Below are 102,043 nucleotides of genomic sequence, written 5' to 3'. Positions count from 1 at the left end.
TAAACCGAATTAGTTCAATTCGATTTTTTAAAGATTTTTTGGTGTTATATAATTAAAATTAAACTTAAAATAAAAAAGGTTTAAAATTTTTTATATATTAAAAATTGAAATTAAATCGGTTTAGATCAATTCGATTTCATCAATTTATTTTGAATTTTTTTTGTATAAAATTTATTTGTATTTTAATAATTCTTAACTTAAAGTTGTAGCATGTTTTCATGCTTTTGTGATTTTATATACATACAATGAAGCAAAAAACACCCAAACGTAGGCCCATATTGGCCCAATAAGGCCCAACTTCAATTTAGGCCTATATAGTGTCCATTTTTGATTCATATGAATTTACATTAAATCGGAAAAGGATTGGAGGCTAATGAATCAACTTCAAGCAGTGAGTGTTTATTCATTCATCCCTCTTTGGTATTTTCAATGATTATTGCTTTCTCCTAGTGTTTCTGCTGGATTTGATCACGGTATCAAAGCAAAGTTCGATTTTTTTTTTTGCATTCTAGACTGCTATTTTTCATCAATTCTTCATTCCGTTTTAAAGTCTCATTTGGAAGCAGTTCAAGGGCAATTTTTCAACGATGGAGACAAATTTGACAGGACATTTGAGTTCTGTAATCCATGAAATTGGGGACCCTAATGCCAGCCATTCTAGTGGAGATCCTTTTCATCTCCAAAATTCTAGTAGTTCCGGTATGGTTATGGTTTCCCCACCTTTAAGTGGGAGTAATTACAGAACATGGAATAGGGCTACGCGAATTGCGTTGCGTGCTAAATGCAAATTAGGGTTTGTGAATATAAAACTAAAATTCCAGAAAAGGATTCTGAGAATTTTGAATGATGGAACTACAAATTGTGGGATGAACTTGCTGAAAGGTTTGGTGAGAGCAATGGACCAATGGTTTCTCAAATTTAAAGAAGTATTGCAATTGCCTCGCAATTAGTATTGACTCTGATGGGGGAGAAATTAGATCAAGACTTTGAAGCTGGTTGTTGGTTTTCCCACCGCCACTGTTGACTTCGCATACAGTGCTTGAAGCAAGTCAGTCAAGTAAACTGTATTATTAATGAGGACTTATTCATCTCATCAATTTGGGACCTTGGTTTTCCACGTTCTGCAATATCCCATCTCACACGCTTAGGAATGCAATCTATAATCTGTATAGATTTTGTTTTCCATCTTCTTATAGGCATCAACCTTTATCTTGCCAATGGCGCTCTGTTGCATTGTTACAGCACAGGAAACTTCACAACCAACAGTACATATGCCAAAAACCGAGCTCTCATCCTCTCTTCTCTGGCTTCAAACATCACGGCAAATGGAGGTTTCTACACCACTGCAGTAGGCCAAGGAACAGACAAAATTTATGGTCTTGTGCTTTGCAGATTTGACTTCTTATCAGAAGCTTGTTCCAAATGCCTTAATGGTGCAATTGAAGATATAACTGCAAACTGTCCTAAACAGAAAGAAGCAGTTGCATGGAGAGGGGATTCTTGTAAAATACAGTATGGAAATCGATTGTTTTTCGGGCAGCTGGAGCTAGAACCTACGGCAGCTGCCTATAATTCTAACAACTTCCCATCTAATATTAATATGGAAGAGTTTGATCAGACTTGGAGTAGTTTTGTTAAAGTTACAGCTACAGCTCCATTGAAGAAATTGATGCAACAGTTGTTGATAGTTTTTGGAGGTATTTATTAAAGTCATTTAGATTTTGTTGTACTCAAGAAGTAGTTGAACTACCTTGCTTTTAGGTAGGTTTGGTGAACAACCTTCCTTGACTTATGGAAGGTTGGTGAACAAACTTTAGACTAGCTCTACTATAAATGTTTACATTATACTGTAATGGAAAATATAAGAAGTGAATATTTGTTTCTTCACACTTACAAAATCTGCAGCTTTTTTCATTTTCTGCAGAATTTCCTTCTCTTCCTTAATTTTCTGCTCTTCTAAACCAACAAGTGGTATCAGAGCAACCTTGATCTCAAAGGGCTGTGTGTTTGAGTGAAAGTCATAGAGAAAGCCACCAAATAAACCAGAATTTGTGAAGTTTTTCTGTTTATTTGCTTTTCTGCAAATGGCTTCCAGCAGCATGTCTCTTTCACTACCTCATTTTAATGGGGAAAACTATCATGTTTGGTCTGTGAAGATGAGAGCTTATTTCAAGGGGCTTGGATTATGGCAGTATGTGGAGGAAAACAGAGTACCTCCACCTCTTAATCAAAATCCAACCCTTCAGCAGATTAGACAACATGAAGAAGAGGTTGCTAAGGCTCCAAAAGCTCTGTCCTATATCCATGCAGCTGTTGCAGATCCTATCTTCACCAAGATTATGACATGTGAGACAGCACATGAAGCTTGGGAGAAGTTAAAAATTGAGTATCATGTATCTGAAAAAACTAGACAGATGCAGATATTCAATTTAAGAAAAGAATTTGAAATGTTGAAAATTGTAAACCAAATTCGATTGTTGGGAGAAGAGTTAGAAGAGAAGAGAATTATGGAGAAAGTTATGGTGACTCTCCCTGAAAAATTTGAAGCCAAGATTTCTTCTCTTGAAGAAACTTGGGACATGTCACAAATATCCTTAAATGTGCTTTCAAATGCTCTACAAGCTGTAGAACAAAGAAAAGCCTATAGGGAAGAAGAAACCATTGGAGAGAAGGCCCTTGTTGTGACTCATAAAACAAAAATGCAAGAAGGAGGTTCAAGAGGCCAGCAAACTGACAGAAAACCAAAAATGAAGAAGAATTTCAGAAAAAATTGGAGGAAGGACAGATTTCCACCTTGTCCACATTGCAAAAAAACAAACCACACTGAGAACTACTGCTGGTTTAGACCTGGAGCTCAATGTAAGGTTTGTAAGCAATTTGGTCACACCGAGAAAGTTTGTTCTACAAACCAGAATCAACAAACACAAGCCCATCATGCACAAGTCACCGAAAATTCTGAAAAGTATGAAGAACAATTATTTGCTGCAAATGAAATTGAAGAATGTGGTGTCTCAATTGAAGCTAAAAAAGCATGGCTTGTTGATAGTGGCTGCACTAACCACATGACACCAAACTTGGTGAATTTCGATAGCTTGGATACAAACTATTCTTCAAAAGTCAGACTTGGAGATGGTAGGCTTGTTGATGTCAAAGGCAAAGGAGATGTGATTGTACAAACTCCTTCAGGTACAAAGCTTGTTTCCGATGTTCTTTACGTACCGGAACTAAATCAAAGCTTGTTTTCGGTTGGTCAATTGCTGGATAAGAATTACAGTTTGCTATTTAAAGATAAAACTTGTGAAATAAGTGATCCTTCTGGCTTAAAGTTATTTGCTGTCAAAATGAAACGGATAAGCTTTCTTCTAAATTTAAGAGACTTCGAAGAAGAATCTTGCTTGAGTCATAAAGAAGAATCTGATTTGTGGCATAAGAGACTTGGTCACACCAATCTCAATTCATTAAAATTGCTGCAATCCAAGAAGTTAGTTGCTGATTTGCCATCTATAGTTGAAGAAGACAGCAGAATATGTGAAATATGTCAATTAGGCAAACTCAGCCAAACACCATTTCCATCTGATCAAGCATGGAGAGCTTCTATGAAACTTGAATTAATACACACTGATGTGTGTGGCCCTATGAGTGTCTCATCTTACAATGGCAGCAAGTATTTTCTATTGTTTATTGATGACTACACCAGATTTTGCTGGATATATTTCCTCCAATTCAAATCTGAAGTTTTCAAAATGTTCTTGAAGTTTAAATCAATGGTAGAGAATCAAGTTGGCTCCCCAATCAAGATTTTAAGATCTGATAATGGGGCTGAATTTACATCCAATCAATTCAAGCAATATTTGCAAGAAGCAGACATTCACCATCAATTAACAATAGCTTACACACCTCAACAAAATGGTGTAAGTGAAAGAAAGAATCGATCTGTGATGAATATGGCGAGATGTCTCTTGTTTGAGAAAAATCTACCCAAAGTTCTTTGGGCTGAAGCTGTAAACACTGCTGTATATCTTCAAAATCGGCTTCCAACCAAAGCTATTGATGGAAAAACTCCTTTCGAAAGCTGGTTTGGAGTTAAACCATCAGTAGGTCATCTCAAAATCTTTGGAAGCATATGTTTTTCATTTATTCCAAATGCAAAAAGAGGGAAATTGGATCAACGAGCTGAAAAGGGAATTTTAGTAGGCTACAGCAGTGAATCCAAAGCTTATAGAATTTTGAATCCTGTTACTAAACAGGTGTATGTCAGCAGGAGTGTCAAATTTGATGAGAAAGGTGAATGGGATTGGAGTAAAATGGAACCAGAAAATTCTAAATCAGTTCTTGATTTTCAGCAAGAGCAAGAACTTCCAGTTGACAATGAAGAAGAATCAGATGAAGATGATTATGCAATTAGAGGGACTAGATCCCTAGATGAAATTTACAGCAGATGTAATGTTGTCTCACTTGAACCAACTCAGGTGGATGAAGCCTTAAAATTGCCTGAGTGGAGAGCTGCCATGGAGGAGGAGTTGAAGATGATTATGAAAAACGAAACATGGATTTTAGTTCCTAGACCATTGAATAAGCATGTAATTGGAACTAAATGGGTATTCAAATTGAAATTAAATTCTGATGGCTCCATCAATAAGCACAAAGCAAGATATATTGTTAAAGGCTACGCTCAACAGCAAGGGGCTGATTTTACAGAAACCTTTGCACCAGTTGCAAGATTTGACACTATTAGATTGATTTTGGCACTAGCAGCAAGTGAAGGTTGGTAAGTCTTTCAATTGGATGTGAAATCAGCTTTCTTAAATGGTTCTTTGAAGGAAGAAGTGTATATTGAGCAGCCTCAAGGTTTTAATGATGGAAGCAATAGAGTGTGTTTGTTGAAGAAAGCACTCTATGGTTTAAAACAAGCCCCTAGGGCCTGGTATGCCAAGATTGATCATTACTTGCTGAATTTGGGTTTTAAGCGAAGCTTGAATGAGGCAACACTTTACGTAACTCAACAAGGAAGTGATGTGCTTATCGTTTCTGTGTATGTTGACGATCTACTTGTCACAGGCAACAATTTACAATTAATTCAAGAATTCAGATTGAAGATGCAGCAGGTTTTTGAGATGAATGATCTTGGCTTAATGTGCTATTTCCTTGGGATTGAAATTGCTCAAGATGAGCAAGGGATTTTTATTTCACAAAAGAAATTTGCTTGGGAGCTGCTTAAAAGGTTTGAACTTAGCAAATGCAAACCAGTGAGTACACCTACAGCCCATGGAATAAAATTGCAAAAGGATGATGGTTCTCACTCTATAGATGCTTCAACTTATAGGAGCATGGTTGGTTCTTTGCTGTATTTATCTGTAACAAGACCAGATATCATGTTTGCAACAAATTTACTGTCGAGATTCATGAATTCTCCAACTGAAAACCATCTTATAGCAGCCAAACGAGTTTTGAGATATGTGCAAGGGACTGCTGAATTTGGTTTGTTTTATAGAAGATTAAATGGTGTGAAGTTATTGGGGTTCTCAGACAGTGATTGGGCTGGGTCATTGGATGATATGAAGAGCACTACTGGTTTTTGTTTTTCACTTGGTTCTGCTGTCATTTGCTGGGGAACAAGAAAGCAAGCTTCAGTCGCTCAATCAACTGCAGAGGCAGAGTATGTTGCAGCATCTGCTGCTGTAAATCAAGCTATTTGGTTGAGAAAGGTGTTGGTGGATCTGAATTTTCAGCAAGAAAATCCAACTAAAATACTTTGTGACAATAAATCAGCTGTTGCTATGGTTAAGAATCCAATTTTCCATGGAAAAACCAAGCATATAAAAATCAAGTACCATGCAATTCGTGAAGCTGAAAAGGAAAATGAAATTCAGATTGTTCATTGCAGTTCTGAAGACCAAACAGCAGATATTTTCACCAAGGCATTGCAAAAACCAAGATTTGAATTTCTTAGGAATAGACTTGGTGTTTGTCTCAACTCTTGCATCAAGGAGGAGTGTTAAAGTTACAGCTACATCTCCATTGAAGAAATTGATGCAAGTGTTGTTGATAGTTTTTGGAGGTATTTGTTAAAGTCATTTAGATTTTGTTGTAGTCAAGAAGTAGTTGAACTACCTTGCTTTTAGGTAGGTTTGGTGAACAACCTTCCTTGACTTATGGAAGGTTGGTGAACAAACTTTAGACTAGCTCTACTATAAATGTTTACATTATGCTGTAATGGAAAATATAAGAAGTGAATATTTATTTCTTCACACTTACAAAATCTGCAGCTTTTTTCATTTTCTGCAGAATTTCCTTCTCTTCCTTAATTTTCTGCTCTTCTAAACCAACAAGTTTGATGAACCGCCTAGCAGAAGTAGCTTCTATGGGCACTTCTAAGGTTAAGTATGCAGCAGGAGAAGCAGACTTAAGACCCTCCCGAAGAATATATGCAGTAATGCTGTGTACTCCTGATTTAACCAAGAGCAATTGCAGCTATTGTCTACGACAGGCAACAGGTTATTATCTTGACTGTTGCCATGGGAAGCTAGGTGGTTATGTAACAAAGCCTAGCTGTACATTCCGGTGGGAATCATATCCATTCAATAATTCTATTGCTAAAGCTTCAGCACCATCTCCTTCACCTATACTTATTAATATAAGAAGGAAAGGTAGCTATGCTTTAGAATTTAATTTATTTATTAATTCACTCAGTTTGTGTTAAGCATATTTGATTTTTTATTATTTTTTTACATTTCTGGTCTGGGCAGATTGTGGAGTGTACATATATGAATTTAAGGCTGGAAGGGCAAAAAATTGAAATCTTTTTTTTTCCTATGGAAATCTGAACAGTTACAAATTCAGTTTTTAGATTTCTAGGCAGTCGAGTTGCATTTTAATGCCTGAAATATTGGGTTTGAGAAGCAGGGGCGAGAAATAAAGCAACATGGGTCAAAGTCGGCTCAAGTCTATCTATAATTTTTGGGATATTGCTGTTCAGTTGCTGTGTTTATACAATATGGAGGAGGAAGAATATAAAAGAAGGTATTTATGTGATTAATGCTATTACAACAAATCAATCAACTGTATACTTTCTCTAACATCAAATGAAAAATTAATGTACTTCCGAGGAGAAAGAAAATAGCCAAGAGGTTCAATTCCTTGACCTTGCAAGAGTAACTGTTGGAGATGATCCGAGCAAAAATATTCAAGGACAGAAGCCAGTGAATTCCCGGGATTCCCTTTTGATCCGCTTAGATATCTTGTATAAAGCTACTCAGCATTTTTCTGAAGAAAATAAACTTGGACAAGGCGGGTTTGGTCCAGTCTACAAGGTAATCAATCATTCAAGCACCTAGCTAGCAATCACTGGCAGTGTTCTGTATACATCCAAGTGCTTGTTATCTACACCAATTGGAATTCCTATATATATCTATCTATTCATCTATATATATGTGTGTGTGTGTATGTGTGTGTGTGTGTGTATTGATAATAGAGATGCTTCCAGGGTATGTTAGAGGATGGCAAAGAAATTGCGGTAAAAAGGCTATCAAGAGCCTCTGGTCAAGGACTGCAGGAATTCATGAATGAAGTCATTTTAATTGCTAGATTGCAACACAGAAATCTTGTCAGACTCTTGGGATGCTGCCTGGAGAAAAATGAGAAGTTACTTGTCTACGAGTATATGCCCAACAAAAGTCTTGATTTCTTTCTTTTTGGTTAGACTCTTAGACTTGAAAAGAATCAAAACTACCTAGGTGGCTAGGTGGGGAGTCATAGAATAGGAGTAATTTGAATGTCATTTTGATCTTTCTCAGGTTCGAAGATGGATTTGCAACTTGATTGGCCAAGACGTCTTAGCATTATTAATGGAGTTGCCCGAGGTGTCTTGTATCTACATGAAGATTCTCGACTCAGAATTATTCACAGAGACCTCAAAACTAGGAATATTTTGCTCGACTACGACATGAATCCAAAGATATCAGACTTTGGATTGGCAAGGATTTTTGGTGAAAGTCAAACTGAGGCTAACACAAATAGAGTTGTAGGAACATAGTAAGTATGATTATCTGGCTGACACGCACCATTCATTAAATAAATTCTACATAAGTGCATTATACTAGATGTATGCATCCTTCTGTCCTATGCAATGGCAACTCTCTTAGAACTTTCTTTTAGGTCCACCAAATGATACCATAAACTTTTCTTCTTTACATTTCTCCTCTTCTTAAAGAACTAAAAGAGGTTTGGATCAGGTTTCACCTGTGCACAAATGTCTGTCAACAATCCAGCGTTGTTGAATATATGCGTGAAGAAAACTTAAAATGGGGTTATCCAAAACTTTTTGAGTCATAATGCAAGTCACTCTATTAAACTGAAAGGCATACTATTGCAGAGTCAGTAAGTAGAGAACTTCAGAATTGACCTCTAAACTTACACATTTGGAATGTACAGTGGATACATGGCGCCAGAGTATGCAATGGAAGGATTATTTTCTGTTAAATCTGATGTTTTCAGTTTTGGAGTCATCCTGCTAGAGATAATCAGTGGGAAAAAGAATAATCGTTTTCACATTTCTGAAGAGGGTGAAAGCCTCCTAACTTTTGTATGTATTTCGCGGTCATAGTTCATAGTTTTCAAACAGAAAACTCTAGCAAAGAATAGTCCAACTCTAATTCTGTCTTGGTGTATCATTTCAGGCGTGGAAGCAGTGGTCTAAAAATGAAGGGTTGGAGTTGATGGACCCATTCCTTATGGAGTCAAGTGTGGCGGAGGAGGTGCTGAAATGCATCCAAATTGGATTATTGTGCGTGCAAGAGGACCCAACAGACAGACCTACAATGTCATCTGTAGTTGTTATGTTGACAAGTGATGCAATGACGCTTCCTCTACCCACACAACCTGCATTTTCTGTAGGTCGAGTAGTTGCAAAATCAACTCCTCCTAATCAGAAATCAGCTTCTGTAAACCAAGTGTCTATTTCTCATTTGTCACCACGTTGATGGCAATTCTAGTGTAATTCGTTATGGTTCTTAGTAAGAAGTTAATAGTTATAATGAATTAGTGAGTATAATTTCTCAATTTCTGTTATTAAAAATTGGCTGGTCTCTTGCTCAAAACTCAAACAAATGGAATGATCTTAGCCATGGATGGGTCACTTTCAAACAATCTTATGAATAATTACTCAGTTTCTAATTAATCAACCCATTTTGTTCCGCTGTAGCCCGATACTTACCATGGCTGCAATGCAACAAAAAAGAAAGACAAATGTAAAAAATTGGAGAGACCGCCGTCCTTCACAAATTTCGAAATATATCTAAAAAACATTTAACAATTATACGTTTGAATTGGTAACTTTTTTTTTTTTTTTAAATTGGCTTTGCGTATACCGCTTCAAGCAATGAGCATTTATTGATCTTAATTTGTTTTCACATTCTGAAATATAATCATCCAATCCATGAGGTACAGTATAGGTTTTGTTCATATTATTTTCCATCTTCTTATAGGCTTCAACAACCTTGCCAATGCTCTGTTGAAATGTTACGACACAGGACACTTCACAACCAACAGTACATATGCCAAGAACAGAGCTCTCATCCTCTCTTCTCTAGCTTCAAACCTCACGGCAAATAGAGGTTTCTTCTACACAACTACCGTAGGCCAAGGCACAGACAAAATTTATGGTCAGGTTCTTTGCAGAGTTGACTCTTCATCAGAAGCTTGTTCCAAATGTGTCAATGTTGCAATTCAAGCAATAACTATATACTGTCCTAACCAAACAGAAGCAATCTTTTGGGCTGGGGATCCTTGCAAAATTCATTACGGAAATCGCTCATTTTTTGGACAGTTGGACATAAACGCCATCGATTATGACTTTGTTCCCGGTCCCGGTATTAACCTCATAGCTAACATTACTATGGAACAGTTTGATCAAATTTGGGGTGTATTGATGGAGGACTTGGCAACAGGAACTTCTGAGTCTATGGTTAAGTTTGGGACGGAAGAAGCGTCCATCGGACCATCTCAAAGAATATATGCACTAATGCAGTGTACTCCTGATATATCCAACAGCGATTGCAGCTACTGTCTACGAGTAGCAAGAAATTATTATTTCTCCTGTTGCCGTCGGATGCAAGGAGGTTATGTAATGTATCCTAGCTGTTTTATCCGATGGGATTTATATCCATTCTATGACTCTACTGCTAAATCTCCAATAGCACCATCTTCTCCACCTCCACTTAATATTTCTCCTCCCTTCATCAATGATATAGGAAAGAAAGGTAGCTAGGCTTTGGACTTTCAATTCTTTATTACTTCAATTTCGGTTTCTGTTAAGCATATCTATCTGATTTCTTAGTCTTTCTTTTGAATTTCTAGAGAAATATGAAAATTACAAATTCAGTTTTTAGATTTGCGAGTTGGGTTTTAATGCCTGAAATATTGTGGGTTTGAAGCGGAAGAGAAAAATAAAGCAACATGGGTCAAAGTCGGCTCAAGTCTATCTGCAATTTTTGGGATATTGCTGTTCAGTTGTTGTGCTTATACGTTATGGAGAAGGAAGAATACAAAAGAAGGTATTTATATGATGATTACTACTATTACAACAAATTAACCAATCAATTACATTGCTTATTTCTTTAATATCAATTGAAAATTAATTTACTTTAGATGAGAAAGAAAATAGTCAAGAGGTTCAATTACTTGACTTTGCAAGAGTAAATATTGGAGATGATCCGAGCAAAAATATTCATGGACAGAAACCAGTGAATTCCCGGGATTCCCTTTTGATCCCCTTAGGTGTCCTGCACATAGCTACTGAGCATTTTTCTGAAAAAAATAAACTTGGACAAGGCGGATTTGGTCCTGTCTACAAGGTAACCAATTATTCTAGCACACTGACCTTTCTATCTATCAATAACTGGAGGTGTTCTGTTAAACTCCAAGTGCTTGGTATCTACACCCATTGGAATTTCTTTGTATATTGCATAATTTGATAGATGCTTCCAGGGTACGGTAGAAGATGGCAAAGAAATTGCTGTAAAAAGGCTCTCAAGAGCCTCTAGTCAAGGACTGCAGGAATTCATGAATGAAGTCGTTTTAATTGCAAGATTGCAACACAGAAATCTTGTCAGACTCTTGGGATGCTGCCTGGAGAAAAATGAGAAGTTACTTGTCTACGAGTACATGCCCAACAAAAGTCTTGATTTTTTTCTCTTTGGTTAGACTCTCAGACTTGAAAAGAATAAAAAACTACCAAAGTGGGAAGGCGGAAAACATGACTAATTAATTTGAATTTCATTTTGATCTTTTACAGATACAAAGATGGATGTGCAACTTGATTGGCAAAGACGTCTTAGCATTATTAATGGAGTTGCCCGAGGTCTCTTGTACCTACACGAAGATTCTCGACTCAGAATTATTCACAGGGACCTCAAAACGAGCAATATTTTGCTCGACTACGACATGAATCCAAAGATATCAGACTTTGGATTGGCAAGGATTTTTGGTGAAAGTCAAAGTGAGGTTAATACAAATAGAGTCGTAGGAACATAGTACGTATATGATCACTCTTAAATCTCAATGTGAATCACTCTATAAACTATTGCAGAGTCAGTAAAGTTGAGAACTAGCAGGGAATTAACATCTAATCATATTTCGTTTTCTCAAACATTTGGAATATATAGCGGATACATGGCGCCAGAATATGCAATGGAAGGACTATTTTCTGTTAAATCTGATGTTTTCAGTTTCGGAGTCATCCTGCTAGAGATAATCAGTGGGAAAAAGAATAATCGCTTTCACGTTTCTGAAGAGGGCGAAAGCCTCCTAACTTTTGTATGTATAGTTATTAGTTTTTCAAACAGAAAATTCTAGCAAAGAATAGTCTAATTCTAACTCTGACTTGGTATATCATTTCAGGCGTGGAAGCTGTGGTCTAAAAATGAAGGGTTGGAGTTGATGGACCCTTTGGCTATGGAGTCAAGTGCGGCGGAGGAGGTGTTGAAATGCATACACATAGGATTATTGTGCGTGCAAGAGGACCCAGCAGACAGACCAACAATGTCTTCTGTAGTTGTTATGTTGGCAAGTGATGCAATAACGCTTCCTCTACCCACAGAACCTGCATTTTCTGTAGGTCGAGTAGTTGCAAAATCAACTCCCTTTGATCAGAAATCACCTTCTGCAAACCAAACATCTATTTCTCTTTTGTCACCACGTTGATGGTGCATGTGATTATTTTGTATTTTTCTATCAAAATGCATTATAATCAAGTCAAATAAAATGAACTAAACTTACAAAGTCTATTTAAAAAAAAAAAAAAAAAGAGAATAGAGATTTAGAAATTATCTAAAAAACATTTTAACAATATGTTAATTGATTGGATGTAATTCTTTCTATAGTCAGAGATTGTAACGGAGAGCCATTACTATTTTTAAAAAAGAATTGATTATTTCAAACTGAGGGAATTGCATATATATATATATATATATATATATATATATATATACATTTGATGGGAACTTATTAACTACTTTAGATATTTGGTTTTCATTTTTCTGATATAAAATTCTAAATTATGTTTATAATTTTGGCAGTTGAACCACTCAAATTGATCAAGTCAGGAAATGACTAAAATAAAGGGTAATTAGAAATTTAATTTCCTTAATTTCTTCGCATTTTCCACTAAAAGAAAAAGCATAATAGTCTCTCTATGTTCTTGTTTGTTAGAAGAACAATTTATTATTTTGAAAATTGTGAACATTGTAATTTTGAAAATAATAATTTTTGTATTTTTGACTGTTCAATTAAATACCTTCAATTATCCAATTAATTATTTAATCGATCTAATTTTATAAAATAAAATATTAAATATAAAAATATTATAAATTGAAATATTTGATAGGTACAATTTTATAAATTGAAGTATTAAATTGATCAACATAAAAAATTTAGAATATCACAAAATTTTTAGATAGAGTACGTGAATAAATTTATGTAGTTAACCAATATAAAATGTGAATTTTATACCCATCTTTATTTAATTCTTTGTTAAAAATGTTTTGCATATATAGTAATTTTTAACTAGTTTTTTTTCACTTTTTAGATATATTGCTTTTTTTGGTAGAAAAATTGGTCTAATTAAATTAAATTTTCATATTAAATTACTAAAAGAATTATAAAAATTAAAAGATGATTGGTTTTTTTTTTTACCTATATTCGACTTTCTCGTTGTAAGAAAATAAATTTATTTGGGTTAGTGGAATATTATGTTTATTAGCAAAAGTGTATTAGATGTAACAATGGTCATATTTCTCATATTGGAATTTACTTTTTGAACATTGTGATTACAAGGACTTATTTAATTTTATTTTTAATTTAAATCATATTACAATTATTCAACTAATTATAAAAATTATTATACGTTATAATTACATATATTTTTTAAAAATAGTGAATAATATATGAAAATACTATATTTAATATAGAAAAGGTGTAAATAAATTAATATAAATGATAAATCAAGAATTTTTTTTCATTTTTATTATTAATAATAATTTATTTTTTTAATGACATTTAAAAAAGAAAATAACTTTTAATGGTAGGCCTCAACATCTTTTTCAATCGAGTGACATTTCATACTTGCTGATTTTGACATATTCCAAAAAAAAAAAAAATATATATTGAAACTAATCACTAAAAAAGAGTATAAGATCTTGAGAAGAAAATAATCCCACATGGCAAGATCATGACAAAAAGGTGTTTAGATTGCTATTACAGCATGATAACATTTCAACTACAAAATCTACATATTGTGGGAAGAGCCCAAAAATTCCTAGAATTTATAATGGTAGGCAGTTTCCTTTTATCTTTCTTTCCATTTGTGCAAAAAAAAAAAAAAAAAAAAAAAAAAGAAGAAGGAATAATTAATGTTTTTGTTTTTAATTATTTATTATCATAATGGAACACAATTAATTATTTAAATTCAATAGAAATTTAAAGACTGATTAATTAATTAATTAATACTTTTTTTTATTAATTTTTGCTTGACATATGAAAATCCTAAGAAAAGATGAAATATTGTTCTTCAATGCTCTAATCATTATAATGAATTATGTTTTTATTAAAAAAAAAGAATTATGTTTAATTTATTACTGTTATCTAATTTCTAAAAAAACTTAAAATATTTTAATTAATTTACAATTGACAACGATCATTAACTTTCTAATTTTTTTAAGCAGAATCATCAATTTCTTAATTGAATTGAATTGTAATATAATTTAAATTCGAATTTAAAATGAAATTAAATAATTTATTTTTGTTGTGCTGATATAGCTTTTATAAAAGAAGTTTTAAAGTTTTAACTTTTACATAATATAATATAATAGATATGACTAAAGTGTATCAAGAAATTGTTAATTATTATTATTTTTGTTTGATAAAGGAATTTTTAATTAATTAATTAATTAATTAAAACCCTATTAAGTAATAAGTAACAACCTTTTATGCAAGATGATGAAGATGGACGATCATACACCTCATCTTACTATGACATTTAACTACTATGTTAACCGTGTATATATATAATATAATATTATTAATAATTAAATAAATCGTTAAATATATAACTCCCACATTGCCCTTTTGAAATAACATGTAACTGCCACCGCCATGACTGCCCACGACGGTCCACTATTTTATAGATTGAGTAATTAATATCACAATACAGAAATTGATGTTGCTAATAATTATATTTAGAAAAATAATTAATTATTAACTTAATGCAACACTTAATTCTTAAGAAAAGGCTTAAGCTTTTTTCCTTTAATTATTTTTATCTCAATCTCTTATTTTTCTTAATCTCTCATTATCAAGTGCTAAGAATGTAGACAAAGAAGAAGCATAAGTTCTAATTTTGACAAACACATTTTGCTATGTAATGAGATAAGAATATGGACCCCAGTACTCAACTTTGAAGATTTGGGTCACTCTTTTTTATTTCCCTATTCAATCACCTTTTCTTGGACTCACTCACATCTAAAATTCAACTATATATTGTCGAATAATTAAATTCTCATTTTTGAGCTCTTACATTTCTCTCTCTCTCTCTCTTCTCTCTGGTTGATCAAGAATCAAGATCACTTGTGGAGAAGAAAACCATAGCTTGTCATCGGACCTTGTGCCGCCTGTAAAATCCTTCGCCAGCCATGCATCGATAAATGTCATGTAGCTTCCTATTTTCCTCCAGGTGTTGAATCGCATAATTTCTCTGTCATTGATAGCCTCTTCGGACACAGCAATGTCGTCGAGTTCCTGCAGTTTTAGAGAGATGGGTTGAAGAAGAGCCATTCCATTCTTCGATTATAACCATCTCATTTTTTGCTTCGCCTGATTCTCGCTCTATAACTGACAAGCTCTGCTCAAACTGAAGTCTTCAATGGTTGAATTAGCACTGGTCGTGATGTGTCACTCTAGTCAGAAGCCTATCTCTTGTTATGCTCTAAGCTCCCTGTTGGTAGTCCACATTCAAGCAAGACCACGTCGTCTTCCGGCAAATCCAACTAATGAGATGCTAGTAACGCCGCCACATGACAAGATCCAATAGGAAAGGAAGGTCGCCGGGGTCGACGACAAGGAAGCGAGATTAACGCCGGATAGAGCTCCACTACACCGACTCGTCTTCATGGTGGGCCCATATTGAGACTTTCCTTTCTTTTTTTGTCGGTCAATCATAAAAAAAAAAGGAATGATGGAGAGCATCAACGCTTGACCTCGACACTATGTCCTGCTGTCTCGATTACACAACTGCAACGACTAGTCTTCCTTGCGGGCCCATTTTTTGAGAATCCGTTTCTTCTTTGTGTCGAGCAATTAAAAACAAAGGAAATACTGAATGATGGAGAGCATTAAAGCGTGACCTCCTCCCTATGTCCAGCTGTCTCACTGGTCCTTTGACTCAATTCAAATAAATATACTCCTCGAAAACACTCTTGCGCTATGCATGTTGAACTTCTTGCAATTGCATGAGCGCAATTATGTCACTCAGTACTCTCTCTTCTACCAACAAATCGAACCCAAAACAGTATTGATTCCTTACCACCTTCTGCTTCAGCCATGCAAATTGATACAAACGTACGCAGAAGTGATGGAGCATTTTTACTTAGCACCTCAGTTAAAGCGGCGAGCCCTAGTACTTAGGGCCGCCGAGAGCTATGACGTTCCTATGTTGGAACTGCCGAGGGATGGAGCAACCCTTGAGCAGTGAGTGCTCTAAAGGATCTTGTTCGTGCCAACAAGCCCATGTTCTGCTTCCTTATGGAGAAAAAAGTAGCTTCCTCTTACGTTAAAAGCTTAAGTTTGCAGTGTGGTTTTTCCTCTTCTTTTTCAGTTGATTGTCTAGGTCGAAGTGGTGGTTTAGCTGTTTTTTGGAATAACAATTTGAATGTTGATTTTTATTCCTACTCCCCAAATCACATTGATATGCAAATAACTTATGGACCGCATACTTGGCGAATGACGTGTGTATATGGGTTCCTTGAACATCATAGGAAGCCAGACACCTAGACTCTCCTTAAAACTCTAGCTGGTCAGCACAACCTTCCTTGGCATCTAATGGGCGATTTTAATAATCTACTTACAGATGATGAGAAGATAGGGGGGCCATCCTTATGAGCTACGTAATCTTGAGAGATTTCGAGAAGCGCTGGAGGTGTGTCGGGTCTCCGATCTTGGTATGGTAGGGTATCCGTTCACATGGCGGTCTGGTAGGGGACGTAACAAAATTGAGGAAAGATTGGACCGAATGGTGGTTTCAGATACATGGTCTTGTTTTTTCCCAAATGCTTCGATTCACAACTTAATTAGTGGCACATCGGACCATTCTCCATTATTGCTTTTATTGGGCACTGACCTAAGGACTAAAAGACAAGTTAGCTTCAAGTTTGAAAATGCATGGATTGGGGAGCCTAACCTTGATGAGACTGTTACTCATAATTGGGCCCGAGGAGCCCACGGTGATGTGATGGGTAAACTGCAAGCATGCAGAGCTGGGTTGCGAATTTGGGGACGTGAATTACGTAGCAAGTTCCTTAAAGAAATTAAATTGCTTAAAACCCGACTTAATGGCTTTCGAGTCCACCAGCATAGTGACAGTTCAGAGGAGTGCTTTTTAACACAAAAGCAACTTGGTGATTTGCTTCTTAAAGAAGAGCAGTATTGGAAACAGCGATCAAAAATATTTTGGCTTGCTCATGGGGACAAAAATACCAGGTACTTTCACTCCTCAACTTCCTCACATAAAAAATTAAACTATCTTCTAGGTATCCAGGACTAGAGAGGTGACTGGAAGGAAGAACCGAGGGATATGCATACTGTGTTTCTAGAATACTTCACTACACTATTTACGGCCACACCTGTTCAGTCTAGTCCTGTTCTTGAACATGTTAATTCTAGGGTCACTGAATCTGATAATGATAGTCTTATGGCCCCTTTTCTTGATGAGGGGTTTCGATCGGCGGTATTTCAAATGCACCCGGACAAGAGTTCTGGCCCTGATGGGTTCAATCCATGTTTCTTTCAGAAATTTTGGTCAGTTGTGGGTTCAGATGTTACTACTTGCTGTAAACGTGGATTGCACACGGCTCTTTTCCTAATCTGGTGAATGAGACCAATATTGTGCTCATCCCAAAAATTGATAAACCTGAATTTGTGACAGATCTGCGGCCAATTTCCCTATGTAATGTCTTATATAAGATTGTGGCAAAGGTTTTAGCTAATCGGATGAAGCATGTCCTGAGGAAAATTGTCTCCCCATGTCAGTCCACTTTTGTACCTGGGAGGCTAATTACGGACAATGTAATTCTTGCCTTTGAAATAATACATTCTATGAAAAACCGCGGGAGGAGTCAAGAACAAACAGCGGCTCTAAAGATTGATATTAGTAAGGCATATGATCGAGTTGACTGGTCCTATTTAGAAGCTATAATGAGAAGACTTGGGTTCTGTTCAGCGTTCATTCAGCTGATTATGATGTGTGTTACATCGGTCAGGTATCATGTACTTGTTAATGGTGAAAGGGTTGGTCTTATTACTCCATCTCGTGGGTTAAGACAAGGGTGCCCTCTATCTCCGTACTTGTTTCTGCTATGTTCTGAGGGGCTTTCGACTCTATTTATGCATGTAGAGGCAGTAGGGTCAATCCATGGGGGACTTGTCACCGAACCGAATACTCTTCTATGTTCCGTTCTCAGAGCAAAATATTTTCCTGGGGGGAATGTTTTGGATGCGCCCCTAGGGCATAATCCCAGCCTTATATGGAGAAGCATGGTCTCGGCTAAATCACTTCTCAAAAGAGGGTATAGATGGAGAATTGGCAACGATTCAAGCGTTAACATTTGGCATTACCCGTGGTTACCAAATGATAATGATTTGTACCCATGTAGCCCTGTTGTCCCTGGTTCTGAGAACATGTCAGTTGGAAATCTAAGGATGTTTAATGGTTGGAATGCGGATTTAATTACCGAACTGTTCCTTCCAGAGGAGGTGTCACAGGTTCTATCCATCCCGTTTATTCGGACTACCCATGCAGATACACTAATATGGAACTTCTCTACTTCAGGGGAATATCTTGTTAAATCAGGCTACAAACTTGTCCTGCCTAATTTTGTGGAACCTGAAGCAATTGCAACTTCGCCAATTTGGGCTAAATTATGGCAATTAGATTCCCCACCGAAGGTTAAGCATTGGCTGTGGTGAGCGTGTCGTAATATTCTACCAACGAAATCTATACTATTTGGCAAGCGGATTACAGAGGATGACCATTGCCCTTTTTGCGGCGAAATCGAGACAACAATGCACATGCTATTCCTTTATGAGAAAGCTCGACTGTGTTGGACATTAACAGGGATTCCGTTGGACGGATCAGCCACTAATTTTAGTGATACTCTATTGGGGTTTATTGATCGGTGCAGTGATGATCACTGCTTGTTATTCGGTGTGTTGTGCTACTTTATTTGGTTTGACAGAAACCGACGGGTTTGGCAACAAACTAATATTGCTCCCTACAACATTGTCATGGCAGCTACCAGCTTTCTTAGAGAATGGAAGAACGCGCAGATTGATCGAAGCAATTCCTCTGTACCGTCGACTTTAGTTCCGACATGGGCTCCTCCTCCTACTGGGGTTGTAAAGTGTAATGTTGATGCAGCTGTCCATATGACTGAGGGGACATATGGACAGTTCTTGGTAGCTTGCACAGGTCATTTTGCAGGGGTGCTAAAACCTCACATCGCAGAGGCCATCGGCCTTAGGGAGGTCTTATCTTGGCTGATCACGAGATCTATTGATAGGGTTCTGGTGGAAACAGATTGCTTGCGACTGTTTCAAGCTGTAACTACTGGTTTTGATTCTTATTTCGATTGGGCACCAGTGCTAGAAGAGATTAAAAAACTGCTTTCTCAAATATCATCTAGTGAATTGGTTTGGGTTAGGAGGTAAGGTAACAAGCCTGCACATGCTCTTGCTCGTATGGCATGTTTACATCCTTATTTCCGTCTATGGGACTCGACTCCCCAATATATTGCAAATCTTATTTTTCATGATTTAATATAAATATATGATCTTATTTACTTTCAAAAAAAAAAAATTCAACTATATATTTATAAATAAATCAAAAAGAAAAATCAAAAAAAAAAAAAAGAAAAAAAGAAAAAGGAAAAGGACTTTAGAAATTTTTGTGGGTAGGGCCAAGGTGCTAAAATGGACACATTATCTAACTCATCTATTGTTATTATGGGAATATATGAGAAGGAAATTGTGTATGGCCCGTTAAGCTCCCAATCAAGGGGACCAAAGTGGACCCGTTACCATATGGTGATTGACGCGTGGAAATCGATGGTTGTCTGGACGGCTCTAATCAAAAGATTGCTTCTCTGTTTGTTTCTGTGAACTTGCTAGAAACTCAATTTTAGATTTATATAATACTGGAATATAATTTATTTTAGAATTGTTTTTGGAAAAAGATTTTGCATGTAGAGATCAGTCAAATTACGAGAACTATGACTTGCTTACAAGTTCAAACTCAAGCCCTACTAGATTTGAGATTGGTTCGTTAAATTTATTTAACGAGTTATTTTCGATTAAGTTTCGATCAAATTTATTTTATATTGATAAAATATGTTTAAAATATTATTTTTAAAAATATTTTTCAATAAATTTAAATCTTACTCTCATTTTTAACCAATTGAGATTAATAAATTGTGGGGATGTTTTTCAATTATTGTTATTAAAAATTAGTGGGTCCCTTATGTAAGGAAGGAAGTACTAAGAGAGCCTCTTGGTTAAAACTTAAACAAATTACAAATGGAATGATCTTAGCCATGGATGGGTCGCTTTGAAACGATCTTATGAATGTTTATTATATAGCCAAACAGTTTTTGGAATTTTATTGTTAATAAATTAATTATGGTTCAATAGAAAAAAGGAAAAAAAATTTATATGATATGTTGTTGGCAGTCATTCTCCCTATTGACATGAGAATTTGGAGTCTTTTTGGCAGTCAATTCATCACTAAAAAAAAATAAAATTCCCTCTTTTTCTTTTTCAATTTTCATTTTTCTGAAGAAATTAATCTAATAATGTACAATTATGAATCTCTTCATTTTCATCTTTAATTTACTGTGCTTAAGCTAAATAAAGAAAATTGAACCGGATCAAATAATTTATAAATTGAGTTTAATTGAATTAGTCCAATTCAATTTTTTAAAGATTTTTTGATGTTATATAATAAAAATTAAACTTAAAATAAAAAATATTTAAAATTTTTTATATTAAAAATTGAAAAAAAAAATTAAATCGGTTCACTTCAATTGATTTCATCAATTTATTTGTATTTTAATAATTGTTAACTTAAAGTTGTAGCATGTTTTCATGCTTTTGTGATTTTATATACATACAATGAAGCAAAAAAACCCCAAACTTAGGCCCATATTGCCCCAATAAGGCCCAACTTCAAAATTTAAAGAAGTATTGCAATTGCCTCGAATTAGTATTGACTGTGATGGGGGAGAAATTAAACCAAGACTTTGAAGCTTCAAAATTTGAAGCTGGTTGACTTCGCGTACAGTGCTTGAAGCAAGTCAAGTAAACTGTATTATTAATGAGGACTTATTCATCTCAATTTGGGACCTTGGTTTTCCACGTTCTGCAATATCCCATCTCACAGGCTTAGGCATGCAATCTATAATCTGTATAGATTTTGTTTTCCATCTTCTCATAGGCATCAACCTTTATCTTGCCAATGCTCTGCGGATATGTTACGACACAGGAAACTTCACAACCAACAGTAAATATGCCAAGAACAGAGCTCTCATCCTCTCTTCTCTAGCTTCAAACCTCACGGCAAATGGAGGTTTCTTCAACACAACTACCGTAGGCCAAGGCACAGACAAAATTTATGGTCTTGTGCTTTGCAGAGTTGACTCTTCATCAGAAGCTTGTTCCAAATGTGTCAATGTTGCAATTCAAGAAATAACTACAAACTGTTCTAACCAAAAAGAAGCAATCATTTGGACTGGGGATCCTTGCAAAATACATTACGGAAATCGCCCATTTTTTGGACAGTTGGAGATGAACGCCATCGATGCTGGCTATAATACCGGTGAACTCGGATCTTACATTCCTATGGAACGGTTTGATCAAATTTGGGGTGTATTGACGGAGGACTTGGCAACAGAAACTTCTGAGTCTACGGTTAAGTTTGGGACGAAAGAAGCGTCCATCGGACCATTTCAAAGAATATATGCACTAATGCAGTGTACTCCTGATATATCCAACAGCAATTGCAGCTACTGTCTACGAGTAGCAAGAAATAATTATTTCTCCTGTTGCCGTGGGAAGCAAGGAGGTTATGTAATATATCCTAGCTGTTTTATCCGATGGGATTTATATCCATTCTATGACTCTACTGCTAAATCTCCAATAGTACCATCTTCTCCACCTCCACTTAATATTTCTCCTCCCTTCATCAATGATATAGGAAAGAAAGGTAGCTAGGCTTTCGACTTTCAATTCTTTATTACTTCAATTTCGGTTTCTGTTATCTATCTGATTTCTTAGTCTTTCTTTTGAATTTCTAGAGAAATATGAAAATTACAAATTCAGTTTTTAGATTTGCGAGTTGGGTTTTAATGCCTGAAATATTGTGGGTTTGAAGCAGAAGAGAAAAATAAAGCAACATGGGTCAAAGTCGGCTCAAGTCTATCTGCAATTTTTGGGATATTGCTGTTCAGTTGTTGTGCTTATACGTTATGGAGAAGGAAGAATACAAAAGAAGGTATTTATATGATGATTACTACTATTACAACAAATTAACCAATCAATTACATTGCTTATTTCTTTAATATCAATTGAAAATTAATTTGCTTTAGATGAGAAAGAAAATAGTCAAGAGGTTCAATTACTTGACTTTGCAAGAGTAAATATTGGAGATGATCCGAGCAAAAATATTCATGGACAGAAACCAGTGAATTCCCGGGATTCCCTTTTGATCCCCTTAGATGTCCTGCACATAGCTACTGAGCATTTTTCTGAAAAAAATAAACTTGGACAAGGCGGATTTGGTCCAGTCTACAAGGTAACCAATTATTCTAGCACACTGACCTATCTATCAATAACTGGAGGTGTTCTGTTAAACTCCAAGTGCTTGGTATCTACACCCATTGGAATTTCTATGTATATTGCATAATTTGATAGATGCTTCCAGGGTACGTTAGAAGATGGCAAAGAAATTGCTGTAAAAAGGCTCTCAAGAGCCTCTAGTCAAGGACTGCAGGAATTCATGAATGAAGTCGTTTTAATTGCAAGATTGCAACACAGAAATCTTGTCAGACTCTTGGGATGCTGCCTGGAGAAAAATGAGAAGTTACTTGTCTACGAGTACATGCCCAACAAAAGTCTTGATTTCTTTCTCTTTGGTTAGACTCTTCAGACTTGAAAAGAATCAAAAACTACCAAGGTGGGAAGGCAGAAAACATGACTAATTAATTTGAATTTCATTTTGATCTTTTACAGATACGAAGATGGATGTGCAACTTGATTGGCAAAGACGTCTTAGCATTATTAATGGAGTTGCCCGAGGTCTCTTGTACCTACACGAAGATTCTCGACTCAGAATTATTCACAGGGACCTCAAAACGAACAATATTTTGCTCGACTACGACATGAATCCAAAGATATCAGACTTTGGATTGGCAAGGATTTTTGGTGAAAGTCAAAGTGAGGCTAATACAAATAGAGTCGTAGGAACATAGTAAGTATATGATTGCTCTTAAATCTCAATGCAAATCACTCTATAAACTATTGCAGAGTCAGTAAAGTTGAGAACTAGCGGGGAATTAACATCTAATCATATTTCGTTTTCTCAAACATTTGGAATATATAGCGGATACATGGCGCCAGAATATGCAATGGAAGGACTATTTTCTGTTAAATCTGATGTTTTCGGTTTCGGAGTCATCCTGCTAGAGATAATCAGTGGGAAAAAGAATAATCGCTTTCACGTTTCTAAAGAGGGCGAAAGCCTCCTAACTTTTGTATGTATAGTTATTAGTTTTTCAAACAGAAAATTCTAGCAAAGAATAGTCTAGTTCTAACTCTGACTTCGTATATCATTTCAGGCGTGGAAGCTCTGGTATAAAAATGAAGGGTTGGAGTTGATGGACCCATTGGTTATGGAGTCAAGTGCGGCGGCGGAGGTGTTGAAATGCATACACATAGGATTATTGTGCGTGCAAGAGGACCCAGCAGACAGACCAACAATGTCTTCTGTAGTTGTTATGTTGGCAAGTGATGCAATAACGCTTCCTCTACCCACAGAACCTGCATTTTCTGTAGGTCGAGTAGTTGCAAAATCAACTCCCTCTGATCAGAAATCATCTTCTGTAAACCAAGCATCTATTTCTCTTTTGTCACCACGTTGATGGTGCATGTGATTATTTTGCATTTTTCTATCAAAATGCATTATAATTAAATCAAATAAAATAAACTAAACTTACAAAGTCTATTTAAAAATAAATAAATAAAAGAATAAAGATTTAGAAATTATCTAAAAAACATTTTAACAATCTGTTATTTGACTGGATGTAATTCTATCTATAGTCAGAGATTTGTAACGGAGAGCCATTACTATTTTTTAAAAAGAATTGATTATTTCAAACTGAGGGAATTGCATATATATATATATACATTTGATGGGAACTTATTAACTACTTTAGATATTTAGTTTTCATTTTTCTGATATAAAATTCTAAATTATGTTTATAATTTTGGTAGTTGAACCATCCAAATTGATCAAGTCAGGAAATGACTAAAATAAAGGGTAATTAGGAATTTAATTTCCTTAATTTCTTCTCATTTTCCATTAAAAGAAAAAGCATAATAGTCTCTCTATGTTCTTGTTTGTTAGAAGAACAATTTATTATTTTGATTTATTTTAATTTTATGAAAGAATATTTGTTATTTCTTGTATTTATATTCTAATACTAAATCTGGTCCCATCTTGTATTGTCAATTATTAAATAATTAAACATTAATGGCCAGCAAGTGCCAATGAAGTTTTAGTTTAAGACTCTTATTCACGGTTTATTCGTTCACATATAATGAAATAAATTTATTTATTTGAGTTAAAAAAATTATTTATCTGAATTTATAAGCTAAATTTTATCTTAATAGAAAATTTTATTTTTGAAGTTGATTCAATAAGTTAGATAACTTATTAAATGAAAAAATATAACTATACAATTACAAAATAATACTATATACCGCGGCTTTAAAAATTCAACCATCAACTTTGATATTACTTTTTAATATTCAGTTTATTAAATTGTTGATTCAGATTTAATATTGAAAATTCAACCTAAACAAATCAATATTTAATAGTCAAAAGAGAAGATATTTGAAAAAAAAAAAAAGAAAAAAAGATTGCAGCCTAGCATTGTACATAACATATCCTGTTAAGGAAAAAAGAAAAAAAAAGACCAATAAGTCAAATATTCCTTTGATAATTATGCATAGGATCCTCTTCTTCCAACAGCTAGCTTCTACTTGTAGGGGCAAGTTTTAAATAAAAATTATGTAAACATTAAAATAACTCGAATATTTTTTTCCCGTTTAAATAACATATTTCCTAATTCATTGTGCTAGCTAAGTATAATCTTGCTCACGTTGTGTTAGACTTATAAAAAAGTAGTTCTCAACGGAAATTTTCTCTATTTATAAGATTCGAGTCGTTCACCTCTTACTTAAATTTTTTTTTTCCACTCAGATAACTCCGTCGGTAAATAACTCAGAATATTTTATATACAAACAATATAATATTTCATAATATGAATTTTTTAATATTTTTAAATACAATTAAATATAAGAAAAAATTATCCTCCCTAATAAGTTAACTAATCCTATTAGATTAGTAGCTTTGTTGCTTTACTGTTGGCACTTTGCAATTTGCATGCACGAGCTTCAATGGATGCAGGGAATAGGATGCTTCTGTTGAGGGAAAAATGAAAAATATAATAATAAAAAAGAAAAGAAGAATCTCAGTCTCAGCTTTCTTTTTGTTTTCAAAATGCACGAAAAGAAACATTATCTTCTTGTTATTATAACAGAGTCTTACTTTTCTTTTCTTAATCATATAAACCTTGACCTTATTCTTCTTGCTGTTACAGCTAGGGTTTCTGTAGTGTAAATGCTGCAATGCATTTCATATTTGAGAGTAGTTAACCTTTTTATATAGTGATTAATTGTCTTGAACTAAAGGTAAATCCAAAATAATAAATAAATTTTTCCATTTTTTTTTAACCAACCCAGTATCTGGCATAGCCGAGACCTCCTAACCCAATTTTTTCCATTCACAACGCCAGGATTTGATTCATGAACGTTGCTTAACGGATCCAATGCCTCGCTTAGAGGATCTAACGCCTCATCCCACTAGACCAACTGACAGTTAGTAAATTTTTTTCGTTTTTATCTTTTGTATATGATCAATAGTGATTAATTCAATTTCTCAATGATTTATTGTAACTTAGAAAAATTAAGGATAATATAGTCTATTCACTTAATAATTTATTGTAATTTAGACAACTTGAATGATATTTTAAGGAATGTGAAATACCCAAATGTGATAAGTATTTAGAAAATTATTGTCAAGGAAATTATTTGTCTAGACCGAGTTTATAACCACGCTAATAGACCAAACCAATGACAGTAAAGATTCTTTAAAAAGTATTCCGACTTTTTTTTTCAGTGGATAGTCAGAAATACCCTCATTTCAATAAAAAAAACTTTATTATCATTGGTTTGTATGAATAGGGCTATGGACACTATCTAGGTAAAACATTTCCTAAATCAAATATCTAAACAACAACAATCTTCTCTCTTAGAAAATTTTCCTAAGGAACAAAATGCTTAACATATAAGAGCATATATTAAGAGTGGGTTAATATTTACAATGTCAAAACCTAAGTGGTAAAATCTATATTCTATTTTAGCTATTTTACTTATTTATACTTAGTTTTATTTTATTTATTTCATTTACTTAACATTTACTTAATTACTTAATACTTTATTACTTATTTATTACTTAATATACTTAATACTTTATAATATGGAAATGTAGTCATTTCCTCTGCATTGACCCGACTTGAACCTTCTTGGATTACATCTAGGCAAATAGAAGCGGGGCGACGAACAATAATCACAAAATGCACGTCGCGGTGGAAAAATATGGATAAGTAGTTAATATTTACAATGTCAAAACCTAACTCCAAAGGAAAAGCAAGGAACAACCATTGACTAGAGCTAAGTCATTGGATGCCAATATTATGCTTGGTTTAATTAATAATAGGTGCATTACAACAAAGTATAATTGCAAATTCAAATAATCATATGGTCATCTTTTACTTTTATAATTATACATTATGCATTATTATATTGATCACATCTTAGTCATTAGTTAAAGATAAGCAATTTATGTTGGAAAAAGGATTAACAAGATTTCTTATGGTTTAAAGGCATGGTAGAAACCAATTAGCTATAGCTTATAAATTCAAATACTTTGCATATCATATATTATGCTCCTTCTATTCCACTTTAATAGCAACGAATAGACATTTTAACTTATTCCATTTTAAGTGCTCATTTAAGATTTTGAGAGTATATTAATTTTTTTTTATTTTTGTCCTTATTTATTAGGTGTTTTGTAATAAAATTTAATGGGAAACTTTTAATTTTAAGAAGGACAATTTAGACATTTCACCATATATTTTTTAAAAAATCAATGTATTCCAATTATTTTCTCAATTATTGTAAAAAAATTAAATGTTGCGATAAAAGTGGAACGGAAAGTATTTGTTTATCCTTAAAGGAATTCTTATATATAATTTGCTAAAAATACAATAAAAAATTTGATTATTAGTGATTTTGAATAGTCATTATTATTACTAATTTTTGTTAAAAAAAGTATGTTTTTTTAATTTTTTTTTATAAAAAATTGGGTCTAATTGGCGGAAAAAAAAAATTCATGGTATAAATTTAGCCAAAAAACATCTAACTAATTTAAAATGAATATTTGATTTAATATAAAAACTTTCACTTTAAATTCTTATCAATGTTATAAATTATTTATTATTTAACAATTATAGATTTATAAAAATTGAGGTTTTGGATGCTCTCCTGACAATAGAGAAGTTCCCCCATTTTAGGTGGAGCTAAGTGGTCAAAGGTTGACTGTCCAAATATCACGAAACAAATTCTCAGTAATATTTTATATTTAATTTAATAATATTTTTCTGCCATAAAAAGCTAGCATTAACACGAGGGGCTATGGTTTTCATTGGCTGTATCCTTGTGTACAGATCATTAGGTGTGACGCAATTCAATGCCTTTTGGCTTATTTTCAATTTTGAGTGGGATACAATAGGCAAAGCAAAAGTAATTGCAGAAAGGAAAAAAAAAAAAAGCAAATTTCTTAAAATTCATTTTAATTTTATAATTGCCCATTGTATCAATATTAATTAAATTCAAATCATATTTAAATTAAGTTAATAAAATATTTTACTTATTTTTTTTACAAAATTTTTAAAATTAAGTAAACTATTCATTTTGTCCATTTTTGTATATCGTTTAAAATTTTTAGATAGTTCTTAAATAAGCATTTAATTATCTAGATTATACTAGTAATTGGACAATTTCAATTAATTTGTAAAATATTATTTTAGTCATTTTGTTTTGTTAAACTTAAAATATTTTCAAATTTTTTTCATTTTGTTTTGTTAAACTTAAAATATTTTCAAATTTTTTTATTTCATTTTAAAACAGTTAGTTTTGAAAATATAAATAAATGCAATTATTTTTAAAACTCTTACTTACTACCCTTTTGAAAATTTGAAATTCAATGTGAAAATTCATAAAAAGGGTGTGGTGTTCCTTTCATGTCCCTATCTCATAATTTCCTCAACTAAAATTTCCGAACTCAATCTTGGCACCACACCAAATGGTCCAAAGTTTCCGACACCAACCACTCCCTCATTGGCTTACGTGTCATTATTCAATTGGATCCTGACATGCACTTCCAGTGAATGGTCCCTTATCTAAAGCTGCTTCGCCTGAACACCAAAAACGGAAAATTAAATTAAAAATTGGAAACTGCGAGAAAAAAAGGAAAAAGAAAAGAAAAGAAAAGAAAAGGAAAAATTAAAAAGCACACAAAATCATTTCTGATTTCTCTCTCTCACAAGTCGCAAACTGTATTCCATTTCACACTCACGTACACTTGCTCTCATAAGTAACTTCAACTTGCTCTGTCTTTCCAGTGATTCTCTTTCTCAGTATCTCAAAGTCAAATTCTTTTCCAGGCCACATTGCCTCTCCAGTCTCAAATCCGCCATATCTTTCTTCTTTGGTCTCTCACCATTTCTGGTAATTTCTTTTTATACATCTTATCTTGTTAAATATTTGCTTTCCAGTCTGTATTTGTGTTTGTTTCTCCGGGAAAATTATTTTCAGGATAAAGAAAACTTAACTTGAAAGTCGTTTCTTGTCTTTCCTGGAAAATATTTGGCTTTTAGGAACACAAAAAATATCTCACTTAAATCATAAGAACCCCGTTCATTTTTCATGAGTTGGTTCTAATCTCTGTAGTTTATGTTTATGGATTGTTTCTTTTAGATTTACCAGCTATTCAAAGTCCTGGCTTTTGCAGCAGTTGTTACAGTGCCCTTCTTTTATATATATATATATATAAATTTTTAAAATTTTGACGTTTTTCATCAGTATCATTGTCTAGAAATTAATTTATTCAATTCCTGAAAGTGATTGATGTAGTAAGGACTAGAAATTCATTGGCCTAATATTGGGTCCCATGTGTGCCTAAAAAAGTTTCGATTTTTATCACAACCCAATTTTTTCTTTTTTGCTTTGCCTCCATTAAAAAAAATATATATGAACTATTTTTCCTTGTTCTCTTTCTGTACAGGTCATCTAAGCCATCCAGTTTCCCAATTTTATTACTTAAATATTCATCAATCTTGTTTGCCTGGTCAAAAATATTAGATGCCCACATGCCTGTTTTGTTCACTGACCCAATAGGAAAGATATGATACTTTGGCTATGGTCAAGGCGGCACTCAACGCCGGATTCTTGAATTTCTGGCTTCTTCACTTCCACTTTCAGGTACCAAACTCTGAATAGGTTTCCAATCTGTTTCGTTGTCATTGTTTTCTGCTTGTTCCATCATTAGCCCTTGAAATTCTGTGATCTGGGCAAGATTTTTCCTTATAAACTTTGAAATGTGATACATTAGCCTTGAATTTTAGTCGGTCGTTGACCAAACCTTTGAAAGGTTCCCTTTCTTGAGTTGAATCTCTTATTTTACGAGTCACATTATTTTCAATCTTAAAAATCTAGATATTTACCTGCGTTTTTCCCTTGAGTTTTGCCTCATAATGTGCAATTTGAAGTTCTTCCTGATTAATTTAGTGGCTTTGTAAGCTTCTTGTTTTGTTGCATTTCTAAGGATATTAAGTATGCTTAAACACGACAGATTCTCCCATGTTTCACCTCTTCTGCAATTTATCTCTATTTGGTGCTTTCTATTTCATGTGGTCCACTCACAAATTTCTTTAGGTTCAAAACTTTCTGTAGAGGAAAATGATTCATGGGTTTCTCCTAATGGTAATTTTGCTATTGGATTCTTTAACTCTTCTGATCAGCCAAATCAGTATAGTGTAGGGATTCGTTTCAATTCTAAATCTATTCCTGTTAGTAAACAAATTGTGGTTTGGGTTGCTGGAGCTGATGTTACAGTTGGTAACAAGTCCTATTTCCAGCTTTTAAAAAGTGGGGAACTGGTTTTGGTTGATTCTTTGAAGGGAGTCACTGTATGGAGTAGTAAAACTGGCCAATCAGTTGTTTCAGCTCTTCTTCGTGACGATGGCAATCTTGTTTTACTGGATGCAGCGGGAGATGTTATTTGGCAAAGCTTTGACAATCCAACTGATACACTTCTTCCCGGCCAGAATTTATCTGTTTATAAAAGACTTAGAGCTGCAAGCAAAAATTCTGTGTCAAGTTATTATAGTCTTTACATGAATGCTTCAGGGCAGTTACAGCTAAGATGGGAAAGTAATGTCATGTATTGGAATAGTGAAAATCCGTCTGCTTTGAACCTCAGTGCTGTTATTACATCTAACGGAGTTCTGCAACTTGTGAACCAGACTTCGGAACCCATTTGGTCTGTCTATGGAGAAGATCATAATGACACTGTAGATTTTCGGTTACTAAGGCTAGATGTTGATGGTAATCTGCGGATGTACTCATGGATTGATGCTTTGAAATCTTGGAGATCAGTTTGGCAAGCTGTTGAGAATCAGTGCAATGTGTTTGCAACCTGTGGCCAACATGGCGTCTGTGCTTTCAATGCATCAGGTTCAGCTGTATGCCGATGCCCATTTAAGATAAAAGCTGATCCTAACTCAAAATGCTTCGCACTAGATTGCACCAAGGGTTCTAATGTGGAAGAATATAACAATACATTTCTTTATGAGATTTATCCACCAAGTGATTCTGTTGTCCTAACTAGTTTGCAGCAATGCAAGACCTTGTGTATGAGGAATCCGATTTGTACGGCCGCAACCTTCACAAATGATGGAACTGCTCAATGCCGGATGAAAACCACCCCTTACTTCTCTGGGTATTCAGGCCCCTCTTTAAGTTCAATATCTTTTATTAAGTCATGTAATGACCCATTAGCTGTTAATCCCAACGTTGTCACATCTTCTTCAGCGCAATCTCCAGCTAAGCCCTCTTATGGATTTTGCATTCCTTGTCTAATAGGAGCTGCCTCAGGTACATTTGTTCTATTTGCTGTGGTTCAGTTAGTGCTTGGCTGCTACTTCTATAGAAAAAGAAATTTGATTTGGAAGAAGGCTGCCTTAGCCTACATGAGCAGCAACTCAAAGGGTGTAATGATGCTGTCCTTTGCTGAAATAAAGGACATCACAGGAAATTTCAAACATCAAATTGGGCCAAAGATGTATAGAGGTGTGCTTCCAAACCAACAGCTAGTTGCAATTAAGGACTTGGAAACAACAATAGAAGAAAGAAAGTTCCGGGTTGCTGTTTCGAAAATAGGAAGCATACATCACAAAAACTTAGTGAAGCTTAATGGCTATTGTTGTGAGTTAGGTCAGCGAATTTTGGTGTATGAGTATGTCAAACATGGTTCTATGGATAAATATTTAGAAGATGATGAGTTGAGTAAGAGATTGACCTGGAGAAGAAGGATTGACATATGTTTAGGTGTGGCAAGAGCTATTTCTTATTTACACACAGGATGCAGGGAGTTTATAAGCCATGGAAATTTGAAATGTGAAACTGTATTATTGGATAAAAATTTTGAAGCCAAGCTGAGTGAATTTGGGTTGGGGATGGTTCATTCTGGGGCAACAAGTGTTCGAGAGAAAGATGTGGAGGATTTTGGCAAGATGGTGTTGATATTAGTAACCGGCTGCTGCAGAGTCGAGGATGTTTGTGAGTGGACTTATAAGGAATGGATTGAGGGGCACCCGGAAAGGACAGTAGATAAAAGAATTGGTGATGAGGTTGATGTACAGGAGCTGGAGCGAGCATTTAGAATTGCATATTGGTGCCTTCAAACAGACAAACGAATGAGACCCTCGATGAACGAGGTAGTGAAAGTATTAGAAGGTACATTGACAGTGGATCCCCCACCGCCTCCTTTTGCTGGCCAGAGGTCAGGAGCAGAAGAATCATTATAGTCAGGCTCAGAATTATAGGTTCATTTAAATTGTGATGAAACTAATCTTTTTTTGTTTTCTCCATTTCAATTCTGTATAGTAGGACTAACTATCCATGGCAGTGACAATCTGAAACCAATTTAAAGGCATGCCATTTTTTTTCCCCAGATGGGGGCAAGATTGTAGAGTAGTTTGAGAAGATAGTTCCAATGAGATATTCCTAAACTGAAATGTTCAGCATCTACTGCATTGTTTTTTTACTGCAGAAGTTTATATTGGGTCCATTTTTTGCTTTCTCATTCATTATGTTATCCAATATAAACATAATTTCTCTAATTTTCTCTGCTGTGGACCCTCGTTTTATTTTTTCTTTAATTAGTAATATTTTTGTAATTCTTGATGATAATTATGCATGCATGTTACTATAAGTTTAAAGTGAAATCAGGATAGCTGAGATGGAGGAAGCAGTAGGGGAGCTTCTTGTATGGCAAATGTACTTGCCAAATTCAGGAAATTATGCTGGAATGGCCAGTTGCAGAAAAGAACTGGAGGTGAATGGAAATTTTTTTAAGGGAAAGTGAGTTATCAGAAATTGACCAATACTTGATCTCGTGGCCAAAATTTTTTTGTCCCGTTTAACTTCGGATGGTTCTGTGAACTCTAGGCCTAGGCCCATGAGTATGTGGTATAGGCTATCCAGTAAATAGTTTTTTCATGGATAATGAGCCTTAGTGGCCTTTGGTTTCTACTCTATGGACCAAAAGCAGAGAAAACATAGTAAAGCAGATGTTAGTTTTTTGCTAACTCTAATGCATAAGATTGCCTCTAAATTTTGTATTCTTATTGTCATGGCATTCTAAAGTTTTCGAGAGACTCCTCTGAATGAAAGTTGTAATTTTTATTATAAATAAGTCTTTAGTCGATTAGGTTGTGGTATGGTTAGTTTTTTTACTTATATAAGGAGTGAGATGAGCAGTGGTAGGTCTCAATTTCGAATTCTTTTGGCCACCGTTATTTTCACCAATTTGATGAGTCATGGAGAAAGCTACCCTGTTGTGTAGAGAAAACAATAGAGGATAAGATTACCAAAAATGCAAAACTAACATAAAATAAATGAATTATTTAACTTGTGCCATCTCCTTTGATTAATGTTGACCGATTAGTTTAGCTTTATGTCTGAAAAATTCCCGTGATATTAATTTAAGTTAAAACTTATACGCTTAATCATTAGAAAAAAGTTTGAATTTTTGAATTTATTTTTAAATTTGGCTAATATTTTTAATTTTGCCAATCAATACTCTGTATTTAATTTTTATTGTCAATTCTGACCTTTATCTAGAATCCGACCGGGTGTAGTCGAGTGATGCAGCTCCAGGAGCGAAAAAAACCTATTTGGTAGACCTTGGGATTATTGACGGTGCGAGATGCTCACCGAGAATCCATGGAGAGTCCATTAATTGTAAATCCATAGCGAAATTTTTCAGACTTTAGTAAGATAAGAAGAAAGTTGTCTCTACAATGTAATTTTCCAATTTAAATATTTTAAAAGCAAAGATGAACAGTGAAAGAATAGCCATAAGAATGTGAATTAATATGATGTGGAGCCAACTAACGAATTCTGGACAAAGGGTATAATTAACAAAGAAAAATAAGTATGAGGTACTAAAAATATTGACCGAAGACGTTAAAGGTGAATCCTTCTTGTAGTGACTTAGCCTAACTTTTACATATAACGCCTATGCTGGCCTGGCCTGTGCATATAATTTGGAAATCATTCCATCACTTTTTAAAATATTATTTCTAAAAGTTTGCATAAATTAATTTCCTTCCTGAAAAAGGGACCAATCTTATCAAGATTTGGTAGAGTTTTTGAATAATTTTGGTATTCTAGTGGTGGCAGTTGCTGCTGCTGCTGTAACATTATTTTGGACTTACTCATTGTATGCATAAATTTTCAAGATTTCAACTACTTATTAAATGGGTATCTTGGAATGTTTCTGTTGCTTTCTTCTTGCAAAAGTCCTCCAAGTTTCCAAAGTACTATTGCCTACTTTTCCCACTTTCTTAACACTTTCCTCAATTTTCATATTTAAAGAATTTAGAGATATTATATTTATTTATTACATATATTGAGTGAATAAATTTTCTATTATAAAATATGAATAAAAATTATTATTTTTCTATTTTTTCTCACAATTATACACTTTCAATATTAGTTTTCCGCATAAAGTAAAAAATACCAATAAAGTTGGTTGATTTTTTTTATATTTATTCATCCCATTTCAATTTCACCTGCTTTATAAAAACTAAATAAAATATTCAGTCACTAAGATACACCAAACTTTTTTTGCCATTTAAATAAACAGCAATATCAAAAATTCATATATGCATGTGCTATTCAAGTTCTAACATCTCAAAAATGGCACCTTCAAATACAAGAAAAGCAAGATCAAGATTCAAGAAGCAAGAACAAGAAGTTGTTTCAAGAATTAGCAAAGACATTACACCAATGGATCTGCCTTGTTCTTGGAACTCCGAAGATGTCCAAGAAGATGGTGAAAAGGGTTCTTCCTGTTCTACACCAAAGGCTCAAAGATTCAAAATACCAAAGGTGTTGCCATGTCCACCTGCTCCAATGAAAAGAAGGGTATACCCTCCTAAGTGCTCTTCTAATAATAAGAAATCATCTTCTTCTATTACCTTTTTTGCTCCTCCTGAAATAGAGCTCTTCTTCTTCTTAGCATTTAATAATATCAAAAAGCTTAATTAATTTATGTATTACTCTTAAATATATACATAGAAATACATATGTATTGCAACTTTATGTTAATTATAGTTTATTATGGTAATTGTTATCTGTTCTTTTTGAATTAATTAAAAATCTGGGAAGTAAAGCAAAATAAATATAGATGATGTGGTATTTATTTAGCAAAAATGAAAAAAAGGATAGAAGAAAGCTACTTTTTATATCCTGATAATTGAATATTATTCTTCTGATTATGCATCTTTTTGCTATTGAAAATGACTTGATATATAATATTTGACATTCGCATTTCCAATTTTCCTTTAATTTCTCAATTAAAATGTATGTAATTTCTGTATCTTTCATTCCTAATTATAATGATCTCATTGAATGACGACAGTTAGAATAAAACATGGTGGGGAAAGGAATAGAAGAAAGAATCCCAGAGCAGAGCATATCATCACTGTCAATCCATTTTTAAAGGATGGTCTTGTTCCTTATTTTCCTTCAATTCAATTAAATTATGATTTAGGGAAAAAATAACAAGAAAATAACAAATGCTTAATCACTAATGGGCCATTTGTTTGTTGCAAGAGAAATAAAAATCTCTAACTAGAATCAAAGAAATAATAATTACAAAAGGAAAAAAAAAATCAAATAGTAATTTTAGGCAAAAATTTGATTACTAAAATAGCCCTTTTTGCAACTGGAAGATCATGATTTTATGAAATTTATTGATGTTGAAAATAAAAAATAAAGTCAAGTCAATAAATGAAAATTACAAAATAAATCATGATAGAATATCGTATTTAGATGTGTTTTCTGTCACTTTATTGAGTTTCATTTTTATAGTCTTTTTTCAAATTATTTTTTCTTGTTTTTGGTTGCAAATTTATAAAATGAAGAAAATAAATACAACATAGGCAGTGTACAATTTGTTCACCATTCATAATCTCATTCATAAGAGTTCACAAAATAGATTAGATTATATTGTATGTAAATAGAATATGGAAGGGAAAATATACAAAATGAAAATGTGGAGAAACATGCATGTATGAACAGTATAAGGTTATGTTTATAAAAATAAAAATAAATTATCATAAACCATTAAATATATTCAAGAATAAGTTAAACCCAATCAACATTTAATTATATCTAAAAGAAAAAATAAATAAATCCAATTACAAGTTTCATATTCATAAATGAAACACCCCGAATTTTTATTTTTGAAATTTTTGGATATTTATTTAATTAAAAAAATCGGGAATTTTGACCGTGTGGGCTGTAAATGTAATACAGTCTTAATTCAAGCCTAAATTTTCGAATTGGACCCAAGCCCAAAAATAATGTCGAAAATTTTGAATCGAGAACAGTTAAATTTTCGAATAACAATATGAAGTCCAGCAATTAATCTATTATGTATATATATAAATTAATTTTCCTAAAAATCAAATATCATAATTGTTCATATTTTATTAATATTGAGTAAAGGGAGAAAATATTATGGAACCAAACTAAATAATTAAAATAAATCAAACCGGGCCTTAAAACCAAATTGACCTTTCAAAAACCACACAAATAGCTTGAAAACCAAGTGAAAAACCTGTAAACCGAGCAAAAATCGAGCCAAATCATTAAATTAGACCAAACCGGTTCGAATCGAACCGGAATGGTCTAGAAGCCCCAAGATTTTTTTTTCTTTTTTTTCTTTTCTCTTTTCCCTTCTTCTTCCTTGCGCCAGCGCCATGCGCGCGACCCTCCTCTCTTCTTCCTCCCTCCACTGATTTTTCCGGCGGCCTTGTCACCACCGAACGGTTCCAGTCCTCCCCTTCATCGACGGCGAGCTTCTCCCTCTCCTTCTTCGTCTCCGATTCTGGCGAAGCATGGGATCACGAGCGAGTCGCGATTCCGTTTCACTCGAGACAGTCGCGTCATCTGCTTTCACCTTCAAGTTTCCGACATTTTCCAGCTGAGTAAGTTAATCCCCAACATTCATCCGTTTAATTTATGAATTCTTTGATCAAAGATTGAGGTTTTGAATCATGAATAAAACTATTGCATAAATCTAGACCCTAGCTCCTGCTGTCATACATTTTTTTTAAGGAAAAAATTGATTCTCTAATTTAGTTTAAATTATTAGCTAAGTTAATGGATAAGTTTAGCATGAACAAGGGAATTTTAGTTAAGAATAGATATAGCATGATTATGACAGCAACATTATCGCTAGTACTTGATCTATTGCAGGAATTTATAAATTTAGCTACTGTTTAGGCGAATGTGAATAGAAATTTTGAATTTTTGCTCTTGAAATCGGTATATAAATGATTCCTATATTGGGATGGTTAGATTATTGCGTTTATTATAAATCCTTGTGAAGAATTAAGCATTCTTTAGGTTAAAAATAACTAGTTAGCTTTATGGTCAAGTTCTCGATATCCTAGGAAGGAGGAATTGAATTGTTTCCAATTTGAATGAGTTATAAACTGAATTTTTATTAAAAAAAAAAAAATGTGCAAAACCAGGGGATATATTATGGGTACTAAATAGGAAATCTTGAATTCCTTGAGCTAGCAGTAATTATTTAGTTGATTTCTTGAATTATAGTGTTTGGGATGAATATGCAAAGTCATAAACCAAGTTCTTAGTGCGATATGAGCTCAAGTTTAAGGAAAAATATATTTTTCTTGGGCACAGTCGCTGTTTCAGGTACTTCGTACCATTTTAAATAATTGGTATGGAAACAGATGTATGTATATATATTTATATTTTCAATACTCTTATGTTGGTTAGTGTTGGTTACTGCTTGATAGCAATATTTTTGCTAAATTAACGATTCAATTGAAAAACTCTTTAGCTATATCTAGAAGTGGTATTTTTATGTTAAGACGGAGAAATTTATGAAGCTTCAGTTATATGTTTAAGTTTCGAGTTGAGTTATCTAGTAGAAGTATTTACTAACTTGGAAGTTAATTGAAATATTAGTTATTAATAGTTAGTCTAGAACTTTAATAAATGTTTAATGATATTGTTTATACCTTAAGCAAAGAATTATTGATAATATTCCTAGAATAGTTGAAGGTCTTTTAATTTGTAAATTATGGTTGATTGGTGATATATTATTGAAGGCGGATGGGTATTTGATTTGATTGATTGCCCGACGGATGGGCTGTGTGGATTGAGTTAATATTGAATGAAATTTTTGATATTTAAACAGGTGGATAGTCCCATTTTTAGGGGAAATGCTGCCGAAATTTCAGTAGAACCTAGGCTACACATAATTAATAAGTTTATTTAGATTAATTCTATAACTTGATATTTAATAAATAAAGTGCTCTAATTATTTTATTATTATCATGATTATTCATTTAATTATTCAATTATTTATTTATTTCATCATTGTTGTTTATTGTTAATTTTTTATTTATTTAGTTATTTGCATTTGAGAATGGATGTCTAATTGTGCATTGCATTACGATGTTTAATTGATTAATATGCTTGCATTTAATTGCAATACTTGATTAATTGTGTTGTGATATTGCTGTGCTTTGTTTGTGTGGAATTTGGATGAAGTGGGTCACCATGGGACTGTGAGACCGTACCGTTATATGGATCCAATATGATTACCGTTAGCCGGGTAAATGGGAGATCGGCGCCCCCGTGTGCACCTACCGTTACCGTTACCGTTAACCACGGGTTGGCTTCTCGTCGTTGCGCACCGGACAGTCTAGATTTGATCGCAGCCCGCAGGGTGGCCTCCTGTTGTGAGCGCTTGATGATCTAGATTGGATGGAGACCACCGGGTTGCCTCCTGTTGGTATGAAAAAGAAAAGAGAGGATAGAAAAACAATGAGAGGGTTGGTCAAGTGAGGATTAGACCGGTCGGCCAGTATGAGGGATCGGCTCCCTGGTGCACATGTGAGAGGATGAGCCATGTGGGAGGACGGCTCATCGGGGGTTCGGTGACTCCACTGACTAATCTCCACGTGATGTGATTATATGAAGATGTTAATGATTGTGAGTGCTGGTGATGTGCCATTTGTGTGACTGGCTGCGTGAGCATATAACTAGTCGAATGACTAGATTGATATGTTTACATATTTGTGTGACTGCGTGTGTTGTGCAATAATTATTTCTCCTTAGAAAACTCACATGTTTTGTTTGATGTTTTCAGGGAGTAAGTTTTTCTTAAATCCAATTTAGGCTATGTTCCTTCGGCGCAGGACAATAGAGAAATTTTTCCTAGTTCCACAATTATTTTCCTATGTAATTATGTGTGTACAAAGCTATGTATACCAAAGAGTTAGTGACTCCGCAGTTGTAGGATTTACATATATTTAGTCGGGTATTAACATAGATAAATAATTCTGTAAGCCCATATTAGAATGTGATGTATTGTAAATTGGGCCCGAACTATAGAATGTTGAAGAAGATAAACTTGGGCCGAGAAATAATAAAATATTGAGGTTTATTTTTTTTTATAATCACATGGGTTGAATGTTGAATTTTATACCGAGATAATAGATTCTAGTGTTTCAGGCTTACTACGGGCCTCGGAAGCCTTAAGCTTACCTGGGCCCTAGTGCCGGTCCGACCCACGAAATCGGGTCGTGACAATAAAGTACTTGTTTTGTGAATTTATATTTTTATATATGTATTTATTTTAATTGGATAAATAAGTTTTCGAGAATTTTCATTTGTGAAAATGTACCTCCGAGAGCGGAATTCCATTTTCAAATTATCCGATCTGCTTAAACAATCCCGAAATGTTTCCATGCAGAAAACATTTTCAAAATGCAAACCAGCAGTCAAAAAGAGTTTCCATGCAACACATTAGAGTACCATATGGCTATTTTCAGAGTATTCAGCAAGTAGAGTGAGATTGAAGACTTCTAAATTAATTGCCTATTACCCATTAGGCACTATATCTCATGCCATTAAGGAGTACTTGAATTCTCCGATCAACAAGTTTACACACGTATATACCCCATCTCTACGTCTCCTTTTAACAATAGTTAATCATCTTTGTTCCATAATATTTATCACGTATGAAATTTTACGTCCTTTAAAAAAATTATTAAATTTGTTTAAGATATAATAAATTATTGAGTAAATTGACTATATTACCTTTATTTTATACTAATTCTCTAAGTAAGTCATCAAATTATTGAAGTAATAATTATTGGTTATATATAAAAGGTAAATATGAAAAATGAATATTTATTACTCTTTGAAACCACAAATGTGACGAGTATTTTAAAACAAATTATTTTCTCAAATATGGGAAATATTATAGAACGGAGACAGTGTAATACATCTCTAAAAAAAAAAAAGAGAAAAAGAAGATAGGCTTCTGCTAAGGATTATTGTCTAGGGTTTTGGTACATTTAATTAAGGTTGGCAGGATAATATAACTTTTGGTTTCTTAACTTGTTAAAGATTTTTTACTTTAGTGTGTGAACTATTTACTTTAGTGTGTGAACTATTTAGTGTGTTACATTTGAAACCACAAATGTGACGAGTATTTTAAAACAAATTATTTTCTCAAATATGGGAAATATTATAGAACGGAGACAGTGTAATACATCTCTAAAAAAAAAAAAGAGAAAAAGAAGATAGGCTTCTGCTAAGGATTATTGTCTAGGGTTTTGGTACATTTAATTAAGGTTGGCAGGATAATATAACTTTTGGTTTCTTAACTTGTTAAAGATTTTTTACTTTAGTGTGTGAACTATTTAAAAAAAAAAAAACCCAAATAAACATTCATACTTATCCAATGAAATAATGGTTTCGATCATGATTTCCGGTGATATGTATATTAATTTTTTCTAGAAAAATAAAATTTGATTCCAAAGCATCTTCTTTTGAAAAAATTAATGCAAATTTAAAAAAAAAATCGGTAAATTTATTTTAAATAACTTTTAAAATGCTCGCATTTATATAAACAATAAAATCAATTAATTTTACAAAATAATCAAATAAATTATTATTTTATTTTTTCTAAATGTTATTAATTAAATAAATTATTAGAAATATTTTAAAAATGCTTCAAACAATGTAACTTTTAACTAAGTAAAATATTTAAAAGGAAAAAAAATGTTAAACTCCCATTTGTATTAAACATTATAATTATATACTAAATTTTATAAAATACGCTAAGTGATTATAATTTTAAAATAAAAATAAAAAATCTTTGGTTCAAATCGGATTGGAACCGCCAGTTAACCATCGGTTCCTAGCTGATTCAAGTTCAAAATTTACCATTTATATGAACCTTAACCAGCTCTTGAATCGCCGGTTTCAGTTCAAAATTTTGAATCAAAATAGGCTAAGTGATTATAATTTTAAAAATAAAAATAAAAAATCTCTGGTTTAAATCGAATTGGAACCGCCGGTTAACCATCAATTCCGAGCTGATTCAGGTTCAGAATTTAACATTCATATGAATCTTAACCAACTCTTGAACCGTCGATTCTGATTTAAAATTTTGAATCAACGATTTCAATTTGATTCTAATTCCTCTATAGTACAATTTGGTTACAGTTTAATTCCGGTTCAAATTGAACCGATGCCCTTGTCTATCCATTACAAATTCGCCCCTAATTGTCATAGATGAATCAGTGTGAACTAGTGGAGAGAGAATAATAAAAGTATTCTGAAATAATAACTATTTCAACTATCTAATATATCGTTCTATTTTTATGAATTAATGTATTTAATAAAATAATTTCATACATTAAATATTTAACATGTTAAAATAAAAATCAACAATGTCTAGGACTAAAATAATTAAACTGAAGAGCGAATTTATATATTTAATTAAGTAATTGACGTTGATGTCTTTCTATTTATTCAATCAAGTAAATTTGCTCTCTAATTTTCGGCCGCTAACGTTATCATCGGTAATACTGTTGTCAGTGCTTCAATTTTTGTTTTTTAGTTAAATAAAAACATCTGTCCTCTTTTCCTTCCCAAAGCTTCGTCAGTAACACCACGTGGCTCCTTTGTAGACGCTCTTCAGGCGGCTTACAGTTTACTCCTTGTCTCTTGGGGACACGTGGAAGTCCACGTCGCATCCTAGAGATCTGTGCGTGCTTGTCGCCTAACGCCTGGTCACAAAAAAAAATTGACCGTTCCGTTTGCTACCTATCGCCACGACAGTGTTACGCCGTTAAGGCTTCGTTATCTCACCAGTCATCACCCACTTTACTGTTTGCGTCGACTGAAATTGACTACGTGGCGTAGGTATACTGACTCGGTGGGGCCCGACTTATATTCTTTTTGGAGGAATGGGATCCACAGGTTGACACGTTTCAAGCCATAAATAGAAGTTGAAACTTGAAAGGTTTGGGAGATTCGGATGGGACAATTAGCATTATTGATTTCTTTTCCTCATAGACGACTTTATCCTTCCACATAAGAGATTTTTGTAAATTTATTTAGTTGATATTATTAATAATTTAAAATTTGGAAAAATGTAATGTAAATATTAAAATTAGAATAAGAGAACTAATATATTTTAATTTAATTATTAGTTTTATTGAAATTATAATTTATAAATGTTGTTATAAAAAATTTAAAAATGTCGATTATAACTGCATAGTATTTTTCTTCATTTAACCAAAAAAATAAATTTAACATTTTCATTTCAAGTGAAAATAAAAATTGCCTTTTGATATACTTGTGATTAGTGAGAATATATACGTCTAAATATGAAGATAACGAAATTTTTTACCTAAATAAAATTAATACCAACAAAACAAATTTCAAAAGCACTCTAATGTTAATTTGAAAATATTTTTTTTCCTTCCTTTTTAGATATATAATATTTACTTTCAAAAAAAATATATAATTCAATAAATAGTGATTGATTTAAGTGAAAATGGAAGTGATTCTAAAAAAAAACTCTCCAGCTCCAATATATAAATCATTTTTAGATAATTATTTTGTCTTAAAATATAGGTGATTTTAAGTATTTTAAGGAGTAATAAATGATATTTTTCAATGTTACTCTTATTTATATTAAATACAATAAATATTTCATAAGTAACTATTAGTTTTGAGATAAACAATAATTTGATCAAATTACTATTGACTTTGTTATAATATAGGAGAACTAATTCATCCTTAATCATTATGTAAAAATTTTAAACGATTTATATTTTTGAACAGAAAGAATATATAATTATATATTTTACATATTCTATTAGTTAGTTAGCTAATTTTACATATATTAGTTAGTTATTAACTATTAACTATTAGTTGGCAGCTAGTAGTTGTTCATGGAGTTGTTTAAATTAGAAGTATCAGGTTCAAATAATTATTTAATTAATTGTTTAATTTAAAATAAAAAAAAAGACGTCAGTAGAGAAAAATTTAATAGATATGATTGTTAAAAAAACTTTAATTAAAAGTTAAACGCTAACAGTAAAAGTTTTAAATATTTAACGGTTTAAAGTTCTCATAATATCTAAAAGCTACTATAAAAAACGAGATATCCTAATCTCTAAATGCTATTATAAAAGTTGAGATAAGATTTTGATCTGGTAAAAATAATAAAAACTACGTTTAAAAGCTAGCGTGTCGTAAACCATGCCATGTTATTTATATCCAATTAGATCTCCTAATAAGTTGGAAAAAAAAAATAGAGGGGTAGTTTCGTCATCATAAGTAAATGGAAATTGACGATTGACGATTGACGACATTAGGAAGATAAATAGGTCTCCCACTCCAAGTGTCCGCTAACCCCTAAGTTTATCAGCAAGTATATTCAATTTCTTTCTTTTCTCTTCCTTCAAATGCTTGCTCTGCGTACACTCTTCCTACCAAATTGTCCTGTCAAAGATGAAAGTCATAACTCATAAATCAAAGAAGAAGAATTAGAAGGTCTCTCTTCACTTGGTAATTCTCTCTTCATTGAATTGTCTCTTTGTTGGTTGTATGTTGTTCAAATTTTGGGAATTATAGTTTGAATTCTGTTGCTTTGCTTCTTCTCCTTCCTCTTTCTTTTCCTTTTTCTTGTTGCAATTGTAACTTCTTCGATCATTATTCTTAGGTATGGATGACACTTTTGTATCTGAGAATGCATGCATGTATATACTATATAAGTGTGAATATTTGTTTATGTTATGCATGAATAAGTGCATATCATTGTTTTTCTTGTTATCCAAAATATTAGAGATTAAAGATTCCATGACAACAACAAAGAAAAAAAAGGAAAAAAAAAAAAGAAAAGAAGAAGAAGAGTAAGTTAATTATCACATGAGGTTATTTTTGCTGAGATTTTTTTGGTGATCCTTGAAAGGTTATTAATTTTATTGATTTTATATCTCATTTATGAGCAGTGGTCCTTATACCTGTAATTTATATTTAGAATCCCACTTGTATGAAGGAGTTATGAAGTTGGAATTGTACAAATCAATGGAATAAGAATTCTTAAGGGATAAGATGTGTTAAAATTCATGTAATTTAACTTTTTATACTTTTATGTGCAATATATTGATTCCCAAATGTCTCATATCATATATTTATTTATTTATTTTTGGTTTGAATAGCCCGTCTTTTAGAAGATTTTTTTCATTGAAATAGCACTGGAAAGATACATCTTCAGCCAAGTCCTTGCATGTTCTTGCTTATATTTTTTAGTTAATGGGCTTAAGAGGCTCCATGATTTATTGTTGTGATTGATAGTCTATACTAAATCCGATAGATAGAGTACATGAAATCAGTGCTAACTGGTATCCTTATATGTATAACATATTCGCGCTGCACTATGCCCAAGTGACTTCTCAGTACATGGTTTTTGTTTTGGTTGTAGGTAGGCGGCAGATCTGGAAATTTTCAATTTCATATAGTAAGAGGCATGCAAATGAACTCTGATGACAATAAAAATTCAAAATTATATTTTAATAGCAATAGTATTTGTACACCTACTTCCAAATCTTGGTGGCATAGCATCGGGCATAATGTTGTCTTCTCAGACATGGTAGAGGAAAGCGCAGCAAAATTTTCTCTGTCAAAGTACATGGATGGTTTTGTGGGGAAATCTAGCAAATCACAAGCTAACTATCTGTTGGAAAAGGGAACTGATGCTAGTAAAGAAATGTTCACTATTTTGCCACAATCAGGTAATGTTGAGTTGTGTGTATGAGACTTGTCCTATTGAAATATTTTTAAATGCTAAGCTTAATGGACATATATGAGTTTAATTTGGTATTCAGTCTATCATCAGCTTCCATTTAATTGAGATGAAAAGAGTTAACTATCATGACTGAGAATGATGGTGAAATCATTATTAACTGATCCAGCAATTTTACCTTTTAGTTTAACAAGTTTTCTGTTTTATTTATTTTTCTGACAATCATTTGATTGCTGGCATTTGTTATTATGCATTTACAGACTTTAATGGAAATAAATAAATAGGAATTCATCCAGAAAGAAAATCCGTGTCATTGTAGATTATTTTTCCAAGATTGGAGATTGGCTGGCCAATGCTATCTGCTCATATTTTAACTATGATTATATGAGATGCTAATATCTCCTGACTGGATCAATACTACTCTAGTGTATTTTGAGATGATATATATCCATGAAGTATGGCAACTGCGTGATGTAATTTAAATTTTGTGCAGCCTATGCATTCATTCATGTGTGAATTATTTTTCATATTATATTTGCACATGTAAGCATGCATATGCAGATTTGCAGTGTGTGAATGCTTCCTTTTTTAACTGTATAAATTATTGTGCATACATATGTGACTCGCATGAGTTGAATGCAAGAAGAAAGGAAGTATGCTTAAAGTTGAAAGCATGTCATGAATCGATGGCTATTATCAGTTTTTGATCTTATTGAAATCCTGAAAGGACCACAATTATTGGTTTGGTTAGCTTCAATTTTATCTTAATTAAGGATAGTCTGAGTGCTGACTTTGTTATATATTGTTCTTGCAATCACATAGCACAACATTGTCTCTGGAATTTTTGGTTTTAGGGATCCTTTATGTATATAGTTTTGACCTTCTGCAAAACTACAGTACCATAGCTGTTAAAAAGCTGTTCATTTAATTACCTTATATTCCCTCTCAATTGTCTTACATTAGATGGCTGGTTTTCTGAAAATAAAGAATGTTCCTTGTGACTCTTTGAGTAACTAGTGACGGTTTAAATGATTCAATTGTTTAAGGATGGCTAGGCAGAAGATATATAAATCTGTATTATGATACTAATAGCAATATTCTTTCCATTGACAGATGGGAAATATGGAGAAGAACATCCTAACTCACAGCATTCTGTATCCATTATGTCTCCAACAATGGTTGAATGCCTTGCGCCACCTACCCAACCAGATCTTGATGGATACTACTCATTTGTACTTCACTCTTCTCCTGTCTTTCACTTGTGCATTAACTCATTTCCATTTCGTTCCATAGCTATTCTTCTGCATTTGATTTGGTTTTATATATATAAATTTAAAATAGTATTTTCTTTGGTATGTAGCCTTCTTTATTGAGCTTTACCGCAATTTCTCTGTAGCAGCGTCAAAGTTGAAATTGAATTTTTTTTTTTTTATCTCTGGCATGTGTCTCATATCCATTTTCAGATCCGTAATCCATTATGCCAGGAAACTTTACCTGTTCATGGACCTCAGGCTCTGGAATGCAACTAGGAGCAAATTTGAATTTATATAAAAATCGCTTCCTGCTTGGTCTGATATGGGTTCAGATGCCCAATTAGTTTCAATTTCTCAGTTAATGTAAGTGTTGTTTCACTTGGATTTTGAATTCATTATGTCATGTAGGTCAATAAGAATGCGTTTCCTAATAGAGGGTGCAAAGGTAGAAAAGAAAGATGGTTGACTTGTACTTTGTAATTTTCTATTGAAGTTTGTAATGGAGAAGAGACTCGCATAAAATAACAGATATAGCATCTAAGCTGAACAAAAGATTACTAGCAGATTAGGAGCTGCAGAACTAGTTTTGGCATCTTTTTCGAAACTTTAAATTAGATGTGTTGGCTGCAACATATGCTAATAATATTATGTGTCTTGTCACCATAATCTTTTTACAAACAGAAAGCAACAGTAAGGTTGCTTTTTGTGGATTGGAGGTCACTGGTTAAATCCATGTAATAGTGTAGTGCAATGCTGTTTCCACTGAAGCTTTTGAGAGGGTGAGTGCTAGGATAAGTGTTTCTGTAATTTGACTCTGATTTCATCTGTCTGATGCACATTCAGAGCTTGTGATGTGGGAAGCTTCTTATACTACACTGGGATAACCCATCTGTGTAGGTTTTCTATTTGCTTTTTTGAAGTTTGGATCACCAAAGTGTGTTGTAGCTCGACTTGCAGAAGGTGCTGGAATCTCTCAAGCTTGTTCATTGGCTGAATGAAGCTTTATAATATTTCTCTGTATCATGAATAATTTAATTTGAAGTTTGGAAGTCAGTAATGTGAATCTTCTTGTTTGTCCTTTGTCTTTCTCTCTCCACTTGCACACAGCACGATGTACTCTCATACATTTATTTCCTTGTACATATAGTGGCTTCTGATGTTTCTAGAATAGTGGGTTAGATATTCAAGCCAATGGTGTTTTCTTGCATATTTGGGTTATGATCTGTGGCTGTTTAGTGCATATCTATTATTTGTTTGGTTGCATAAAGATATTCATAATGTAATATTACTTTATTTTTTGGATATAATTCTCATTACACAAAAATTTATATAATCATGATTAATTATTAATCATTTTTACTTTCACCGTACCATCAGAGCTAGATAAACTCTAATTATAAACATTATATAATACATTGATTTTATTTCCAACTACATAGTAGAATAAAATGTCATTGCATTTGATGACTGTTCCTGTTAAATTCTTGTTTCCACAGTATCCTACCAGACAAAACCTACTATGTTAACAAACATGTATTGTATTGACCTAGGTTCATTCTCATCTCGGAGCCTATAACACTAGAATGGTGTTGCCCCTTGAGATGACAGAAGAGCCTGTTTATGTTAACGCCAAGCAGTATCATGGCATTTTAAGGCGAAGACGATCACGTGCCAAGGCTGAGCTGGAAAAGAAACTAATAAAAGTTAGAAAGGTATATATTTGTGCCTGTCCATCCATTTTTAAGTTTAGCAATTTTAGATTGTACTAATTTCATTTGGTTGCATGCTTTTTAGTTGCAAATTTTGCATAAGTTTTGTGGTATGGTTAAAGAAATTATCATGCTATTGGCATGAACAACCAGGAATGCTCGATATGAAAGCTACTGCATACAAATTAATTTCATGCTTTGATTTTGTTTTTATTTGGAGAAAGGGATGGGGAGGGGTGGAGGAGTTGTAGGTTGCACTTATGTTTTAGCGTGCAAATATAAAGCTTAGATAACATAGATAAAGAGAGGGAACAAAAAGAAGATGATGGGAAAAATGACGAGTTTCATCTTTGTATTTTAAAGCTGCATGCATGGCAGTCATTAAACAGGAGAACTGACTAACAATTGATATTTTGCTATTATAAGATAATAGTGTTGCCCTGTAAAACATGAAGTTGTTTTGTGTGTATTCTATTTCTTTTCCTGGAAGAATAGACTTATGAAACTTTGTGAAGTATCACTCTAAGTTATACTTGAAAACACTTAAATTAAATCAAAACAAGATATTCCTTACAATCTCCCTCTACTCCAACATAATCTTGATAGTGGGAATGTTTTTTATCCTCACACTGTTGTTTCTGGGGTGCTACAGGTTTAATATTTTCTATTGCTCACTTAAACAATTGGTGGTAAGTAATGGTCTACCTAGGCTTTTTTTTTTTTTTCTTTTTTTTTAATTACTATTGGGTAGTTCTTTGATAATCTGAAGAACTTTTCTAATATTTATTGTTCACTATTGTGTTTCTTCAGAACAAATGAAAACAGTGGAAGTAGTAGTTTTTTGGCCATATCATTTTTGTATTTTACTTGTATGTTTTTATTTTTATTTTTATTTTTATTTTTTTTTTATTATTTTTTTTTTCCGGGGAGTTTTGTTAAATATAGTTAGCAATAGTGCTAATGAAGTGTCATGGAGAGGTGATTCATTAAAGTTGAAGGAACTGTGGCTACAAGGACTGAAGCAAAACAGTTAAAAAAAATTAATAAAATAAAATAAAAATTAAAGCAGCAAGTGAAAGTATGCTAGTCCTTTGGTTGTCAAATTGGAATAGGCAAGCCAATGGATCTTCCAAATTGCCTTGGCACCTAAATGGTATCTGAAGGGCATCTTAAGAGACTAAATAAATATGAAACAAATAAAAGAAATCTGCTATTGTTGTTTGCATGATGTAGCGTCTATACTGAGAAAAGAAAAAAGCAAATGTTGTTTTATGGTCGAATAAAAAAGAATCAAATAAAAAATTTCTCCCCTTATCGGATTGGGGAAGAGGTTTGCATCCTTCATATGTTTAGTTCAACTGAACTTTATACATTTACTCAGCTAGAAATCCTAGTAATATACTCCAAATTATAGGAATTTGTGTAAGATAAAGATATGGCTTAACATTTGTGTTATGTGGTTTATAGGCAGGCACATGCTTTTCAATCTTTTCAATTGCGTCCTGATCATTATGGTTTGTCTATGGTATCATCAAATTATAAACAATAGATCACATTTAATTGGCATTAATTTCTTGGGAACTTTATGATCTTCTCGATGTCTAGCATAAGTTTAATTTTTTGACTTGGAAAGAAGTATAACATTCTCTCCATTTGAGGATATTGCTTTAAGTTTTCTTGTTCGAGTCCTAGCTCTATCTAACATTTCCCATTTTGTTGTGTTCTCTATAGCCTTATCTCCACGAGTCTCGACATTTACATGCTCTGAGGAGGGCTAGAGGTTGTGGAGGCCGCTTTCTGAACACTAAGAAGCTTGACAACAATGCTCCTGACAAGGTCAACAACTTCAGTGAAACTGTTGCAAAACCTTCCATAAACTCATCAAGAGCAACACTTGTGCCTGTCAACTCTTCCAAGAATGCAGATTCATCAACAGGTAATGGCACTATAACAGAAACCTATTTACATGAACAAATCCCACAGCAAACCTACACTAGTGCAAATAGTAATGGGTGCTACCAATACTTTGCTGAATTTCAATTATCAAAACATCATTCTAATTCAGACAGGATTGTGGAAGAAAGGGATTGCAACATGAAAGCATATTGGTGATTGGACAACCATAAGCAAGTTTTATGCTGACCACTCCATGCTTGTTTCCTTATTTTTAAAGATATTATTAGGTTTTCCTTCTCATTTGGTGGGGTATCAAGTATTAACCTTCGCCGGATCGAGGATCCACAATTTATATATATTTGTGGTCACAGGCAAATCATTCTTGGCTTTTACCTCTGGTTCATGTTCTTGGAAGTTGTAAATATATTTCTACTTTTGCTTCTGCTTAATCTGTTATCTGCATGCATCAATAGGATAGAAAGTGAAGACATGCAAGAGATTACCATTTCTGTTCTATCTTTGTTCGTTCCCTTTGAAGAAAGGAAGGATCCCAAAGAATCGATCTTTCTTTTAGTTGTTGAATCTATCTTTGATTGATCAATGTGTGATATTCCGGTCCTTAATTTCAGCAGTGTTCTACATTTTGGGCTTGCATATTGTCTTCTGATTGTAACAAGCATTTGCCTGTATTATTTCTAGTTCTGTGTTTCTGACCTTACAAAAGAAATATTTGATACTTTGTATTGGTACTTTAAATTGTGTCTAGTTGTAAGAACTACGAATAACATTGCATTCCATCCTGGAGAGGTATAAATATTATAGGCATTAGAGAGCTTGTGTGTCATTTAACTACGAAATATTTTCACTTTGATGGGATTAATTGTCAAAACACGTTTTCATCCTCTTATCATATCCAACGTCAGTGGCCATGGCTGTTTGCCATATTGCTCTAGACGAGGTATAATTTTTGGCTTAAAGCGACGTGTCGTCTTGTTCTTAAGTTTCCTGGTTTTTCAATAACTTAAAAGATTCGCTAAATATTTCTGGATGCTCAGAAATTAAATTATGAAACCAACACACAATTCTCAAATATTTTTAATTATATCCCTTTAATTTTCAAAATAATAATAATAATAATAATAAATTGGCATCTTACACAAATAGAAAACCAATTAAAATCTCAAATTTGAGAACGTTAAAATTCAAAAGAAACATTGTTCCAAGAAAATAGAAATCAAAGAAAAGATGTGAAAATTGTGCAAGAAATTTATTTACAATTGATTTTTCTTTTTGAAAATTATCTTATTTTGAACGGGAAAAATAAAGAATGAATTTCGTTCTCTCGAATAAAAGAAAATGATCTTAAAGGAACTAAAATAATTTTGAGTTGAAAACCATTAAACAAACAGGATAGGCAAGTATTATAAACTAGATTTTTATTAATCATAATTCAAAATTAAGATATTATTTCATTAACTGAATACAATTGAATTCTTACACATAATTTATAATATGAGAATGAGAATTTTGAAACTCTCGACCGCAATTCCAAAAGCAGTAACAAGCATATTTTGCTGTAATTGCATTTCCAATGCATGTGCCCCCAACTTGGCCATGTCTTTGATAGCATTTTTTGCCACAATCCTCAAGTGTACAGCCACTTGGATATAACTTTTCTTGGCATCTTTTCTGTGCATTTGCTTCTGCCGCCATTGATGCTCCTGCAACAACAGTATTATATCTTTAATTAGAATTAATCAAAGAGATTTAAAAAGAGAAAGCGAAAGAAAATAGTTTTTTCACATTAAAATTTGCCATCTCAAACCTGAAAAGATAAGGAAAAGGATGAAGAAAAGGTTGAAGGAAGGATTTGCCATCTCAAACAACTTCTTCTGCCTATTTTTCTCTCTTGGATTGTAGAAATACTTTGTATCAAGAATATTATGTATAGTGCTAGAGTCATTTATGAACATTATTTTATATAGTAAGAAAGTTGAAACAAGAAATGCATAAAACAAATTAGATGATTTCATCTCAAAACTATTAGTATTGTGTGTTAAGGAAACCAAATAACAAAAGCTTTCAAATCCAAAATTAAAAACATAATTTGACATATATTCAATTTAAGGCATTTTTCGGTAATAACTATTAACGTAGTATTTAATGTTTTGACGTACAGGGAAGAAAACGCTTTCTCCCGAATATTTAAAGATACTCTATGTTCAGGACTCAAACTCGAGACCTATGGTTACGGCTGAAAGGATTCATACTATTCCATCTCATACTCCGATTAATGTGTACTGAAATATTAATAAAATAGCTAACAACCATTAAAACAATTAATTATTACTAAAACATCACATTTTAGGATTAAGTATAGAAGAGAATCACAAATCAGATTATGATGTTGGACTGACTAATCTTATCCTTAATACAATTAATTAAGGAAATCTTGTTCGATTATATATATATTGTATTCATGTTGGAGGCTACTAAATTTGTAGAAGAGGAAGAAAAAGCACGCAACTCCTCACCCAAAAGTTGGACAAACGTCACCTCTCAGTTTTTAGTTTTTTAGTGAAAAATAGTAAGACTTCTATGTTTTAAATTTTAAATATTACTTATTAATGAATAAACAAAAGTTTAATCAATATATTGTTAGTCTGAACTATTCTTTCCCTTCTCAAATAAATTTAAATTACTTATAAATAATAATTTAATAAAAAAAATTTTCCATTTAGGATGAGCTACACTCCATTTTTTTGGTTTTTAAACTAAGAATGTATTTTTCCTATTCAGGCAAGAAATGAGGTCATTTAAACATTAATGATGTATTTTGGCTGTGTTCCATAATAACTTTTTAAGTAATTAATCAAAACGCTAAAAACTATTTTTTATATTGTGATAATATAACGTTTAAATAGCTTAGTTAATGTAGCTTTTATAAAATATTAGTCCGGTAATAATTCTTGTATTATGAAAAGCTATTCAAACAGCTACTAGATATTCAAATAGTTAGATGCTATTAAAACAGATAACAACTATCAAAACAAATAATTTTTTCGAACAGATCTTTAGAGAATTTTTTGTCTTAATTTTGATATTTGAATAAAAAAGTATATATATATTATTTTGATATATATTTTTAATATTATTTTATTGAGTTCAATTATTTGTTAAATATTCTAATATGAATTAAAATATAACATTTGAATTTAGCAAATAAGAACAACCAAGCAATATTATAAAATAAATTCATTATTTATTCATTAATTAATTGAATTTTATTTATAAAATTCAAATTATAGAATTCAAAAACAAGAGTATCAACCACAAGTCCAGACGCAGTGACAAGAATATTTTGTTGTTACTGTATCTTCAATGCATATCCCACCAAATTGGTAGTGCCTTTCAAAGCATTTTCTGCCACAATCATTAAGCGTACAACCAGTTGGATATAGCTTTTCTTCGCATCTTTTCTCCCCATTTGCTTCTGCCTCCATTGATGCAACTGCAACTGCAACAAGATTACACTTTTAAATTTACATTACAAATAAAAATTCTTAACATTATATTATTTTATACTATTTTTTTCTTCTAACGAAAGTTTTTTGAGGTCTTGTTTCTTTTTTAATATGTGCTTTCGGAGTAAAATTCAAATAAAATCTACCAACAATAGTGACTTCAGATTTTAAATTTCCCGAAGTAAAGTTCGTCTGGAGATACAGTCTACTTTTGTTAATTCTACTGCCAAATTAATAAAGTTGTGGTTTTTTTAAAAGTTCATAGAATATAAAAAATGAGATTCAAAAGAAATAATTTTATAATATTAACTGTGAAGAAAACCTGAGAAAATAAGGAAAAGGATGAAGAATTGGCTGAAGGAAAGAAAGGCCATCTCAAACTTCTTCTACTGCCTATGTTTCTTTCTTGTAGCATCAAGCATATTATATGGTGCTAATCTCAATTATGAACATTGTTGTAAATAGTAAGAAAATCTCTAAAATACATAAATGTGGATTTTTTTTTTTTAATTTTAAAGAAAATTGTCTATATATTGGATTAGAAGTAATATGCATTTATAATTATGTTTAATGTAAGGTGAAATGTAATATTGAATTTTTGTGTCAAGGAGAGAAAATAATGAAAGCTTTCAAATACAAAATTGAAAACATAATCTAATCTGAGATAGGTTCATTTCGAGTATAAAATTGGATTATGATATTTCACTAACTGATCTTATCCTTTAATACAATTAATAATAAAGACAACCTTGTATAATTCAGTTTTTGTATTCATGTTAGAGACTATTACATTTGTGAAAAACTATGAGGAGTGAATCAAATATTAAGATGCATTTGAGTTCGGCCAACAATTGATACAATGTTAGAGATTCGATCCATGAAAAGAACAGTAATAAAAAGGGACAACCGGAATGTAAGTGAGTCGAGTCGAATTTGAAACTCGGTTTGATAGAATTTTAGCTCAGTTTAAGCTTGACTTATGGCTTGAATTTAACTTTAAGGTCAAAAATTTGAAGCTTGAATGAGCCTAAAATAAATATTATACATATGAAAATATAAAAACTTGACGAACTTTTGAGTTAAATATTATTAAGCTCAAGCTTGACTCATTTAGCAAATGAGTTGGTTCAAGCTCGAACTCAATTAAAGTTGAACCCCAACAACTCACGAGCTGGCTCAGCTCATTTACACCTCTAGCCACAAAATCTAAAATGACATTAGATGGAGATATTTGTGGGAAAAAAAAAAAAAAAAAAAAAAGTTATGAAAGGAAATATGGATAATAGTTAATAAGATTTGGAAATATCCGTGGAAAAAAAAAACACAAAACAAAAAGAAAAAAAAAAAAAAGAGTTGTAAAAGAGAGATGAATCAGTAGTTAGATTATTATTCGACAATAGCTTTTCATGTAATTTTTAGTATTATTTACTAAGTTAAAGTATTATTTTTATTATTTACCGTAGCGTTGGATGGCATTGCGTTTATACAGTTGAGAAAAGAACTGCATAAGGGTGGAATCCATTGAGACTTATCTAACATTTGAACAAAAGGTTAATAAGTATTCCATTCTTATATGCTATTGTCTATTTGGTAATTTATTCGATATGTAATTCTAACTTTATTAAATAAGAAAATAAATAAATATTCCACTCATTTCTAATCATGAAATCAAATTAGCAAATTTCTACTCAGGAGATGCTACTTTGTTATGACTCGTTTGGATAGCCGCTCATTGCTGAACAAATGGTCTGGTAAAATTCCACCTAAAAGTACTTCTCTAATAATTAAAAAAAAATGTAAAAAATGTAAACAAAATCACACTTATTAATTTTTTATTGAATGATTGAAAATTGTGTAAATATGCTAATTTCACAAATTAAATTGTTAATAATTTCACAAATTAAATTGTTAATAATTTTACAAACTTAAGCATTTAATTGGTCAAATTAAAAGTTAATAATGTTATTTTTCATAATTGAAATAAAAAATCTGAATAATCCCGAATAGAAAAAGTGTCCGTGTGAGGACTTCCGTCTTTCACTTTTAATTTTGAATATAAAAAATGTCAGAACTAAAAGTTCAGAATTTGTTATATTTTGAAATTTTTATTTTGGTTCGATTATTGGAATTATTGAAATAAGTATGATTTGGTTTCAAATTCAATTATATATATTTAGAATTTTAACCTGTTTATCGAACTCATTTAATAAACAAATAACTGAAACGAATTTTTTTTTGGTTAACTGTAAATTGTAAACACCACTAAATAAAAAAGAATAACCAAGGAAATATTATAAACTAAATCTTTATTCATTATTTTTTGAAACAAAGTATTTGATTGATTAACTGAATATTGAAATAATCAATTACAGAGTTTAATTACAAACACAACTATAGACCACATATCCAAATACAGTAACAAGCAGATTGTTTTGTATTTGGATTTACAATGCACATTGAATCCTTTTGCTGGTGTCTGGCAAAGCATTTTTGAGAACAGTCATCCTGTGTACAGCCACTTGGATATATTTTTTCTACACATACTCTCGCTGCATTTGCTTCTTCTGCCACCATTGATGTAACTGCAACAACACAATTCTTTTAGATTATACTAAAGATTTATATATTTTTTTTTTTGGCTATAACCATCTGATATTTAAAACCTACTGGTACGACTAATCTATATTCGCGCAAGACAAACCAATAAAGGGATATAAAACGCTTCCTTCTAGGTGTTTAAAGGAACTCAACATCCAAAGTTCGAACTCAAGATCTTTGGTTAAAGGAGGAAGTATCACTATTATCTCATCTCACCCTTTTGGGAGTATTTTGTGCTATTCTTTAAAAATAAAGAATTTTGATATCTTTTAGAATTTTATAATTAAATGTATAAAATGATAAAGAGAATTGTGAAGAAAACCTGAAAAAATGAGGAAAAGGATGAAGAATTTGTGTAAGCAAAGGTTGGCCATCTCAAACTTCTTCTTCTGGCCGTGTCTATTCTTTCTAATTTGTATTGGCATGATTTTGCATCAAGAATATTATATATAATGCAAGAATCATTTATGATCATTATTCTATATATGGCAAGAAATCTCTAAAGCAATGGAAAATATATATGTATGATTCCTTTTTTTTATCATTCATTATGAGGCTTAATGAGTCGAAATAATACTGTGGGTTATATACAGGGATAGCCCTCCCCTTGACGGTCGAGATAAACTCAAATTCATAACTGAAAACATAATCTGACATATATTGTATAAATGAGAATCACAAATTAGATTATGATTTTTGATCCTTAATACAGTTAATAAAGCCATTTTCAAAAAAAAAAAAAAAAATACAATTAACAAAGGAAATCTTGTATGATTCAATTTTTCTTTTCATGATATAGGGCTACTATATAAAGTCAATAAGATAAACAAGAAGGAAATAATACAAATTATTAGGGGAAAAAAACAATTAGGTGCGAGTGTATTTTTCTAATCAATTGCAATCCATTTATGCTCTTTCCAAAAATAAAAAAAAATGCAATCCATTTATTAGGTCTTGTGAATTTAGCGATTAGAATATGTTATTGTGGAAATTGCAAATGAGAATTTGTGCAACTAATATATTAATGATTGTTTTAAAGCATCATTTATAATTTTAGTTTTTTTTTTTTTTTTACTTTTTGCTAAAATTTATGAGCATATAATTAATTTTATAGGTGTTTTTTTTTCAAAAAAAAAAATCCTTTCAATGTGTTATATGGTTTGCTAATATAAAGTGTTGTACCATAATCTTATATTTTGTATATTTCTTGTGAGTTTTATTTTCTATTTCATATCAAATAAAAAATTTTCTAATATATTTCTTAATAAATAATAATAAATTATATTTATTATTTTAAACATAAATTATTTGTAGGAAATAATTATAGCCAATCAAATTAAAGAATTATTAAAAATAATAATTAAATATATTATATCCTTCCCATATTTAATATGTATCTTATATAATATAATATAACCTATCTTTATTTTTTTAACCAATATAATTAAAATCCTTATCGATATTATATTCTTACCATATTTTATATATATCAAATATTATTACCATATTATATTATATTACCATATGATATGCATAGATTATATTACCATGTAATATATATATTATTACACATACTAGTATTACCATATAAATGTATATATTACTATATTTAATATATACATTATATACCTTATTTAATATTATATTATATGGTTTCAATTTTAAAAATGTCGATTCCAATTATAAGAAAGGTATAACCAAATATTATTATAATATTTTATATACCTTATACATTTAATTTGTTATTTTTATCCAATAAAATTTAAAGTTAAATAACAAATTAATACGATCAATCAAAATTAAATTACTTTTATTTTTTCAACCAATCAAACTAAAATCCTTAATGATATTTTTGCTAATTGATAAACTTAATATGAACATTTTTGGCAATTCTAATATTTCCTCACACATTCTCACTTTTATTTATTATACAACTCACAATGTTATTTTAGCTTATTTGACAAAACAAAAATTAAATATAAACCTTTTAACAATTCCACCCTCATCCTATTTATAATAAAATAGAATGTGAAAATTAGAAAAGACTTGCGTACGCGAGGTGCTAGACTTATTTATATACCAAATCAATTACATATAAGGTGTTAGTTTAAACGATAATATTTTTAATCATATTAGATAAAAAAAAAAAGATAAAGCAGTAATATTTAAAAAAAAAAAGAATGAATTTTTAATCAACTATACACTGAATGTACACAAATCTCATAGAAGACACGTCATATTTATATATCATGGGAAAGGCATGGGAAGCTACAAAACACAGCCAATTCTCTTATCACTTTCAACTGGGTCCCTCCATGAGGAAAAATTTTGGTAAAGTTTCCAACTTGCAAAACCCATGCAGTGCTTTTCCACTACTATTTATATTGTGAGCAAAAGAAGCTTCCCCTCTTTCAGGAATATACACGTGGAACAATACAACACTCAAAAAATTCAAGTCCTTGTATTAAAGAAATTTGCTTAAAGTCATATGTGATATAATTGATCTTTCAACATATTAAAAAATATATAAAAAATAAAAAATCTCGAGTTTAAATTCTCTGTATTATAAAAATTATCATTAATTTAATGAATATTATTCAAAAGAAAGTATTACATCTGCTATATAGTCCATACATATGTTCTCTGTTTTCTCGGTTCATCGAGCTTTTATGTATTAAAAAAATAATTATACAAGATAGAAAGAAAGAGAGAGATTTCTTTATACATTGGCCCACTGGAGGAAGCCCGCTTGTAATTAAAACATAATAGAGAGGTCCCTTTCAATAGCCAATTTGAGGCCCTACTCAAGCATGTTATGATGTCTACTGCAATGAATATGCTTCTATACTTCAAAATTTGTGATATGGTTTAAAATTTGTAATATGATTCTATACTTCAAAATAAAGGAGTAAAGAACAAATATAGACAGCTTAGCATAAAGAAATTGACAATCAGCTGATGAAACCCTGTCATTAAAGAATCTCGGCCAACCAGAAACGTGAATAGGAGTCCCACCCCATGACTTTATGACCAGAGCAGACTGTACTTTAGAAAAAATCCCCACCTAGAAGACAAGTAGGCCAGTCTCAAAGCCAATCATAAGCTGCAATACTCTATTATGGAGCCTGATATTAAGATTTGAGTTTAAATATTGGAAGGATCTTTCCTTCCACCCCAAACACAACACTGAAAAGTCACATCAAAGATACAACTCTTCTATTGTATCTTTGTAAAGGCAAAACTTTTTTCTTTTCAATGATCCCAAAAAATTAAAAATTTCAGTTCTTTTATAAGCAAAAATTGACTAGAAGTACAAAAGATGGCCATAAAAACACAGAAAATGTTGTCTTGAAGCATTTCAACAGACCAATAAAAAGCTAAATCTTATACTAAACGAGTTTGTAACCAATACAAATAATCTTGGTAGTACATTAGGTTGATCCTGATATACTTCCATTTGCCGCATGAATCATAAATGAATCTCTCATTGCCCATTAAGGAAAATAGCAATTGTTCAAATGGCTAATCCAAGTCATCTCCTTTGTAAGACAAAGCAAAGAATGAGTTTCTAAAAAAAGGAAATGACAAGAACCAAGAAATGTGATTATTTGGCAAATTCACATCTAGAGGAGCATTGTCACCATTTCATTCCCTTTCTTTGTTATATAAGAAAATATTGAATAAAATTAATAACTTGACGAACCAAGTTAGTAATCAATATGTGCTCCAATCGTTAGCTCAAGTGATTGATTTCATTCAATCCATCTGAAAATGAGTCAATGGCATATACGTCAAGTCCTCTTGTCCTTCCAGGTGCCCCTCCCTTGAGTGAGGATACATCCAAGACAATCCTGCTCGTTCCACATTAAGAATCAAACCATTTAATCACCCAATTGGGTAGGGCATAATAAATTTGAACCAAGAAATAAAAAATTGTCAAATTAATTGTTTCAAAAAGGAAATCCAAACAATGAAACTCACAAGCTCTTTGATGCTCTCTCTAGTTCCGGTGTTACGATGATTTTATTATCAATTTTTGATACTGAATGTTCGGCAGGCAGATTAATCCCTTGCGATGCTGGATTAACATATTAAGATATTAACCACATTCTCTACAGCATGAAAGAATCAACATTATATAAACAACAGCACGTGAAAAAAAAAAACTAGAAATCTTACATGATTTCTGGATAGCTACTGTAGTTCCATCAAGTCCCAGAAGTTTCTACACCAAATCAGTGGGACCATCAGAACATAAAGAACTTATTCAAACTTAGACTAGGAACTGTAAGCAACAGAATATACCTTGAGCTTCTCATAACAATCCTCAAGTTTATCATTATGCAAAATATGATCAAAGATGCCTGATGATTGTCCTTCTTCAATCTCTATCTTAGCAGTTCGGAGTCGCTTAAGAACCTGTTCTTCTGCCTCAGTCCCCCTATTGACAGATTTTAGATCAGATAGAGCATAATACTACACACACACGCACACACACACACACACCCACTCACTCAATCTCTCTCTCTCTCTCTCTCTCTCTCTCTCTCTCTCTCTCCCCCTATATATATATATATATATATATATATATATATATATTAGTCTTCAATGGAAAGTTTTCACTCACCTTGCACGAAGTCGCTTCTCGAGCTCTTCCATTGAGGGTGGACAGATAAAGATAAAAATTGCTTCCAGAGAGCTAGCTCTCACAGATCTTGCCCCTTGAACATCAATGTCAAGAATGCATCTCTGCAGCCCAAATAAAAATGACAATGACATGGACCGATGAGCTTCAACCAACAAAAGGACACTTGAAGTTCACAGATTTAAATAACTTGACTTAGTTGAGAACGACTGTCTAGTGAGAAAAGGCCCTTTTCCATGTCCGCATTGAAAAGGTTTTTCTAATAGTTAATATACACATATATTAGTCCCAAATGTCACAAAACATTCAACTGAATTATGCATGTTAGAGTTGAGGTTAAGTATTTTCCTGCTTGAATTGGAAGCATTAAAGATAGATAGTTTACATTGTTCTATAGCTTAAAATGATCATTCTTCTATAACAACATATGTTCTCTCTAAGTTCAAATACATAATAAAAGAGGAAGGGAGCAGATTTTACCTTCCCTGAATCTGCGACCACCTCAACAGCTTCAATACTGGTCCCATAGAGGTTTCCAAAAACAGAAGCAAACTCAAGAAATTTCCCATCTTTTATCTCTTCCTCCATAACACTTCTCTCAATGAAATGATAGTGTACTCCATCCTTTTCCATAGCCCTTGGAGCACGAGTTGTGTGGCTTACAGAAAATCCAAACATGGAGGGGAATTCTTTCATGAGCATTGATATTAATGTTCCCTTACCTACTCCAGATGGACCGCTTATGACAACTGGCTTCTCAGCATTTCCACTCACACCCTTACTCCAGGCAACAACCTCTCTCCCCAGATTTTTTTTCTGCTCCCTAACATAATGAGTGTCCATCTGCAAAAATTGAAATTTAGATAACGTAAGCAGTAAACTAATTAATACTCCATCATTGTTTTTGTTCTTCTAACATATGAAATAAATTTATTTAAAAGATTTGTGAAAATTAAAAATGAAAGATAAATGCAATTTTAGTTTCCTTGATTAAATCTTTAGAAGTTTGGGCTCTAAAATACAAACCTCAAGAAACCAAATACAGTCATCTGGTGTTGATCCCTTCTTAATAATCAAAATTCGATCATCATTCAATGATACAGCCGTGTAACTTTTACATGGCTTTGGTTTTGTTCCCAGCACTGTTGGAATTTCCCTAACAAAGTAAATTTGACCACAAGTTAGTAATCCAGTTCTTAACACTCCAACCCAAATAAATCAACTATCATTGGAAGAGCTATAAGCTCACCAATTCCCAGTAGCTTTATCAAAAATTCGAACTCCAACAGATAATGGGGATTCATCATCATTACCACCAATCACATACTACCCAAATACATATCAAAATTAGTAATGAGATAGAACGGATTAATCACCAAATACAAAAATGGATATTTAGAGAAAAAACCAAATCAATGTATCTAGTATTCATACTGTTTTATCTCGGATACTAATGGTTGTTTCACAGTCCTTAGATTTTGAACCAAATCCATTACTCTGATATCCATTCTGCAGATCATCAGCAACGAAAGCTGGGGCCTCTCCCTAATGACCAAAACAACATCCAATCATTAGATCATAATAAACAACTTCAATAATCCATATCTACATGCAATTACTATACAGCATTTTATCAGGTTTTGGTTATTTTTAATCCAACAAGTAAAAGTAATAAATAATTAAGAGCTCACCATGGAGAAACTATGCTCCAATACAAGATTAACCCTGATCAATAAACATGGAAAGAGAATAGATCAAATCAAAAGATTCATATTTCTTGATCTATCATTACAGGCATAATCACTAACTTGAAGGGACAAACTTGAGAAAAACAAAAACGAGAAATAGACCACACAAGACATACACCACAAAATGCAAGAAACTTCCAAAAAATGAGAGGAAGAAAATGAAAATTAACTCAAAACCCAGATTCCCATCTAGTCTTCTAAATGAAAAACAAACATTCAGTCAAAACTACCCCTAATAAAGAAAATTAAAATTAAAAAAAGGATATAAATATGGAATACAGAACATTTATTGTCGCTTTTCCCCTAAAATCTCAAAACACACAAGTGTAAAACATTAAAAACAGAACAACAATCAAGAGAAGGAGAGGCGCAGAAGTCAACTAACTAACAAGAGATGCAAGGATTAAAAGAGTAAATGACAGGGGGAAAAAAGAGGAAAACCCACCTGAATATAAACTAAAATCTACAGATCAAGCCATTGAAACCAATGAAAAATGCAAAATAGAGCCTAAGAAAAGCAAAAAGTTGAGACTCATGTATTTACCTGTATGTATAAGCAGAAAATTGTCTGAAAAATACAAGCTCTTGATGTTTAGAATGATGCTATTTAATAAAGGGAAGAGTCAATTTCTGTTCTTTTTGAAGGCTAAGCCTTTGTATTGGTATTTTGTCAAATCAAAACAAACTTGGGATACAGGAAGAAGCTGTGAGACAATAGGAGAAGGCCTTTCTCATATTTGTAGGCGAAAGAGAGATTTAGAGAGAGAAAAAAAGGTTTTAGAGAGAGAAAAGGGCTGGGGTGGTGGCTTGGCTTTCTTTGCTTTTGGGTCGCATTTAATTTACGCAACAACAAGACCGGCTCTGATTTTCTTGACTCGTGTGAGGTGCCCAAGAAGCTTCTTGTTCTTTCTTTTTCGTGTAATTACCATTTAATCCCTATATTTAGGTCAAATATGCTAGCTAGGACCTTAATTTTCCATATTATGTTATATAGTCCCTCAGTTTTGATTTTGTTACACTAGTTAGGAAATCGGTCAAAATTAAGGGATTTTCTAGTGGTAAAAAAAGTAAAATAAAAAATAGAAAAAGTAACAACAAATTAAAATAAAAAAAATTAAGGGATTTTAATTTTTTGTTAAAATTAAAATTAAGGGATTTTCTATCAGTAAAAAAATTAAAATAAAAATAGAAAAGTAACAAAAAAAACAGAAAATTGGCAAGACAAAAATGCCCTTAAAAGAAAAAAAAAAAAAAAAATTCAACTACTTCAATCTCTTTCCAATCGCTATGGATTGCTAGAGGAGTATACGGGAAATAATTTATGAGGAAAAGCCTCTGACGGAGAGAGTTGAATCGAATAGGGATTTGTCTTTAAAGATAATTGAAAAATTGAACGATGAAAACTTTTTAAATCTAGCGGGGTTGAGCATTCAGTTATTCAAATCGAACCAAATAGAACTTACTCGAATTTTGCTTATCCAAATATATTTTTATAGTATCCGAATCGAATTAAATCAGTTTGATTCTATTTAGATTCGGTTATTCAAAATCAAATTAATTATTTTGAGTTTAAAAATAAATTCAGTTATATATACACATACATACGATAACCGAACCAAAAATTAAAAATCAAATAGTTTTTTATACTAAATTCAATCGGTAACCGAATTTCTAAAATAACTATCCGAATGAGTCAATTTGATTCCGTTCGTGGCTAGAAACCGAGAATTGCACCCTTGTTGGATCCAAATTTCAGGCAATCTACAAATGCTTTAGATTAAGGGTGGCCACGGTTCCGGAACCAAACCGAAAATTTTTGGTTCCGGTTCCGATTCCGGTACGGTGTCAAAATCGACGGTTCCGATCGGTTTTCCAACCGGTTTTTCGGCAAATTGCATAATTTTAAATTTTAAATTTTGAACAACGGTTTTCAAAATTTAATAAATTTGTGAAAGTTATTTGTAAAAAAAATACACCTAAAAAATTAAAAAATGCTTCAATTAAATTTATTTTTTTAAAGACTTGAACTTAATTATTTTTTTTAAAAAAATTCTTCAACTGAATTTATTTTTTGTTTAAAAAAGTTTGAACATAATTTTTTAAAAAAAAAGGGCTTGAACTTAATTTTAAAAAAAAATAAATAAATAAGTTGCCTACGTATCCTCTTGGGGTTTAGAGGAATTAAAGCCCACGTAGTTCTTAATTACCTTATACCAATTTCACCTCTTTTACCTTATTCGCTATTTGTACCACCGGTTGATGTTCCCGTTGAGGACCCATCGTATAAATCATATAAATCTTCATTTTCTTTTAGATTTTCTTGTACTCTTAGTTCGGCCTTATTCCAATCATCCACGCATGATTGTGCTTCTAATGAATCGGGTGTCATACGAGATCGTGTTTCATCAAGTATGTTTCCTCCTTGACTAAAAGCTTGTTTAACCGCAACAGTGGAGACCGGAGCTGCTAAAATTTATTTTGCAATTAAAGAAAATATTGGAAAAATATTAGCGTGACGACTCTACCAATCTAAAATTGGAAAATTAGTATCTGCATAATCATCACCAAACTCAAAAGAAGTGGTTAGATAATTATCAAATTCAGAAAAAGAACTGAATTCCCTTGGTCTTTTTCGTCTTTGTAGTAAAACTTGTTCAGCAACACCAATACCACTTACCTTTTGTGTTGGAAATTGTTGAATATTAGATTGAGAAGAATTAGAAGTAGATGAATTAGAAAATTGAACAAATTCATTATATAATTGCATAATATTTTGTTTAACTTCATGCAATACTACATTTATATTAACATTATCTCCTATATCAAGATTTAATACTTCATAATAAATAGTCAAATATTCACATAAAACATCAATTTTACATCTAGGATCAAATACAATAACAACAAGATAAAGGGGTGGTATATTTTTAAAATAAGATAATCATTTTTTTTTCATTGAAAAATACAATCTTTTAATATACAATCATTTTCAAATTCTTGGAGTGCACTAACAATATTAATACACATAGGTAAAAATAAATGAGATGTGGGATAATAAACCCCACTAAATTTATAGGTAGCATCATTAAAAATTTTTAAAATATCTAAAATTTTTACACAAATATCCCAATTTTGTGGATATAAATTAATATCTTCAATATTATTAGTAACAAAAAAGCATAATAATTCTTTATAAGAAAAAAGACTCATTTAGTAATTCATATGTTGAATTCCAACGAGTTAGGACATCCCTTGGAAAACATTTTGGTCTTTTATTATTTTCCTTACAAAATTTAGCCCAACTTTTCATCACTTGGGGATGTCCCCATAAATATGAAATAGCTTTTTTAATTGGAAAAATAAAAGATTCAAGAATTTTTAAACCATCTTGTACACATAAATTTAAAACATGGCATGCACATCTTATATGAAAAAATTTTCCACCAATACTTGGTTCACAAATATTTTTAAGTTCAATAATTGATTTAGTATTAGCAGAAGCATTATCAAATGAAATTGAAAAATTTTTTTTGTCAACTTATATTCATCTAAATTTGAAACAATTATTTTATAAATATTATTTGCAGTATGTTTATCATCAAAAATACGAAATGCAATAATTCTTTTTTGAATTTTCCAATTATCATCAATCCAATGACATGTAATGCCCATATAAGAATGCATTTGCCAATGATCACTCCAAATATCACAACAAATTGAAACAAGAATTTTCATTTGAGAAAATAAAAGCTCTAACTCTTTTTTTCCTTTATTATATAAAGAAATAATAGTTCGTTTTACAGTATTTCTTGGCACTCTTTTAGCAGAAGGATTTAAAGCTTTTTGACAATAATTATTAAAACCTACTTTTTCACCAAAATTAAAAGATAAATGTTCTATAGAAATCATTTTTGTTAATTCTTCATTTTTGTTAATTTTAGCAGAAGGATTTAAAACTTTTTGACAATAATTATTAAAACATACTTTTTCACCAAAACTAAAAGATAAATGTTCTATAGAAATCATTTTTGTTAATTCTTCTTTTTGTATTTTTTCAGAATATTGAAATAAAGAAAGGTTAGAAGATGCGTACCCGGAAATTTGTGTTTGAGACCTATCAACTCCTATTTTTGTTGGATGTTTTGTCTCCAAATGCTTCCAAAATGATCCATAGCCACCCGCTTATTTAAATTTATAAGATTTTCCATAATAATTGCAAATTACATCGTACATTTTCTCACCTTTGAATTTTTTCATGAAATGAATGGCGAATATGTCGGAACTTTGTCTTGCTCTTCCAACAATTTGTGCTCGTTGCTCTTGCTCTTGCTCTTCCTCTTCTTGTAATTGCTTATTATTAAATTCAGATTCTTGAGTTAGAATTTCCAAGTTTTCATTTGGATATCTCTCAAAATTAAATTGGTTGGGAGTGAAATCAAAGATGTCGTTTGTAGGGATATATGAATATTGTGTTTCTCCAATCTTTCCCTTGCTCTTACCAGAATTTGAGTTTCCTCCACTTGCCATTATATGATAATAAGATATAATTTGGAAAATTGAATAAAAAAAATTAGAGAGAATACTAACTTAATAAGAGAGATTGTAGAGTAGAGAAGAATAATATAGAGTAGAGTGTAATATATTGTAGAGAGAGTAGAGATTTTTTTGTGATGAATTTGTAAATGAAATGAGGTATTTATAATAAATCCAAAAAATTATTTTTCCAAAAATACCCTTGAAACTAGTCGTTATGTAGCCGTTTATAGTTGTTGGGAGGGGTAATTAAGAGATTTCACAATAAAATTTTTTTAAAAAAAAACTGATAGTTTCTAACGGCTAGAACCGCCGGTTCTAACCAGCCGGAGAACCGGCGGTTCCATCCAGTTCCAACCGGTTTGTTTGAATCGCCGGTTGCGATTCCAACAAAACTGGAACTGGAACCGAACCGGAAATCTCCGGTTCCGGTTTCCACCAATTCTGGTTACGGTTCGGGACCGGTTCGAACCAACAATTCCGGTTCCCGAAACCGTAATATGGCCACCCCTACTTTAGATGTTGGGTGGGAATTGGTAAAGTAGATAAAGCTATCTAGTTCTTGAAATTGCTATTATTCCTTTAGGAGAGTATTTCGGCCGGGTTTTTGTTCCCTCTATTGTTATAGACAGTGTTTAAAGAATGAAGAGAGGAGAAGATTGGTATTAGGCATTTGAAGTCAAGAAATTGATGATTTTATGAATATATAATTAAAAAATAATAATAAAAGTAGTGCGTAAATTCTATGTGAAGAGTCCAAAATATTTTTTTTTCGAAAATTTTATTAGCAAATTGAGAAATTCCGGGGGCAAGAAGACATAATTAATTGTGATTTTGTATGGTTACCTTTTTTTAATTAATGTTTGGTTTATGTCTTAATTAATTATTACTAAATAATGATTATGGAACTTCCATTTTGTATTATTGTAAATTTAATAGCAATATTACGCTTTCAGCTTTTGTGTTAATTCAAAATACTCTCTCTGTCCCAAAATATAAGTCGTTTTTGAGTAATAATTTTGTCCCAAAATATAAGTAGTTTTGAGTATTTTAAGGAGTAATAAATGATATTTTTTCAATGTTACCCTTATTTAGATTAATTACAATAAATACTTTCACAAATAACTATTGGTTTTGAGATAAATGATAATTTGGTTAAATTACCATTGAGTTTGTTATAATGAAAGAAAATTAATTGCTTCCTTGATCTTTGTGTAACAACCTTAAATGACTTATATTTTGAGACAAATGGAGTAATTAAAATGAAAGGGGAAAGAGATTTAAGAGAGATAGCAAGAAATTAGGGCTCCATTGTCTAGGTAGAAGAGAAATACTAAAGGCAATTTAGTATTTCACTACCACTTAACATCAAATTAACAGATTTCCCAGCTAGAATAATAGAATTAAAACCTAAGGACTATAGTGTAATTTTAAAACTCAAAATTCTAATTAATGTATTGATTTAAATATAAGGATAAATTAGTAATTTAATTTTTTATATTATAACACTTTTTATATTTTTATCCTTAAACTTTTAATAAAATAAAAAATAAAAATTTAGTGGGTCCAAAGAAAGTAGTATCTTTCGATAAATGTTGTTTTAGATTTTGGTATCTATTTATTTATTTATTTGAAAATGGAATTAGGTTTCATTTCTAGGGTTGCTCACCATGTGACTGTATTAGTGAGATCATAGGTGTTAGGTTTTTTTCTTTTTTTTAAAAAAATTAAACTGAAAATTTTATCTAAGAGAAAAATGTATATCGATTAAGATATTTCTATATTTTTATGTAGAAAAGTTTAATAATAAATTACAAATATAAAAAATAAAAAAAAACACAATATTGATTTGAAATATCTAATTGAGTTGACATAGTATAATGGATGTCTCATAGGCAATTGCTCGCTCTACTTTATGGTTATTTATAGTCACTATCGATTGTATAGTTTTTATATAAGTCTGATCTGATTACCTTCAAATTTCATCATTCTATTATAGAGGAGGGGATCTATATTTTTTTCTGTTTAACTATCCAAATAACAAATATCATAAATAAAATTACCATAACAAACTCAAGAACTGTCAAAACGACAAGATCTAAAAAAGAAATTTCAATATATGGGCAACAAAATTCCAATATATATGCGATGCTAATTCATATTTGTATCAAAAGATACAAATTTAAAGATTATTCGAAAAAAATAGAGAAATAATGAGAATATTAATTCAATTCTAGAAAGCATGAGAGTCGAAATAAAAGAAAGTCTTACATTATTGTAATATACTAATTTTATATAATAAAATTATTTTTCAACTCTATTTTTAATACTTATTAATTAATGAATTTGTAAGAATTCACTCAATTAGGAAAGAATTTTGTTCTCAAACCTGTTAATCAAATTCAATTTTTAGATTAGTTATTAATTGGTAAGAATTAAAGCTCTATTCTTTATTAATCATAATTTTTTTGTCATTGGAAGTACTTTCAAGATGATATTAAGACTTTTCATGAATATAAAATACCAATATAAAGAAAAGATTTTATTAAAATATATAATATTGATTAAGAGTTAAAAATATATACCTTCAAAAAAAAAAAAAAAAAAAAGAGTTAAAAATATAAATGGCATTTTAGAGAAATCTGTAACTTCACGGGTACTCATATGGTGAGTCAATGAGTCGGTGCATACTAATGCTATATTGTCAAAATCATTACTCAATAAGCACCACTTTTTCTACAATAAGACATTTATAATATAGTATTAAGTGTTAATTACCCTTTGTGCCTAATTTAATATAATTCTTTTTAATCAAATCATAACCTCCTTTAAAGAAGTTATACCATCATATAATATAATGTAATATAATATATATTTCCAATAATTTAAGTTTAATTATAAGATTTTAACAGTTGTCATACTCCCTCTGTTCAGAATAATAATCTCATTTATATTTTTTAGAATTTTTTTTCACTTTCTCACGATACCCTTGTTAATAATACGTGTAAATAATTAATATTAATTTACTATATAGTGAAAAAAGTCTTAAGAAATTAATTTTGAAAATTCAAGGAATTATTAATATATGATGTTTAAAGTTTTTAAGAGTATATATAAGAAAAAAAAAAGAAAAAAAAAATAGTGAACAAGACTTTATAATTGTATGTAAAAAGAGAACAAGACTTCAAATTCACTCACTGAATTATTATGTTGCTTGTAAATCACAAGACTACAATCTTAAAAGGAGTTAAAAAAGCACATGGATGCTTGTACATACATTAATTACTTGTTTCCTTTTTTTTTTTTTTTTTTTTTATTGAACAAAAATTAATTGTTCATGAATTGCTTTTAAAACACATTACAATTTTTGAAGGAGAGAAAATAATTGATGGTTAAATTCTAAAATAGGCCAATTTTTAATTAATTTTGTGATTATTAGTACCATATTCTTGAAGTTAGATCAATTACATTTAATATATTACATTAATATAATTAGTTGAATTAATAAGAATTTTCTCAATTAAGGATTCATTTTTCTGGAAATATTTTAAAAATACTAAAAATAGTATTTATGAAAGAACCAAATCAATTTGGAAATTGGGTCCTTAAGATTATTTAAGCAAAACTTTAGTTTGAATATATATAAATAAACTTGCCTTAATTACCAAAATGAATAGTAAGGTTTAACATGATATGGATATTTATTATTTTTCAGATAATATTAAGTTTATCTCTCTAATTATTTATATTTGAATTAAAAAAATTTATAAATAATATATATAGTTTGGAGAGCATAATTTCCAATTCAATGAACTTTTCAAAAATCGAATTTATATTTTTAGCCATACAGAATTAAAGTATTGTACCATCCAACAACTTATTGGTTTTAATATTATTTTTTAATATTATGTTTGGTAGCCTAACTATATAAATTGACTTGCTTTCCTTCTTTTTTCTTTCTGAATTGAGATGTAAAGCCATAATAGAATGAAAGACTAAAAATAAATTACGTATAATATCTGAAATTTCTACACATACATATTATAAATTTTGTTTTGTTAACTCCAAATATTTTCATTTAAAAAAAAATCCATATCCTTGCTAATAGTTTTAATTATTGTATGTACCATTTCGAAAATTGTACAAGTGTAGACAAAAGAGTTGAAAGAATTGGATATGCATTAGTAACAATTGATAATTGTATGATAAGAAAAAAGAAAAACATAAACGTGCTTTAAAAGAAAAATGTAATATAATTTAAATTTAATAGATTGTGAATTTTTTAATAAGCGTAATATATATAAAATCATATTTATTAAAATTTTCTAATTTATGATAGGCTAGATATTAAGTTAAATAAAAAATATTTACACATTAAAATAAATATTATTTCCCTATTAATGAAAATTATGTTGAAATAATTCAATTCAAATCTTTTTTTTATGTCCTTAAAAATGGGAAAAAAAAAGAAATGACCAAGATTATTTATAAATAATCTAATGTGATTTTGTAATGCCTTTTAACTTTCAAATTAAGTGCTTGTTTTGCTTTGAGGACTAAAACATAAAAAAAATGAAAAATGTTGAAATTTCTTTTTAATATTAGAAAAATGGGAATGAAACGTTGACCCCCCAAGTTCATTCCCTTTTGACCTATTCTATTGAAAAAGGCCAAAAATAAATAATAATAAAATAAAAGAAAATAAAAAAACTTGAGTCATGGATTGTGATATTGTAGTTTCCTACATTTTTCATATTTGGGTGCAATGAGCTTGGACTATGTCGGCCAATAATTAGTCAACATCGAAAAGGACCTTAATTAACCTAAATCAATTAGTAAAGACAATTTACAATTGCTTCTTGGTCCCATTGAAGAAGAAGAAGAAGAAGAAGAAAAAGAAGAAGTCTTTGAATGATGGGTACTCTATCTTATAAAGGATAAAATGGAAGTCAATGAATGAGGCTTCCCTAACTTCATTTACACTTGTTTAAATCCAATTGGCACTTTTGGTACAAAGAGGAAAGAAAGTTTTGGCTTGGTGGAAGTTTCTTTCTAGATTATAAATTGTTAATAATTGTTAAAGGTGTTATTAGATGTGATTCGCCCAATCACTTTCGATGGATGAGATGAGATAGTAGAAATTTTTTTCTTTAATTAGAAATTTGCAAAGTGGAATAATACAGTACCAAATACGAGACTCTTTAAAAGAACAAGTATTTTCGAATAAGTCAATTCATTTGAGACTCTGCGGATCCACTCTTTTTTCTATTCGAAGTTTAGTTCTTTGTCCCTCATTTTCACATAAAAAATTCTTTGCAAATAAAGAGATGTCAAAAGGGCTTCTTACTTTCCAAACAGATCTCCTACATCTATATATAAACGCTAGTTTATCAAGAATACGCAAGAAAAACACTTTGAATTGTTGATTCATCATTAGAGATGGCTCTTGATCGTGAAATATCGATTGCTTGTTGAACCCTATAAATTGCGTGAAAGTAAGATGCTCTGAATTTGGGTGTCCAAGAGTTTTTTAAAATGTTCTTGATGGAAAAAAAAAATGTAAATGCAAGAACCCACTGAATTGAATTGGGTCCATGAAATTAAAAAATAGTGAGAATTCTTAGAATTCATAGGGGAGCAAATGGATTTATATACGTAATTAAATATGCGGTATTTACAAACAATAGTATTTGATCATTAGGGAAAAATCAATATATTTTTAATGTCGAATCAAGGTCACCTAGGATAAAAATAAAGCACCGGATCGAGCTATTCTTTGAGTTTGAACTCTAATTATAGAGTGCCTTTAAATACTCAAGAATAGCACTATGCCTCTTTACAAGTCTATTTAGCATAAATCTAAATTAATTGAGCAAGTGAACATCGAGTACCAAATGGTTTGAAACACGTACGAAAAAAATGTCATTAGCCCCTTTCTCCCAAGGTGTTTTTCATTAAATAAAAAATAAAAAAATATTTTTAAATAAAAATCTTTATAATTACTAATGTAGTGCATAAACCAATTAGTTACATTTAGCATGAGCAAAAAAAACCATCATAAAAATTAATTTTATAATTCCTCACCCATGTAATTTTTTTTGGTTTTAAAAAAATAAAGATTTGAACCTAAATCTATGTTAAATTTATGCATACACTGATCATTACAATACACAAAATCTTAGAACCATTTGTCTAGAAAAAATTCTCCAATTTGAGCATATTGTTTTGAAAAGGTGGAATTTTTTTATAATATAGTTTGTTTTATAATATAGTTTGCAAGAAGAAGTTGCTCTCTTCTCTCTTCTGGCTTGTCTTGTCTCTCTGTCGACTGCGTTTCGGCTCAGCATATCCATTGTTGTCAAGTTGTAGCCAGCAACTTGCCAACTTGCCATTCTTGCTTTTTAAATTAGTGGTGATTACAAATTGACAACTTTTACTTCTTTCTTTCTTTCTTTTTTTTTTTTTTTTTTTTTGGAGAAGTTAATTTAATTATTTTGTTTCTTCAATCATGGAAATTAAAAAGGACTGCATGTATATTCCGGTTTTAACGTGCTTAATCATTTTCCAATATTTAATAAAATATTAAATAATAACAATAGCATTTTTTTAATATATAAATAAATAATTTTTTTATTAGTATAATGGCCACAAATTCCTATGTATGTAGAGTTGATATAAAATTAAGTTTCAATAACAGTAATAGTCCAAAAATATCATCTTGTTGTTTATTGGTAGCATTCCTCTATTAATAACTATTATATTACTCTCTAAAATGTATGAATTTTTTTTTATATATCCATTTAGGTGGTGTTTCATAATATTATGTCATGCTTAATATTAATAATTTTAAGTTTTTTTTAATTAAACTAAAATTCAAAATTTGATTTAGAATTTAAAATAAAGATAAATAAAGTCATTAATAATTTTACGGTTTAGAAATTGTTTTTGCAATTAATTTTATACTGTAATGGTCGAGACCTGTAAGATAGTACCCACTTTGAATAAAGTTCAATTCCATCCATACTCGCTTCTTTTTAACGCTTATCCGATATTGGATTCACATATTGTCCGCTTTAGATCCGCCAAATTCCGATATGGAATTCGGGAAGAGAATTGGGGAATGTTACACATACCATTTAACGAGTGGACAACTAAAAGTACAAGGATAAAGAGAAGCAGCAGAAAGTATTATTTTTAACTTTATACCTTGCAACTTGATTAGGACAATGTTCATACAAATTGTTTTACATGCTCTATGTCTCAAGTTGCAAGGCAACTAGAAATAACATATTGCATTACAGCAAATCAAATGAGTTACAGCAGTGGGGAAAACTGCAAAATCAAATCAGAAATAATCAAAACTTCATATCAACACAACCCAATTTCACTAAGCTTGGCTGGAGGCACTCGCAGGAATCCTTTTTCTTGTTTTTCTCTTTTGTTTAGAGATCAAACTTTTCTTGGTAAAACCACAAAGTACAAGCAAAGCCACCAAGACTGAATTTTTGGAGCTTGAGAGTTTTGCTAGATGTCTAAGTCTGTCAAACCAGAATGAAAAATGATTGAGAACCTAATATATATGAAGGTTGTAAAGATTTTTCAACAAAAATTAATCAATAAATATATGGGTTATTTACTATTTGGTCTCTGAAATGCAACCTAATTTGGGTATCAAGAACTTTATCTTAAAAATTGAATTTGTCCTAATGATATAGTTAGTCCATTAGAATAGATGTTAATATCTCACGGATATTTACAGTATAGGTCTACGGCAGACTAAGCCTTTGGTGCACAATAACTTTTTAAATAGCTTTTAGCATTTGCTATTTTTCATAATGTTCGGTAACATAACATTAGAACTAGCTTTTAGAGAGGTTAAGATAATGTTTTATAAAGGGTTAACCCTTGTAATGTTTATCTTTTTACCGTTTTATAAAAAGTTACTCAAACAGCTACTCAAATGGTTAAACACTATTAAAATGCTAATTTTGGCAAACATGCTCTAAATCAGTGAGAGGAGTTTGTTTCAATTGTCATAGCAAATAAAATCCATTGAACATGAAGAGCATGCAGGTAGAATCATGAAATTATAAACTTAACAGTAACCAAAAAAATTCCATACCTAGTTAGCAGTTGCTTTAATCTTGATGCCATTAAGGAAAACATCAGGAACATGGGCTATCTTAGACCAATCATCTCCTGTTTCTGGATTACATCTTTCACACAGTTCAGGACAAAGTCCAATTCTCAGTTCTCTCAAGGAAGCAAGACAATGCATCCCCTCTGGCAAAGAAAACAATTCAGGACATCTTATAATCTCAAGCCTTTTAAGTGATGTTAGATTTTGCAGCCAGTCTGGTAATGCTGTGAAGTTAGGACAATCATCGATATACATATATTGTAAATTGCTTGCAGAGCTTTGAAGCCACTGAGGTAATGTCTCCAACTGCGGTAATTCTCCGAGGACTAATGAACTAAGGCTCAGATTGAAATCTTCAGTATTTTCCATTTCCATCAAATTAAGCTTTCCACAGTCTCCAATCACCAAAGTCTCTAATGCAGATAGATTCCTTATACCGCGAGGTAAGGATGCTAGACTCCCACAAGAAGTTATAACCAATGTTCGAAGGGATGTCAGAGCCTGCATATCATCAAACAATTTTTCCAAATTTCCACATTCAAACAAAGACAGATATCTTAGAGAACTGAGACATCCTATACCGTTTTCTGGTAAGGAAGTCTGTTTTGTAGTTATCTCCAAAAACCTGAGGCCAGTCATGTGCTTGATATCTCTAGGAATTTCTTCAAGCTTCTCACATTCTTCAAGTCTTAAGGTCTGCAAATTCTGCAGCCTGCAAATGGAATTAGGGAGTTTTCGAAGCTCCCGATTCCTATAAAGGTCAAGATATCTCAAATTCTTCAAAGTACCAATTGAATTTGGCAATGTCTCAAAGCATGAATCGCTAAGATTAAGCACTCGTAAGTGCTTGAATCTTGACATACAGGTGTCAACAAATGTTCTGCTACTAGGCCCCATCCCCCTAACTGGGAAAAATATAGTTCTCACCTTCTTTAACTTGTGTAAGAACTTAGGAACCTGTTGACTTGGCAAATTACTGCCTGAAAAGGATAAATGACGGACCTTTTCGTCGACCGATGGGGTGAGAAAGTTTACAGTTGAGCACTCACTTTGCGCAACTGATACAGCTAGATCATGTACAAGATCATGCATTTTGCAGGTAAAAAAGAAACCATGATCCTCAATATCTTGGAGAAAAGATCTCGACCACAGTTCTTTCACAAAACGCAACCCATTCTCTTCCAATTCTTCATCTTCATCAGGCGATTCAAGAAGTCCATAAGCCATCCAAAATTGAATCAATTCAAAACTGTACAACACATAATTTTTGGGAAAGAGGGAACAATAAGCAAAACATCGTTTCAAGTAAGATGGCATGTGATCATAGCTCAACTTCAGCACCGGTAGGATGTCATTTTCTTGATGTTGTAATTTCCATATCTCATTGTCTCTGATGGACACCCAAGTTTTTTCTTCGGTTGATGAATAAAGTAGACTTCCTAATGTTCTCACTGCTAAAGGAACCCCTCCACATTTCTTTACAATCTCATTCCCAATATCTCTGAGATTCAGATATTGCTTCTCTTGTCCTGGATTAAATGCCCATTTCCAAAACAAAGACAAACAATCCTTATGGGAAAGACCAGGCAAATTGTATGCAAAATCATTGCCTACAACAGAAGCAACTCTTGAACTCCTTGTAGTTACAATAATTTTACTTCCCAAAGCACAACCCTCCAACAAACCTCTCAATTCAACCCATTTAACCAGATTTTCATTCCAAACATCATCTAAAACAAGCAAAAACTTTCTACCACCTAAACTCCTCCGCAATCGTGCTTGCAATTGATCCATTGTCAGATCACCATAACTCCTACCAGTAGCAGAACTAGTAATCTCCTTAGCCAACCTAGTAACATCAAATTCCTGAGACACACAAACCCACATCTTCAATTGAAAATTCTTGTCTACCCTTTCATCATTATACACCATTTTAGCTAATGTCGTCTTCCCTTGGCCACCAATTCCAATTATAGGAACAACTGAAAGATTTTCTTTCTCACTATAATGCAACAAATACTCGATAATTTTATCTCTGTCAAAATCTCTCCCAATAACATCTGAAGCTTGAACAAAGGAGTGAGTCATCTCTCTCCTCCTATATTCAACTTTCTCATCTACAAATCTTTCTTTTAAATGAAACTTATTCTTCAAAGCAGCAATTTCATCAAATCTCTCTCTAATATCTTTCATTTTATGCCCAATCTTTAAATTGAACACAAGTTTGTTATCAGTAAAGAATCGACGGACCTTACCATTAGTAGATTGTCTTTGTAAGGCTTCATAGACAAAATCATCAATAATATCCTCCGCATCAAAACAAGCTTCTTTAAGTTTGGATAACCAAACAGTAAGCTCACTGTTTTCCTTTCCCTGTTGCTCCTCTGCATCCAAGAGCACAGCTTTAATGGTGGACAAGGTGTCTTGGAGCTTCTTTAAGTCTTCGTTGACATTCCATGCCAAGCTAAGCTCATCAACAACTTTAGATGTTAACTTGTGAAGAACAGTTTCAGCTATGTTGAAGAGAAAAGATTCTGCCATTTTCTTTTCTTTTCTTTTTTTTTTTTTTTAAAAAAACAGCAAAAGGAAAAAGAAGGCAGTGGTCGCTGATTGGGTTTGCTATGGCGGCGGAGGTGAAATGAAAAGCAGACTTGCAGAGCAGAAATGATCAATCGGTGAATTCAAGTTGGCATATTTTGAAAGGTCTATAATCAAGTAACCATTATCGACCAAATTATTGATAACTAAGTATTAAAAGATTGTTTCTTCATAAACTACAATTGACTTATCTTTTTTAGTTTAAAGTCTTTGCCATCCTTTACTTGTCCCCTGCCAATAAGTTTCTTGCAGGTACCCACTGCAATGGGTGGAAAGATCGCGTTCACGAGTCGGGCTGGGCTTGCATGCAATTCAAGGCTGCACTTGCTTGTTCAATTGCTAATTTAGGCCTATCTAAATATGGCAAAATTCTCTAACCAGCCTAGCCCATTACCTACCAGAGCAAAATTCTCAGAAATTTCTCCCTGAGGGATCTTCACCGAATACTAACTTCAGAATGCAGTGTATACTTACTCTAATAATCTGAAAGGTTAATAGTTTGAGTCCTGATGATGGGTATATCTACACTTGCCATCTTCAGTCGTGGTTATGGAACCGATCTTTCATTTCTAATCTCAATGAAATAACCGTTATTCTTTGTCAAGGCTACATTGCAATAACTCAAAATCAATGGCACCTAAACGCAGCAGCTTCCATGCATTGTTCAACATAAAAAACAAAGCTAGAACACCAAATGGTTAAAATCAATCCACAATCATCGGGTGCGGTCATGAGAAAAATATAATGAATGACTTGAAATGAAGTGAGAATTAGGGAAGACGGAGTAATATCATAAAACAGAAGCATGGTACAATACAAGATAATAAAAATCTTAGCTAGAAAATAAATAATCAGCACATAATCCTACAAAATTAACAATGAAAAAATTTGCTCAGATAAGAATAAGGGTAAAAAGTAACCTAGCAAAACTGATTGGCTTAATTAGTTTAAGCCATCTGTTTAAGTATGTCTAAGTTTCTTATGTATCATAGAGATGGTGCAATACGTCTATAGACTGCTTGAAAAGTCTGTCCCCTATTCCTAGCCACCTTTTGTCCTTCTTCAGTTGCTGTGCTCAGGAGCTCTACAACAGGATCTACTCCAAGCTCCTCCTCTGTGAGGGCTTCAAACATAGGGTGATTCTCCAAACAAGCCTTCATCCACTCACCCAATTCTTCCACATCGGTAATTGTATAAACAATCCCGCCAGTCTCAAGAACATAGGCATACTCATCTAGCAAATGCGGACTAATAACCCTTCGACGATGATTCTTCTCCTTGAAGTGGGGATCCGGGAACAGGAAAAACATCTTCGTAAGCTGTCCTTTCCCAAAGTAATTTGGTATGTATTTCATAGAATTGGTTCGAACCACTGAGACATTTTGATATTGACCTGGATTAGCTATCCTTAATGCTGAAATTCGTTCCTTGACATATTCTGTCACTTTATCCCTAAGTTCCATCCCAATCATTAGGGTTTCTGGAAAAAGGGTTGAAAGACTAATAAGTAGCCCTCCAAAACCACAACCAACATCCGCAAACTGAATCTTTTTGGAACTATCCACTTGATCAGATGAAGGGAAAAATTGAGGGTAATGAACTGAATAGTCAACATGAGAAGGGGAAATTGGAACAGGGAAGTGTGAGTCACTCAGTGGGTTGCTATGTGCTCGTGCTCTGTAGAAGCGTTTCCTTGGCAGGCCAGTTGACTTGCTGAGAGTTGGGTTTACCTCATTTTCTAGCATGTTTTTCTCTGTAAGCTACATAAAAGGATCAATAAGAATTAGACAGTAAAAGTATTAAAAGATAAGAAAGAAAGAAGAAATATGGAGAACAAAGAGTAGAAGACCGCTAGATATATTCAGGAATCTAACAAATCAATAATTAGCAAAGGTACCCTACAATGGCTCAATAAATTAAAAGCAGACATACACAAATAATCAAGATACAAACAGAGGATAACTCCACTGTCTGCTATGATCTAAAACTACTTAAAACCGAAAGATAGAAATACAAATTCAATGATCAATAATTAAAAACAGAACCAACACCAAAGAACAGGCAACATTAGAATAGACAAATATGCAACGGTAATTCTCGAGTATATCAGCGAATGAATGTAAAACATAGAAAAGAATGAGACAGGAAGACAGACAGCACTCTCAAATAAACTACAGATTTAAAGAAGACTTCAAAACCATTGATATGACTTTCAGGATTCGACAAATACACCTCTTCACAGGTTCAGAAGGTCTCTAGTTAGCTAATTCAGATACCCATAGTTATTGATCACGTAGTAAGCAGCAGAAGGCACAACAATTAAACTTACACTGAATCAATCAGAAATAAATCATTCTACTTCTGCTAAATCTCCCGTTAGTTCCAAAGAATACCTTGCTTCATTTAAGATGCATAAGGTTATGATTAAAGATTAGACCTGTACTCTCAATAAGCAAGGCGAATTTCTACAATGTTGCTGTCCCAAATTTGCAAGCTCAACAATGACACATCAATATACAAGTCCATTCGCATTCACGCATTGGCATATCATAGTAGATGTAGTCGATAACTGAACTAATTAACAAGAATCCGAATCCAATATACACCAAAGTCTTTAAATTTTTAGTTAACGAACTCAGACCATAAATCATCTTTGGCACAGTAATCCAAATATGAGGATCAAAACTTAGGTCAAAATATCTATCAAAATCACATGAAAGATTTTTTTTTTTTTTTTTTTCTGTAAGGCTAAGTAGTAGTTGTGGTTGTATTGACAAACAGCAAGAAACAAAATTCAAAATTCAATAACATTTCAAAACCAACATTACACTAAGATAACAAAATTCAGCATTCAGCAACGAAAGCGAATATACTGTAACAGAGGGAGTACCTTCTTATGCAGAGCTCAAAACGCTTGTACTTGTACTGGGCCTGGGGCAAAGAAATAGGTAGAAGAAGAGATTGGAGAATTTGGGAATTAGGGATTGCTTTTCTCCAGGCCAGTTACAAGAGAGGCGGTTGCGCTATTAGCCGTGGAGCGGCTATAATTGCAATTGGCAGGGTTTTAGTTGGTAGATTAACTAACATAAGCTTATCAAATCTTGAGGGTTTTATTGTTGTTATTTTATTTTAGGAATAAAGTTAAAAATGATTAAAAAGATTAAATTTAATATTTTGAGTCAATTAAATCTTTGAATTTGTTTAAAATAATTAAAAAAATCAGATTAACATTTTAGATCAATTTAGTTGTTGATTCTTCAATGTATTTTTAGGCATCTACGACTATAATTAGAATTAACCTGTATAATTTGTTAAAAGTAATTAATTAATTATGGAATGGAAGAAAACTATATATGAAGTATATTGTAGCTGTCTTTACCTTCACTAATGATTTTGAGTTCATAAATATACATTAATTTGAATATTTTAAAACGAGGTAATTACAAATTCAGTTTCTAAACTTTTGAAAAATTTCTATTCAGTGTCTCAACGAAAAACGTTTACAATCAAATTTTTTTGACCAGATAAAATTTTTTCGATTAGATGTATTCATTTTACGTGGCTTGTTGAAAATAAAAATAGGATTCATGAGACCCATTTAATGTTCAAAATATTGCTAAGTATGTCGACATATAGCTTAACACGTGGGATTTAACATTACAGTATCAAAAATGTATTAGTTAATGCAAATTTAGTACTATTAACTAAAAAAATAATGAAATCTTTTAATTATCTTGTTACCTGTTTTATAAAATGGATAATGTGCAAAACACCAATAATAATCTTTTATAAAATTTAAATCAATGCATATTTCAATTTGGATAACTCAAATCTATAAATGTTTTAATATATGATATTAATTAAGATCATTTTATAAAATTTTATAGAAAAAATTATTTATCTTGGTTAAATATTTCCAAGAATTTTAATATTCATATTAAGACTTTTTTATTCATTTATTTTTTCATGTGCAATCATATCATTATTTCATATAAATTATGTGATATGTAAAATTTTCTTAAATACATATATAATCACAAAAACTTTCCTAATAGTTTTTGAAAAAAAGAAATTTGAAAAGAAAAAAAAAGTACATGCATAATCAATTAGATTTACCCGCTAGACTTATCATGCCAAATGGTACAAAAAGAAAGTTTTTGTACTAGGAAATTATTTACTGTAGTAGAAGCCAAAAATAATATTCAATCAAATTAAGTTTATTTGGGTCAAAATTAAAGATAAGTAATATAGCTGCAGATTTCTTAATTAGCAGGTACTAAAATAATTAATTTTTCACTGCTAATTACGTAAATAAATACCATCTTATGATTTCATTCCATAATAATTAGTTAATAAAATATGTCATCATTTTTTTTTTTTTTGCTGTTAATTGTACCTAACTTCAATACCCACGACGGAATCGTACGTGGACTAGTTCGAAAAAAAATGTTAAAGGTTTCTTAGGAAATAACTTTCACATTAGAGATATGAAATAAATTTTACAGTAGAGTAATATATTATTTTAATGATATTTTAAAAATATACAAGTGGGTATAAGAAGTTGCTTTTGCAACCTTTATATGATATGGACTATTGTTGACCTAGTTTATTAAAACTAGATTATAAACATCATCATGCCTAGACAGGGCAAAGAAATTAAATAAATTCTACAATGTAATAGCACATCAAGGTATAGGGTAATGGTAAGTGTATATACGACCTCTCAATAGATTCAGATTTGAATCTCCTTTTTTTAATATTCAAAAAAAAAAAATTCTACAGAAAAAAATTCTTCTAAGTTTGTCAAAAGTCTGGAAAATATTTCAGGCTATTGAAAATAGAAGTCATTTTCTTTAAAAATGAGTTATTTTTTATTTTGACCATGAAAATATTTTTCCTTGATTTATTTTTTTGAACGCTTCTAACAATAGAATTTGCGAAAAATATTTTCATGCATGTTATTTTATGGAAACAAGCGAAGCAAAGAGCTTAAAAGAGAAAAAAAAAAAAAAAAACTTTCATTGTCTTTGAGCATTTGTTTATTTAAGGAATTTAACAATTGAAAATATCAAATATTATTTGAGTTATAGAATCAAGTAATTCAACGGGTCAAGATGAAAGTATATTTTTTATTAGAGGGAATGGGGCTACCATCAAAATACCATTTATTGTACTTTAATGGAGAATATTTTTGAGCAACTACTTTTTATATTTTAAGCAATGAATTTATAAAAAGTAGTCTCTAAATCTAATTATTTTGACATTTTTTTTATAATTAGAAACTTTATTATTATTATTTTTTATTGTTAGTATTAAATAAAGATTTTTCGATAATGTTAATTAGACAGAGGTGTCGCACGCCCAGAGACTTTAGCTTGTCTCTTTTATTCCTCTTTTCTTTTCTGAGTGTTCCCATTTCCTGTGGACTTAGCGTTTACCCAGTTTACAGAGCAAAGAAATGGAATATTAGAATTTAGAACCCGTCTTCTTTGGCTTGCTATATAATATTTCCATTTGTATATTAACCATTATTCATTAAATCATTCACTAACTCACTTCCTAGTGAAAACAATGGCAGAGTCTTTTCTGTTCAACACTGCAGAGAGCATTTTGGAGAAATTGGCCTCTCTTGCTCTTGAAGAATTTTTATTGGCATGGGGGATTGAAGATGACCTTGAGAAAATTAAAGAGATGTTACTTGCTATCAAAGCTGTGCTTTCTGATGCAGAGAAGCGTCAATCCCAGGATCACCGGATAGAGTTTTGGCTTGGAAAGCTTAAAGATGTCCTTTATGATGCAGAAGATGTGATTGATGAGTTCCGCTGTGAAGCTTTGCGCAGGCAAGTGGTGAAATCTGGAAGCACTACGAGGAAGGTACGCCGATTCTTTTCTAGTTCTAATCCACTTGCTTTCCGCTTTCAAATGGGCCGTAAATTAAAGAAGGTTAGGGAGAGAGTTGCTGGAATTGCAGCTCTCAAGTCTGATTTTGGTCTCACTGAGCGGACTAGTGATAGTTATGTCATACGTAAAGAGAGGGAAATGACCCACTCCTTTGTGGATGCTTCAAATGTCATTGGAAGGGACAAAGATAAAAAAAGAATTATCAAAGAATTGTTGAAACCTGCTGATAATGAAAATGTCTCCATTCTTCCAATTGTTGGAATTGGAGGTCTGGGAAAGACTACACTTGCTAAATTGGTGTATAATGATGAGAGGGTAGTAAGTCATTTTCAGTCAAAATCATGGGTATGTGTCTCTGAAGACTTTGATTTGCAGAAGATGATAATTAAGATCCTTAACTGTGTCAGCCCTGTTAATATGAATATGGATATTGAACAATTGCAAATAGCCTTGCGAGAGGCTTTATATGGAAAGAGATATTTACTCGTACTGGATGATGTTTGGAATGAGGATAGAAGAAAATGGCTTGAATTGAAAATTTTATTGATGGGGGGTGCTAGTGGAAGTAAGATCTTGGTCACCACACGCAGTAAGCATGTTGCTTCAATCATAAGCACAGTCTCATCATATGAGTTAGACCATCTTTCTCATGAGTATTGTTTGGCTATATTCTTTAAATGTGCATTTGAAGAACCAGAAGAGAAACAAAACCCAGACCTCATAAAAATTGGGGAAGAAATCGTGAGCAAATGCAAAGGAATTCCTTTGGCAGTAATAACTTTAGGAACCTTACTTTACTCTGTAGCTGGTGAACGTGATTGGAAATTTGTAAGGGACAATGAGATATGGAAATTAGAGCAAAAGGAAAATGATATTTTACCTGCTTTAAAATTGAGTTATGAACACATGCCATCCTACTTGAAGAGATGCTTTGCTTATTGTTCGATTTTTCCGAAAGATTATCCATTTGTAGATATAGAATTAGTTTATTTTTGGATATCGCATGGACTTATTCAATCTTCGAATGAAAATCAAGAGTTGGAAGATGTTGGCATCCGTTGTTTCCAAGAGCTGTGTTCTAGATGTTTTTTCCAAGATTTCTCTGAATACAATGGTAATGTGTATTGTAAAATGCATGATCTAATACACGACCTAGCATTATCAGTGACTCAAAATGAATGTTTAATAGTAACCTCTTCCAACGAACAGATACCCAAAAGTATTCGACATTTATCATTTCCTTACCCTGAATTGCTTCCTGAGGATCTTCCTAAGCCTGTAAGAAAGCTAGATCGTATAAGAACTATTTCCTGTTCAAATGAAAGAGGCAAGGGGATTAGTAGTGAGATATTCCTTAGAACATGTATCTCAAAATTCCAATATTTGAGGGCCTTGGATTTGAGTTTTTCCAGGGTGAAAGTGCTTCCTGAAGGGATAGGCAGATTGAAGCATTTGAAATATCTTATTTTATATGGGAATATTTACATTAACAGACTGCCTAATTCTATATGCAAGCTACAAAGCTTACAAACTCTACTACTTGGTGATTGTTATGGTCTAAAAGAGTTGCCTAAAAATATGAAGGACTTGATTAATCTTAGATGTCTTTGGATAACTACAAAGCAAAGGTATTTACCAGTTGGTGGAATAGGTTGTCTCAAGTCTCTTCAATATTTGTTCATCACCGACTGTGACAATCTGGAGTCTTTGTGTGAAGATATCCAAGGTCTCAAAAGGCTTCAAACATTGGTTATCCGTGATTGTGACAGTTTGGTTTCTTTGCCACCAAGTGTGAGATTCCTAGCTTCTTTAAAGACTCTTGTTATTGCAGATTGCAGAAGTCTTAGTTTGACAATGAAAGAAGACTCAGCAAGTGAATTTAGCCTTCGCGAACTGAAGATCGGAGGACTATCAAAATTAGTGGATTTTCCAGAATGGCTTCTTCGAGGATCTACTAATAGTTTAAAAGTTATCGAAGTTGTTTCTTGTCACAACCTCAGAGACCTGCCAGACTACATACACAACATACAATCACTAGAAGAGTTTCATATCAAAGGTTGTCCCCAGTTACAAGAAACAGGTGAGAATGCTATAATTTCAAATAGATTGTTAGGAGTAAATATGTAATGTTTTTGAAAAAAAGGTCTAATTATTATTATTTTTTAAATCAAGAAGGAGGGAATAAAACCCATGGTGAATTACACAAGATGCTTTGGCCAAACGGCCCCAAATCTATCATAATCGAACAGACCCAGCACCTGACGAGGGGGGGTCTGCAGCACCTTCAAACCTTTTGCTAACTGAAGAGAAGAAGAAGCCAAAAATCAGCAATACTATTAACCTCCCTATATAGATGCTTCACCCGAACCTGCCAATCACGTGCCAAACATTCTTTGCATACCCAAAATCAAATTTCTATGACATACACCAGCAGAAGCGTTTGAGAGAAGGACAGCCGCCACTGCCTGGGAATCAGATTGAAGGTCTAATTTTTTTTTTTCCCCCCTTCACTTTTCTTTTTCAATATCTGTTAATTCCCTTTTTTTTATATAATTTTGTGTTGAAAATAATGTGACTTAAAATTAATCAACTATTACTAATTACTAAAAATTGGTATAGATTGCTTGGTTTTTCAAATATATATATATATATTTTTTGGGTTAATTAGAATTGAATGGTTGACCCTTGCAATCACACAGTTTCAGAGTCCAACTTAGAGTAACATATCCTGGTCTGGCCGAGGTGAGGAGATCTCTAGATTTTCCAATCTCCGCATACTAAAATAGATGAACAGTTTGTCAGATTTTATCTTTTGTAATTTTACTATATTAATTCAACATTCTGAGTTTATTAATTCATATGAAGTAGTAGTGTCATGTTCATTAATTATCCATTCCCTATTGAAGGTTTATGTATTTGGCTTAATTTATTTATACATTCTTGTAATTATATTTTATATAATCCAAAATGAAGTTCTGCAGCGCATTCACAACGTGTGATATTAAGAATTTTTAAAAATTATATGCATTTTGTTATTATTTGTTTGTTTATACTTTATAGAGACCAAACTCATGGTAGTAATATATACAGTTTACGCAGCACGACTATCCTGCAATTGCACGACCAAACTCATGAAAGATGGCTGTGGATACTTCTTTGGCCGTTGATGAGAGCTTCAGTGAGAGAGAGAGAGAGAGAGAGAGATGGGTCTTATTCGGGCAGGAGAGAGAAATTGGATTTAGTTAGGAAGAGAGAGAGTTTTACTACATCTCTGACTTGGCAAGGCTGGTGGAGGACATTTTTACATTTTCAACGTGCCATGTCAGCATTTCGTCTAATACTAAACGGCTAGACTGACGAATGCATTTTAGCGAAACACAAATTAAAAATTTAATATTTTTGCATAATAAATTGAAATTTTGATACGTCAATGTAACAGGGGATATAGTTCAGATACGATGAGTGAAATTAAGCTCTATCTATAGACATAAAATTCTTGCTTGCACATACATAGATATAGCCTATAGGCCAAGCACATATCCTCAAACTTTACTAAAAAAACTTTATGGTCCTTTCTACTAGTGAAAATGATTTTGTGACGTCTTAAAGATTTAAATCAGTTACTATTACCCCTATGCGAAATAGAGTACAAAAAAGATTTTTTTTTATTTTTAATTATTTGCAGACTAGAAATATTTTTTGCGGTGGGCGCACTAACACTACAAACCCTTTCAACATCGGCTCTTTGCTTTTTTGCTGCAGATAACTTCCTCCATTGTAGCCTCTCCACTTCTCATATTTCCTCCAAAAAACAATCTTCTGCATAAGCTATTCATGAACTTTCTACTCCTCTGTATCTCTTCAATATACGACTCTCTACGTCTTCCAAAAATGTCTCTCTTGCTAACAAAATTGATTCTTTTTCCAAAATTTCAAATAAAAATTTGTATTATATAAGTTATCCCTCAAATAATGTGATTTTCACCTTGTATTACTTGTATATGTTTCATTTTATCAATTTCTCCTTCAGTCTAGATTTTTCTTTAAAACTATATATTTGGGACTTGAAAAGAAAGTGAACAGTAATCATATGGTTTTAGATTTGGATCCAAAACAATTCTATATTTGACTTGGTAAACATTGTATTTGACCATTCAATGTCTCAACTTGTAAACAACACTTATTGTATAGTTAAAAATATAAAAAAAATATTGTTTCAAAAGTTTCATTAACCACGTATCAAATCAATATTTTGTAAATAAAAACGAAAAACCTTAAAAAATATTGTTCTCAATTAAGGAGGTGTGAGATTATTACAAAAAGTGAAATTCAAGGTATCACAATGTTGCTTTTAAAGTTTAGGATGACATAAAATTTTAAAAAATTAATTATTTAATCCCTAAGGTATGATGAAATTATTTAAGAAATTCCTTCGTTTTGAATAAATATTCAAAACATTCCTAACGTTTGCATCTGTCACTCTAAATAATCTCTTCGTCCACTTTTAAGAGTGTTTTCCTCTAAATATTGGAAAAAGCAAGAGAGAGATGAGAAAACATATAATTTCGTCATATATAATGGCTAAATAATTAACTTTTTCAAAATTTTTTATCAAAATTCAAAAATTATATTATGTATGAAAAAAGGACACAGCACGCTTAGACATGCTATGCTAATTGAATATAAAGATTATTAAAAAAATACAAACAAAGAAACGATGATCCATAATACCACAGAAACATAAAATAAAAAATTACTTAAATTTTCTACTTTAATATTCTTAATTAAATTTTCAATCTTAACATAATTATTAAAAATTAGGGCCTCTATCTTTGATTTGTTTAGAGAAAATTAGCAATTTGATGAAGAATTTCAATATTTTTAGAAGTTTCAAATTCATCACTAAAACATTAGATATTTTAGTTTGTTGAATATAATATTATAGGCATTTTCTTGATAAAAACCGAAGCTTACTAATGATATATAAGTTTTGTGAAATCTTGAATTTCAAATCAACATTGTGAAACGGCCTTTTAAATTTAACACCAGTAGATATTTATGTAGGCAAAAACTTATAAACTGTGATAATTATTTGGATTTTTCTTCATTTGCATATCTTTAAACTTTTACTTTACGTATAAATAATTATCTAATATATATTGAAGACCACAATTTTATTAATAAATTTTTAAATATTTTATAAATTTTTTAAAATGTCTTTAAAATATTCAGGAGGTATCTTGAAATCTACAAAATTAATAAAATTTATTAAAAAAAATATGAAATTTTTTTTCCTATATTGGTCGCTGCACTGCACAAAGCAAATAAATGAAATGAATTCCACAGTTTAATAATGTTATTTTTTATTTTAATCACAAACCCATTGGCCGATTAAAAGTAGAGAATAAATATTGTGCCGATTAAAAGTAGAGAATAAATATCGTGCCGATTAAAAGTAGAGAATAAATATCGTGCCGATTAAACGTAGAGAATAAAGAATAAATATCGTGCCGATTAAAATTAGAGAATAAATATCGTGCCTAGACAGTGCAAAGACATGCAATATTAGAACGTCTATCTTCTTTGTCCAGCGAATGCGAAGAATCTAAGGTTTTCACTTTACATCTTTATTCTAGGTTTGGATGGCTTGGGATTAGATGCTTGAGTGTGTTCAGGTTTTTCATAGTCATATTAATACTGATAAAATAAATTATTTGGCTGGAAAAAAAAAAATCATTTCCATTTGTGTTTGATAATTGCACATCAAACCATTCACTCACTTCCAACGAGAAAACAATGGCAGAGTCTTTTTTGTTCAATACTGCAGAAAGCGTTTTGGGCAAACTGACTGCTCTTGCTCTTCAAGAATTTTTCTTGGCATGGGGGCTTGAAGATGACCTTGAAAAAATTAAAGAGATGTTACTTGCTATCAAAGCTGTGCTTTCTGATGCAGAGAAGCGTCAATCCCAGGATCACCGGATAGAGTTTTGGCTTGGAAAGCTTCAAGATGTCCTTTATGATGCAGAAGATGTGATTGATGAGTTCCGCTGTGAAGCTTTGCGCAGGCAAGTGGTGAAATCTGGAAGCACTACGAGGAAGGTACGCCGATTCTTTTCTAGTTCTAATCCACTTGCTTTCCGCTTTCAAATGGGCCATAAATTAAAGAAGGTTAGGGAGAGAGTTGCTGGAATTGCAGCTCTCAAGTCTGATTTTGGTCTCACTGAGCGGACTAGTGATAGTTATGTCATACGTAAAGAGAGGGAAATGACCCACTCCTTTGTGGATGCTTCAAATGTCATTGGAAGGGACAAAGATAAAGAAAGAATTATCGAAGAATTGTTGAAACCTGCTGATAATGAAAATGTCTCCATTATTCCAATTGTTGGAATTGGAGGTCTGGGAAAGACTACACTTGCTAAATTGGTGTATAATGATGAGAGGGTAGTAAGTCATTTTCAGGCAAAATCATGGGTATGTGTCTCTGAAGACTTTGATTTGCAGAAGATGATAATTAAGATCCTTAACTGTGTGAGCCCTGTTAATATGAATGTGGACATTGAGCAATTGCAAATAGCCTTGCGAGAGGCTTTATATGGAAAGAGATATTTACTCGTACTGGATGATGTTTGGAATGAGGATAGAAGAAAATGGCTTGAATTGAAAATTTTATTGATGGGGGGTGCTAGTGGAAGTAAGATCTTGGTCACCACACGCAGTAAGCATGTTGCTTCAATCATGAGCACAGTCTCATCATATGAGTTAGACTATCTTTCTCATGAGTATTGTTTGGCTATATTCTTTAAATGTGCATTTGAAGAACCAGAAGATAAAAACCCAGACCTCGTAAAAATTGGGGAAGAAATCGTGAGCAAATGCAAAGGAAATCCTTTGGCAGTAATAACTTTAGGAACCTTACTTTACTCTGTAGCTGGTGAACGTGATTGGAAATTTGTAAGGGACAATGAGATATGGAAATTAGAGCAAAAGGAAAATGATATTTTGCCTGCTTTAAAATTGAGTTATGAACACATGCCATCCTACTTGAAGAGATGTTTTGCTTATTGTTCGATTTTTCCGAAAGATTATCTATTTGTAGATATAGATTTAGTTTATTTTTGGATATCGCATGGACTTATTCAATCTTCGAATGAAAATCAAGAGTTGGAAGATGTTGGCATCCGTTGTTTCCAAGAGCTGTGTTCTAGATGTTTTTTCCAAGATTTCGCTGAACACAATGGTAAAGTATATTGTAAAATGCATGATCTAATACACGACCTAGCATTATCAGTGACTCAAAATGAATGTTTAATAATAACCTCTTCCAACGAACAGATACCCAAAAGTATTCGACATTTATTATTTCCTTACCCTGAATTGCTTCCTGAGGATCTTCCTAAGCCCGTAAGAAAGCTAGATCGTCTAAGAACTATTTCCTGTTCAAATGAAAGAGGCAAGGGGATTAGTAGTGAGATATTGCTTAGAACATGTATCTCAAAATTCCAATACTTGAGGGCCTTGGATTTGGATTTTTCCACGGTGGCTGTACTCCCTAAAAGGATAGCCAAATTGAAGCATTTGAAATATCTTAGTTTGTTTGGGAATATTGGCATTAAAAGACTGCCTGAGTCCATATGCAAATTACAAAGCTTGCAAATTCTACTGCTTGGTAATTGTCGTGGTCTTAGAGAGTTGCCCAAAGATATAAAGTACTTGATTAGCCTTAGATGCCTTTGGATAACTACACAACAAAGGTATTTACCAAATGGTGGAATTGGGTGCCTCGGGTCTCTTCGATATTTGTACATCACCGGTTGTGTAAATTTGGAGTATTTGTTTGGAGATATCCAAGGTCTGAAAAAACTTCAAACTTTGGTTATCCGTCATTGTCACAGCTTGGTCTCTTTGCCACCAAGTGTGAAATTTCTAGCTGCTTTGAAGACTCTTGTTGTTGCGGGTTGCGAAAATCTTGATTTGACAATGGAGGAAGGAATAGATAGTCAAGACTCGACAAGCCAATTATTTAGCCTTCGCACATTGGAGATTGTAGGATTACCAAAGTTAGTGGATTTTCCGCAATGGCTTCTTCCCAGATCTAATACCGGTTTAAAAGTTATCGAAGTTGCATTTTGTAGCAACTTCAGGAACTTTCCAAACTACATCCACAACATACCATCGCTTGAGTTAAGCATCATTGATTGCCCCCAATATCAAGGTGAGGATATTATTATATGAAATATAGGGTAATTTGGAATGATGGAGATTAATTGTTTCCTCAATCTTCATGTAAAAATTTTAAACTGCTTATATTTTGGTAGTGGTGTAGGGAGTATGTTATTAATCAACTTATTTAATTTTCGTTTCATCTAAAAACATAATTTTATTGGTGGTCAAATGTTTTTTCATATATTTAACTAATTAAAATTAAAATACAATATGCTTAGAAAATTTACCATTTCTTAAGAGAACATTATATTTATGATGTATATATGTTAATTTGACAATTCTTATGTCTCTGGATTAATAGGTCCAAACCTCAATTAGTTGAGTTGCGTTTACACGTGGGCTTCCCTGAACCAAAGGAATAGCTTGATTGCTAGTAAGACATTATACATATTAATAGTCTTCTACATCATTTTTCAAATTTTGAATAATTATGTTACTAAAAATATTTGTTGTATAACATGAAAAAAAACTATTGATTTAAACCTTTGATATTATTGATAACACATTTTTCAAAATGGAAAAAAAAAAAAAATGTTCATGCTGGTTTAATTTGAGTGTTTGGAAGATGGAAATTATACGAGGTTGCTAGGTGCAGTGAATTATATTGCCCCAGAGGTAAATATTTCGCTTTTTAAAGACAATATCTATTTTTTTTTTTTCCTTTATATTTGCTAATTTCCTCTTTGTATATATTCACACACTTTGTAAAATTTATACACATTATGTAATTATATTTTATAGACGAACTTGTGAACCAAAAAAAAAAAGATAAAATTGAATTTGTTAGAGAAAATGAACACTTGTCACCTATTAGCTAAGGTTTTTGAATTGATTTTGTGTAGACTGTTTTTGACTTGGATTATATATTGCAGGTGTTGTGGCCTTTCAACAAAAATTATCAGCCAACCAATGTTAAACGTTCAATTAGTTGGGCTTTTTTTTTTTTTTTTTTTTCATACAACCAGTAGGTGTAATTTCCTTGGACCGTAGAGTGTAAAGGTTTTTAGCTTTTCAGTAAAGTGCGTTTTTTTGGGAATAGAATTTGTGTTTTCATCCTTATGGGGGTTGAGGTCACTTACCATCCTCACCTTCATGTTGTTGGTTCCATTTCCTTCCTTACTGTGTTATTTTTTACAATTTTCTGTGGTTTGTGGATTTGAGTATTTTATGTTTGTCTAGTGTAATTGTATTAATGTTGTACTAATACTTGTAATATTGTACTTGTATAAAAGAAGTCCTTTAAAAATTAAGGGAATGTCATTAATTTTTAAGTGGGTAATCTACTCGCCACCGTCCTTATATGTGCCCTTTTATAAATTTGATATTTGATTGTCGATTCTTAATGCCCTTCAAATAAAACTGAAAATAGATATCTGGTTGATCCTTTAAATTTGAAATCTTCTTTCTAAAGTGATAATCGATTTTATATTTAAAATTGATTTAAAAAAGTCTCCCTATGAGTATTATTGTAAATGAGTCAATCTACTTGTGAAATGTTTGAGGCTCCGTTTGAAAAAAGCTCGTTTGAACTTGTTCTATAAGCTCAACGAGTTTATTCGAGCTGAACTATCAAACTCGTTTAATAAATACATTAATGATTTATCAAGCTCAACTAGATATGTGTTAATTTTATAAAATTATATATTAATTTCGCTATAATTTGGAAACTCGAAATTTTATATTTTTCTTTAAAAAATATTATTTGTCTTTTCATATAAATTGACAGACAAATGACCAACTTTTAAAATTGACGGATGTATGTATTAGTTTCGTTATAGAAATTTGGCTATAATTTGGAGATTTAAAATTTTCTATTTTTCTTTAAACAAGATTATTTTAATCTTTTTATAGAAATTAACGGATAAAAGATCAACTTTTAGAACTGAAAGATATATGTATTAGTTTCCTAATAGGAATTTCGCTAGCAACGCAGAAAATTATTTTTTCTTACTATTATTATATACACAGACAGGCCTGCCAAACTAGGAGGAAAACTTTGAGGCCCATTGGATGGATGAGACTATCTAGTTCTTCTCTGGATTCTTCTCCTTCTCCAATAATATAGGATGTGCATTTTTCTCAAGTCTTAAAATATTCCCCTTTTTTTTTTAAAAAAAAAAAGTCGTCCAATGTATGTTTGACACCTCATTTATTTATTTTTAAATGTTTCACCGAATTCATTGTAGTCTTAAAAAAAACATAAAAATTTGTAACTTCGTAGAGAATAAAAGAGAACGAAAAACTTTAGTTTAGAGTTTATGTCTATGTATATTTAAAGCGTATATAATATTTTCCAATAGTTATTCTTTTGTCTATTTTGGTCATCTACTCCTTATCATTATTCATTGTAGTTTTATTTTATTGATTTAAATAAATTCAATTTAAATGACTATCATTTATGTATTTTAATGAATATCTCAATTTAATTTATGCGTGATTCGAAATTATTTTCGAAAAATTTCTTTTTTCGAATAAATTTAAGAGTATAGTGTTTTTATATTTTTACGAAAATAAATTAGATTAGAAGTGGAAAATAAAGAGCCGTGATATATTGAATTTTAACAATAAATAGAAAATATAATTTCATTTTCATTCAATGCACTAAATCAATACAAATCAAATCAATGCCATACACTAAATCTCTATATATCCATTCAAATACAAGGAAGTTAATTTCAAATTTTAAATATTGATATTGATATTTAATGGATATAATATAAAATAAATCTGTTTTTTTATTTATTTTTTCTTCGTTTTTATAAACAAATATATTATTAAAAAAATCAATCTATCCATGAGATAATCAAAGTAGCATCTCTGTGAAGGTTTTGGATTTTATTGGCCAAAAAAGACATTGAGATAATGAGATATGTTAACATCAATTAATGTTATTATATAATTTTATTTAATCATAAAATAAAATACTATGCAAGCCATTTTCATTTACATCGATAGGTCACTCTCACACACCTAAGTCTCAATACATTCACAGACACTTGATACCAATCTTTATTACTTAACAGTGGACACATGTTACTTGGAGAATACTGGGTACAATCTCTTAATTACATTTTCTTTCAAACACTTCTTGTTTATTTGTTCTGATTCATCTTCTTTTTTTTTTTTTTATTCTTTAACCATATATTTCCTCGGCGCATTGAATTAGAATTAAATCGTGTTCACACTAGATCAGTCCATTAAAAAGTGAAGTACTCCGACGAATATTTATTCTATACATGAGAATCAAATTTAATATGATATGTAGATTTAAATTATCTGTGGCGGAGAAGAATTAATTTGAGAATATAAGTGATTGGAGACCATAGAGTTATAGATGACTTACTTTTAAATTAAATATAAATATAGATTAATTAAATGATAATTATTGAAAGAGAATACTATTATTAAGTGTTAAATATTAATATCAATGTCTGTTGCTAGCATTTCTATATGTTACATTCCACCACTACTAATTACATCATATACAGGATAGAAACAAAAAAGAAAAGAAAAAAAAAAAATTACATCATAGGATAGCTCCAAAATTACGGAATAGTACATTTGTACATTTCTCATTGGACAAGCAATGCTTAAAATAAATTAATTACTATTTAAACCTATTTAAAAATATATTATGTATAGTATGTAATCTTTAAGTTTGCATCTACCCCTATGAAGTTGTCATACATTAATAATGAGGAGTTAGCATATGCATGGGTTTAAATATCTTTTTTAATAATTAAATATATATAAATAATCATAAACACACTTGCTTCATAAATTTAACTATTTTGATAATATATTTAGTTTGTTAATTAACATAAAATATTTCCTAATACTATATTCTTAGTTCTTCCTATAAATATTTTAATATCATGCAAGTATGAAAGCAAGTATATTCAAAGAAAAGATCTAGCTAAATATATGTATGCAATTTTTTTTTTTTTTACTTATTGTTTTAATATATTTTTTTATTATCACTATTAGATATATTAAATTCATCTCTATATATAACTATTAAGATATATTTTTACAGCAAACTATTTTATATTTTGTGTTTTCACGTTAATTTTAAAAAATTTTTTTGCCAGAAATTATGTTAACGAAATTTCTTTAATTTTTATCATTTATACTAAAATATTTTTGCATATTATTGCTGAAGTTTTTCATTTATCGGTAACAATTTTGTATAATAATTACTTTTTTTATACTATTAGGTCACAGTTGCCAGCACCTTTCCATATTTTATTCCACCACTCCCAGTTACATCATAGGATAGCTCCAAAATTGGTAATAGTATATTTGTGGATTTCTCATTGGAAGAGCAATAAATTAATTACATCATCTAATGGTAAGTGTATATATGAGATAATAATAGATCCACGTTTGAATTTCTTCTTCCAATACTCAAGAAAAAAAGCACTATTTAAGCTCACATAAAAATATAATATATATTCGATGTATCTTTAAGTTCTTGATTTTTTCTATTTAAGAATCTTTATAAATATAGAAATACATATTTTTAATATTATACAGGCATTTAAATAAGTATTCAGATGAAAGCTTAGATATATAATTTTTTTTCTTTATTTAATATATAATTTTATATTATCACATTCTATATTTTTTATGTCAATTAATTTTATAAGTTATTAATTAGAATGTTAACAAAGGCCATACCCACGAAATTTCTTTAATTTTGAAAGGAAATTTTGAGTATTTAATGTTCAACTAAAATTTTCATATTTTTATTGAAGGTTTTTCATTTGAATGTATATCGAATTTTATATAATAATTACACTCTTATTTTATTAAAATTCAAATGAATCATATTTTTAATAATTTTACTATATCCATAATAATTTTATTCAATATTTAAATTTATTAAAATGTGCTAATATAAAAGTGATAAAAAGATTAGTTATCATAAAAGTAGAAAAAGAAAAAAAAAAAAAAAGAAAAGAAAACATTGTGAAGGTTTGATTTTTATTCTCTAATCACTAAACCGCGTATTATAGTTTGATTAATGACATCTCTAAGATAACATTAATTTATCACGTGAGACGTGGGCATCTTGCAAACCCAAGAGGATTAGAGAGCGAGCGGAAAGAAAAATCCAAAAACACGTGGCAAAAATCTAGTGGTATTAGGTCAGCGTTTGCATGGAAGGAACATATGTAGGTCCCAGTGATGAGTCCTTATCGGACTGAAGTTTTGCCACGTGTCCACCCTCTACAGAAACTTGATTGATACCCTACGACGCGTGTGTACTGGTTCACCACCACTGACCTAATCCTGGTGGGTTCAAGCCAATTAACTTTATGGCCGACACTTACTCACCAAAATGGGAAAAGTCTATCTTTTGCATAAACGTCCTCATAATTTCCCGCATTTAAAATTTTTACCTAAAATAAACTAAATTTAGCAGTTCATCCCCAATACTTATTTAATAATTATAAAATTAGCAAAATTTGAAAGTAGCCCTTTTCAAGGAATCACTTTTTAGGTTAGTAGCTCAACTAAATATCAACTCTAATAGATTTGGTTACATCTTAGATGAGGCCTCATATGGGTAATGTTAAAAAAAAAACATTTCTCTAACTTTGATAGTAAGGGTTAGATGATCTAATATCTATAGATTATTAGGGAAACAAAAATAGAAAAAGTGAAATTTTATGTTAGATTTTGAGATCAACCTAACAATTAATTGTTGGATTTAGGGTTACATCATGAGATATGTCACATTCAAAAGAATTAAAAAGAAGAAAAAAAAAAGATTCTCTAAGTCATTTATAAATGATATAGTAATTTATTTATGTTTATGATATTCATTGCTAAGGATATTTTTCTTTAATATATTATTTCTTAAAATATCCTCTAATCTTATTTTATTAGATAAATTATTGAATATGAGGTAGCTTTTTTTCTGTAAAAGTTTAAACTCGATGTTTTTTAAAACATGAATGTGTAATTTAAGGGTTTATTCGTCAAAATTAGCTATTTTAGTAGCATTTAGCTGTTAACTTTTATATAGCTTTTTATTAAACTGAAAATCTAAACCTTATATGAATTAATTTTTCACAAAATGCTACCTTAACATCTAAAACTTAATTCCAACGGTATGTTACCTGACCACTATAAAAAATAACATTAGTGTTTTGACTGATCAAAACTTTAAAAGTTACTTAAAAAGTTGTTATAAAATGCTATTTTGAAAGTTGTAAAAAAATTATAATCTCTAAAAGAAAAAATTACAATCTATAAATGATATTTGCAATAAATATAAATATATTCATAGCTCTAAGAACCTCCAAATTCAATCTAATTCGAGTAAAGAATTTCAAATTTAGTTAGTTAGGGATTTTATTTCAAGCTAGATCAAATTCACCTAATTAATAAAATATTAATATTTTATATATACTTTATTGTTATGAGTAAGATTTAAATAAATTTCCAAACTCGATATTAGCTAGGTCTAGATAGGCTAGACCCAAATTTAGAATAAAACATCTTAATCTGTCTTTTTTTTTTTTTTTTTTTTTTTTTTTTTTTTTTTTTAACTAAGAGAACGTAAAAATTTGAGCGTCAGTTTTAGTAAAGTATGTTTTTGAGCAGCAATTTCTCATCTACAAATCTTTCTTTCAAATGAAACTTATTCTTCAAAGCAGCAATTTCATCAAATCTTTCTCTAATATCTTTCATTTTATGCCCAATCTTTAAATGGAACACAAGTTTGTTATTAGTAAAGAATCGACATACCTTACCATTAGTAGATTGTCTTTGTAAGGCTTCATAGACAAAATCATCAATAATATCCTCCGCATCAAAACAAGCTTCTTTAAGTTTGGATAACCAAGCAGTAAGCTCACTGTTTTCCTTTCCCTGTTGCTCCTCTGCATCCAAGAGCACAGCTTTAATGGTGGACAAGGTGTCTTGGAGCTTCTTTAAGTCTTCGTTGACATTCTATGCTAAGCTAATCTCGTCAACAACTTTAGATATTAACTTGTGAAGAACAGTTTCAGCTATGTTGAAGAGAAAAGATTCTGCCACATTCTTTTCTTTCTAAAAAAAAAAAAACAGCAATTAAAAAACAGCAAAAGGAAAAAGAAGGCAGTGGTCGCTAATTGGGTTTGCAATGGTGGCGGAGGTGAAATGAAAAGCAGACTTGCAGAGCAGAAATGATCAATCGGTGAATTCAAGTTGGCATATTTTGAAAAGTCTACAATCAAGTAATCATTATCGAGCAAATTATTGATAACTAAGTATAAAAAGATTTTTTTTTTTTTTTTTTGACATTAAGTATAAAAAGATTCTTTCTTCATAAACTACAATTGACTGATCTTTTTAAGTTTAAAGTCTTCGCCTTCCTTTACTTTTGTCTCCTGCCAAAAAGTTTCTTGCAGGTAGCCACTGAAATGGCTGGAAAGATCGCGTTCACGAGTCGGGCTGGGCTTGCATGAATTCAAGGCTGCATTTGCTTGTTCAATTGCTAATTTAGGCCAATCTAAATATAACAAAATTCTCTAATCAGCCTAGCACATCACCTACCAGAGCAAAATTCTCAGAAATTTCTTACTGAGGGGTCTTCACCTAATACTAACTTCAGAATGGAGTGTAAACTTACTCTAATAATCTGAAAGGTTAATAGTTTGAGTCCTAATGATTGGTATATCTACACTTGCCATCTTCAGTCGTGGTTATGGAACCGATCTTTCATTTCTAATCTCAATGAAATAACCATTATTCTTTGTCAAGGCTCCATTGCAATAACTCAAAATCAATAGGACCTAAACGCAGCAGCTTCCATGCATTGTTCAACATAAATAACAAAACTAGAACACCAAATGGTTAAAATCAATCCATAATCAACAGGTGCGGTCACGAGAAAAATATAATGAATGACTTGAAATGAAGTGAGAATTAGGGAAGACGGAGTATTATCATACAACTGAAGCAGGGTACAATACAAGATAATAAAAATCTTAGCTAGAAAATAAATAATAAGCACATAATCCTACAAAATTAACAATGACAAAAATTTGCTCAGATAAGAATAAGGGTAAAAAATAACCTAGCAAAACTGATTGGCTTAATTAGCTTAAGCCATCTGTTTAAGTATGTCTAAGTTTCTTATGTATCATAGAGATGGAGCAATACGTCTATAGACTGCTTGGAAAGTCTGTCCTCCATTCCTAGCCACCTTTTGTCCTTCTTCAGTTGCTGTGCTCAGGAGCTCTACAGCAGGATCTACTCCAAGCTCCTCCTCTGTGAGGGCTTCAAACATAGGGTGATTCTCCAAACAAGCCTTCATCCACTCACCCAATTCTTCCACATCAGTAATTGTATAAATAATCCCGCCAATCTCAAGAACATAGGCATACTCATCTAGCAAATGTGGACTAATAACCCTTCGACGATGATTCTTCTCCTTGAAGTGGGGATCCGGGAACAGGAAAAACATCTTGGTAAGCTGTCCTTTCCCAAAGTAATTTGGTATGTATTTCATAGAATTGGTTCGAACCACTGAGACATTTTGATATTGACCTGGATTAGCTATCCTTAATGCTGAAATTCGTTCCTTGACATATTCTGTCACTTTATCCCTAAGTTCCATCCCAATCATTAGGTTTCAGGAAAAAGGGTTGAAAGACTAACAAGTAGCCCTCCAAAACCACAACCAACATCCGCAAACTGAATCTTTTTGGAACTATCCACTTGATCAGATGAAGGGAAAAATTGAGGGTAATGAACTGAATATTCAACATGAGAAGGGGAAATTGGAACAGGGAAGTGTGAGTCACTCAGTGGGTTGCTATGTGCTCGTGCTCTGTAGAAGCGTTTCCTTGGCAGGCCAGTTGACTTGCTGAGAGTTGGGTTTTTACCTCATTTTCTAGCATGTTTTTCTCTGTAAGCTACATAAAAAGGATCAATAAGAATTAGACAGTAAAAGTATTAAAAGATAAGAAAGAAAGAAGAATATGGAGAACAAAGAGTAGAAGACTGCTAGATATATTCAAGAATCAAGCAAATCAATAATTAGCAAAGGTACCCTAGAACGGCTCAATAAAATTAAAAGCAGACATACACAAACAATCAAGATAAAAACAGAGGATAACTCCACTGTCTGCTATGATCTAAAACTACTTAAAACCGTAAAGATAGAAATACAAATTCAATGATCAATAATTAATAACAGAACCAACACCAAAGAACAGGCAACAGTAGAATAGACAAACATGAAACGGTAATTCTCTGAGTATATCAGCGAATGAATGTAAAAATAGAAAAGAATGAGACAGGTAGAGAGACAGCACTCTCAAATAAACTACAGCTTTAAAGAAGACTTCAAAACCATTGATATGACTTTCGGGATTTGACAAATACAGCTCTTCACAGGTTCAGAAGGTCTCCAGTTAGTTAATTCAGATACCCATAGTTATTGATCAAGTAGTAAGCAGTCACAAGGCAGAACCATTAAACTTACACTGAATCAATCAGAAATAAATCATTCTACTTCTGCTAAATCTCCCATTAGTTCCAAAGAATACCTTGCTTCATTTAAAGAGATGCATAAGGTTATGATTAAAGATTAGACCTGTACTCTCAATATGCAAGGCGAATTTCTACAATGTTGCTGTCCCAAATTTGCAAGCTCAACAATGACACATCAATATACAAGTCCATTCGCATTCACGCATTGGCATATCATATTAGATGTAGTCGATAACTGAACTAATTAACAAGAATCCAAATCCAATATACACCAAAGTCTTTAACTTTTTAGTTAACGAACTCAGACCATAAATCATCTTTGGCACAGTAATCCAAATATGAGGATCAAAACTTAGGTCAAAATATCTATCAAAATCACATGAAAGATTTTTTTTTTTTTTCTGTAAGGCTAAGTAGTAGTTGTGGTTGTATTGACAAACAGCAAGAAACAAAATTCAAAATTCAATAACATTTCAAAACCAACAATAAAATTACTCTAAGATAACAAAATTCAGCATTCAGCAACGAAAGGGAATGTACTGTAACAGAGGGAGTACCTTTTTATGCAGAGCTCAAAACGCTTTTACTTGTACTAGGCTTGGGGCAAAGAAATAGGTAGAGGC

The 102,043-nt window shown here is 31.7% G+C and overlaps 10 protein-coding genes, 3 long non-coding RNA genes and 1 pseudogene across 17 annotated transcripts; 8 read left to right on the top strand and 6 right to left on the bottom strand.

Annotated features, from left to right (window-relative positions):
- The first annotated feature begins 341 nt into the window (after positions 1–341).
- On the top strand, positions 342–12,213 carry LOC149498067 (uncharacterized). Its single transcript, XM_089718159.1, has 13 exons — positions 342–1,697; positions 6,904–7,020; positions 7,114–7,310; positions 7,484–7,694; positions 7,794–8,031; positions 8,431–8,581; positions 8,676–8,976; positions 9,483–10,256; positions 10,645–10,850; positions 10,984–11,194; positions 11,291–11,528; positions 11,661–11,811; positions 11,896–12,213. Exons 1-13 carry the CDS (start codon positions 1,151–1,153, stop codon positions 12,196–12,198), a joined length of 3,645 nt encoding a protein of 1,214 aa, XP_089574285.1. The 5' UTR covers positions 342–1,150; the 3' UTR covers positions 12,199–12,213.
- A 4,495-nt stretch (positions 12,214–16,708) lies between these two features.
- On the top strand, positions 16,709–19,470 carry LOC149498066 (uncharacterized). The gene is made up of 4 exons (XM_089718152.1): positions 16,709–17,244; positions 17,428–17,594; positions 17,690–18,725; positions 18,945–19,470. The coding sequence occupies exons 1-4, from the start codon at positions 16,709–16,711 to the stop codon at positions 19,468–19,470; spliced, it is 2,265 nt and encodes a 754-aa protein (XP_089574278.1).
- Positions 19,471–21,168: 1,698 nt separating this feature from the next.
- On the top strand, positions 21,169–24,356 carry LOC149498065 (cysteine-rich receptor-like protein kinase 34). The gene is made up of 7 exons (XM_089717974.1): positions 21,169–22,018; positions 22,190–22,306; positions 22,401–22,606; positions 22,736–22,946; positions 23,044–23,281; positions 23,414–23,564; positions 23,649–24,356. The coding sequence occupies exons 1-7, from the start codon at positions 21,205–21,207 to the stop codon at positions 23,949–23,951; spliced, it is 2,040 nt and encodes a 679-aa protein (XP_089574100.1). The 5' UTR covers positions 21,169–21,204; the 3' UTR covers positions 23,952–24,356.
- A 4,338-nt stretch (positions 24,357–28,694) lies between these two features.
- Positions 28,695–32,555, top strand: LOC105645193 (curculin-like (mannose-binding) lectin family protein / PAN domain-containing protein). Its single transcript, XM_012230725.4, has 2 exons — positions 28,695–28,944; positions 29,501–32,555. Exon 2 carries the CDS (start codon positions 30,051–30,053, stop codon positions 32,301–32,303), a length of 2,253 nt encoding a protein of 750 aa, XP_012086115.1. The 5' UTR covers positions 28,695–28,944; positions 29,501–30,050; the 3' UTR covers positions 32,304–32,555.
- A 3,967-nt stretch (positions 32,556–36,522) lies between these two features.
- LOC149498064 (uncharacterized) lies at positions 36,523–39,506 on the top strand. Its single transcript, XR_016319774.1, has 2 exons — positions 36,523–36,998; positions 39,197–39,506. It is a non-coding gene; the product is annotated as an uncharacterized LOC149498064 (long non-coding RNA).
- Positions 39,507–43,761: 4,255 nt separating this feature from the next.
- Positions 43,762–50,774, top strand: LOC105645194 (nuclear transcription factor Y subunit A-9). 3 transcript variants are annotated; one of them, XM_012230730.4, is made up of 6 exons: positions 43,762–43,923; positions 44,840–45,149; positions 46,274–46,392; positions 47,964–48,125; positions 49,854–50,058; positions 50,188–50,774. In XM_012230730.4, exons 2-6 carry the CDS (start codon positions 44,885–44,887, stop codon positions 50,232–50,234), a joined length of 798 nt encoding a protein of 265 aa, XP_012086120.1. In that variant the 5' UTR covers positions 43,762–43,923; positions 44,840–44,884; the 3' UTR covers positions 50,235–50,774. The 3 variants fall into 3 exon arrangements, with proteins under 3 accessions (XP_012086120.1, XP_012086117.1, XP_012086116.1); XM_012230727.4 differs by having other exon boundaries at positions 44,844–45,149; positions 49,854–50,774; XM_012230726.4 differs by having other exon boundaries at positions 49,854–50,774.
- An 859-nt stretch (positions 50,775–51,633) lies between these two features.
- Positions 51,634–52,056, bottom strand: LOC149498063 (uncharacterized). Its single transcript, XR_016319754.1, has 2 exons — positions 51,844–52,056; positions 51,634–51,739 (listed from the first exon to the last, which is right to left on the bottom strand). It is a non-coding gene; the product is annotated as an uncharacterized LOC149498063 (long non-coding RNA).
- A 3,757-nt stretch (positions 52,057–55,813) lies between these two features.
- LOC149498062 (uncharacterized) lies at positions 55,814–56,548 on the bottom strand. The gene is made up of 2 exons (XR_016319795.1): positions 56,463–56,548; positions 55,814–56,124 (listed from the first exon to the last, which is right to left on the bottom strand). It is a non-coding gene; the product is annotated as an uncharacterized LOC149498062 (long non-coding RNA).
- Positions 56,549–59,409: 2,861 nt separating this feature from the next.
- Positions 59,410–63,268, bottom strand: AGK2 (guanylate kinase). The gene is made up of 11 exons (XM_089718142.1): positions 63,220–63,268; positions 63,078–63,115; positions 62,220–62,330; positions 62,035–62,111; positions 61,812–61,941; positions 61,266–61,628; positions 60,768–60,889; positions 60,446–60,581; positions 60,320–60,365; positions 60,122–60,218; positions 59,410–59,991 (listed from the first exon to the last, which is right to left on the bottom strand). The coding sequence occupies exons 1-11, from the start codon at positions 63,266–63,268 to the stop codon at positions 59,874–59,876; spliced, it is 1,287 nt and encodes a 428-aa protein (XP_089574268.1). The 3' UTR covers positions 59,410–59,873.
- A 10,964-nt stretch (positions 63,269–74,232) lies between these two features.
- On the bottom strand, positions 74,233–78,017 carry LOC105645196 (putative disease resistance protein RGA1). The gene is made up of 2 exons (XM_089717743.1): positions 75,189–78,017; positions 74,233–74,604 (listed from the first exon to the last, which is right to left on the bottom strand). Exon 1 carries the CDS (start codon positions 77,745–77,747, stop codon positions 75,189–75,191), a length of 2,559 nt encoding a protein of 852 aa, XP_089573869.1. The 5' UTR covers positions 77,748–78,017; the 3' UTR covers positions 74,233–74,604.
- Positions 78,018–78,574: 557 nt separating this feature from the next.
- Positions 78,575–80,876, bottom strand: LOC105645199 (tRNA (guanine-N(7)-)-methyltransferase). Its single transcript, XM_089717745.1, has 2 exons — positions 80,695–80,876; positions 78,575–79,564 (listed from the first exon to the last, which is right to left on the bottom strand). The coding sequence occupies exon 2, from the start codon at positions 79,547–79,549 to the stop codon at positions 78,791–78,793; it is 759 nt and encodes a 252-aa protein (XP_089573871.1). The 5' UTR covers positions 79,550–79,564; positions 80,695–80,876; the 3' UTR covers positions 78,575–78,790.
- A 2,278-nt stretch (positions 80,877–83,154) lies between these two features.
- Positions 83,155–86,690, top strand: LOC105645198 (putative disease resistance protein RGA1). Of its 2 annotated transcripts, XR_016319513.1 has the most exons (3): positions 83,156–85,785; positions 85,878–86,188; positions 86,405–86,690. XR_016319513.1 is itself a non-coding variant. In XM_089717744.1 (2 exons), exons 1-2 carry the CDS (start codon positions 83,376–83,378, stop codon positions 86,003–86,005), a joined length of 2,535 nt encoding a protein of 844 aa, XP_089573870.1. In that variant the 5' UTR covers positions 83,155–83,375; the 3' UTR covers positions 86,006–86,342. The 2 variants fall into 2 exon arrangements, 1 of the variants encoding a protein (XP_089573870.1); XM_089717744.1 differs by lacking the exon at positions 86,405–86,690 and having other exon boundaries at positions 83,155–85,785; positions 85,881–86,342.
- A 2,665-nt stretch (positions 86,691–89,355) lies between these two features.
- LOC119371278 (putative disease resistance protein RGA1) lies at positions 89,356–93,178 on the top strand. 2 transcript variants are annotated; one of them, XR_016319367.1, is made up of 3 exons: positions 89,356–91,917; positions 92,230–92,301; positions 92,801–93,177. XR_016319367.1 is itself a non-coding variant. In XM_089717208.1 (2 exons), the coding sequence occupies exons 1-2, from the start codon at positions 89,502–89,504 to the stop codon at positions 92,842–92,844; spliced, it is 2,460 nt and encodes an 819-aa protein (XP_089573334.1). In that variant the 5' UTR covers positions 89,356–89,501; the 3' UTR covers positions 92,845–93,178. The 2 variants fall into 2 exon arrangements, 1 of the variants encoding a protein (XP_089573334.1); XM_089717208.1 differs by lacking the exon at positions 92,230–92,301 and having other exon boundaries at positions 92,801–93,178.
- A 5,835-nt stretch (positions 93,179–99,013) lies between these two features.
- On the bottom strand, positions 99,014–100,825 carry LOC105645203 (tRNA (guanine-N(7)-)-methyltransferase pseudogene; annotated as a pseudogene).
- Between the last annotated feature and the right edge of the window lie 1,218 nt (positions 100,826–102,043).

The sequence above is a fragment of the Jatropha curcas genome, chromosome 2 (assembly GCF_041381405.1).
Source record: "Jatropha curcas cultivar XTBG-Jc1 chromosome 2, XTBG_Jcur_1.0, whole genome shotgun sequence".
Classification (NCBI taxonomy): Eukaryota; Viridiplantae; Streptophyta; class Magnoliopsida; order Malpighiales; family Euphorbiaceae; genus Jatropha; species Jatropha curcas.
The sequence above is the reverse complement of the archived record's forward strand: the minus strand, read 5'-3'. Positions and strand labels throughout refer to the sequence as shown.

What these genes read in the sequence shown, in the direction of transcription:
- LOC149498067 (XM_089718159.1), top strand. Translation starts at nt 1,151, where the DNA reads ATGCAATCTATAATCTGTATAGATTTTGTTTTCCATCTTCTTATAGGC. An exon ending in TTCTCATTTGTCACCACGTT is followed by an intron (nt 8,977 to 9,482) that starts GATGGCAATTCT and finishes ATCTTCTTATAG; the next exon opens with GCTTCAACAACCTTGCCAAT. An exon ending in CAATGATATAGGAAAGAAAG is followed by an intron (nt 10,257 to 10,644) that starts GTAGCTAGGCTT and finishes AATTTACTTTAG; the next exon opens with ATGAGAAAGAAAATAGTCAA.
- LOC149498066 (XM_089718152.1), top strand. Translation starts at nt 16,709, where the DNA reads ATGGTAGGGTATCCGTTCACATGGCGGTCTGGTAGGGGACGTAACAAA. An exon ending in TTCAGATGTTACTACTTGCT is followed by an intron (nt 17,595 to 17,689) that starts GTAAACGTGGAT and finishes AATTTGTGACAG; the next exon opens with ATCTGCGGCCAATTTCCCTA. An exon ending in AAGGTTAAGCATTGGCTGTG is followed by an intron (nt 18,726 to 18,944) that starts GTGAGCGTGTCG and finishes TGATCGGTGCAG; the next exon opens with TGATGATCACTGCTTGTTAT.
- LOC149498065 (XM_089717974.1), top strand. Translation starts at nt 21,205, where the DNA reads ATGCAATCTATAATCTGTATAGATTTTGTTTTCCATCTTCTCATAGGC. An exon ending in AATAGAGTCGTAGGAACATA is followed by an intron (nt 23,282 to 23,413) that starts GTAAGTATATGA and finishes TGGAATATATAG; the next exon opens with CGGATACATGGCGCCAGAAT. An exon ending in GCGAAAGCCTCCTAACTTTT is followed by an intron (nt 23,565 to 23,648) that starts GTATGTATAGTT and finishes ATATCATTTCAG; the next exon opens with GCGTGGAAGCTCTGGTATAA.
- LOC105645193 (XM_012230725.4), top strand. Translation starts at nt 30,051, where the DNA reads ATGCTTAAACACGACAGATTCTCCCATGTTTCACCTCTTCTGCAATTT.
- LOC105645194 (XM_012230727.4), top strand. Translation starts at nt 44,885, where the DNA reads ATGCAAATGAACTCTGATGACAATAAAAATTCAAAATTATATTTTAAT. An exon ending in TTGATGGATACTACTCATTT is followed by an intron (nt 46,393 to 47,963) that starts GTACTTCACTCT and finishes GTATTGACCTAG; the next exon opens with GTTCATTCTCATCTCGGAGC. An exon ending in AACTAATAAAAGTTAGAAAG is followed by an intron (nt 48,126 to 49,853) that starts GTATATATTTGT and finishes TGTTCTCTATAG; the next exon opens with CCTTATCTCCACGAGTCTCG.
- AGK2 (XM_089718142.1), bottom strand. Translation starts at nt 63,268, where the DNA reads ATGAGAAAGGCCTTCTCCTATTGTCTCACAGCTTCTTCCTGTATCCCA. An exon ending in TTAGTATCCGAGATAAAACA is followed by an intron (nt 62,112 to 62,219) that starts GTATGAATACTA and finishes GTATTTGGGTAG; the next exon opens with TATGTGATTGGTGGTAATGA. An exon ending in AGTAGCTATCCAGAAATCAT is followed by an intron (nt 60,219 to 60,319) that starts GTAAGATTTCTA and finishes ATGTTAATCCAG; the next exon opens with CATCGCAAGGGATTAATCTG.
- LOC105645196 (XM_089717743.1), bottom strand. Translation starts at nt 77,747, where the DNA reads ATGGCAGAATCTTTTCTCTTCAACATAGCTGAAACTGTTCTTCACAAG.
- LOC105645199 (XM_089717745.1), bottom strand. Translation starts at nt 79,549, where the DNA reads ATGCTAGAAAATGAGGTAAACCCAACTCTCAGCAAGTCAACTGGCCTG.
- LOC105645198 (XM_089717744.1), top strand. Translation starts at nt 83,376, where the DNA reads ATGGCAGAGTCTTTTCTGTTCAACACTGCAGAGAGCATTTTGGAGAAA. An exon ending in TCCCCAGTTACAAGAAACAG is followed by an intron (nt 85,786 to 85,880) that starts GTGAGAATGCTA and finishes TAAATCAAGAAG; the next exon opens with GAGGGAATAAAACCCATGGT.
- LOC119371278 (XM_089717208.1), top strand. Translation starts at nt 89,502, where the DNA reads ATGGCAGAGTCTTTTTTGTTCAATACTGCAGAAAGCGTTTTGGGCAAA. An exon ending in TGATTGCCCCCAATATCAAG is followed by an intron (nt 91,918 to 92,800) that starts GTGAGGATATTA and finishes TATATATTGCAG; the next exon opens with GTGTTGTGGCCTTTCAACAA.